Source organism: Amblyomma maculatum, chromosome 3, assembly GCF_055883805.1.
Source record: "Amblyomma maculatum isolate TAMU_Amacu chromosome 3, ASM5588380v1, whole genome shotgun sequence".
Classification (NCBI taxonomy): Eukaryota; Metazoa; Arthropoda; class Arachnida; order Ixodida; family Ixodidae; genus Amblyomma; species Amblyomma maculatum.
Genome location: NC_139346.1, coordinates 145,813,018 through 145,952,908, shown reverse-complemented (window position 1 = coordinate 145,952,908; position 139,891 = coordinate 145,813,018). Strand labels below are relative to the sequence as shown.

Below are 139,891 nucleotides of genomic sequence, written 5' to 3'. Positions count from 1 at the left end.
CGCATCCTAGCGGTAGGAGGGTGAGAAGCACCGGTGAGAAGGTCGATTAGGGAACGGCAGTAAAGATCTGCTCGCTGCTGTGGAATAATGGCGTAGCGATCTGGAGCAGCGGCAGGAGTAGCTCAGGTGATGTTTGGAGCTCTGGGCGGCATTGGGACGTCGAGGGTGCACGCAGGAAGGCGCGAAGAAGCACTATACTTACCGACCGTACTACTTTCAATTGGTCCGAAGAATGTGATGAAGCTTTTCAAACCCTGATGCCCTCACTTCGGACCCTGTTCTCGCTCCGACGACACTGCTTCCTCCATTCTCCACACCGATGCCAGCAACCTCGGTATCGGCGCCGTACTTCTGCAACGTGATACCTCTACTCGGGAAAAGGTAATTGCATCTGCCAGTCGAACTCTCGGAACGCAACTACACTATCACTGAGCAAGAGTGTCTCGCCGTCGTTTGGGCAGTTCAGAAATCCCGCCCTTACCACTACGGCCGCCATTTCACGATCGTTATACCGACCACCACGCTCTGTGTTGGTTATCAACCCTCAAAAATTTGACTTGACGCCTGGGCCGTTGGATTCTGCGTTTGCAGGAATACACCTTCGATGTCACATAGGGTCGCAAACATCAAGATGGCAATGCTCTTTCCCGTTGCCCGCTCCCAGAATCACCACCAGGGAATATGATATGGCATTGATGTAGTTCGTGTTGTTTGCTGGTTCAAGGTTGAGCCCAACCCGCGGGGAATTTTGTTCCCACCTCACATGACGTACGTTTCTGATTGGGGAGTTGACGCTGGGGCAAGTGTGAAAATTAATGACCACCCCTATTCGTTTAATTATTAAGGGGTAAAGATGCAAGTGATTGAGGACGATCCAGTCGATCTAGATCAATGCACTGTGCTTGGAAGTCTGTAGGGACTATAGACATTAACACCCAGTAGAAAGCAAATTTCTCTGAGATTGTTCAATTAAGTTACAGATGTTGAACTGCATGACTTCGCCCCTGTAGCTTGTGCAGTTCGTATACTGTAAATTCTGCATATGTGTTTCACCATCCGCATATTCACTTAATTTCTGCTTGATCACCGCCCAATCACCCCGTTTGGAAATATCTGAATCCCTCCGAAGAAATTAAGGGAACGAACCATCATCAATCCGGAGCCCGCGCTCTACCATGATACGGCGTGTTTCAGTGCACAGCGTCATCATGAGGCAAAACATGTTTCTCTTCCTTTCCTTCCCCCTCCACCTCACCAGGTGATCTAGTAACGCTGATCCAACTATCCACGCGCACAATCCTCTACACGATTTCGCTACACACGGACCAAAACTTATACAAGTCTGCATCCTCTAGCTGTCCCAAATCAGAATTCTTGGAGTTCTAAACGAAAGCGGTGTATTTTACTTTCTTATTTCTAGTCTACCTGCGTACCTTGCCGCTGTGCACTTCTTTATGTCTCTAATGTATCGAATATGTTTATTAGGGCCCATAATATTTATCTACCCCCCAGAATAAGTACACAAAACGAAAACCGAAAACGAAAGCGAACGAGTCTGTGACGTAAAAATATGCCATATGTGGCGCCGCTTTGCGGCTTCTTCATTTTCGTCGCGGCGCGGCGACGCTGTAGGCACCTACAACAAGGTCAATGTAGTACAACTGGTCGCGCAACTTGGAAGAAAACGCGTGCAGCTGCCTACTGCCAGCGGCATCAACTCGATGATGAGGGCTCCTGCGAACTGTGAGGCAAATTACTAGCACACAGAAAATAAGATCTGCCAGAATTCCAAAGAACTAGAAAGCAAACATAATATTCGCGTTCAGGAATGAATGCAGTTTTTGTTTCTTGCGTAAGAAAAAACGTGTCACATTTTTAATAATATTTTAACTTGTTTCTAACGGCCTCTCTCGGCCACTTATTATCCGCTGCGTAGTTGCCCAAAGCTCAGAAATGGCTCAGACCAAAGCTTTTTTCACCCGCGGATGGGTGCGTCATCAGTTCCGGTTCAACGTTCATCGTTGCGTGCTGCGTACAGAGTGGGTTATCTGTACCAAACAGTCAGTATTTCATTCTGCTGGTTGTGGTAAAGTTGCAAGGCGAAGACTGTGTGTGCTCGATGAGAAACTGATTGCCGCTGCATGTGCGCATTTCCGGACGATGGGACAATGCTGCGTCACAGCTCTGCGGCTCGGTTCGGCCTCCCAGGCACGTCGCAAAAGTGGTGGCTTGTTTTACGAATACACGTCTGCATGAGCGGCGTATCGCTGCATGTTTTAATTGAGCGGTGAAGGTGAGATTTTATTGCCCCCAAGACGCGTGTCGCATTGCTCAAAGCCTTCCGTTCCGCTCCCTTTGCTGCGTGTTTTGCTTACTGCGTCGTATTACCGCAGCAACGTTCGCTGAACGTGCTTTAGCTGTTATTACAGTGATGTTCCTATTGTCAATGAGATCTTTCTCATGAACATGTTAAACGCTTAAGTTGTAAATTTGTAACCTCACATTGACTCCTTTCAGTGGCAAATGAAGCGCGAGTAAAATATGGGAATCATGAACAGGGTGAGATTTATTGGAGCGAAGCTATATCGTAGATATTTTCACTTCTCAGACGCAATAACTTCTAAATACTAGCAATCCAAATTTGAATTGCTTACCTAAGCTCTTACAGGTTGGCGTTCTAGCGCTAGCGTTAGTTATTCCGTTCGTTTGTTTTTGTTGTTCTTTGACGCTGATATGTACTTCGTTAGCAAGATCTTTTACCCTTTTATATTCTCACCGCGTCTCGTTCGAAGACCTACACTCAGGTCATTTTGTTATCACGAGGATTTCATGAAGATCGTGACGAATGAGCGGTGGTCGCTCTCCTACACTTATTTTTCATTGTCGTGAAGCGTCTATGTAAGTAATCGTGAATTAATAAAGCCTGACTTTCTATGCAGCACAGCTTCACTCATTTATGCCCTTAGTGAAATGCCTCAAGCCATGTGGTTCTATCCATGTGCTTGCCGAATTCACTTGAAGGCCCTTGTTCACAAACGTGCTCGAAGAAATAAGCCCCAGAATGCGTTTACATGACGCGCGACGAAAGACTAGGCTAACGACGACGGAGGCAGAACGATGCTATGATAAGGTGGTTAAAGATGCCGTAACATTTCAGTTAACGTAAAACGACAGTAGAAATCCATGTCAAGTAAAGTTGACTGAACTGTTACGGTGTCCATTTTTCTGCCTTATCCTAGCATCGTTCTGTCTCCGTCGTTGTTGGCCTTGTTTTTCGTTCATAAGTAAAAAGACAATCAAATTCCCCGCCAAAAGTACGTCACTGTGACGTCACAAGCAACGTCACGTGTTTGTTGTGCCTCACAGTTTGCAGGCGGCGCTGGGAAACTAAAGCCTCGCTCAGAGTCGACACGCAGGCTTCTATGGGAGTTACGCTACCATTTGTTCTTCTACCATGCCTACAAGGTTGTAGTTGTGGACGGTGACACGAGGTGTACGCAACGACGTGACGCAACGCTCGACGGCAGCTGTTTTGCCGCGGTCATCGTCGTCGCGTGGTTGTGCGAGCGGAAAAGTTGACGAAGCGTTACGTGCGTCGCTGCTCGAGCGATCGCCGCGTGGCGTGCTGGCTATTGTGACGCTGACGGCGGCGAGTGGCCGACTCGAGGCGCTTGGCAGCGCACACCGATCATGACCGCGCCGGGCACGCTGGGTCGGGTGGCCGCCTACCTGGGCTCGTCGGAAGCGGCATTCAGGCTGCTTCTGACCATCCTCGCAGGTGAGCCTCTTCTCGCCTGCGCGGATGCTGCGACATCGCTTTGCTTCGTGAATCTCGGCGCCCTTCGCATCTTGCGGAGCTTAGGTTAGCGCACGTTCGCAGCCTGCACCCGGTTTGAACCCCGGACTGGCCCGCTAGTAAATCCGGTCACATATATGCGTCTGGACCAGCGCCAGAGCCTGGTTTTCGTGGCGCTATCCGATCGTTCCAGCTGACGGCGTATCAGTGCAGCTTCGGATATGGTTACGCTGCTTTCTCTGCCGTAGATACGGGGCCGAGAACTGGTTGGGTTCGTTGGCCGTCCAGTCGCCAGAATAGTACGAGGAAAAAAAAGCGAAGCTTCCGGCAGCGGTGCGTGCCGGCCGGCCTTCGTACAGGACCCGCGGGCGGCGAAGACGGAAGCGCGACGTACTTTTTTCCCTCTTTGCTCCGCAGACAGTTGCTGCCCGCGCAGGGGAAAGAAGCTGCGCCTTTCATTCATCATTTTACGGGCTCTTCACCAAAGCGAAGTGCTTGAGGTCATCGCGTGGCGGCCTGCTGATATGTTGCGAGGCGCTGACGGATCTCCAACCCTCTTATTCTCTGTTTTAGCTCTGTTAAAGTTGGACGTGTGCATCGGGCGGTCCGAAGCAATGCCTGGCAGAACCGACCTTTGTGATGCCCGCACCTCTACGCGTGTGCTAGGATTCCGCTTTTCTCGCGAAAATAGATCACTTTCGGTGGCTAGCGGGCGTTGAGCAAAGGGGCCAAGAAGGCAGTTTAAGAAGAGAGGGAACTACAGGTTAGCGACGAAAGACGTCGCAGCTGAGGGCTTCAGTATTCGCTTGAGCGGTTGCACTGGTGTGTCTGTAATCAGCTTTGTGTCCTTTTTACTTAGGTAGTGTTATTGCTTAATAGCTTTTTTTTTTTTCTTGCCGCCTCCATCCCACTTTCGAGCTGAAATGGGTAATAAATATCCTTTGAAACGAAATTCTGTGCTGTAATTTCTGGAATTCTAGGTCAGTAGACCTTCCCCAGTGTTCCGTAAGGACTAGGTAACGATAATGCTTCTGGGTTTTGTAGTTCCAAGAAAAAGGGTCAAGCAGAAGTTGGCACAGTTTAATTGCAAGATTACCCATAAAATTACATATTGATAAACGACTTCAATAAATGTCGGCCAGGTAGTCACTTCTGCACTCATATCATTTTTTTTTTTGCTGCCTTATTTCAGGGCCTGTTTTGTGATGAGCTAAACAGCATTTTCCGCGAAGTAGTGACTTCTGATCAGCCTTAAGCAGCACTGTGTGTATCATCCTGGTGAAATACCAAATGACATGAAAATTTCCACTTTGATGATGTTATCAATAAAAGTAACCACAGCATTCAGCATCTAATTACCAATAAGCACATCCTTTAAAGTACGCTCCATAAAAGAACTGCTCGACACTATCACTTTTTTTTTTCTTTTCTGTAAATGCATTTTTTTCTTCATAAATTAGTGTGTAGCCAGTGTCAGTAACACATGTTTCAGCTTCTCTCTGTGTGTGCTTTCAATAAAGAGAGAGTTAAAAAATAAATTGTGGTAGATGCTAGCCTCCACATAAGACACCATGCCCTGTGTCGTGCAATGTTGCCAGAATTCAGCAGCATGGGGGTCAACATAGGCTGGTTAGTTCAGAACTAACGTTTCTAGAATGCATTCGCAAGTGTTAAGCATTCCATTAACTGTCAAACTCTATGCCAAGAGCCCAGAAGTAATCTGTAATCTTGTGAAATGTACTTTGGGCAAGGCGCACAGTCTAGAGGTGAATTTTCTTAAAAAAGACTATGCTAGGAAGCTTTACGCAGTGTTCATGACTACTAATAATCCCTCTAAGCCTGGAGAAACATCAGTACCAGTTTTTTTTATTTTTTTTTTCATTACAGGAGCGTGGCACAACACACAAGTTTTTGAAACGAGTCATATTTGGCTGCAACCCATATCTCTAAACAAAGCAACCTTTCAGGTTAACAAAGTTGTCTGCATGCAAATGAGACATTAGACCAAGTTCAGGAAAAAGCGGAAATTTAATATGATGGAAAGAACAAAAAGAATCGAGACTAATTTTTGCTACCCTGACCTCATAGCATGCACCAGCACAGCAAATGGACGCCTTCTGTGTTTCCCCTGCAGTGTCTGTTTTATTTCTCTTTGACGGAGGAGCGTATGTACCGAAGGATTATTGTAGAATGTGCAATTCATCATCTTTTATTCTATCGCTGTCAGACACCTGCAGGTGCAGCCCCTTTGTTTTGGCGGCACCATTGTTTGTTGTTCCCCACTGATCAAGGAGCTGTAGGGGAAATATAGCACAGTTCACTGGGCCACTGCTAAGTTTAAACTGGAGCCCGCCACTGTGGCATTCCTTCTAGCCTTCTGTTTTTTTAAACTAAAAAATTCAATTTTCTGTTTCTGGGCTTGCTGTCTATTTCAGTGTTTGCTCTAAATGGGAATTGTTTAGTGCTCTTTCTGGCTCCACGGAAAGCATATGATCTGAAAATGCTTTTAATGAATAGAAAAAAAAAAACACAAAAAAAACCCACAAATGTCAGTTGTGTACGGGAAGAGATAGAGGCAAGTGGGCAGCCAGAGAATAAAAACTGACAGGTGCTTTATCTGTCTGTGGCATTGAGGCAGACACAATTATGTGAAGCATTCAAACTATGAGCAGGCAGTTGCGGCAGTTTTGTTAGAGGCACTGCTGGGGGCTTGGCACATTGGTATCAACTAAAGGGGGGCTGCTCAAAGCTACAGCTTAAATATGGCAGGGGGGGAGGGGGCAAGGTACTTCAAGATAAGTCTCTTCAATACCGATACTTGATACCGTGAAAAATTGTATTTCCGATACTCGATACTGTATCGACGGTACTTCGATAAATCTCTGAACTCCCAAAATATGATAAAGGCGTGAACATTATTACTGAAGTGCCTTTGGAGGGGATCCTGTCTACTCTGTTCCTTGTGTTTCGTTGGCGCTTAAAACATGCTTTAAGAAATGCACCAGCTAGCTTGCAATAATGCCCTTGCAAATTATTAGCGAAGTTTGGAAATTTTGCCGTGCTTTCAGGAATCTTAAGTGGATTCCTATATCTAGTTTTTTTTCTGAAAGGGCTTAAACAAATCTGACAACACAAATTTATTGAAGTTCTGCTGTCTGGGCAGCTGGCCTTGTCAGAACTTCACACATTGAATTGAAGCTATGTTACAAAGAAGTGATCGCTTTCACAAGCAGCCTAGCGGAAAATGTGTTTAAGCTATTGTTCTTCATATGAACCGACCAGTGAGCACTTGGCTACGTACAAATAAATCTGGTACTTTCTGTTGCTTTTCATTTCATATACTACACGTTACTTACCAGGTGGCCTGTCTGTTTGCTCTGTGATAACTTGCTGCGCACTTGGGGAACTGAGCAGTTTTAGTGCAGTAAGTCTGTGGTAAAAGCTAGAGGAAAACAACAGAAATAAAATGGCTGAACATTTTTATTAGTTCTGAAAGAGCCCCGCGATATGGGCATTCTATAAGCGAAGCAAATAAATGCCTGTCTACATACGCAGACGATCACGCCGAACAGTTGTATTTGATAAAGGTGCCATTTATCAGCAGATAAGAGTGAAGCATAGCCGCGCCTGCTCGAGTATCTTGGAGGTAGGTCAAGTTCACATCGCCTGAGAACTTAGGCTCCTTGTAGGTAAAAGATAGAAGTGCTCTAGGACTATAGACACCTCGTTTTTGGGTTCGTGTTTTATCATTTGTAATGATGCCTAGGACATTACTGTACACAGATAACCACGTCACATTCGCCTGTGACTGCTGAATAATTTATAATCGAATTTCGTTTCTCACCTGTTTCGGTTTCAGTTTCAACAGCTGAGCGATGGCTGTGACGTCACAGCCAAGTCTAGGTCACGCGAGGGATGGAAATACAGCGATATAATCCTTGCTGTGTCATTTGAATTCACTACAATAATAGAGCCAGCCTGCCTCAAGAACAGGAATCATTACAAGTGAAGAATGAGAGATTAAGCCGTGCATCAAGACATGATTGTGACGTCACAGGCATCTCTCAGATAATGAAACCAAACCTGGTGAGCAAAGAAAAATCAGTTATAAATTATTTAGCAGCCATAAGCGAAAACTGCGTGTGGATTGATATACAGTAATGACTTACGCATCATTGAGAAAAATGCCACCAAAATTTGGTGTCTATATCCTTTAAAGAGAGAGCGGCTAGTATGATGCCAATCATTTAGCATATTTCAAACAACATTTTAACAGTTTTCTTTACAAGTCTTATTTATTTGACACTTGGCTGAAAGGTTTTTGGCAAAAAAGTTGTTTGACAACGCATTTGTTATTCAAAGTTATGTGCTGGGAAAGGACATGCACACGGCTTTCACATTGTGTATTTCATAAAATTTTAGATGTATGTAATAGTTTTTACAGAGAAAAGCCTAGTGGAAGCCCTTTCTGTGCGCAGTTACAAAGAATGGATTTGTTTTGAATCGAATGCTGTAAACAACAAGAACAGTGATTAGCTGACTGCATCATGGCCGACTGAGGCCTTAGAAGCACGTGTTCTTGCTGACATGCGAAGCTCAGGGGTTTGGAGAGCTAGGGCCGTGCTTAAGTTACTGCGTTTGTCACCACAGTGATCACTCGGCTTGACGAGAACCACATGCATCAGAGATGCACAAGGGGGCAGATGGCAAAGGGTGGGAGAGTGGCTAGGGATAGAGGGCACTTCATCTTTACTGCATGCTTGTCTTCCTTGCTTTTTCGTGGTCGCTTTTGTTCTTTGTTTCTGTGTGTCTGTTAACAGCTTAGCGGCTTTGTGGTACACACTCAGTGCTCACAAGTAAACAACTTCATAAAGAAAGGAAATATGGATAGATCGAGGCTAATGAGATGGAGTGTTTGGAGGAAACTCCTAGCAGGAGGGAACTCTGGCAGTAGTACAAGCAAAGCTGCCTCCCGGCTTGTACTAACGCCTGAGTGAGCGCCGTCAACCCAATGTCTTACTCACAGCGGCTTCAATATTTTGCAGAGCTTTTTTTTTAGTGTCGAGTATCGTTAAAATACATCATCCACTAAAAATATTTTTTGATACTGATACTCCATTACCTTTATTTTCAGCACGTGATGCCTAATGCCGATATGCAAAATGTATCTAAAGATAGTATCGAAGATACATGTACCTTCGATACTTCCCATGACTGAAATATGGATGCTAATGGGTTTTCTGAGTTGAGCATGCTAGCAAACAAGCTGATAATGTATGAATGAAGTTAGTGGGCATGCAAATTGTGCACAAAGAGTAGCTTCGTGGGTGGAGACATACTGGTGGGCGTGTTCCTGTTGCATGTCTTAATCCATTTTGTTTCCACTTCTATTGCAAATTGACTTTATTCTGGTTAAGCTTGTTCTTACAACCATGCAGCATGGCTTGCAAGAAGGAATATGAGAGTGTAAGCTTTACTACTTAGGGTGCAAGTTTGTCGTAGTGACTTTTGTTCTGAAAGCAGTTCCTTCAGTTCAGGTGTCCATCGAGAACTGGGGCAGATATTGCGCATTTCCCTTTCTTATAAACCAAGTTACAAATCAAGTTTAGGTATCCACAGAAAAATGACAGATACTGTGACTTCCTTTCCCGGAAGCCTCCTTAAAAAAATATATTCAAAACCGCTGAATGAAAAGGTGGTGTTGAAGGCAGTCTGCTCTTAAGGTGTGAAGCTTAAGTGACCCTCTAATTCAAGCTGTCAAAGTATGCACAACCTTGCTAAACCATGCAAAACCATGCTTTAACAGAGCTTTTGCTCGTATGACTAGGTTCAAGTCATGCTTTTAAACCCCCACTCTTTTTCATGTCAAACGCAGCTTATACAGTTTGCTGAAACATTTCTTTGAATTATGTAGTCGCAATGTACTGACTGACAATGTGACTAAAGCATTATAAATGAGGTTCGATAGTGTAGGCTAGGAAGCCCTTTTGTAAGCTAGACAACCTTGATTTTGGCTGTAATATTTTAGAGTAGGTTGAGCATTTCCTTGCTAACCTGTTATAGTGGGGATCTATTGGCCATAAATCTTCACCATGATGTGCATTTTGCTGGAAGCTGATGAACTTGGAATGCTCGCATGAGGTTTTGCTGTGTTAAACGAACCTCCCAGTAGTTGAAATCAAACCCAAGCCTTCCACTCATAGGAGTGTTCACTGCAAACATATCTTGGAGGAAGGCAGGAAATGCATTGTTTAAGTGAATTCCGCAAGAGTACTGCGACAAACCTACATAAGATGTTGAAGAACTGCCTCCTGCCTGTAATAAAAAACATGATGAAATTCGGAGAGTTTGGTGGCTCCTTTATTTTGGTCTCCGTGCATAAAAAAACTGATGGTCGTTAAAGGTAACGAAGCAGATTCCAAGAGAAAGCAAGTGTAGCAAGGGGTTGCAGAGGGTTAGATAGGCGGATGTGATTAGTAGTTTGCTGGGGTGTAGTAGCAGCAGTTGGCACAGGACGGAATTGGAGAGGCCTTTGTCCTCCAACGGGTGCTGTTAAGCTGCTGTTGCTGCTGATGATGATGAATGAAAGACTGGATATGGAAGGGCACATTGTGCTCACTTATTAGCTGGACCATACCGAGAGGGCAAGGCATTTTGTTCTGCCCTCAAAACGTTTGGAGTCAAATGTATGCTGTAAGAGGGACTTCAACAAAAGCTGCTGTGATGATGGAATAGTGTCACAGAAAAAGAGGTTTAATGAAAAAAAAAAAAAAGCTTTTAAGCCTTCTAACTTCCTTGCTCAAAAACAAAAACGACAAATTGCTCACCTAGGCATCAAACAATATTCATATGGCCGTCCTAGCCACAATGATGAGAACCAATTTGTTGCCCCTACTAAAGGGAAAGGGTTAGGAGAGGGGTGTGATATGGAGAGTACCACACATCTGGTGTGTTCTATTGTCAGTGGAGTCAAATGTATGCTGTAAGAGGGACTTCAACAAAAGCTGCTGTGATGATGGAATAGTGTCACAGAAAAGGAGGTTTAATGAAAAAAAAAAAGCTTTTAAGCCTTCTAACTTCCTTGCTCAAAAACAAAAACGACAAATTGCTCACCTAGGCATCAAACAATATTCATATGGCCGTCCTAGCCACAATGATGAGAACCAATTTGTTGCCCCTACTAAAGGGAAAGGGTTAGGAGAGGGGTGTGATATGGAGAGTACCACACATCTGGTGTGTTCTATTGTCAGTGGACCTAATCTGTAATGAGTCCAGGGACAGGTGTAATAATGGGCTCTATTCTGCGTCAGTGATAGATGGCCCATTGTTTCATTGTCTTGTGCCATAGTATTGGGAGTTGCGCAATTCTTTGCTATGTCATTCGTTTGTTGCTTCGGGTGTCCCGTAAAACTTTCCCCTTCTCATGTGCAGGCCGCATCATCTTTTGCAGCAGCTCTTTTATACTGTCGGCCGCTGACTTGACTATTTAAGGGTTTCTTTTTTACTTACAAGTTGATTTTGGAGTTTGCTGGTTGCCATGGTGCTGAGGATGGCTCTGTCCAATTAATGTTCTCAGAAACGATTGATTCTCTTGCTCTTTTTAGGTGCATTAACATTAATCCAGCAGCAGAAAGCTCTTGCATGGGTGAAAAAATTAAAATGAAATTTTCGCTGCCACTCAGTTGAAACTGACGACACCACACCAAGAAAGACTGGCTGCTGCTGCTATTAAGAGAATGGCAGCGAAGTATAGCCTCTGAGGCATGTATCGAAAATTCGGTGCTGATGCACGCATTTTACTTGTGAAATGGGCTGGTAATGGTGACACCTGTATTTCAGTTTCTTGGTCTTCTTGGTTTTTCTTTTTAAGGTTTCATTTTCATTGAGAGCAGTTTCTTTGTTGCTTATATGGTGTAGTATAATCTATCAATGCCAGCTAATTTCACTCTTTCACTCTGTCTCCATTGTTCCTTTAATGTTTTCCTGATGCCAGACTGTGCGTCAATATGACATGGCTGGTTCTGCCATGCGTTAGAGGGCCTATTGTGGCATCCTTCATTGCCCACGGCAGGTTTGAGACATTTAAGTTCCATACGCTACTGTTTAATTATATACTGTAACATACTGCACATTGTGAGATTTCGGTGGCTTTAGCATTTGGCTGCTGATCAAAGGTTGAAAGATCAAATCCCAGCCGGGGCAGCCATATCTCAGTGGAGGCGTAATTTAAAAAAGACAATTTGCTGTGTGATGTCTGTGCACATTAAAGAACGTTGGGCTGTCTAAATTAACCCAGAGTTCTCTGCTATGGTGTTTTTTGTAGTCTATTTGTCGCATTGGGACGTTAACCCTCATGCTATTCTTGAAACGTCAAATGTTTAAAACCAACCAAGTTTATTATTTCAAATTGCTACAGCATACTAGGAAAGAAAATATTTACTACAACGCATATACTTAGGATGTGAATACTCCCTACACATTCCATAAAGAATACCTCCGGCCATCAAAAACAAGAACAAATTATGGACGACAGCATACTGAATATCAGATACCTACCCTTTTAATCAAGTACGACAATTAATAGACTTCAGTGTCCATATCTCCAAAAGAACTCTTAAAGCCATTTTCATTGAAAATAACATAGTATTACCTTAGTGTGCTCATGCTTGTGTCTCTGTGTATTTATTATCTCTATTATCCCTTTGGTATCTTGTTATTGTATATTGCTGTTATATTGTTATTGCTTCTCACATACAATTTGATAATTATGTTCCGACTGCATTTTTTGTAGTGCTGATGTGTTTTTCGTGCTAGTGCCTGTTCTTGAGTGCTGTGCCACATCCACTTAAAATCACTTTTCTGGAAGCTGGTAATGTGAAAAATATTACCTGTGGCTATGTTCAATGAATGTCGTGCCAAACTGTGTATGGGGCAAGAGCCCTTATCAGGCATTATTCTGCCTTTTGCTTTTGCTCCTATTCTGAGAAATAAATAAATCAAATCAAATATAATACACCAAACCACCCTGCCCACTTGCCCTCCCCTCTCCTTCCTTTCCCTGTCCTCTTCTACCATGCCATGCTGTCTGCGGTGTTTCCTGTTAATTGATGCTTAAGGAGCCTATGCCTTTATTGTGTGTGTGCTGTCCTGTAGATGAGTGTACAAAGTTATGGAGAGCAGTCCATTCCAGGGGTTAGCCATGCGTGCAGTTGCCTGGGGGAAGAGTGTAGGTGGGCTTGTCACGTGAGCCCTTTGCCGTGACGGAGGACTGACTGTCTCTGCCTCTGCAGGTTACCCGCTGGCCCTGATCCATCGGAACTTCCTGCTGGGCAAGAGCCCCAATGCGCAGCACTTCTACTTTGCCTTGTGTGGCCTGGTGCTCTGCTGCTTTAACTATGGTGAGCTGTGCCCTGATTCCTGCATCTGCTGACACTCAGTTGTCCTGTTGGCACACGATGCTATGCTGGACCACAAAAAGTGTGGGCAAACAAACGCTGGTCGTGTCTGTTAATGTTGTTTGGCGTAAGCAGTCTTACTGTTTCTGTTGTGTTTAAGGAAGCGGTTGCGTTGAATACCCGTGTAGCAGCTATGGCACAGTAGTGGGCAGTGCTGTATGATGGCCCCTGGTCTTTTTACCTGGGAGTCAGGGCTCTGTGTCCAGGCAGCTGAAAAGATGGTCAGGGCATTCGTCCGCTGATATTCACAGGGTGACCACCCTGACCTACAAGGAGGGATCAGAAAAGGGCCATGAAAGATCACTGTGGACCTCAGAACTATACCTCAATGTATGGATTTGTGATGGGTTCACAAGATGGGTTTTTTCATTGTGTGCTGTACCAGTTTTCACACAATCAGTGACTTGCCAAAATCTGTCTTTAACCTGTTCAGCTTGAATTATCTTTTTTGAATGTTAGTGGGCCTTCTGTGCTGATTTAGTTATTTACATGGAGCACAGTTACCCCTTATATGCATGTTTCACTCAGAAAGCTGTTCGGAATAAATTTTGAAGGAAGAGTGATGAAAACTTGGGGGACGCTTAAGCGCCACCTCTAAGAATGTAGCATGATAGTGCATACCTGCACATGCATCCAAATGTACAAGTGAAATCAACCATCTCAGAATTCACAGTTTTCTACTAATTACATAATTCCTAACTAGCATACCTATGAATACCTAGGTACACATTGGTATATGTCTGCTAGGCACTTCCATAAGTCAGAGACCCCGACATATACACTAGGTCCACATCTATCCAGCCTGAACCAATGAGCCTTCATGGCCTATTGGTAGCGTGGCCATCCGCAATCCAAGGGTCCTGGTTTCAAATCCCGCCCTATTTACCCAGCTTTATTTTTTAGCCCAGTCTTTACTCTGCATATATAAACATCCTAAGATGTTTGTGACCCATCAGCACATTCTAGCACCAATTTATAGGTTTGTTTTAAAAATCAAAATACTTCTTTGCCTGTTTTAATGACATAATGGCAACATTGCTGATGTCAGGTTTTCTGGGACATGGGACCTTTACGCTATCACATGATGGATGTTAATTTGCCCCGTGAAAAAAATAATACGCAAGTTTTAGGCGTGCTCTGTTGCTGTGGGAGATGTCTTCAGCAGAAATCAGCCTTCAGCTGATTTCTGCTGATTCTGTTTCGCTTCCATCCCTATCACTCCTATCATTCTGCTATCAGTAGAATGCTATGAAAATTTGCTTTCAATGAAGCAGTCGCCACTGTCAGTGTCAAAAAAGAATACCCCTTATCATTCATTAGAAAACTGCTTCCGCATTTGCTATCCGCAACAACTGTCTGGTATGCCCGAGAACTGCCAAATAGAATACCAGATCTAGAAAAATTCTATAAAGAAAGGAAATCATTGCTGCATCTATCGATAAAGCATCCAATATTCCTCCTAACGTATTGTCTTCCGTCGTGATATGGAATGGCTATCATTATTGGGAAAGGCCATTGGCCATTGTTCCTGTGAGCATTGTTCCAGTGGCTTTGTCAGGCAACAGGTTAAGGGCATCTAGTCTCCAATACCAGCCTTAAAAATGATCATAGCAAGGTTGTTTATTGCAAGTTTTTTGGAACATTTTTGGAAGCTACTGTGTGCATACATTGTCCAAAAGTTTCAGAGAAAGTCAACTTGTTCGTTTTGGTTCTTGGTTAATAATGCAGTGCTTCCACTCTTGCTCCAATTGCGCCATTCTGCACCAAACGTAATTTGCTGCGCCATCATGATACAAACTGCTGAAATTGCGCCAAAGTGCTCCAAAATGAATATCAAGCAATGATGATAACGACAGGGCTGTAGAGGGATCAGAGCGGCCGGAAATGAGGCGAAGAATAGGCTGTGGGCCGAAGTATAATGGTGATGATAAGTTGTGGTTGTGTAGCGCCATCTGTTGCATTGAATGCAATCTCATACATAGCCGTTTGAGCAAAATAATATATAAAGCAGGGTGCCTTGATGGCGCCGACATGGCGCTGCTAGCTTTCGCGTCGTTCGTGCCACAGGGTTGCCAGGTTGGGCTATAAATAGCCAAACTCATTGTTTTTGATTGTATATGTACAGTCTACTTATCACAATATTGAGAAAACCTGAAAATCTGATCATTATAACTGATTATCGTTATAAAAAAAAGCACATCCACATATTTTCTCATGCAGGTAGGTTTGCCTACTTACTAGCGATGAGTAAATCGGCTTGAACAATGCTAATCATCGTAAAGAGCACTAAACACTTTTTTGCAGTATACATAAAAAAACCATAAAATAGCTTAAGCATACTTAAAGAAGTTGGAAATTGGTGCTTGCTTGAGCAGCAGCTGAAACTTGATAATCGCTGTGAGCATCGCTTCCAGTAGCGTGTACGCTGGCGGCAGTCCTTTTTGCGTGCACGAAACCGGCTAGCGACTAGATGAACAGAAGGAAATCCCCAGCCTTGATGATTGTTGAAATTGTAGAGTGCGAATGTCCGTATTGTTTCACGAGGCTTCCAACCTTGAAACCCTATCAAAACTTCTGATGAATCTGCCGTTTTCTCGTGAGCTATCGCGCTGTATGTCAATGTGGTCGCCGCCATCTTCCATGGACGCAGAATCGGCGATGGCGATGACGATACAGCCGCAGCGCCCTTTGCGTGGCTGCGGTTGCGATGATGATAGGGCTCATTTCCTTCCGTTTTCGCCGCATATGTCGAGTTTTCACGTTAGTGTCTTCTTCGTATTTTATCTTTTATTGAATATTCAGTCAAATTTTCATGGTAGACACCTATCGGGCGGCAATAAAGCTATCGTATCTGATGTACCGCCGATAATCAATCATTATATCTAGTTTATTTTTACATAGGGGAATGGAAAAAATGATAAATCTCAAGAATTTGATCATTATAAGCGATATATTTCTATATCTGGTATCATTATAAGTGGACTGCACTGTACTTCAGGTAATCACTGGTATAGATAATGCATGTAATACTTGCTTTTTTAGTGTCACACTTCCTTGCTGTAGAACACCTTGAAATAATGGACAGGGAAGGCAACAGCAAGATAGTAGCTGTAAGTTGATTTGTTCACAATAACTGTGCTGATATATTGGCTTCTTGCTGAGCAACGAACCTTTTAGAAACGGCACACAGGTGCTTCAATTTGCTCGAAAGTCCATTTTTTGCTGCTCCAAAAGTTGCTCCAAATCGCAGTTTGGCAGTAGCAGCACTGATAATGCGATGGAGTCGGTGTGAGATGGCTACAAGGTATAGTTGCAACCCTTTTGTGACAAGGCAGGCATGCGGAATGAATGGTGAAGATTGTTTTGAAGATAGTTGCTTTTTCATTCTAAGGGGCTATGTTGAATGTATGCCTTTTCACTAGAGACCCTAATCATTGACTTTCCAATGTCTCTGAAGGCAGTTGTGGTAGGTTCTGCCAACTTGGGAAGCACTTTTGAGATGAAAATCAAACCCATCGGGATCTTTGGATTCCCAATTAGACATGGTACTCTTTGGCTGTGTAGGCACGTTTGTACTGCTTGGTTAAAGTGGGGCTTTATAACTATGTCGGGTGGTCTTTCATACAATGTGGTAGACAATTGTATGGAAACAAGCATGTGCAACCCAAAGTCGAAGTGAAAATCGAAGGGCTGGCGCATCTAATTTGCATTTGGCCTAGCCAAGCTAAATCGACTGTAAATTTTTTCCCGTATTTTTGCAATTGTGAGCACTTTAAACGCAGTTTTCTTTTTTTGCAGAACGGTACCACTTATTACATAAGTTGGTCACGACAGGTGCAACTCAAACCATGAAGGCAATGTTGAGTCATGATGCGCACATTTAAAAATGCTTTGTAATCTGTGTGCATTCATTGCCAAGAAAATTGAATTCAAAAATGTTTTTCAGCCTCACGATTCAAACTCTTAATTGCAACACCAATGTGCCTGTGAGAATGGCTGTTGGTAGAAGGAGACCTCTAGTTCATTCTTTTGTCTTTTAAGACGACCTTGTTGCATGAGAAGTCCTGACACAACCTGTACCTGTCGTCTCCTTCGGGCATTGGAGAAAGTGCTTTGCATGGCGAATTGGCAATCTAACGGTACAATCTTGCCAATTTACCTTTTCACGAAGCTGGGCTTAGTGTCGGTTGAACAGGTGGGAAAGGAACATCGAGGTCTGCCGACTTGCTCTTCTTAGGCTTGCTACAGTGTATTCGTGTGGGTTCTCGCAGTGACTGCGCTGTAAGTGCTGAACCCAGCTTTGGTATTTATGTGATTCTTTGCAGGTGTTGATTTGTTTTCATTTTACAACACATTTCTAGTTTACTTGGGTCTAAACCTTTGCATACTTTTGAGTTTTGCTGGCTCTAGTGTTAGTTATTTCACTTGCATGTAGTAAATATTTGGTGGCACCTTTCTTTGGTAATGAAGGGAAGGCTAGAGGGATGAAGAGTCTGTAACTTGTCTCATCCCATCAAACAGTCCACATGAAAGTGCATGTGGCTGCTTGGCACGTTGCTTTGTGGATGACAGCTTCGCTTTGACGTTGGCACAAATACCTTTATCTAAGGAAGCTTCTTACTAATAAAAAGAAAAAATTTTCTTCAAAGGTGTTTTCTTTCTTTTTTTTTTTTTTAGACATTGGCAGTGGTGTTAGAAATATGCCCATTGACAGTAGACCGTGTTTGAAGAGAGAAAACTGCTGCCAGAAACTGTTTTTTGCCGTGAAGGAGGGAAACTCTCTAGCTTCTGTTTCATTGCCAGAAAGAGGTTTTCATGTAATATACCTCATGGAACAAGGCATCAGCATGGAGGAGTGTGTTCAACCAGGAGTGGACTAGCTGATTTTGATTGTGGGTTGCTCGTTATCAGCATGTTTTGTGTTCTGCTTGACTCTTCTGTAGGCTCGCTTGTCTAACTGTGTAATTGGTCCCCGTGGGGGTGACGCCGTGCAGGTTTTGCAGTGTACCACTCGCTCCTCAACATACTTGTCGTGTACGCTGTGCTCAAGGTGGCGGGCGGGACGCGGGCTTCAGTTGCCTTCAGCTTTGTGTTCTCCATGGTGAGCCCCCGCTGTTTGATTTTTTGCACATACTGCAGCACAGTGGGTTTGATGTTGGTGTGACTGTGGAGAGGATGTGTAACATCTAACAGCAATGCTGCTGTGTAAGATGAAGCTGTTCAAAGATGCTAAATGATAGAAACAAGCTTAGCAACATAAGAAAGATGCAAAAAATGAAAACGCTCTTCACGTTGGCTTCTCCACACATTGGGAGTCATGTACTGGTTACATGCAAGAGATATAGAGAGCAGTGTGCTGGTGTGAAAGGGTTTTCACTGGAGCTGTGTGAGTAGTGAAATTTTTCCGTGCAGTTCTGAGGCTTAAAATATGTTGCATCACTGATATATGGTTAGAATTAGGACAAAAAATTTAAAAAGAAGCTGCTTTGAGGGGGCAGCTTTTCTTCCATGCACGCCACAGTGATTCATACGGTGTACTGAATATCTATGATGAAATGTATTGACACACTTTAAAGTGCATAAATTTTGCTTCCTCCTAACACAATTACATATTCATAATTGGTAGTCAAACTTTTGTGTATTAGTTACGAAGCAGGGTGTTGCACAAAGGCCAGCTTGGCAGTCCTCTTCGCCCCATGTCATTGCCATCACTCTAACCCTCCACTACAGCATCTCTCATAACCTGAGTCAGTTTGGGAAGTTAAATCCCATCAACCAAACTGAATGACTTGAGTGTCATTTGAAATGTAGACAATTGTCATGCAGATGTTCATTAGGTAAAATTACTGTGATGTGTACAGGCTTTGGCAGGTTTTTCAGGTCCAATTGACAATTCGAACTTTCGGTTAATTTGAACGTTTCTTCTGGGTCCCTTCACGTATGTGTATGGGGAGGAGTTCAAGAGAAAAAAATTGGCATCGGTTGCAGAACCCGGTGAGCTTACTCTTGTGTGGGTTTGGTCGGGGGGTAGAAACTGTACTAGTACATCTGCATTGGGGCAGCTGTCAAGCTGAGAGGCACGTCCTTTAGCTGTGGGATCATGTTTTTTTGGAATATCAGCTTTGAGGTGGCTTCTGTGAGTTTTACTTGCTCCAAACTCGCGATGGCCACACATTTTGGTGGTTGGAGATTGGTGATGATGTTGCCATGCAGTGATAGGTAAAATGCATGCAGGGAGCATGGGTCAATTGCTGGTTTTCAGGTGGGGCTTAATGTCGTCGACAATGTTTGCTTGTACAAAACATTGCTTATCATACAGAGCTGTGCCGTGACCTTGACAAGAGTGGAATGAAGTGGGGTGTTCTTTAAAAGGCACCTGAAATGGTTTCTTTGAGCTGGAATGTTCGGGCACAGTGGCTGCTACTGCAACAGTGCTTCCTCAGCAGCGTTTCTTATATTCGTGCCCCGCAGTCTTTTAACTGTCTAGTTAGGGCCAGAAGTTTTGCTAGGAGAGGGGCTGGAGCTGCGTACTTGTTTATAGATAATCGTCTTCTCGTGCTGCTGCTTGCTGATACGCTGAGGGCTGGTTCTATGCTTTGCTCTGCAGTGTGGGCACGTAACTGCATTATGATGTGTCTGGCCTAGTGAGGAGGGATGTTAAACAAGCTGAGCAGTATAGTGCCAACCATCATTGCCTGTGCTAGCCTCCACTGTGCTAGTGATGCCAAAAAAGAAAAAAAAAAGGAAAAAAGGTCAAGCTGTTCTTTTTTTTTTTTTTTTTTTTTTTTTTTTTTCGCTCAGCTGTGAGGTACACACAGCTTGTAACCCCCTGCTTCATGCCAGCCAAGAAAGCAGTTGTATTACTATCAGGCACAAAAGTTTACAGGACGCATATTATTGGGAAAAAAAATTATTGTTAATCTGCCTTGGGATCTAGTCATGGTATTGTTGATAGTAGGTAGACCATGCACGTCCCATCTTGCCTTGACATATTTTAGGCATTTGGATTGCATAACCACACAAAAATTGATTCTTTTTTTTTTTACCGCAGACTCGCCTCCCATAAACTTTAGCTGCTGCTAATACACCTTGTTTCGCAGCTGAATCACCTTTACGACCCCCAATAAAGTAAAAGGTGGTTTATCGGAGTCCGGAAAATTGGAAGTGACGTTCTCTAATTGTGGTAGTCTGGCAAAAGATTCCCATGTACCTTGTTCTCTGGCTGAGGGGCCACATTTGCTTTATGGTGCACTCTTATTTGCCATCTTAATGTGAATTTTTATTATTAGAACAAATGGGTGCCTAAGTGAGGGAATGTTGAGGAAAACTTGAGCTTATCTCGACAAGCTGGGTCATGGTGCTTTTTCAGGTGTGGGTCTCCCACGGGTAGGATTGGTCAGATGTGTGTACATGGGGGCTTTGCACGCGCAGCCAAAATTGCAGTATTTTGCTTCTAGTGCATGCAATGACTTCGTGACAGGGTTGGCCATCAAAGTTGCTGTTTGGTCTCCGTTGGCGGACGTACAGCTTGTGCTCTTTGCAAAAAATCTGTTAAGTTGGCAACCGTGTCGCATTCTCATGCATTTTGGATTTTGAAGTGCTATACAGGCGCTTGCTGTCTGCCTGCACAGCTTTTTTTTTTTTTCCGACTGCCTGATGGTTATCCCCATATCCCCTCATCCCCTCCTGTAGGGCTACCTGGTGCTGGGCTACTACTTCACGGCGACCAAGGATTATGACATCACGTGGACAATGCCTCACTGCATCCTGGCCCTTCGGCTTATTGGTGAGTGCTGTGTCTGGCCTGTGGCTACGGGGTTGCCTTGCTATTGGGCAAAGGCCTTTTTATTTGGTTTCTTAGTTTAGCTGTATTTTTTAGTATTTTATCTCTTTTGCATTTTTTCTCCGCTGATTATATGTGTTTGCAGTTGACTCTCAGATGCTTGACCTTAGAGCGGACCAGAAGTTTGTTACAAAGTGTGCGGAGCTCGAATTAAAGATAGCAATTTAAGAAATACACGTGATTTTGATGGAGCCTAGGCGTCACTTCGAACATAGCAGTGGCTTGAAACAGGTGGTTTCAAATTAACGAGGCTCCACTATGCGTAAATGCCCTAGCGGTCTGTGCAGGCATCATATCAGGGTCATACCATGCTAATGTCACATCGTTATACCAAGGAAGGCCTAAACATGGCACTGGTTTGGTGGGGTTAAGGTTGTTTATCAAAGCACTGCTATTGTAAAGATGTGGGTAAAGCAATCTCTTCTCATCTTTTTCTCTCCCTCAGTTGTTAATTTTATAAGTACCATAACTTTAACAAGCACATGCTAATTTCTGTCTGGTTTTTTCACGCTCTAGTCACTGCATTTTGTGAGGAACCCTTTCAACAGTGATATTTCTTGCACAAACAAGATAGCAGAACTCTCAGTGCCCATTCTAAGATCTCTTCATGGTTGGAAGCAATCTGTAGATTTACACATGGCCAAATACTGATTGGTCATGGGGTTGTGTGACGCCACAAGACCACATGATGCAGCCGAGTTGGCAGTAGCTGCAACCTCTGGCGGCTCCTTTGAGATGGGAGTCAAGTGCTCCGAGACCCTTGGAATCCGAGTTAGACACACTGCTCCTAGGCCGTGCAGGTGTGTTTATTTGGCTTGGTTATAAAGCAGGGATTTATATCTATGTCAGCAGGCCTTCCACATAATGTTTGGTTTGGATTATAGGGTTTAACATCCCAAAGCAACTCAGGCTATGGGGACGCCTTAGTGGAGGGCTCTAGAAATTTCGACCACCTAGGGTTCTTCAACGTGCACTGACGTCGCATAGTGCCTTGGTTTTTGCCTCCATCGAAGAGCGTCCTAACTGCCGAGCCATCGTGGCGGGCTTTCACATAATGTAGTAGTTTACGGTTGTACGCTAGCCAGTATATGCGAGATGATAGAGGCACAAATGAAGGGATTAATGATTAGGTGAGTATCGATGTGCTTGCATGGAAATGAGGATCCGCAAAAGGAGCCGTATGCGGGAGGCATTAAACGCTGTGGCATCATATTCTTAAAAGTGGGAGCTTAATTGTCCGCCCGATTTTTTTGCTTTCTTTTGCAGGTCTGGTGTTTGACGTCTATGACGGCAGAAAGAACCCCGTAAGTGGCCCTTGCTTCGTTGTTTGCCTGTACACCGACATAGCTCTCAAGCATTAGTGGATTGGCGTAGAGTACAAGAGCTCTTGCGCTGCCTAACTGCATTGTGGCATAGTGCCCTAACCAAAGCTGACTCAGCCAGATGTTAGTCCAAGGCATGCAAATGCATAATGCAGTGAGACGTGTTAAGCAGTTCGGTACGTGGCAGCAGCTTCTCAACGTGGACACACTGCCGTCATTCCTTTACACTGGGGTGCATAGTGATGGGTATGGAGCTTTATAGGTGGTGGTAGAAACATTTTATTGCCATTGAACAAACAGTGGGGGCGAAGCCCCCTGCATGGCACTTGGGTGCTCCCTTACTATGTGGGAGACACCCTTATAAAGCCAAAGAAAGTCCTTGAAGAGCAATCCTCCTCATAGCACTGGAGATAATCTTCCGTTGTTCTTGACTTGAAGTGCTCTTCATGAGAGACTCCCAGTAGGACTCTGCGACATTCGATGATGGGGGATGAGGAAAGGTGGGGCATGTAAGAAGGATGTGGATGAAGTGTCCTGGTTTGCCGCAGAGTCTGCATGATGAGGAAAACTGGTCTGGGTATCGGGCACATAGAAGTGTAGGGTATGGAGCCTCCGAGTCTGCAAGTTTCGCCAGTGTACGGCCTGCGCTATGGTGAGAGAGGGGACTGGGGGTGTATATTCCCTTCGTTTGTCCCGGTAGTACAAGAGAATATCACGGAAAGAGAGAAGGCGCTCCCCGGCCTGTAGAGAGGGCTCCGTTTCACTAGCCCGGAATGTAAGACCTCAGGCTAGGGAATTAACCTCTTCATTACCAGGGAGGCCGGCATGTGCTGGCATCCAAATGAGGCTTATGGTGTGCCGGGGCTGCCAGAAATGTAATATGCGAGTAGCGCTGCGGGATATATAGCCGTTGGCATAATTTAGAATCGCAAATTTGGAGTCAGAGATATTTTTTGTGGCAGATGCAGAGATGAGAGCAAGCGCGATGGCTGCCTCCTCTGCCTCTGTGGTAGAATTGGTGATTATAGAGCTGGAAGTAAGCAGCTTTTCTTGATTGTCGGCTACAGCCAGGACCATACTGGAGCCTGACGTATATTCTGCTGCGTCCACGTAGACCACCTCTTGGTCCTCGCTATATTGTCTGTGAAGGGCATGAGCCCTGGCTATTCTGCGGCCCTGGTCTCGCTCAGGGTGCATGTTTTTAGGGATTGGAGGTACGATGAGATTAGAGCGGAGGTTAGGAAAAAGGGGTACACCGTCAATGGGGTGTGTAACTGGGCTTAGGTTTAAGTGGGATAATAAAGTGCGGCCAGCCTCCAAGTTGGATAGCCGGGCTATTTTTGCCGTTAATGTAGCCTCTCTAAGTTCCTCGAAAGTGTTGTGTACACCGAGTTTAAGGAGTCAGGCATTAGATGTGCTGGGGGGAAGTCGTAGAGCAGTTTTCGTGCAACTTCGTAGGAGCACGTTCACTCGGTCTCTCTCCTTTTGTTTGAGGGGGAGGTATGGGAGGGCGTATGTGGTGCGGCTTATAATGTAAGCCTGGGTGAGGCGAAGTGTGTTTCGCTCCTGTAAGCCAGCCTGACGGTTGGCTATGCGGCGAATCAATCGTGTGGTTTGTTGACTTTGGGTATGGAGAGTCTTTATGACTTCTCTGTGCGCACCATGAGAGTGAAGAACTAGACATAGCACACGGATTGTGGATACTAGTGGGATCAAATGGGTATCTAGCTTGAGGGAAATAGCTTTATAGGTGGGTGTAGAACAGTGTGAGGAACAACTCTAACAGAAGCAGATGAGCTGTTTTCTTTCTAGGCGTTTTCTGTCCGATACCTGTGTTCAGAATGAAGTTTACAGCTTGAAGGTTACAAAGACGCAGAGGTCCAAGGTGTCGGTATGCCAAGTTTGCCAGTGCTCTATGTATAGTGGTGCTTAACGGGAAAGCTGGGAGTGTCAGCACATGCTGAATCTTATGCAGGGCCCAAGGGGAAAGGAATGCTTGACTGATATTCTCTTGGTTGTCTTTTAAACACTGGATGCTCATCCTTTAATCTAGGATCACTAATGGTTACCTTTTGGAGTGTGCTAATGAACCCAATTGGACTGCCTCATGCTTAATTTTTAGTGTGAAAGCACTAACTACTTCATAAGGTCTAAATGGCTCGCCATTTTGGGTGCGTCGGCAAAACAAGCCCAAGTTGACAAGGCCTACTCAAGCCTTGCTATTAAAATGGGTAGGTGAGATAAGAATCTATTCTTTCAGTGCCTTTGGATCCAGGGTTAGACATGATGCCTCTCGGCCTGGTAGGCATGTTCCTACAGTATGGCTAAAGCAGGGCTTTGCATCCATGCCGCTCATGGCAGCTTGGAATACACCAGGCCCCCTTCAAGAGCGTGCCTCTGTCACGTGATGGTGAGAAGACAGTGACAGTGTGAAATACTTCTATAATCTACCAAGCTAAATTATGCTAACCGATTGCTTTGGCACATTTTATTAGGTTTGGCATATTAAGCCTCTGCATTTCTTTTAACCTTTTCCCTAAATTTAGCTTTCATAGAATGAGTGTGCGCGGAACATTCGGTTGTTATAAATTGTGATACTATTAGATGAAGGTAACCGAGATGTGCAACTTGTGTCGCCTAGGAAGGATGAGGCTTTGCATATACTGTTTATTTAAGGCATATTGGCAATTTCTTAGCAGTTTTGCTAACCTTCAGGTCGTTATTGCTTTCAAGCATCCAGATTCTAACCTGCTGGTTGTGAATCGCAGGTGCAATCTGTGTGCCACAGAGTGCGGTTGTGTTTGGTACGCTCTAGTCTGCCATTGCTCTTCTGCACTTGCTGCGCTAGTATTTATTTTTATTGCAATCTCCCTTCTAACTAGCCACGGGAATAACTTGATAGTCAGCTGGATGCGTTCCTCTGCTGTTGGGGTCTCATGCTCTCTATGTACGCACAGGTTATTACGTTGACGTTTCTTTATGACCAGTGCTCAGACTTGTGTGCTGAGAGTGCTGGGTGGAGTCTGCCCCATGTCGTGAGTAGTTCTCCCGGAGTGGTTGGGCAAGCAAGCTGGAATAATGTTCTTGTGCAGCAGGAGAGAAAGTTGTGACTGTCATATAGCAATAGGGCAGTTGGGTTAAGTGGTCACCACTGAATTGCATTGATGCTGCTCAAGGTCTGTTAGCGGGCAGCTAGCTGCCAGATGTTCTTTTTCTGGCATGCCAATACATAATCGACTCTGTGCGCTCACTAAGGGTTCATTAGTTGCTAGCTCTAAAAGCTGGCAACTTGCTTGTGTTCTACTTCTCATTCCTGCCTGAGTTTTATGTTTTCTGCTCAGTGCTCTTGTTTTAATGTTGACTCTATGTTGGGCCGAGCCCTTTGTACTTAGTGGTATGGGCAGCAGCATTTTAGTTTTCATTCTTTCTGGCGGCCTCACCATGCTATGTGCATGTTTTGAAAATATCAGGTACGCTTTGGGCCCTGTGTTTGGTGCGTGATGCAGCACATGATGCTTGCTCGTTGGTTTGAAGTGTTACCATATTTCCGTGAGTGGCCCCCTAGCTTCGCAAAATAATTTTGGGAAAAAGTTTGCATGCAAATCTGAGCACCCCCTTTTTTGTGAGGAAGAGAGTGTAGACAAGGCTATCCTGCAGAGCGCTTGCTCCTTCAGTCGAGCTGGAGCCACTGGAGACCCGAGGTAGTGCGGTGCCTGCGACGAGATCTCCAGCTTCTAACGTTGCTGTGTTCCGACACTGCACGACAGCTGGCGGCGCACGACGGAAAATGCCGGCCGAAAGCGACCTTGATTACTCTATCACCGTGTTGTTACGCGGACCTGGAATCGGTAGCCATTTGGCGGATCTCGGCAGATTTCACAGGCATTGGCAGGTCCGTGTTGCATTGTTTAGTGTCAGCTGTGTTGCATACTTGATGGAAGTCGCAGTGAGCTTAAAGAAGGCTGTCACTGCTAGAACTTCAAGTGCACTGCAATCACGTTGAGGAAGATGTTTGCCAAATAAATAACAAATTGTTATTTCTCACGCCCGTCTCGTTCAGATGCCGATGCAAAAACATAGGAAAAGAAAGGGGGGGGGGGGGGAGTATATTAAATTTTCTAATCTAAGCATCCTTCTTCACTCTAGCTAATGCGATGTCTAAAAAAAGGGGGGTTAGTGAGCTCTAATTTGCGTGTTCACATTGAGGGCCCTGTGTAGGTGGTGCCTGGTGAGTGCGGAGAGTGCTTGCAGTCTTGACGGGACGCAAGCTTCCTTCTGAATCTTTTTGTGATCTGTAATATAACACGGGGTGTGTCTGGTAGACATTATTTTCTTCTTTCCATCGTAGAGTGAAGAAGTCCTGGTAAGTAAACGGCATCTGTGGTCATTCTTGTGCCCTGGCATTGTCCTGGCATTGTACAGTGAAACTTCACTTGAACGAACTTCAAGGAACCTTCAGAATACGTTTTTTGAAGTGAAAGTTCGCTTAACTGAACTAATTGCATAGAAGCTTGTTTCCATTAGCTCACAGAAACATCAGGTGTTCCAATCATATCTCAAACCATTTCTTTGTCATTGCGCTCATTTGCAAGCGAAGAATGCAGCAACAATTTGCAGCACTTTTGAACTTCGGACTACAGTGGTCCTGAACACAGTCACTTTGTGCAAGCTCGCATGAACCTTTTCCGGCGCAACGGTCCACTGGGCAGCAAAGGCCTTCATTTTTTCCAAGCAGATTGCTGCTTCTAGAGGCCATGGTTAACCAGCGTGTATACGTACGCCTTTCTTGGAGCTAAAAGACCTAGTAAGTCTGAGGCTCTGGTTATGGATGGCTACGACTGTGAAAAGCATGAAAAGCCAGCTATCAATTCGGCTGGCTTCAAGCTTGCTTAATTAGCCAACTCTGTGGAAAGCTAAATAACGGCCACTTTTCGTCACGCGGCAGTGAAACGCGATTCTGAATGTAAAAAATATGCGATAAAACATGTGGGTTGTGCTTGTAAAAGTGCTCAATATGACGTAGGAGACACAGGATGACACCGTGGAAAATGTTTGTAGAACTGAAATGAGTAATAACTGAATTTCGTTAAAATGAAGTGCATTTGCATAGCATTCAATGGAGCTTCAGTGGGGGGATTTAGTAAAGTTTGTACAACTGGATACTTCGTTTAATTGATGTTCGCTTAAGTGGTATTCTACTGTAATGTGACACTGGGCTGCCCCTTGTAGACATTATTTTCTTTCTGTCCTAGAGTGAGGAAATCGTGGTAAGTAAGCTGCATCTGTGGCCACTCTTGTGCACTGCCATTGTACATCTAGATGCTGTCTTCAATCTGTCGAAGCTTTGCACGTTGAGACCACTTTGATTTGTGTCTTGGTATCTTGATTAAAAAAAACAAAACAAAAACAACTAAGGCAGCGCTGCACATTCACATTGACTACCAGGGATTCAACATTACAGCTGGCTGGTATGTCCTTGCCTAACTCCTTCCTTCTTATCTCTTTACTTCCAACCCTCAGCAGTCGTGCAGGCATTGCGGAACTGTGTGTATGGAAGAGCCGTATGTGGAAATACTGGGTAATATCTAAAGTGGCTCCACGACCATCATAGTAATCTGTAATGAAAGTAAAGGCAGTTTTTCGACTGCTATTCACCACTTGTTTACTGCAGGTATTCAGAGATCTGATTTAGGAACAGATAGCGAGGAGAGTTAAGGGAGAATACCTCAGTAACTTTCGATTCACCAATGAATTGCCTTGGTATGTAATTCAGGCGATGAATTGCAGTGCATAAGCTCAATAGGCAAAGCAGAATGATGGGTCTCAAAAGGGATATGAAAAACTAAAGTAACGATCAAAAGTCCTTGAAGGGGACAGCAATGTATGATAGGCGATGAGGTGTTGGAAGTGTTAGGGGAATATATCTACTTGGGGCAGGTAGTGATTGCAGATCCGAACCACAAGAGTGAAATAGCTAATGGAATTAGAATGGGCTGGGGAGCATTTGGCAGATGCTTTCAGATTATGAATGGGAACTTACCAGTATCTCTGAAGAGATGTTTATGAGCTCTCTCATACTGGCACATACTACGTGACTAACGTAGAGGCTGACGACAGGTGTTCAACTTAAGTCAGGGTGACGTAGAGAGCTAGGAACGTATAGAATAATGGGTGTAACAGGAAGTATGCAAGATGGGTCAGGGAAGAAATGGTAGTTACTGACAGTCTAGTCAAAATCGGGAAGAAGAGATGGGCAGGGCATGTAACGCGAAGTTATGTAAAGCGATGGTAGTGAAGGGTGACACTGTGGATTCTAAGGGAAGACAAGCTTAGCCGGGAGCATGAGAAAGTGAGATGGGTGGATGAGATGAGGTAATTTGTGGAAATCAAGTGGACCAAAGCTGTGTAGTCTCATATCCGGCTGTGGTCACAGTGATCTCCTCTCCGCTGAGGTGAAATGTGCAATCACCCTCGTGAAGTGAAATGTCGGCGTATGTTGACGAACTCTAGGTGGCTGAAGCTATTGCAGATCACTCGACTGTGGTAGTATCTCATGTCATTTCTACTTTTCACTTGTCTCAGCTGTGTAGATGTGCAGTGCAGGCAGTTAAGTAACCTGTCGTGTCGTATGGGATCCCTAGTTTGTGTGTCAAACCTTTATCTTGGCATCTGAACACAGCTGTCGTAACTCACAGCGGTGGCTCAGTGTGCTTGCTGCTGAATCCAAAATACGTGAGATCAGTTCTTGGCTTCTTTTTGATGGAGTCGAAAAAGCAAGGTGCCTATGTATGTACTTGGGTGCCAGTGCACGTTAAACAACCCAAGGTGGTCGAAATTTCTGAAGCCTACTATTGCGGCATGACGGCTTTCCTCACGGCCTTCGTCGCTTTCGGACGTTAAACCCTGTAACCGAAACCAAACCAAGCTGCTGTAAATACCGTGCTTGAAGGTACTTGGATATACACCGCATGAGAGGTTCAGACCCTAAGGTGGGATAACAACACAAAGCGCTGACTTCCAACTACATTGAGTTTGTTTTTTATGTACCAATGCCACACACAAAAAAAAATGCTAGTGGACATCAGTGTTTTTATCTTTCCTGCATCGCAAGCAGCTTGCTGACCAACTTGTTCCTCCATTAAACACCAACTAGTTACTGGATAAGTGTTGTTGTTTGCAGTATTCCTGCAACGCGTAAGCTGCTGAGGCTGCACGTGTTGTTTCCTTTGAGCAGCTCACTCTATTGGCTTCCTGAAGAAATTCTGTGATTTGTGGCTATTTTTGTTGTTACTAGTGCAGTGGCAGTAATGCTGATTGTCCGAAGCATCCTCAACTGCCAACTTTCCTGTACAGAAGTCCTATGGCATATACAGGAAGTATGTCTGTAGTGAAGTGCACTGCGACAAGTAGATCATAGTCGCTTCGCTTGTTGCCCAAGTGGAAACAGTGTACAGTGCCACTCTCGGCGATGCTGTTTCCAGCTGGCCTCATGTTTGTCTTGTCAATTTTGTTAGTGTCTTCAGCATAGTTGCAGCACCAAAGTGCTAACTGCATTGCGGAGGTATGTGCAAGCCTCTGCTTAATCGAAATGCAAGCCTCTGCTTAATCGAAATTGCTTGTAAATAAATATTGGGCTTGGGCTGGCTGTCAGCCTTTTTTATGCCCTTCAAACAGATGTGGAAGGAAGGGACTTGAATGAGTGTACTTGCTCCTTACAGCTCTTTGCATTGCAATGCACTTCATAATGTTCGATGAAACTAGGCTACATTCTGTTGATGTGAAAGCTATCGACAAACAACAGGGTTCTGTCAAAACCCACAAACTTGTTTGCACCTTCTTTTATACCTCTGTCACGTGGGCAATCTCAGTGCCCATTAGTTAACGGCCATCAAAATTTTCGAGGGTCATCGAGATGCACCGCTGCCACACGGCAAATTTCAATGACCATTGAGGAGTGAGCGTGTTATCCGACAGATGGCGCCACAGGTAACAGCATCCAACAAAAGTATGAAGTGAAGCAGGAGAAAACGAGGCGGGTATTGCACAGAGTACTATTTTAATTGAAAGTTTGTTCGGAGAAGGATATTCAAATACCTCATAGCTCGGCTCAACCCACAGGCACCACAGGCAAGCAACAGCAGAACGACGATGGGCTAACGATGTGCACTCGCCGCATTCATTTTGCGCCGGCGACGCTGCCACAGGTTGGCGGTTGTCTTCACTGCATTTGTTGCTATCGTTAGAAGCACTTGTAGGGCCCTTTTTGGTCCCGATTGTCGCAAAGCCTGCTCAACGGCGAATGTTATCGAAACGCTACGGCACGCCACACTGCCACTCACCAGCTATAGATAGAACAGCATCAGTTTGTTTACAACTGAACACCGCGCATTCTACAGAACGATCATATTGATTTCCGAAAAACGAGTCGACGGACTGAATAATGTACTCTAAATAATTCAATGCAGGAATTGTTTCGTTTAAGTTTCTTGTTTTTCATCTTAGGGTGAGTGCGGGGCTGCTCTCAATGTCCGTTGGCATTCCAATGGCCATTCGTGAACCGCATTGAGTCGATGTCGATTGAGTTCAATGCAGTATGGCAGGGGCCAATGTTCAATTGAGTTCAATCTACATTGCCTCAATAGGCATCGAAATTGCAAATGTGACAGGGGTATTAACCTGAAGCTACAATTCACATCAAGGTTGTAGCAATATTTCAGATTTGTTGGGTTCGGTGCCCTTATGCTTAATTTTTTCCTCATGTCCCATTGGATTTTGATCAATGAAGGCTTCATGTTGTACACTCTTTTGCCATAATTTACTCTCTTGGCTTGCATTAAGCAGTGTAGAGTGGAAACTTTGTGGCTGCATCTAGAGTAGCTGGCTGACACCCCAATGTCTGTTGTGACCATGCCATAAGCTAAGTTGACACGCTATTGTCCATTGTGACCATGCCTTAGATTCAGATTAGGCATGGCAATTCTATTTTAAACAATGAACGTGCGCAGTTATGCATGAATCTTTGCCTGGTGCGAGGGAAATTCCTGGGTGACATCCCGAGTTTGGGTCCTGCAATGAAGTTAACGTGCAATGTCCCTCTCCATAACACCACAAAACCAGTGACCCCAGGGAGCCGCGTGTGTGTGGAATGCAGTGAAGGTGCAGATGGGCTGAGGGTGCATGGAACCCTGCCCTGTGTGGCTCACCTTTGGAGGCTATGGTTACACATCGGAGCTTGTCGAGGTGCACAATGACTCTGCCCTCGTTTCTCTCTCTCTTCTTCTCCCATGTGTGCCCTGACTTTGGTAGCAGTCCAGTGGAAAACAGCAGGTGAGAGGCCTCAGTTCTTGTGAGGCTCACTGTCGCGCGCTTTCTCTCCCAGTGTCTCCTCGCACCGCCACAAGCTTGCTGCACACACGTGTGCGCAGGCACGCTGCTTTCTCCGTGCTTGCGATGCTTGGCATTGGCGACTGCACTGAGAACTACTGCTGTGTTCACACAGTGCACTTTAACTAATGGGGAGGGCTTCCTGCCTTGCAGCTGCGCATTAATTTGCTGCTAAAATGCACAGCACCCAAAGGGTGTATGTCAAACTCTGCTGGCTTGTGGGCACCTCCTTCTGTCAACTAAGCAAAATGCTCTCAAGCTCAGGCTTAGACCTGCGCAGTTAGTGGCACGTACGCTTGCTAGCTGTGTGTCATCGGCGTCTAGTAAAGAGGAAACTGGCGGCTTGTGGTGAGCACAGCTTTGGTCACTCTTGCACCTCTGGCATCGTGTAGGGTGCAGAGAGGTGGTCAAATGCCCTTATTTTGAGCTTTTCTTCCTCGTCTTCAGCTTTTAATCTCTGGATGCAATGCCCTCTCTCACCCTCAACCTCAGGATCAGCGATGAGGGTGGAAAGACCAAAATTATAGCATTTGCTTACCTGATGATGTCGCAAAGGTTTTAAGACGTCGAATATTCCGAAAACTATGCACACGCTCAGCTTTTGTCACAGAGGACTCAAGCAGGACTGGAGCAGACAGCCTGAAGATGGAAGGTGCGAGTGCTGGATTTTGTGCTGCGCTACTGTCACGTCTGCATTTGTGCTGCTGCTGGTCTGTCTTATAGTTGGGTGTACTGCTCAAAGCAGCCTGCGCCTCTGTTGTATGTGTGTCACGCTCAACTGTGAATGTAATCGCTTTCGATTTGTGGGCTGCTGTGTGCTTCACTTGTTCAACACTGTGCAGTAACATTGATGATGGGTCAGAGATGCTGCGCTGGAACATTCATGTTCTTGCATTTTAGCAGTGTCGCTTTGCGCTTGTAGTCAGAGGGCCGCAGTGCACTTGCTCAGCGTACCCCACGATGTCCCGCTTTGCAGCATGGCGGCTTTCATGTAGAGCTGTTGCTTTTAACATTGATGCTTTCTTTTTGTTGTTGCAATGACTGCTTTGTACAAAGTCCTATCGGACATGTCTTGATGTAACGAGTTCTGTGCATTGCACTTGAGGCAAACCCTGCCTTCTGACTTCTTTTTTGGGTGGTCGTGAGATGATTGCTGTTGGACTGATCACTGATGCTTGGTGCAGAGCCTGTAATGGCTCTTTGTATATGTACCACGAGGCTCTTGTGGGAACCTGAAAGATGGGAAAAAGAAAACCCTTATGCAACTTTACAAGAGTCAGTTTTTTTTTTTTTTCATTTACAAATAAGAATTCAAGCTGCAGCTGCATGCACCTTTTGAAGGAAGCATACTTCTTGGCTCCTAACTGTAGTCCATGTGGATGCCGTCAATCTTTGAAGCACCGCTGTGGATCTTGTAGGACTCTTGATTACCAACTGTGCTGCTTGTGCCTTCAGGAGGCGCTGCCGCATGACCAGAAGCGCACTGCCCTCGCCAACGTGCCGACCTTCCTCGAGGTCATGGGGCACTCCTACTTCTTTGGCGGGTTCCTCGTCGGCCCACAGGTACGTCTCTCTGCACCAACCCATGCAGCATTGCTTGGCGGCCCGTTGGCATGGCTGTAGATGCTGGCCAAGGTTTGGCGGCACTGCTATCCTAATCGACAATGAGGCCGAAACCGAGGGGGCTGTTTTGTGCAGTGCCTTCTGCGCTGCTCTCCTTTGTGCCGTCTTGATTTTGATGTGAAGCCTAGAAGCTGACTACGCTCGTTCGGGAGCAAAGTAGAATTAGTGCTTTGTCCGACAAAGTGAGTCATTTATTCAATTTAGACCAAGTATGCACACGTATACAAGATTAATCGTTGACAACTGAACGGACAAAATTGAGATCAAATGATGGCTGGAGCTTAAGGCAAGACTGATAATAAATTGAATTTTGAAAGAGGTTTGAGGAAGCAAGCAGGAGTTTGAATTCGTGGAACTGACGGAATTTTTCCTCTTTGCTCTTGCTTTGCTGTGTCTGCCAGAGTTTTCTGCAGTGTGGTTGCCAATCAATTTTAATTGAGCATGTGATTGAAGGTAAACTCAGTCATGGTGTAACGTGAGCCCAAGAAAAAAACACTTAACACGCTTTCTTTCCCTGGGCCTGGGAGTGGCCGGTTGGCAGTGGTCGGAACTGGTGGGTTGTTAGTGCTTATTTTTTTCTCAAGTAGTTTGGAAAGCATAGCACACAGGGGAGCAACAGTGGAAGTGCTGCCCTCTATCTGCCTGTTAGGTTTTGTAATCATGGGGTGTCGCACGTAGCACGTCTAACATTTTGCAGCTGTGCATTTGTGGTGTCACCCCTGTTCTGCTGAAAATCTGGTGCCGCAGTTGGCGTTTCTCATCGTCGATACTGTGAGCGTGAAATCACAACCGTGCTGGTGTCGGGTGGTGGTTGGCTGGTCGCATGGTCAGGCACAGACTGGCCAGTGGGTTGCGTGCCGTCACGCGACTATATGACAAGGCTGAGGACTTGGGATACAGGGCTCTTGTATCCCGAGTCAGGTTACACAGGCACATCTATGTCATGGGGTCTCTCCATAAAAGGGTAGCTTATGACTGCATGCTGAGGAGTATGTGTGAGATAATTGAGTCACAATTTAAGGGGTTATGATAAAGCGAGTAGCGGAGTGCCTGTATGGAAATGAGGATCCGCCATGGGAACAGCAAACGGGAGGTATTAACATTTTGCGTCAACCCTTAAATCCAGATGTTCCGACTCTATCATGACATGAGCTCATCACCCTCACTGTCTATTCACCCCTGCTGAACTTGTCCGAGCCATTCAGCTCTTTGTACACAGAGATGGATGGAACTGGTGTTTGGGGGTAGGGCGATATTTTTTTAGAGAAGCACTTTAGTTCATCCGACAATGAATCGGTTGGGCCACCTTTGTGGGAATGAAAGTGTGTGACCAAAGAGGGAGACGTACTCATGGGAGCACCCATGTGCTCAGGAGACAGTGGGATGTTTCCTGGTATGGGCACCTTTTCTAGCACGGCTGTGTGAGGCAGTCTCTCTAGGGTCGGTTGTTTGTTGGGCTGCTGATTGGTTTAGAGTCTCACATAAGCAGGTCTATGGGGAGAGAAACCTTGAAGAAAAAGAGCATTTAGCTGGCATTTAATAACTGCAGGTGTAGGAAGGGCAGAAAACACTTTCAGCATAGTACAATTCGTGCAAGGCTTCTTGTGCAAGACGGGCCTTGGGACAGGAGTGCTGCCTGCCAGCTTTGGTGACAGCTAATGGATGCTGCACTTGGAGGGAACTGGTGGGGAGCAGGAATCATGCAGTAGAAGGCAACCTAAAGTTGTGGGGGTGAGGGGGATCAAACCCTCCAGGACTCTTGCATTCTGAATCGGACCTGTAGGCCTTGGAGGCATGTTCGAATGACTTGCTTAAGCGGGGCTTTGTATCTGTGTTGGATGGTCTTTCAGGTGATAATTGTAACTTAGAACTGTGTGCTAAAGTGTATTTGTGAGGTAGTAGGGGCACATATGAAGGATTAGGGATGAAGCGAGTGCATGAATGCAAATGATCCACAAGCAGAGCAGTAAAGCCAGAGACTGGAGCCGTTAACACTGTCACATTATGGTGGAGCTTTAATGTCCCCCCCTTCCCCGTTTTTTATTTGTCATTTGGATGGTCAGCTGCTGAGAACCATGTGCCGCTCTGCGTGTGCAGTTCCCGATGAAGCGCTACCTGGACTTCACCCAGGGGCACTTTTTCCACGGAAAGGCCGTCAAGCCCTCCTGGTGAGTGGGTCGTGGCTGCTTTCCTGCAGCGCTACGTTCCCAATTTCACATTCACATCTCATGGTTCTCGCTTCTTGGCACTGGCTGCTGTGGTGAGAAGAAAAAGTTGTTGTGGAGGTTAACTCCAGGTCAAAAACATGGCTGCTTTGTGCCGTTAGACATGCTTAATAAAAGGTTCTGTGAGTGGAAAGCATTGGCATGAATGTTAAGGCAACTGGTTTCCACCTCTCAACACCATTGTGGGGTGTCTGCGGGCTTTGCATGCGCAAGCTGCGCTACAATCTAGAGTACATTTTTGCTGTCACAGATTTCCCCTCTTGAGGCAGCGCGCAGTTTGGCGGCACATGTACCTGGCATTGACTGTCCAGCGCAAAGTCTGAGCCCATGTTTTACAAGTTTGGGCAGCCGTTGTCTGTGCCGATAGTGTGTCTAATGATGTGACTGCGTTGGAGTTGAGCCATGTGGTGTGCCTTGCACCTGTGTGCAGCATTCTGCCCGCACTGTCCCGGCTGGCCCTGGGCATATGCTGCCTGCTGCTCAGCCTGATTGGGTCGGGGTACGTGGACGAGAAGTTTTTGCTCTCGGACGAGTATGCGGTGAGTTTTCCTTTTGGGTCTCTAGTGACTGTGATGGTGGGAAGAGGGTGCTCAGCCACTTGTGTTTTGTGCATTGGGATCTTGTGTACAGCTTCTGTCGTTTGATTTTTTCTGTGGTAGCTTTGTGGCTACGAGCCATACCTGGAAGAGGCTATGGGCCACTGGCTGGTGGACTTCTTTCAGCCTGTTAAATTTGAGTGCAGTGATTGGTGGCATGGATGCAGCCTGGCTTGTTAAAAACGAAACTTAATATGAAAGGCACCAGTGTGCTGTCCAATATTGGTGCACGTTAAAGAAACTCTAGTAGCTTAAAATCATCCGGAGCGCTCTGCTACAGTGTCCAGGCTAAATATTGGTTCAAAATGCTAAACCCCACAATTTACACTTTTAATTGCTTTGTTTCTTGCAACCCTCTGCAATGGGACGGGCAGGTACATCGCTGCAGTTGCAGTTGGTGCAACAAAATGAATTGACTTTTGAGATCTCTAAGATGTTAATTTTAACGAATTGCAGGTGTGAAGGTTATGTATTTGCACTGTGCTTGCACGAAGCAGGTTTAAACAAAAGCAGAAGCAATAAAACCATGGCATGCCTACCCAGTATCCCAGTTTGCTTGCACAGTGCAAGAATTTCGTTCATGCTGTCACACCGGGTGGTGCGTGTTGCACTAGGCACATGGCACACTGCCATAAAGACTGGGAATATATTAGGAATATATAGGAATCTGAGTCGACCCCCCACCCCCAGCTTACAAATTAAAAAAAAAAAGAGAGAATATCAAAGACACTTACCTTGCAACAACTGTGAATGAGCCATGTGGTGCTAGACGTGAGTAGGCATGAGCGCGGCTAGCTGGCAGCTCTGCGCTGCCGTCCTGTGCTCGAGCTGGTTGCGGCATACCGGTTTACAACAACCGGAGGACCTTATGGCACAATTGCCGGGGCAGATGTGAGCTGTTGTTGTTGTCGCTGCTTTTCTCATGATGCGTGAAATTCTCTGATCAAGCGTGTTGGTGCTAGAAGGGGAGTGAGCCAGCACTGGCGCATGAATGTGCTTGGCCCTGTTGGATGTTTGGGGCGAGGTGGGGTTGGAACGCGCAAACGCTGGGTGCGTTTGCCTCGCACCACAAAATGCAGTGCAAATAAGTGCTTTTGGTGAGCTTTACTAACTTGCATTATGCACGGGCAAAAACTCTTTATTTCATGCTTGCTGTCCAGAGATCACACCTCGTATCTGCAGGTTTTTACGGTAAACAAATATTCAGTACTCGATATGTGCTCCAAAGTAAACTGTGGTGAAGACATGGCACACCTGTCTTATACAGTTGAAGAAATGAGTTCAAGGGAAAGCGCTTTGAATTTGCAACTTGATTGCACTGTATATTATGGCTGCTTTGAGAAAGGGCGCTGATGCTACAAATGTAGTCTTATCTTGACAGCTCTACGCTGTACCCATTTGTTTTGAATTTTTCTCATTGCTAGCAGCTACATTTTAACTCAAAGCCTTGGTTTTAAGTGTAATGGTGTACTTATGCCTGCTTACCACTTTCAGGCACCATCTATCATTTTGACAGATAACAAGTATAGTTTTTGGCCAAAGTAACATGTCCAGGCCAGCTATTTTGGTTGGTCTTAGAACGAAAAACACGAATGGTTGATTTTTTACCAGCACATACAAACTGTCAAAATAGAATTGGAAAATATAGCACTAGCAAATCATGATCTCTGATTTAAACACTATAGAGATTGTGTAATCACCTTGCGTTCCAAAAGTGTGGTGCAGGAAATGCAGAAAAATAAAGAGAGAAATTAGTTCGGATGGATAAATCGATCAGCAACAAAATGATTGGAAGACATGCTGCCAAGCTTTGCGAAGTAACCTAATGCTGTGTTGGCTCGTAGGCATAAGGGCATTAATAGCAGGATGAAGGATTTCAATTTTGCCTGAAAAGAAGAAACTAGTTGCTAGCTAGAGCACGCTCTTAAAGAAACTAGCAAAACCTTACTGCACGCCGCCGTGTGCCATGTTACTGTTGCCAGAGTACCCTGAGCTCTCTCGCCGTCAGTGCAACGCACCGATTGGTCGCAATGTGGCAGGCTGGTAACCAGCTGCCAGGCATGTGGCACGATATGGCGCCATTAGGACGACCTGTGCATGCAGATTGGTGGCATACAGGCTTCTGGTACTCTGGCAACAGTAACATTGTAAACGTGGTTTGCTAAAGGGTCCAAAAATTGAACCTTTGGTGTTGCCCCGATGTCAGTGGGAAAAGTTCAGAAACTGGCTCACAAACAATGCGGTGTAAATAAGCAGCCACTAATTGCGGAAGGGATGAAGGAGTGAAGCATGGTGGTGTGTGGGGTGGTTGAAGCATTGTTGCTTTTTGTCCACCTGTGTGCAGGCCCGTGGTCCAGCCACGCGGTTGCTGCTCATGGGGATGTGGCAGGTGATCGTGCTGCACAAGTACGTTGCCTGCTGGCTACTCTCGGTGAGTGGGGTGCTCTCTCCGTCACATTGTGCATGTCGACCGTTCGTTCACTGATCTCCCGTCTTGAACGTTCACTGATCTCCCGTCTTGAAGACTGATCTCTGTGCGCTGTCCACTGAAGGATGGACCACACACAAGCAGTAGGTTTGCAGTAGCCTCGTGGTGTACGTCTGTGACACAAGTCAGCCATTCTGAGGGCTGTCTTATCCAACTGTTGTGCTGAAAACACCTAAAGGCAACATGTCAGTCTGGTCCCAGGCTACATGTCTGGTCCACCCTTGCTGGTCCTGGACAACCGGAAGGCACTTGAAAGAGCATTCATTGTGTTTTACGCCTTGATATGAGGGATTGTTTTGTCTGCTTGTCCTTTGGTTATGCTTTTTGCTTTCCTTTGCTATTAATGCCTTGTGCTGTCATTTGGAGGTATGTTTTCGTGAAGGTTTAACTCTTGTGTGACCATGATGCAGTTTTTTTGCGGAATCTATAATGCTTTTGTTATGATAGCAAAGGATGGATTCAAACTCAACACGAGTTCTGTGAGCATTCCTTAAATTTAGCAGAAGTTACTACATCGATGCTGATCCTTGAAGATAACAAAATGAGCATAATCACAGCCATGCAATAAAATTAATGTCACATTCTTTAGGACATTCTCAATTGTGCATACCTGCTAATTTAAATACTCAGCCAGTCTAAATGCCTGTTCTCAGTCCATCATGGACCTCTTGTGTTCACATGTGTGCTTGTCATTAATGGTGGCTGCAACACTTGCCAATGGTCAACTTTTTCTGAGCAAGAGCACATATTTAGCACAAAGCAGCACTCAAGGGTGCTGGATTGAATTCCGGCTGTGGCGACTGCTTCGATGGAGGCGAAAAGCAAGGCGTCTGTGTGGTGTGTGATGTCAGTGCATGTTACAAAACCCTGGGGGCCAAATTTTCCAGAGCCCTCAACTACGGTGTCTTCATGGTCATAGCCTGAGTCACTTTTGGAACGTTAAATCTCGTAAACCAAGCCAATCAAAGTAGCACTCAGTTTTACTGATATTTTCACTAGAAGAGGTCACTAAATCTGCTGGCTTGTCAGGAGAGGAGCTGGCTCCATTGTTCAGTACACCGCCATGCAACCTACTGACTCCTTAGCTCTGATGTGTGACCAGCTGTTGCTGACACAGATGTTGCCCCTGGTCTTCACAGGAAGGCAGCTGCATCATGGCGGGCCTGACATACAATGGTCGGGACGAGAATGGCAATGACCTCTGGAACGGCTGCGTCAACATCTCTGTCTGGCGCTATGAGACGGCCACCACCTTTGACGACCTCATCAAGTCCTTCAACATCAACACCAACCTCTGGGTCGCACAGTGAGTCTCGTTTATTTCTTCTCCTCTGTCCCTTGCTCGTATGCACTTGCCTCCCATACTAAAAGCTGCAATTCAGTTTCACTTCTAAACGTTGCCCCCCCCCCCCTCGTGTTTGTTATGCCAAAACTAGTACATATATCGGAACATCAGTGCATCCCTAAAAACACATTTGAATGTGGTGCAGAATGAGGGGGTATGGCGAGGTCACAGAATCTGCCACAATTGGTAAAAAACACATTTGAATGTGGTGCAGAATGAGGGGGAGTGGCAATTAAGGTCACGGAATCTGCCACGATTTGTAAAAAACACATTTGAATGTGGTGCAGAATGAAGGGAAGTGGCAAGGTTACAGAATTTGCCACAATTGGTAAAAAAACACATTTGAATGTGGTGCAGAATGAGAGGAGTGGCAAGGTCATGAATCTACCACGATTGGTAAAAAACACACTTGAATGTGGCGCAGAATGGGGAGGAGGTCACGGAATCTGCCACGATTTGTAAAAAAACACATTTGAATGTGGTGCAGAATGAGGGGGAGTGGCAAGGTCACGGAATCTGCCATGATTGGTAAAAAACATTTGAATGTGGTGCAGAATGAGGGGAAGTGGCAAGGTCATGGAATATGCCATGATTGGTAATGAATGTGGCGCTGAATGAGGGGGAGTGGCAAGGTCACGGAATCTACCATGATTAGTGGGGTTGGCCACATCTGCCATGAGACAAAAGGTGGTTTGGGAACCATTGTGGAAGGTCTGTGTACTGTGGTGTGCTCAGCTTGTATAATGGTGGTGGTGACGATTTAAAGGTAGATAAAAACTGTGGGAGCACTGTTGCCTGACTTTGTGGCACACTTGGCAGTGGACCCAAGGGAGAGGTGACAAAACCATCTCGAAGGAAACAGTGTATGTCTGCCAGGCAGTGGGGAGGGAATGACTCCATGAACTTTCTGGGTAGCAGGTTTGTGCAGCAGAGACGGGGAACGGGAGAGGTGCTGTTAACCATTTTTCTTGTCTCTTCTTTGTGTGTTGCCGTCTCTTGCTTGGTCTTGTTGCGCACCCTTATTACGCAGAAATGTGTACGAACTGCACGATCAACAAGTTTCATTCTGTGTACTCGTTGCTGGCACCAAGGAACAAGCAGCTTGTAAGGGGCTAAGGGGTTCATGAGGAGGAAATTGTGCTGTTTAAATTGTCTTGCACCATTTGTTGAATGCAGTGCTGGTTATCAAATGGGGTAGGGATGATGGGCTTGTTGGTAATCTATGACTAAAGTTCTATGGTACAGAACTGAAACAATGTATTCCGAGATGAAATATATAAACTGCTGTTCAATCATCTAATGTCACTTCATCCAAATGAAATTCAAATTCAGATGCACTTAGCACATTTGCTTGTACCATATTTACTCGCATTATGCTTGCACTTTTTTTCGCCGAAAATTGATGCTAAGTTGGGGGGTGCGATAATTATGCAGGGAAAATTTTCGAGCAAATGTTTTGGAGCGCTAAAAGCAAATTTAAATAGGTGTGAATTGGGATTCGTAGGTCAACTATTGTAAATATAACCACAACATTACTTTCAAGCAGAACTTATCCTTGTTATAAAAGTACGGCGTCGCCAAAAGCACAAATCGCTAAAGCACTTTATTTACCGCACGCAGCCTCATCATCACTCCCGCGTTTCGTGGTATAATGCTCACAGCAGACCATACAGTTCTACTCTTGATCAGAGACTGCTCCGTGTCGACACTGCAGTCGCTGCCTCCATGCTACGCAGAACTCGTTGATGCCGAAGTGCCTGCTGGCAGCGCGGTTGCCATGCTGTAGCCCATACTCGAAAGCTTTCAGCTTAAAAGCAGTTGTATAACTTGTGTACCGCCCCACCGTGATGCGGCACCAAGAACACGGTAGACAGTGGAACAAAGCAAGCAACACGAACGGAACGAAGGAACAATGAAAACGAGGTGCGAAGACACCTCGCCAAATGGTGACTGCTACAAGCATCATGGAGGTAAAAAAAAGAAAAAAAAAAAAAAAAGACGGAACTAACCGATAATGATGATCTACCCGAGCTTGCTATCGCCGCCTGGTGGCACGTGCACACAACAAGGCCAGCTAGGTTCAGTAGCGCTCCAAAGATGGCGCTTGTTACTACTAGCAGATGACTCTTGCAGTGATAAAATTGGTGGTGCGATGATTATGCGAGGAAAAAAAAAATTCTAATTTTTGACTGCCAATGTTGGGGGTGCGAGCATTACGCGAGTGCGAGCATTATGCGAAATACGGTATATGGTTTTGAACTGTATGCTTACTCTCCACCCTCTATCAGCAGTGTATGTACACCAAAGAAAAACTTTTTATGATGCACAGTTCTAGCTTTTCAAGAACTTATCCATATTGCAGGCAGTCAGGTGAAAGCCATTACAGTAGACTCCTGTTACGATGAACTCTAGTTACGATAATTCTTCGATAAAATGAACAGTATTAAGGCACGTCATTTGTCTTCTCGTACAGTGAATGAAACTTTGGCCAAGGGTGCTCCACCCATCCGCGTAGGTCTTCTGACGAAAGAAAGAAAAAAGCGACAAAAATTTCAGGTTTTTTTGGTGCAGGCAGCACATGGAGATACGGCATTTGCATCAGAAACGCACCTTCGCGAAGGCACTGCTGCTTTCCCTGCTTCGTTGGCTGTGCCCTTGCAAAACATTTGCATTGCCAGCTGTATAGGGCGACTAGCTATGCGCTCAAGATAAATCCTCAGACCTTCTAGAATCCCTGCACACTTTGTGCAGATGCCGGTTCGTATGTGCTTGCATGCTAATTTGCCCTTCCCTGCCGGTGCAGCAGATGACACCGGTAGACGAGACCGCCACTTTAGCACACACTCATGTGCACGTAGCATGCACATACTAGTGGTGGGCCAACAGTCCGCCATCTCGGATAGGGATCAGAGCATAAGGAAAAAAAAAAGTAAAAATTGGTGCGTTTTATATATGGCCTTCGTTATTTGCATCTGGTCAGTGGAACTTAAACCAGAAAGAACCAAACAAAAAAGGCTTCACGCAGTAGTGAAAAGAATAAATGCAGACAAGAAAGAAACAGCCAATGCCATTTGATACGGGGCATCACGCGACCACTTCGTCAAGACAACGCTGCCACCGACCTGCTCTGGCTTCTAACCGCACCTTAGGCCGTCAGATTGCCTTGTGGTGCGCATTATTTCATTGTCGTGTGTGCTGCATACATTGTGTTGCGATGATGGGCCATCTGACCACTTGGAAGAGACTGTTCGAGCTTCACAAGATGGCTGATGCTGATAAGTTGACCAAAGTTTGCGCTGGCCACCTTTCGAAGACGGAAGTGGCTCGTATGTCTAGCATATGGAAAATTACTGTGACAGCTGTTTTGAAAGAGCCCGGGTCACTGTCGCATTGGAAGATGGCGAGTTTGTGTCATAGCGAAAGAGGATGTGAGTTATCTTTGAGCCAGTTATCCCTGAGCGAACTTGAAAGTTAGCAAGAAAAATGATGATCTAAGGTGAAGGGGTTTCGCGCAAGAGTTTTACGCAGAGAGATCCCCACATGCTATTGCCTTCACATCTTTTTTGGGGATTTACCAGTGAGTTCTTAACGTTTTCTTCTTTGGTGTGCGTCCTTTAATTGTTAAAACCAACAAATGGGCTGATGATGCTTTTGTGGACGCAGGTACGTGTTCAAGCGGCTGCGCTTCTTGGGCAACAAGCAGCTGTCGCAGCTGAGCGCCCTTTTCTTCTTGGCGCTGTGGCACGGCCTGCACTCGGGCTACTACGTCTGCTTCTTCAACGAGTTCATTGTGATGAAGTTTGAGCGCGACGCCCTCGAGCTGATCGAGCGGCTGCCGCGCCTCAAGCAGCTCATCTACCACCCCTACCTGCGGCTGCCCCGCTTCCTCTTCCTCAAGGTGTACGTGCTCGTCATGTTCGGATACTGCATCGTGCCCTTCGTGCTGCTCTCGCATCAGCGCTACATTGAGGTGAGTGCCAAGACGGCGTTGTTCGGCAAGGTGCCTTTATTTACGTAGGGCCGTGTTAGCGAAAAGCTGATTTGGTTGGCTGATGTGTGTACGAGGTGATTTTGAAAACATAAAATTATGCAGGGGACAAGACACAGAAAAGAAGTAGACAGGACTAGTGTAGCATCTTTTCTGTGCCTTGTCCCCTGCGTAGTTTTATGTTTTCAAAATCGTATCTTACTAACTAGCCCCCATCGCTAGTTCCTAGATAACTGAAATCTTTCTGTAGTCCTCCACTACGGAACCTCTTTTCTTTTTTCTTTCACTACCAGAAGTGACATAGTGTGCCTTTCCCTTGTTAAAACCAACTGCAAATTACGATTAAAACAATTTGCAATTAACAATTAAGCAATAAAGAATGTGCTTTCCTTTGTTAAAACCAACTGCAAATTACGTTTAAAACAATTTGCAATTAACAATTAAGCAAAAAAAATTAAAACATCTTTTTTACAAATTAAAACAGTTTGCAATTTACAAGTTGTTTTATAGGAAAGGAAAGGAGCAATATCGATTTGGCCTCTGTCGGCCTTAAAGAGAAAAATGAAGTGGGCTCACATCGATAGAATGCCAGTTCCTGATTGCAAAAAAGCCACTCTTACTGAAAACAGAGCTGTTGTAAGGTAGTAAAGAGGAAGAACAGGAATACAGGTATCGCCACCACAGCCGAAACGGCCGAGACTCTCAACTACAAACCACGTGTGACACGCAAGGGATCCCGGAGGTTGACAAATGCGAATTATGTTTCCTGTTTCAATGCGGTTGTAGGTTTTGTCTCTAATATGATAAAATGCTTTTATCACATGTAAACGACGGTGAAAAGACAACGTAAATGTTGCGAGGCAAATATAAAGATATGCTTGGCGGCGCCACAGGTGCCCACTTCAGTTTCGGTTATGTTCCAGCTCGGGCACTTTGTGTGTGCTCTTATAGTTTCATATTGGACCTCCGGCGCCTGAAATATAAGCTCGGAGCAGCAGATGCACCTACCCTAAGCGTTTATCGAATGAAGATTATGACTCGGCACACACATGCTAAGTATTCTCCATGCGCCAGCAATCACGGAGTCTCCTCTTGCATCATAGTGTGCGTCATCCTACCCTACTACGTAGTAGGAGAAAACAGTTTGAATTCCACCGGCGGGAACAAAAAAAAACCTCAACTTCTTATCTCAGTATCTCAGCAATAACTATTTTTGCTGCCGGATATGCGGCGACAGTATCACCAAATGCCGTTTATTAGATTTTGATAACATATTTGGGTTAGTGTCCCTTTAAAGGCCAAAGCAGGATAGGCAGTTGATTTCCAAATTCGTGCCCCTGGAGTAGTAGCGCTCACGGTCTAATATAGTGGCTGGTCTAGAGTTGAGATCAAATCCAAATTAGGTGCGCTAGCACTTCATTTCACTATTTACATCGGTTTCGGGTCACGCATGCCCATATGCAGGCAGTTGTGGTGTGCTGCATTATGTGAAAGTGCACCCGACATAGATACAAAGTCCGCTTTGACCAAGTCATATGAACATGTCTGCATCGTCTAGGAGAAGCATGTCTTACCCGGTATTCAAGAGTCTCTGTGGGTTTCGCTCCCTTCTAAAAAAAAATGAAAGATGGCTTAGCTCTGCTATGCCTAGATATATGTAGTAAAAAGCAGTGACTACCTTGGGATCAGAAGTTAATTTCTCCTGTCTTCTGCACCGTTCACCAGCAGGTAAACTCTCCTTGGCTTCCATGTCGAGCACGTCTAAGTTAACGGACATTTTATAATTCGTTTACTGGAAAGGAAAAGCACAGCATCTGTCACTCGCAGCGGTGCAGCGGTGGCGTAACGGTAGAACATCCGCCTCGCATGCAAGAGGACCGGGGTTCAAATCCCGGTGCCGCGCAATTCTCCACCGGATGACAAAAAAAAAAAAAAAAAAAAATCCGCGTGTCGATGGAACTGCATATACAGGTTTGGGGTGCGACCTGATGCCGGTAAACACCTCCGGCAACGCACTCCCTCACTAGAACAGGAGTTGGCCACCCTGGTGCAGTAATTGGCCACAACCTCCTATGATAAGCTCCATAAAACCCCGGCCCTCAGTCACCAGCGGCTGCAGAACAACTGACCACGGCGGCGGTCAGACCTGTGACGCAGCAGGGGGTGCTAAGAAAGCCTGGCTCCGCTGGACAGGCCGCCATTGGAAACTGACCCTGGAAACGTTTAATGCTAGAACCCTTGCTAGTGAAGCTAGTTTAGCAGTGCTGTTAGAGGAACTAGGGGGCATGAAATGGGATGTCATAGGGCTTAGTGAGGTTAGGAGGCCGAATGAGGCATATACTGTACTGAAGGATGGGCATGTACTGTGTTATCGAGGTTTACCAGAGAGGCGACAACTAGGGGTAGGTTTCCTTGTCAATAAGTATATAGCGGGTAATATAGATGAATTCTATAGTATTAATGAGAGGGTTGCAGGCATCGTAATTAGGCCTAATAAGCGGTATAAACTGAAGGTTGTACAGGCCTATGCACCTACATGTAGTTATGATGACCAGGCAGTTGAAAGCTTCTATGAAGATGTAAAATCGGCAATGCGAAAAGTAAAGACGCAGTATACTGTACTAATGGGCGACTTCAATGCCAAGGTAGGGAAAAAACAGGCAGGAGACAAGGCAGTAGGTGACTATGGCATTGGTTCTAGGAATAGCAGGGGGGAGTTACTAGTTGAGTTTGCAGAGCGCAATAACTTACGAATCATGAATACCTTCTTCAGCAAACGGAAGAACCGGAAATGGACATGGAAAAGTCCTAACGGAGATACTAAAAATGAAATCGACTTCATAATGTGTTCAACCCCCGCCATTGTGCAGGATGTAGAGGTAATCGGGAAAGTTCGATGTAGTGACCACAGGATGGTGAGGTCCCGAATTAAATCTGAAGAAGGAACGCAATAGATTAGTAAGAAAGAAACCCATCAACGAATTAGCGGTGAGGGGGAGTGCTGAAGAGTTCAGGATTTCGCTAAAGAATAGGTATTCAGCTCTAACTGAGGATGGCGACATTACCCTAGAGGCAGTGAACAATAATTTCAGAGATATCATTACTGAGTGCGCGGTAGAAGTAGGCGGTAGGATAGTTAGGATACCGGTAAGCTGTCTAAGGAGACGAAAGATTTGATTAAGAAACGGCAGAGTATGAAAGCTTCCAATCCAACAGACCAGATCGAATTGGCCGAGATATCAAAGCTAATCAATAAGCGCAAGGTGGCCGATATAAGGAAGTATAACATGGAGAAAAGTGAGCATGCTGTAAAGAACGGGGGAAGCCTTAAAGCGGTAAAGAAGAAATTGGGCATAGGCAAAAACCAGATGTATGCGATAAGGGACAAGGCGGGCAACATCATCACTAATATGGACAAGATATCAAAGTAGCCGAGGAGTTCTATACAGATCTCTACAGTAGCCAAAGTAGTCAGGACCGTAATGAGATTGGCGGTAGGGAAAAACAGTCAGACGTTCCACCAGCAACCAAGGACGAGGTCAAGAAAGCACTAGAAACTATGAAAAGGGGGAAATCAGCTGGAGAAGATCAGATAACTACAGATTTGCTGAAGGACGGGGGGGGGATATCGTGCTAGAAAAACTGGCCACCCTGTATACGCAGTGCCTGGTGTCATCGACGGTACCAGAAGCATGGAAGAATGCAAACATTATCCTCATTCACAAGAAAGGGGACTCTAAGGACCTTAAAATTTACAGACCAATCAGCTTACTGTCTGTTACGTATAAGGTATTTACTAAGGTAATCGCTAATAGAATCAGGACAACCTTAGACTGCAATCAAGCAAAGGATCAAGCAGGGTTTCGGAAAGGGTACTCTACTATCGATCATATCCATACCATCAATCAGGTGATAGAAAAATGCTCGGAATATAACCAGCCCTTATACATAGCATTCATTGATTACGAAAAAGCATTTGACTCAGCTGAAACCTCGGCGGTGATGCAGGCATTGCGAAATCAGGGGGTAGACGAGCCGTACGTGAAAGTGCTGGAAGATATATATAGTGGCTGCACAGCAACCATAGTTCTACATAAAGAGAGCAACAAAATTCCCATAAAGAAAGGTGTTAGGCAAGGAGACACAATCTCCCCAGTACTATTCACAGCTTGTTTAGAGGAAGTATTCAGAGACTTGGAATGGGAGCAGTTAGGGATAAGGGTAGATGGAGAATACCTCAGTAATCTGCAATTTGCTGATGACATTGCCTTGCTAAGCAACTCGGGGGATGAACTGCAAATAATGATTGATGACCTAGACAGAAAAAGGAGAAAGGTAGGCTTGAAAATCAATATGCAGAAGACTAAGGTAATGTTCAACAGCCTCGAGAAGGAACAGCAGTTTACATTAGGTAGCGAAATACTGGAAATAGTAGGCGAATATGTCTACTTAGGACAGATAGTAACCGCAGATCCGGACCATGAAAAGGAAATATCAAGAAGAATAAGATTGGGATGGAGCGCATTTGGCAAGCACTCGCAGATTATGACTAGCAGCTTACCGGTATCGCTCAAGAGGAAAGTATACAACAGTTGCATCTTGCCTGTACTCACCTATGGGGCTGAAACCTGGAGGCTAACCAAGAGAGTTCTACTTAAGTTGAGGACAACCCAGAAGGCTATGGAACGAAAAATGGTAGGGGTAACATTAAGAGATAGAAAGCGTGCAGAGTGGGTCAGAGAAATAACTCAAGTTACCGACATTCCAGTGGAAATTAAGAAGAAGAAATGGACATGGGCAGGACATGTAGTGCGAAGAGAGGATAACCGATGGTCGCTTAGGGTAACAAACTGGATTCCAAGGGAAGGAAAGCGTAGCAGGGGGAGGCAGAAAGTTAGGTGGGCGGATGAGGTTAAGAAGTTCGCAGGGGTCAAGTGGATGCAGCTAGCACAGAACCGGGTTAAGTGGAGAAATATGGGAGAGGCCTTCGCCCTGCAGTGGGTACAATCAGGCTGATGATGATGATGTCACTCGCAGAAGGCAAGAAGCGCCGCCCGGCGGCGTCGGATCGCACTCATTCTCGCTTCGTCCTCATAGCTGACAGCAGATCGGTGACATCACATCCTTGATGTCACCCTAATTGAGTGGCTTAACTATTTTAGTCTTTGGTACTTTCAAATTGCACGCCAATCGCAGTATCTGTCACTCGCGGAATCCCGCTATCATCCTCGCGGTAGAGAAGCGGAATTATGAAGAGTGTTTCACGCCCCGGCACAACGGTAAAGCGCTCGGCTGGGGATCCAAGGGATGGAGGTTCGATTCCCAGATGGAGACTAATTTTTTTTTTAATGAGGAGGAGTCGCTCACCCCTCAAGCTTTGCTAGGCAACGCCGGCAGAGCTTGGCGAGGGGGCTGCGAAGCTGGCCTTGGCTTTGCCGTCACGCACATGCGCAGAACTAGGCTATGTCGAGCCACGTGAAGCTGCGGTCTGACGCGGGTAGTGAAGCGACGACTGCGGCCACCTGCGCTGCGCATGACGTCACTCGGTCACGGCATACGCAAAGCTCGGCTCTGACCCTCGTAGTGAAGCTTTTCGCTTCAAAAGTGCTGCCCTAGTTGGCAGCTCCTACAAATTTGGCCATGACATGGTCGCGTGATGTCACACAAGCCGCTGACTAATCATTGCCTGGCCATGTCAGGTGCGATTATGGGCAATAGATTCTCGGCAGAGTGGGAGCCCTGCTTCTAGAACACTAAATCTTTTTTGTTTCTTTTTAATTTGTTGAGAGCAGTAAAAGCAGCAGCGAGCACATGCATGGTGGCACCTGTGGTGTTTCAGTGTTCGGTCTCTCGTATCAAATGAAAGCTCCGTTTTTGTTGGAAGTGGTGTCTTTGTCGCTGTGATGCCCTACCCCATTGATAAAGCCAGCTTCAATTTGTCCTCAGTGTCACTTTGTGGAGAAGATTTGCTGTACTTGTGGACAGTTTTTGTCGCAGTTCCGCCTTTACTTAAAGCAATAGTTTTCAAGCCACCAATGACACAGAAATGTGTTTTACACCACTCAAGGCCCAAGTGAGCCTAAATTCACGGTAGTTTTTGTGGCACTTCTGCCTTTACTAGATTGAAGTAATAGTTGTTGAGCCGCCAATGACACAGAAATGTGTTTTTTTACGTCACTGAAGGCCTAAGTGAATGTAAATTCGCGGTTAATGAATATTCAACACTACGTACATTGTCGAAACAAGCGGATTGCAAAAGCGTACAGAAACTGGTGGGTAGATGCTGCAGACGCAGCCGACGTATGTTTTGTGGGATTCTTGACAGATGCTGCAGCGATCAGCATCTGCATTACATATAGTACTGAAGTTATATAATGCTCTAGACTAATGTTGTACTGGCTTGTATTGTTGTGTAATCATTATGTAATGAAAATGAATAATTTCGTAATGATGTTATATTCCAGAGCACGATCAGCGATACTTTTGGAGGGACTGTATTCTGCTGCGCAGTGAACTGTTGCGTTTCGGCTCAGTAGTTTTGGCTGCATAGCCGGACAAATTTGTCCCTGTGCATAGGTGGGAAGAGACAGGCTCACAGTGGTGAGGAGGTCAGCTGCACACAGCCTGTATCAAGGCTAGCCACGTGCAGACTGACATAGTCCAAACACATGACTGTGCCGGTAGAGTGGTTAGTTATTTACTATTCAACATTGTGTTCCATTCATCTCTCCTGTACTTCTCTGTTCCTTCCAATATTCAAGGGAGGATGTACCAGCTCTTGAACAGGTCTTACAGAGAGTGACACAAGCATATGGCAATGCCTCAGAATATTTTGGCGACCAAATGTGGGGGTGCAGTTGTTCCAGGGGTGGTCAGTAATGTGTGCGCATCTTGCGTGTGTTTGCAGGCGTACAGCCGCGTCTACTGGATTGGACACATCGTCTACCTGAGCTGGTTTCCCCTGTCGGTGGTAGTGATGAAGGCCGTGCCCAGGCTGCCCAAGGAGGAGCCTGCCAAGAAAGTCAACTAAACTCTGCTGCACAGGGGGACTGCAGTGCAGACAGGGCAGCTGTGCCTACGGTTGTTTGGGGCAGCTGTGCCTACGGTTGTTTGGGGCAGCTGGTCAGGAACGGCAGAATAAGAGTCGCTTTTATAGAGAGTATAGATCAATGCGAGCCTATGATTAAAGAAAAGCATAGGGAAAGGTGCCTCACGTCACCCTTGCTTGTGATGTGAAAGTTCCAGCAAAACATTATGGCAGCCTTTGGCATTTTTCAATGTGTCAAAAGCGGAAGTTCTTGCCTCTGCGTGTGATGCACAGATAAATCGAGTCAGGAGACTGAACCCGATTCAATATTGGAGCCGTGGGTCATGCTAGCGGAGTGGTCTGAAGTTATTCCCCGTTGATAGTTGGGCTGTTACGCTTAGGTGAACTGTTTTTCGAATCAAAAGAGGCACAAATTCCTTGCCAAGTTGCGCTTAAGCAGCGGTGCACAAAGTGTGCGCGATTGCAGCTGAAGCAGAGTAGGCTCATGCTGTACAGTATGGCAGTCTCTCTTTTTTTTATATATATTTCCCACAGAGTTTTAGCAGCATCAACAGCACCTCCCTGTTCAGGTAGATCCATGTTCAGACGCCAGTCCTGCATTGATGACGTGCCAGATGTCATCATTGCAGGATGTGCTTTTTTTGCTCACTGCTGCAAAAAGGTGGTTGTGTTGTGGTCAAGTTTTTTGTTTCTTCTTCTTTTGCTGTCCTCCTGTGCTGAGCGCCATGGTTCACACTGTCGTTATCCACTGTTAAAGAAGAACCATGTGGACCAATTTGCTCGTTCAGAACCGTGAGGTCTGAGCTGAGGGTACTTGTGCACTGTTATGGCTAAGAATGCCAACATTGAGATACCTTGCATTGCTATGGCAGTGTTCTGTTGAAATGTTTAGATGGAAGCGCATTGGTCTTTTCAATCAATGGTTCTATGCTGCACTTGTAAAAACGTTGAGAGAAAGCTACTTAGGTCTTTTCAATGAACGGGTCTGTGTAGGCGAGTGATGCGTTCTAGGATGGTTTTTGGACTTGCTTAGCTTTCAAATGGTAGACGTTGCGTCCTTAAGGCACGGAGGCAGTGTAGGCTGACCGAGCCAGACTGGCACGAACGTGTTAGGCCAAGCAACATTTTCCCATTGAGCACAACCCCATTTTCTTATTACTGAGTGCAGTGTAAATAGTCGGGGGATGTCGGGCTTCGTTGCAATCCCCTCCTGACCCTGCTGCTGGGAGTGCTAGTTTGTCATCGTTTCGCAGCCGTGGTTTGCGATCGTGTACTCTGTAGATGCCGTCATGCATTTCATGAAATACTCCCCGAGGAAATGAGAATGAAGCTCTGCTATTCAGAGTCTGAGTGCATTAGTGAAGGGAGCAGCTCCTTGTCCTGAATAATTGTTCTCGCTGCCCCATTTTAGGATACTCTTGTGATGAGAGCAGTGATATTGAAGGAAAGGTTTGTTAGTCCGTATTAAGTGTTCATGCCATCTCAAGGGTTGGTTGCCAGGGACATGCCCATGCACTTGCCAGGCCAGCATGACAGTTTTGTGGTCATGCATTTCTCATTTGCTAGAAATTTCTCTTGCTGTTACTGTATTACCTGGGTTCTAAGATATCATGCCTAGCCCAGTGGGTTCAAGCACTATGGGTTTGAGTGCCCAGGCTATTGTAGCATCTGTTAACAGTGAAATGATGAGCATTGAAGCACACTTCAACATTTTTATGCCCTTCTTTTTTGTTTCTGCACATACCTCAGGGTTCCTTTTGTGTGGGTACTCACTGTATTGTAGTAGGGCTTTTAGCTGCTTTGATAGAATGCTGGTTGGTGCTAGTTGAAACTGTAGAACCTTTTTCGACTGAAGCAATACACAGTCTCAAAATAATGAAGCCACTAGGTCATTTTTTAACTCCAGCCATGCAAAGGCACACCCCAACTTCTTTAGGGCTCAGTATATGTACAGTCTTTGTCAAAAGTATACAGCCCAGCGGTTTCCTTCTGAGCTCCATTGGGCTCGTATCGCAACTCTGGCATTCGAAATATCATAGAGGACAAAACTCATCCTCATTCTACTCTATCTTACATTCATATTCCAGTATTGCTACCAGGAGCGGCGTTACAGGGCTCAGAAGCGAAACTTTTGGGCCGTATATTTTTGACAAAGGCTGTACATTGTGTGCCCCTGCAGGTTTTCACAGAAAATTATTAGTCTGTCATCTGCTAGTTTAGAGACTAGGGAAGCAGGCACAGTCATGCTTCTTCGGCTTCACTGGCTCAGTCTGTGAAATCTCGGCATCCGGCCAAAATACATTTTGTTGTGTTTGAAGAGTATGCCTATGCAAATACGGTATAAACTGATCATATCATCTTGATGCAAGCTTGCAGCCTCCGTGCTGAAAGGTAAATGCACGAGGCAGGAGCATGATTTCGGTACGAGCAGTTGATTGCAAGTTCTGCTCAAGAGGCCATGATTTGTTGGCTGCACTACCACATGGTAGTTTTGTTTTTTTAGTGGTGTCTGTGTGGCAGTCATTGCAGATTGGTCACCACGTCAACTGGATACAGCATGTAAGAGTGCTGGCAGCTTTTCAGTTCTTCTGTCCTTGTGCACAGCATACTTTCAGTCATGCTTTGCACAGTGGTGAACTGATGGCAAAAACCTGCGTCATTTTTTGTTTCCTTTCATGCCTGCACACGTGACTAGAAAGGGGTCCAGCGCATTGCTACTGCATTTGTTCACCCATTTTTTTCAGAGCTGTGCTGACGATGTAGTTTACACAGTGCCCTTCTTCCTCATGTGCAGTATTATACAGCATACATGAAGGTGCCTTAATAAACAAAAATGTCTTTCGTTTTGACTTAATGTGAGTTGTGTGTCTTTTTGAGCAGGGTGTGCTTCAGTTTCCTTGCAGGGGTGAAGTTCAGGTATAAATGTTGTAAACTCTCTGTGTAATTTGTGCAGTGGTGTATGGTGTCCACCTGTTATTTAAATCTTATAAACTATGCTTCAGCTGCTAGTTGATCTATTTAAATCTTTGTATTTGTTTTCACCATGGGTTTGCGGTATCGAGAGGCTTCTGGGGGTGTCTGTGTGGGTACGCCCACAGAGGTCGTACAAAGAGGCAGGCTGGGAGGGAGGGAGAGGGGGGAATCAGGGTCAACTGATGTGCAAACTCTCCTGCTGCCCGGTTGATACATTCGTAGGCAAGCTTAGCTGCATGTTGATTACCGGTCATCAGATGTCCTGATGCTTTCAAGGGTTTCACATGTGGAGCGTGTAGGTGATGGAATGACCCGATTTAAAGTAATCTCTTGATAGCATATTCAGCATGAGGGGAATGGTGCTCAGCATCAGTGATGTTTGGGGTACGGGTGAGAGGCAGTAACCACAGGGGAGGGTTTATGGTCCATAATGGCGTCTGAAGTTGCATAGTGTTTTAGATAGCAGTATTACAGCAGCAGACTGAATTTTTTGTGTAATGTTACAGGGTGTAGCTAGTGCGATCTGATGTACATCCTGAATGGAGAAAGGGGTGATGGTTACAGGGGAGGGGAGCAATTTGAATTGAGGTACGGTGCGGACGAGGTATGCTCTTCAGCATCTGAGGACCCACCTGAAAGAGAAAGCAATGCTGTAATGGCGGCTAGTTGGTTTTCCATCGTCCGTCAAAGTTTAGCGCGCCTACCTGAAAGAGAAGGACACCCCTCCCCCCCTTGCCCCCCCAAGTGGATTGAGGGCAAGACGTTTTTGCTGTGTTAAACATTGGCAGCTCTTGAGGGTTGGTTGTACTCCTTTCGCCAGCATTCTGTGGCAGACTGAAGGCCTCCATATGGGCTTTTTTGGGAAGGCAGTCCAGTTGACTTATGTCCGAGTTAAGAAATAGGACGTCCCATAAGTGGGCAGGTTATGAAGGTCTGTATCAAATTGATGTTTCTGCACTCTGTGTGCCTGCGCCTCTTGGAGACAGTGACTAGAAAATTTGAGGGGAGCTGTTGAATGGCGAGGGAAGGATGTACCAACAGGCTCAATATCACAACAACCAAGCCAGGAAAAGCTACTGCGTCTGCTGCAATGGAGAGTAGAAGTAAGCATAAAATGTTTACCATCACTGTCCTTTTGTATCGCTCCATTTGCCCCGCTGAAGCAGTTCGGACGGCGAGGTAATTTGTTACATAATGCTTTCTGGCTTAACTCGAATCAAGCCCTGCCACAACGACACATCTGCTCGTGCAGATGGAAGTGGAGGATGCCTAGATTGAAAGTGATGAACGAAAGCCTCTTATAATAACCGGTTCACAGGAAAGGGAAGGTGCAGTATCTGTCACACTTGTTCTGTGGGAACCTGAACTGCACTGTAATGGAATTTTAAGGTGGGAGCGAAAGCAGAAAGGGGTACGACATTCGACTTGTTGTGGCTATAAGAAGGAAAAGGAAATGCACCGGCAGGCCTGCTACTGGCTCTGTAACTGAGACACCAGAGTAATTTTGAGCACCTGGGGATCTTTTAAGGTGCACTGACATCACAGAGCACAGACGCCTCTTCTTTTCGCCTCCATCGTATCTCACATGTTCTGTGGACACCTGACCCGCGCCGTAAGGGGGAGGAGGAAGGTGGGGGCGAAAGTGGAAACAATGTTACTACAACCAGCTTCAGCTTGAAAACTCCCTGCCTCCGCTGTACATCGCGGGCGGCGCCTGGCACCTTTTTCGAGTAGGTGGCGCGGCGGTCGAAACTGGCTCCTGACTGACGCTTTGGAGCGGCAGCGAAAGCTGGGGCGCGATGGGCGAAGGGCAGCATTTTCGAAGTAATAATTTGTCTGAAGCAATAATGCGATTGTTTTTTCGTTTTTTTCAATAGCTGCAACCTTCATAGTCACAAGTTTACAAACTAATGTAAAACCTTGCAAGCAGCCATTCTTAGGGTGCAGCAGCCCGCGCGCGGGATGTTTGTCTGGTTTTCGCCAACAGGGAAGACTATACTGTTTTGGTATAGTTTGCGTTATTTGTGCGAGCAACCAAACGCCACACGCCTGCTTTTGAGAAACTAGCTGTGTGCACATGCTTTAATTAAGACAAACTGTCTATGTGTCAAAAACCTTCGAAAGCAGGCTTTGCAATTTTTTCCCTGCCACACTTGACAATCGGAATAGTGAAGAATCCAAATAGCGGCATGAAGAACCACCAGTCAAGCAATTTGCCAGACTCAATAGGTACTATTTCGTCTTTGGTTACTGTTGGTTAAGTAAAAAAAAAAAATATAATATATAAGTAATATAAGTAATATATTGTTGGATTGCTTTGCAAAGTATATACTATCGCTGGATTAATGTAGGACTTATTTAGTTGTCATTAATTAGTTATCCGTGATTAAAATATATACCTTCATGCTGCAGCATCAAATCCTATATCGTTAGATATAAGTGCACTTTTGTATTGATTATCGTAATTAGTGAATTGTGATTAAATGTGAATGTTACACTACAGCATCAAATCATATATCTTTGGACAGCTTGTATCGAGTACGACTGCACCACTGATTGCACTAAACATGCTACTAGGCAAGTTGGTGTTGCATTTTGCTGTGAACAAAAAGCAAGGTAACTTGGAGAGGGATGGATGCATAGACAAACGCAGGCGACCGCGATGCGTATGTCTTTTTTTTTTTAATTTTCTCTTCAAGCTGTTGCGCTAAGTTCACACTGTGCCCTGCTTTTTTTTTTTTTTTTCAGAATTGTCGGATTGTAACAGGCCAGATCAGTGTGGGTGGGTCTTTGAGCGCGCGCTTTAGTCGTCCATTGACTGACTGTGCGTAGTATCATGGAGAGGGACCTTCAAGCACGAAAAGGACTCGCGGATGCTTTAAAAATGAACTCGAAGGCAGGATTAATAAAGTGATTCCTTTTAGAACACTACGTGAGCTCGGGCCAGACCTGAAAATGACTGTTTTTCTGGGCTCTGGCCGGGCTAGGGCTTGAAGTTGCAGACCCTGGCCAGGCTAGAAGTAGCTGTGTATAGTCTTCTTTCGGAAACGAAGGAATCCCGGCATTAAAATTGTTCAAGTGGTTTATGAATAAACCACTAAATGTACATTTGTTAACGCCGAATGAGGGAAAGCTCATTTGTAGAGCAATTTTAATCAGCGGCATTGGTTTGCCGAAATTACTTTGGGTGTGCACGCCTGTTTAACGACACAAACGAAAAAGTTAAAACAAAAAACCCAAAACCCTGCTGCGCACTCTACTATGGTATAGGTCTCGTGGACCCCTGCATGATACAAGCATCGTTTATATGAGCACGCACCTAGAAAAGTGGGAATTTTCAACAATCAGTGAGCACCAAGATGGTTATAACTATATAACCTCCTTGGTGAGCACACACCTTAGTAGTTGTACATAACCTCATTGGTGAGCACACTTCGTCGGATCTAGCAGAAGGCACTCTTGTATCTTATCGATTTTGTGCTTGTGTTACCGTAGTGAGTGACCATTTGCGGCGAGCCATCCTTTCAAAACGTTGAGCGGAAAGGGATGCGACAGTGGAGGACTCTGGAGTAATTTCTAGCTCCTGGAAATCTTTAACTTGCACTGACATCGCAGAGCACGGACACCTCTTCGTTTCCCCTCCACTATCTGTCACACTTGTTTCTGTGGACACCTGAACCGCGCCGTAAAAGGTACCAGCCACCTGGTGAAGGGTGGCTGTTCTTGGCCCTACGGGGCTGGGCGGTAGGTCAACGCCGCTTGCAGCTGGTGCCATCCAGCCACCAATTTTTATCTGTTGTAGGCCGTCATTGCACCCGCCACCGCTTAGGTGGTGGACGACGGCTGTTATGGGGCGCGTGCTTCTCTCCCTCTTCTTTTTCTTTTTTTCTGTACTTTCTCTTCTGTCTGCCCCGCCGGGGTGGTGCAGTGGTAAGACGCCCGACTACTGTGCCGGAGTACCCGGGTTCGAACCCGACCTCGGCTGCTGCGTTTCGATGGAGGCGAAACGAAGAGGCGCCCGTGTGCTGTGCGATGTCAGCGCACGTTAAAGATCCCCAGGTGGTCGAAATTTCTCCGTAGCCCTCCACTACGGCTCCTCTTTCTCTCTTTCCACTTTCACTCCCATCTTCCTCCCTTTCCTTACGGCGCGGTTGCGGTGTCCACAAAAAACAAGTGAGACAGTTACCGCGCCTTTCCCTTCCTACAAATAAAAAAAAATCTCTTCTGTCTGCACGAGGCAACTGCGGTGGCTCACTGCCCCGCCGGGGTGGTGCAGTGGTAAGATGCCCGATTACTGTGCCGGAGTACCCGGGCTCGAACCCGACCACGGCGGCTGCGTTTCGATGGAGGCGAAACGAAGAGGCGCCCGTGTGCTGTGCGATGTCAGCGCACATTAAAGATCCCCAGGTGGTCGAAATTACTCCGTAGCCCTCCACTACGGCTCCTCTTTCCACTTTGAATCCCACCTTCCTCCCTTCCCTTACGGCGCTGTTGAGGTGTCTACAGGAAACAAGTGAGACAGTTACCGCGCCTTTCCCTTCCTATAAATCAATCAGGTGGCTCACTACAGAGCCAGTAGCAGACCCGTGCATTTTCTTTTCCTTCTTCCTACAGCCACAACAACATGTTTCAACCCGACCGTCGGCGGCTGCGTTTCAATGGAGGCGGCACGGAAAGGCATCCGTGTGCTTTGCGACAGATCCATAGGGGTAGAATTACCCCTTGACCCTCCACTACGGCACCTCTTTCCGGTGTCATTCCCGCTTTCCTCCCTTTATGGCTTGGTTCAGGTGTCCACGATTCAAAAGAAGTGACAGATACTGTGCCTTCCCTTTCTTGTAAACCATTTATTACGGAGGCGAAACGAAGAGGTGTCCGTGGGCTGGATGATGCCGGTGAACGTTGAAGATTCCCAGGGGATCGAAATTACTTTGTAGCCCTCCACTACGGTACCTAGCTCTTCCAGTTTTCACTGAAAGAAAGAGGTCATGGTGGTGAAAAACTGAAGCTGCGAAATATTTGTTGTAAGGGCTGGCCCGGCTCCTGATCACGGGTGGTGGCCAGCCGTGCCTGACGGCGACCGCTTGAGCCCAGTCGACCAGCCTTCTTAGTGAGGCCGGTTCTGAGCTCGAGACCGCGATCTCCCAACCCACGTTGTCCGCAAGGCCCCATTTGGCCGGTGGTTTAGCTTTGGTTTAGCTCTGGTTGAACCTGGAGGATAGCGAAAGCAGCATCTGCATGGCTATGCTTGCTGTTTTGCTACTGCTAGGCCTAATTGTTTCGCTATGGTTGAAGCTTATGGCTTCATTGAAGAGGCTAGACATGGTAATTACAGAACCGTTTTATTCACATTTCATTTTGGTCCACCGGAAATCGAACCTCAATCCCCAATTGGATCCCCAGCCGAGCGCTTTACCAACTGCGCCACGCCCCGGATTTTTTTTCGACGTGGTATTTGTTACACGAATTTATGTACAGAAAGGGTTATGTGCACAGACTATTTACAATGCACTCAGCCGTTGCTGAGCTGCACAACAGAAAACACAACTAAATGTCAGGTAAAGATAAACACCGTGTCGATAGCGGAAAACAGGCTGAACGTTATTTTCTTCACAAATGTCCATCAGTTGCAGCATCATTCTGTTAAAATGGAGCCTAGGTGGAACAACAGGTTCAGTGTTGCGATCCAACATGCGTGTCTTCCACTACCTATGAAGGCAGTGTGCGAGCGCAGAAAAAAAAAAAAGCGTGGGTTGCGGTCCTTTCTGGCGCCCCGCGAAGCGCGCGCTGACGACACAACAGATGCCGTATTATGTTTTTTTTTCTTCAATTTACAATGCACCGGGTGTCGCAGCTAAACACGACCTCTTGCAAAACTTTTCGATGTTTCAGTTTATATGATTGGTTGTTTTTTGGTGTTTAACGTCCCAAAGCGTCTCAAGCTATGAGAGACGGCGTAGTGGAAGTTGTTGAGGCTGTAGGAAGAAGGAAAAGAAAATGCACGGGCCTGCTCTGTGGCTGAGCCACCTCCGCTGCCTCGTGCAGACAGAAGATAAAATAGAGAAGAAAGAAGAGGAAGAGGGAGAGAAAGACGCGCGCCGCAACAACATCCGCCGCCCGGCACCGTTTCCCACAACAGACAAAAATTCGGTGGCAGGCCAGCCCCCGCCGCAAGCGGCGGTGACCCACCTGTACCAGCCGGAAATTTCGACCACCTATGGTTCTTTACTGACATCCAACGTCAGTGTCTGTGCACTTTCTTTTTTGGTAGTTATTTGTATGCTTCAATGGGTGTATCAAAAGAAATCTTGTAAGTTCTAGCGACCCATTCCTTTATTAATGACAGAGTTAATTTTATATGTTCCTATAGATTTCTTCGATTTCGCTGACTGCCATGCGTAATATTATAGAAGTGCGCATTTATGCTGAGCTTGGATACTGCCTTGATATATACTCATACCCATTTGTTGTTCCGTAGTACGCACGGTGTTTGCACTGAGGATGAGATAAAAAGGAAGATGAGATAAAAGCTGCTGCGAGTGGTCGCGACAGTAAATGCGGAATATAAGAGACGGGGATTTTTTTTATCTGGGGTGCTGAAGTAATAGTACTATTCTCAAGTAGTAGATTTGGAATTTCACTCTCTCATTTCGTAGGTACACAAACGGTACCTCGTTGCAAACAGTTAAGCTGGTAGTTTTTCTGGCAAACGTAAGCCGATGCAAACGAAGAATAGGTCCTTGGCAAACTGAAATCATAGAAAGCATGTGGCTCACAATTCGAGCTAAGAACTATTATATAGATACAACTAGAACCAAAAAAAATTAGAGCACTGCAGAATCTCCATTGGAGTAATGCGAAAGCACGGATGCTGCTGCTGGCTGCTTGTGGTTGCTTCTAGTAGCCTAATTCTCTTCTTGTTTGCCCATTTTAGTCTTTGGTAGTTTCAAATTGCGCGCCAATCCCTTCTTATGCCCTTTTTCGGCTCTACTTCCTGTTGCATGACGTCACATCCTTTACCTCACATTAGTTTACTTGTTTGCTCCTTTTAGTTTTTGGTGCTTTCAAATTGCGCGCCCATTCCTTCCTATGTTCTTTTTTTTCGGACCTACTTCCGGTTGCGTGACGTCAGATCCTTGACGTCATATCCACTACGGCACCCGTTTCTCTCTCTCGCTCCTACCTTCCTCCCTTTCCTTATGGCGCGGTTCAAGTGTCCACAGGACGTGTGGCAGATACTGCGCCTTTCCTTTCATGTGAATCAGTTATTCTAATTAATTGCGTAATTAACTTATTGGCCTAATTATTTTTTCTACACCAACATTACGGCAGTCGCTATCGATCGACACCACTCATTAACCTCTACCACTTCTCAATTACCCGCAACTGCTGCGCCGCCGCTTGGCTGCAGCAGATCGTTCCAGCCTGTCATCCGACATACCGTAAGGTTGTGCTATAGTGCCTAGAATATATTCTAGGCACTATAGTTGCGCCCCGACTACTGTTGTTGTGGCTGTAGTACAGTGAACTAGAAGTATACTTCTATTTCACTGTAGCTGTAGGAAGAAGGAAAAGCAAATGCACGGGCCTGCTACTGGCTCTGTAGCTGAGTCACCTCCGCTGCCTCGTGCAGACAGAAGAGAAAAGAGAGGAGTAAGAAAAGAAAGACGCGCGCCGCAACAACAGCCGTCGTCCACCACCGAAGCGGTGGCGGGTGCAATGACAGCCTACAACAGATAAAAATTCGGTGGCAGGCAAGCCCCCGCCGCGAGCGGCGGTGACCCACCTGCCCCAGCCCCATCAGGGGAGCGATTTTTGATTTATTTATGGGAAGGGAAAGGCGCGGTAACTGTCTCACTTGTTTTCTGTGGACACCGCAACCGCGCCGTAAGGGAAGGGAGGAAGGTGGGAGTGAAAGTGGAGAGAAAGAGGAGCCGTAGTGGAGGGCTACGGAGTAATTTCGACCACTTGGGGATCTTTAACGTGCGCTGACATCGCACAGCACACGGACGCCTCTTCGAGGAGCTGTTGTTGTGGCTGTAGGAAGAAGGAAAAGAAAAATTTGGAGGACGCTAAGCTTCGCCTTCAAGAGTGGAACGCGATAGCGTTATTGCACCTCGTCGAGAAAACTTGTTAAACGCAAGGGTATTGGGGCATCCTCGCACCGGTACCCGCGCGGCCCGAAGGGGAGACGCGGGTGAGCGAAGATAGTGATCTAAAGAAAGGAAAGACGCTTGATTCTACAACCCGTGAGGGTGCACGGCGAAACGTCAGGGGCGAGTGGCGCGCCATGTGTCGGGGCAGCGCCGCACATTGCGAAGAGGGGTTCTGTGTTTGCCGCAAGATGGCTCTGCATGTGCGCAGAGCGCAGAAGAAATGTAGCGGAAACGTACTTCGCTACTCGTGTAACTGCGACTTCTGTAAGTAATATGCTCATAATTACCGTTATACACCGCAGTATAACGTTCTACGGCACGTTTCTAAGGCAACACCGCATTCACTAGAAGCGCTTTTGTACCGCTTTCAAGCATCGAACTCGTGGCTGAGCGGTCTTAAAGCGTGAGGATGTCTTAAAGCGTGTGAAAAAGATGCCAGTTAGGCAGGTGGATTCTTTCACACATTTTTGAGGCTTTGAAGAACTTCGCAAGCCACGGGGGACGCTAGGCCTAGTTAGGCCTAGGCAAACAAAGGCACCCCTGGCCGTTTAGAAGCTCAACGGAAATGGTGGAAACCGTGGAGGGAACGAGCATAGACCCTGCTATATTCTAGGCACTATAACCCTGCGGAGCTGAAAGAGCCAGCCCCATTTATCCTCCTGGCGTGACGTCACAAACAGCGAGCGCCCTCTCCCTATTGCGGCACAGTGCCGTGTAAGGACTCACTGCCAGCTGGGGCCCCGTCTCTCGGTCTGGCGTGACGTCACACGGTCACGTGAAAGGTCATGTATGGAGGCGCCACGACACACCAAATGCTCGAAGTGCTAGCAGTATTGCTTTTGCAATAAAAACAAATACGGCGTGGCAAACAAGGTTCGGGATAGTATTTGGACGGGCGGTAAACCTATTGGCTAGGCAGGCGAAGAAGTCAAAACGACTGCCGCACAGGTGAAGAAAGAGGTAATAGGCGAGGGGAGGAAAGGTGCAGGGGAGAAAACTGAACAAATAAAAGAGAGAAAAAAAAGCAAACAGTGGATGAATGGCGTGGCAAGAAAACATCATGAATGGGAGGAGGTCTAAGGAAGGTAATAAAAAAAAAGCATATCAATGGGGAAAAGAAATACAAGAAAAGGCCGCAGTCTACCTGCCAGACAGAGAACCCTTTTTATGAAAGATGTGACGAAACTGCTCCCCAAAAGTTGTGGCTGTAGGAAGAAAGAAAAGAAAATGCACGGGCCTGCTACTGGCTCTGTAGCTGAGCCACCTCCATTTTTTTTGGCATTTTTATGCAAGTATACTTAAAAAATAAAAAAAAAAAAAATTTTGCTACCCAATTCTTGGGCGATCCCCCTCTGTGGGTATGCGCCATAAGTTATTTGGACAACAACAACAACCTCCGCTGCCTCGTGCAGACAGAAGATTATTTGATTTATAGGAAGGGAAAAGAGAAAATAGAGAAGAAAGAAAAGGACGAGGGAGAAAAGACGCGCGCCGCAACAGCCGTCGTTCACTATACCGAAGCAGTGGCGGGTGCAATGATGGCCTACAACAGATAAAATTCTGTGGTTGGCTAGCCCCGCCGCAAGCGGCGTTGACCTACCGTCCCAGCACCGTAGAGCCAGGAACTGCCAATCTTCATCTCCGCTCTCTCTCCAAGAGTGGTCGAAATTACTCCGTAGCCCTCCACTACGGCTCCTCTTTCTCTCTTTGCACTTTAACTCCCACCTTCCTCCCTTCCCTTACGGCGTGGTTCAGGTGTACACAGACACAAGTGTGACAGATACTGCGTCTTTCCCTTCCTGTGAACCAATTATTATATTAATGTAAATAGAGTGCGCATTTACACTACGCTTTAATACTCGCTTCTTATATTTTTACCCATTTGCTTCCGCGCTGTACGCGCAGTGCTTTGTAGTAAAGTTGCGTACAGCTACTAAAGCTAAGATGGCAACGCGTTCCAGCCCCAAATTACAAGAACCGATTTTATTTCATTTTGCAATATGCAAGGTGTCACAGCTAACCTCGACTTCAGACAGATTTGTGAGAAATATTGTTTCAGTTGGTGCCTTTTAGCTTGATTTTTTTTAATGCTTGTATCAAAAACATCTTGCCATGTTTTCGCGAACAATTCTTTTATTGATAAAATAGTTCATTATGTTTTCGCTGCTTGCGAAGAATAATTTCGCTGATTGTGAATTTCGCGGATTGCGAATAATAATGTTATTGGAGTGAGCATTGTTTCTGCTGCGGTTTAACACATGCCTGCTATAATTACACTCATTTGTTTTGGCGCAGTACGCGTGCTGTTTGTACCGTTACCGAAGCAGAGATGAAAACGCGTTCTAGCTCCAAACTGCGCTAGAGCACGTGATACAGCACGCTTCTTTTGGATGAAGTGCTCCGATTTGTCCTTGCTATCGTTTGACGATTTCCGGCATTGCGGTATAAATGGAATCCCGACTACTGTGCCGGAGTAACCGGGTTCGAACCCGACCTCGGCGGCTGCGTTTCGATGGAGGCGAAACGAAGAGGCGCCCGTGTGCTGTGCGATGTCAGCGCAGGTTAAAGATCCCCAGGTGGTCGAAATTACTCCGTAGCCCTCCACTACGGCTCCTCTTTCTCCTTTTCCACTTTCACTCCCACCTTCCTCCTTTCTCTTAAGGCGCGGTTCACGTGTCCACAGAGCAAGTGTGACAGATACTGCGCCCTTCCTTTCCCGTGAACCAATTATTATTATTATTATTATTAATTGAGGCGGCGTCGACACTTCAGCCAAGCGCACAGCTCGTTCTAGTCATCAAAGCCATCACCGCAATCAGGCACGATACCATCGCCGACACGGACATCGAGCACTCGCTTGTCGAAATCATTCCGAAAAAGCGAAAGGGAAGGAGCACATTCGTACTGAACGTGTACAGCCCGCCAACACAAAGAAAAGCCAAATTCTTCGAACTCTTCCACGGAGCGCACAAGCTGGCCGAAGAAAATGCACTCATTATCGTGGGAGATTTCAACGCCATGGACACGAATTGGCGATACCGAAAACAAGATATCAAGGGAAGAACAACAGCGGACGTAGCCGAATATTTTGATTGCAGGCTAATCACAGATCTCGCGACCCCCCGAGAATCGGTAATAGTGTAAGCACGGACACTTGCCCGGACCTCACGTTCGTAAGGAAGAGCAAAGAGTCACAGTGGGAAAACATGATGGAAAACCTAGGTAGCGATCACTTTATCCTCCGGACGCGAATAGCATCGGAAAGGGTAAGATGCCGGATCGGACAAGCAAAACTCACGGACTGGAACACGTTCCGCGGGGCTTGCAAAAAATCTGAAGGCGGCATCCAATCACTAGAAGACTGGAGCGGCATGTTGACAGAAACGCGAGACAAATGCACAAAAAGTGTAAGACGAACAACAACAACGCCCGAAGTAGACGGGCACCTTCTGCGACTATGGGAAGCCAGACGCAATCCCACCAAAAGATGGCGGAAGCAAAAACACAACAGGAAACTAAAACTAAAGATAGCAGAAGTTACGGTAAAAGCTGAAGAATACGCAGCGCAACTCGCGAGACAAAATTGGGAACAATTCAGTGACTCGCTTAAGGGAATCTTAGGTACGGCCAGAACCTGGAATCTCCTAAGAGCACTAATCGATCCGACCAAAACAAAATCAGAAAACAATAAAAGCATCCACAGATTCATCCAATCCTTCGTGGGTTCGGACACTGACCTTTTAGAGAAGGCACGAAAAAAATGTTTCGGTGATCACAACCCCTCACGATACCAAGGAACCTATCGCGGAGCCGAAAACGAGAGACTCGACCGCCCAATAACTGTGGAAGAAGTTTATGCGGCCATAAGGAATACGACCAGAAACACGGCAGCAGGAGCCGACGGAATCGACCATGCCCTGATCCGAAACCTGAGTGACGACCTCATACAAGAGCTCGTAAGCTTTCTAAACAAACACAGGGAGGCGGAGACGGTTCCCGAAGACTGGAAACACGCCGAAGTAACTATGATACCTAAACCCTCGGCAAGCTTTACGAGCGGGTGGTGATGCTACGACTGCAAAATTTCATGGAAGATAATGAACATGTACCCCATACCATGTTCGGCTTCAGAGCAAAACTCTCGACGCAGGTCGTGCTGCTTCGAATACAAGAAGATGTGCTCCGCAACGTACCCCGAACAGGTGAAAATGTCATAATGGCCCTTGACATCAAGGGGGCATTTGATAACGTCAGTCACGAAGCTATCGATCCTTAGAGGCCTAGACGACCTGGACTGCGGACGCAGAATACACGGGTACGTCAAAGCCTTCCTATCAGATAGAACTGCCACCATCGGCATGGGAGACCTTCGATCGAACAAAATTCACGCGCCAAACAAAGGAACACCCCAAGGATCAGTCATCTCACCTATCCTCTTCAATATAGCTATGATAGGTCTAGCACGAAAACTAGAGAAGATCGAAGGCATCAGGCACGCCATGTATGCAGACGACATAACAGTCTGGACGAACACCGGTTCCCTCGGGGAGAAGGAAGAAAAACTACAGGAAGCGGCCTCCTGTGTGCAGAAATATCTCGGAGAAAGAGGACTCGCATGCTCGACCGAGAAATCGGAACTGCTTCGAGTGTGGAGAGACAAACAAAACCGGACCGTCCCAACCATTTAGAACCTGAAACTCAATATCTACCTGGAAGGAATGCCCATCCTTGAAAAGACAACAATAAGAATATTAGGTATGTCGGTTCAATCGAACCAACGCAGTAGTCACACTTTTACCATGCTCAAAACAACAACGCTACAAGTGACACGCATGATCACCCGCATCACCAACAGGCGGCATGGCATGCGCGAAGAGGACACACTAAAATTAGTTAGAAACCTGGTAGTGAGCCGAATTATGTACATCCTGCCCTACCAGTGCCTCAACAAGAGTGAAATACAACAAGCGGATGCCCTGCTACGCAAAGCGTATAAGATGGCGCTCCGATTACCGCGCAACACGTCTACAGAAAAGCCCATGGCGCTTGGATTGCAAAACACATTCGAAGAACTACGCGAGGCGCAGCTTGAGTCGCAAAAACTCAGGCTGCTGCAGACAACGACTGGAAGAGCGCTCTTACAGAGACTCGGATACTGTGAGCAGATGCGAGAAATAGCGAGGACGGTAACGATCCCCGACGAACTTCGCAAGTCCCTCAAGGTAGCTCCAATCCCGAGAAACATGGACCCTAACCTCCACCAAGGTAGAAGAGAAGCAAGGGCCGATTTTATTCAAAAAACATACGCTCCTCAAGACACGACCGTGTATGCAGACGCGTCCTCGAAAGGAGGACACAACAAAACTGCAATGGCCACGGTGGTCAATTTGTCTCTACGCGAAGTGACCAGCGCCTCTATCCGACACTGCACAGCAGCAGAGGCCGAGGAAGTAGCCATTTCTCTAGCGGTGGCTGAGGGCTATAGAGCTGGGCGGTCGCTAACGATACTCACGGACTCTCAAACAGCCTGTCGAAATTTCATGAATGGTAGGATTGGTCGTCACGCGCTCCGTATACGCCTCAAAGCGAGCGACAGAATTAAAAACCACGAAGAAAACAAGACCAGACACAAAATTATGTGGGTACCGGGGCACATGGGGGTGGCAGGGAACCAAGAGGCTGACAGGATAGCTCGAGCATACACTACTTTCCGAGAATCCGACGGGTCCGCGGAACTTTTACCAGCACCCAAGGCATACTCGGCCATACTAGAAAACTATAGAGGAAGAAGAATGCGATATCCCCACCGCACAGTTCTCTCACCAGAGAGGAAGCTGTCATATGGAGACAATTACAGACGGGTTCATACCCAAACCTACACATACTAAACAAAATGCACCCTACCATATACGCTGACAGATGTCCGTGGTGCGATGAAAAACCAACACTATATCACATCACATGGGCATGTCAAAACATAGATGTGGTCCCCAAAATTCGAAACCCGAGTGCGGAGCAATGGGAGACTTTGCTGTCCAGCGACCGCTGCGAAGACCAGCAAGGTCTGGTACAGCGAGCCCAACGGGCGGCAGTAGCCAGCGGAGCCCTGGATTGAGGGCAACCGACCATTGTGTAGACGTGGACGAGGTCGACAGAGAAGACTCTTGTGGATACAACAAGCAGACATCTCTGAAGACGTCCAAAACCGCCAAATGATATAGGGCTAAATAAAGTTTTTCCTCCTCCTCCTCCTCCTCCTCCTCCTCCTCCTCCTCCTCCTCCTCCTCCTCCTCCTCCTCCTCCTCGAGCAAGCGGCTTCGTCGTTGGTGCCAGGCTGCTTGCGGGCTTCGAAGCTGACACAGGACAATATATAATAATGTATATCATGTAATCTCACCGCACATTAAAGTTCTATTTCTGATAGTTACATGTGTGGCCAATCCCCCTCGTGGGTATGTGCCATTATTTAGGGCACAACAAAAACAACGATGGGTGACTGGCTGCGGCGATAGCGTAGTGCTCTGGTGCTGTGGCGAGCGAAGCTAACTAGTCCGCGCCGCACCACGACGATCAAAACCCAATCGGTGCGCAGTCACGACCATTTTTATCTGATATTTTTTTGAGATGAGAACGGCAGACATAGTCATATAGCCGATTTTCGACGTAGTGGAAGTCGTAGAGATAGCGATCCAAAAAGCAAATGGGTAGAAAGCAAACACTAAATAAAGATGTAAGCCAAACCAAGGACAAAATATGGTCACAGGCACAGAATGTAATACTATAACCACAGAGCCGGTGGTAGTATAAGATAACGGTAAGGATTCGAAGAGGAGGCAACCATAGGAGGGAGTAGGAGACACTCAGGTGGACATATACTATTAGATATTTGCGGGCATAAGGCGGTAGGGAACTGTCACAGGGTGTCGTTAACGAAACTGTTCAACCTTATCTAGTGTGAAAGCGAACAAATTCTTTGCATTACTCCAATGTTTTAACGAAATCCTTCAAGGCGGAGTAAATCTGTAGTGAGCAATTACTCACTAGAATACACCCAAGCACAGTTATAATGCGACGTAGGAAACCTATACAGATCTGACGGAAGTTTGTGAAGTTCGAGAAAATTAGCCCAGTTTTGGAGCAGCACCAGAATGTCTTTTTCTTGAAGTGCGAAGTTTCGGTGAAGTGGCGTGTTTCCGGTCAGGTTGGGGCGATTCCGTTTGGGCAGGCTAGCTTGAACATTAATGAGAAGAGGTAGGGAGGCAAAAAAGTACACAGTGCTGGCGGAAGCAGCATTGCTTTCTACTGTAGCCGTGATTCTGCGCTTGTGGGATGTTAATGAGTAACTCCTCTATTATAAACTTCCTCAATCTGTACACGACGAAGTCATCGCCTAGCCATTTTTGTGGCTTGTATGTGTGACGGCTTATACGGCCGCTCTGCAATACTGTAGAGGTTCGTAGCGTCTTCTGAACCATTTGCTGCACATGTCAACACCTGGTATTCAGTAGCTATAGTTACAGGCAGCCATTTGAACGGAGCTGTGAACACTGAAGTGGGAGGACGCACGCCTCTTCAAGCGCCAAAATGACCAACGTTGCAAGGCGACAAATTATTTGATGCCGGTCACGAAACCACCTTTGGAAGAGCCTTCGGCTGTTGCTACAAGCAAAAAAAAAAAAAAAAAGAATAGACTAAGAAAAATAGAGGAAACAGCCGAAATCACCCAGTGGCCGATTTAACCGCGTCCTGTGGGCGCCCGTTTGATGCCCCCCACCGCAGCCACATCTCGTGGTCAACGAAATGCGACCGACGTGCATCGACTCAAAAGTGCGCTATTGATCTCAGAGGCGAGATGCACCGTGAGCGCACCACCGTGGGTCGGAGAACCGCACAGCGAAAGTGGACACTTTGATGGGGACGGCTTGGGGATCACGGTGAAACGAATCGTGGTGCTCGCACAGCTTTAGAACTGCTCCAGTAAAACGTAGCCGAGAACCACAAAATCTGGCCGAAAAATAAAAAAATAACGCATGCACAGCATGCGGAGAAGTTTATGAGATCATTTACATGATATGGAACTCCGAAGAATAATCAGAAAAATATAAAACTCGACCACTCAACCAAATTGTGTGGGAGGCGCAGCTGGCTCACACGGGTCTTCTCTGAGCAGCGCTAGCTGCTCACCATGACCCGTGCCGTGAGGCATCTCAAACCATTAGAATCCTGGACTAAGGAAACTGCCCACGCAATTCCGTTAACCAATTAAAGTTTATTCTCTCTCTCTTCTCCTCTCTCACCAAAGTTTGAGATTGCATTTACTACAGGGAAGAATTACATGTTACTCCATGGTGCATGACTCATCCAGTGACTCGAGAAATCACGTGGGCTCGCAGTTACCCAGGTAGGATCTGTTGTGAGCAGTATTCCTCCTGTGCGTGAGGTGCCAAGGTGCACCTTTACGCAGGTACCGTGCACTCCTATTGGCCAGGAAAATAATCGGAAGTTGCGGCGTGGTACTAAGAGAAGGTGCCTATCGTTGTAAACGTGTTCAAGCGACTAACTCCTTGACTATGATTGAGCACCCACCGCAGTGGTGCAGCGGCTGAGGCAGCCAGCTCCTGAGAGTGAGTTCGTTGGATCGAATCCAGGGCAGGGCGGTCGCACTTCAATGTAGATGAAATGAGGAAATGCCCGAGTGCTGTGCGATGCTAGTGTACGCACGCTGAAAACCCCAAGTGGTAGAAGTGCAGCACGACAGCAACACTGTAGCTCTACATGTAAGGATGATGCTAATTTCCTCTGTGACAGCATGGGGAGTTACGTTATCGATATCAGCTAATGTGTAGGTTCCCACTGACAGCTGTGAGATAATTCACAGGCGACAACGCAGGCAGGACAACTTATACAAAAGACAAGGTACGATGGGGAACACAAAAAAGATGACATAAGAGACCCAGACTATACCCCGGACATTTGACCGATGCAACGTGGTTAAGTTCCTTCAAGGGATACTTAAACTTCGCTCACGAAGGCGGGTAAAGTACACTCGTGAAAGGCTTCATGAGTTCACCTACGTCGACACATAGAGGTATAGCCTTGCTGCTGAGGTAGTCCGTAATGCCTATTGCGTCCAATACATCATGTTGCAACCTGAGTTGTCAAAAGCGATCCACCGCTTCATTCACGGAGTCCCGTCTGCAGGGACGACCAACCGTCACGAGCACACTATCTCCTTCTATGTTTTTGAAACCTCGAGCTCGGCGGCCGCTCGCTCGCTTGTAGACCACTTAACATCCGTTCGATTTTCTTTCTTCCTCGGTCGTTCATTCATATCATGCGCGTTTCTTTATCTTTACTGACGCATTCTAGGAGCACCTCTTGTGTTCCTCACATTACATATTCCATTACTAATAAATTCTATGCGTACCCCACTTTCATTATTCGTACATCATAAGCATTCAATAATTACAATTTCTTTTTCATCTAAGCCATCTAAGCTCGGTTCAAAATATCTCGACATTTCTAAATTATAACATCTTTCACTAGTCGCATGACTTCATTTGCTGTTCCATAAGAGAAGGGAGCGCCAGCATGCGGAAAAGCCCGTGCGCGGTGATGCCAAGCCGTGCATAAAATCAATGCGTTGACGGCCACAGGGCCGACGCCGCTCCTACCACGCTAGGGAGGAAGAAAACAAAATGCAGCATCACGTGACATGTGACTGCGTGTGGCTCGATGGAGACGACAATTGGCTGTAATCATAACTGGTAATGATCTTTCGCTTTAGATCACTGCGACAAGAGACGATGGGCCTAGTAAGAGACGCAGAGCGCATGGAAGTGGCCCAGCTTGAGGATAAGGCTGCAGCTCACGTGCGTTGTCGCGGATGTTTCGCTGTGGCCACTTTGATCGTTCTCAATTTTTGTGATCTAGAATCTAGAAACTTAGCATATATGCCATCAAAAGGCGAGAAAAAAATTAGGAGGACACTTAAGCTTCGCCGTAAAAGGTATGACGTGATAGCGTTTCACAAACACGGCGATGTTCTGCACTTTTGTACTTTTGTATTTTTCTTGTATTTCTCCCTTTTCATTTTTTTACTATATTAACTTTGTTATACATCGATACTTAGCATCAGAAAGCACTGGCTTTCTATTCTGAGCCGTTTGACACCTTCGGACTCATTTCTCATGTTTTTAATAACTTGGTTAACTAATTAATCAGTTATATACTGACCATTTTATAAATTAACTTCATCAAGCATTGGCTTTTCATTCTGAACATTTTGACAGCTTGAAGCCTTCTGTCTCTAAATTTTTTATTTATTTAATTCGTCAATTAATCAATTCATTACAATGAGCTCATTAACTCGTCATCGCCTATCACACACCAATCAATTATCAATCACTATATCCACAAAATTGTTTGATATGAATTTTGTTTACGCAGTCCTCTATTAATAATTTCCGATACCCGGTGCCGACAACTACTACAACTACGCCGACTCTTAAAATACGACAGAGATATTGTGCTCGAAGCCGGTTCACGCACCCGCACCGCATAAAGCTTCAGCGCGGTCCGTGCATTGGAGCATCTAACGGAGTGATTTCGTTTTAGCACCTTCAGTCGACGACAGCGTTCGGAATTGCTAAAAGGCTTGCAGCCCGGCAAAACCAGCATGTTGTTTAAGCGGTCCTCTCGTCGTAAGGTCGCGTTACTGGTTGCACTCCTTATCATGAGGTTTGTATTCAGGTGACGCGAGGGAACGTGGAAAGGATGGTCTCGTTCTGCATGGTCCTGCTAGCGCTGCAGCTTAGATCCTTTTATGTTGAAGTTGCGAGCCCTGCTTCTCCACCTGCCCTCCGGATGGGTGACGACGTCACTAGTCCTCCGTTAAGGAGCTATCTTGGCCATTCTAAAGTTCCTCATTACGGCATGCGAGCTCTTTTCTGGTGTGAGTATTAAGCCTGATGATATATGTTTTTACTGAATGCAATTGTTATGTAAATCATTGTTAGCAATGCATTAGTCTAAAATGGTTTGGCATTGGTATATGCCATTCTTCGTATTGTTTTTACAGCCTGGTAGGTCTTGCACGAACAGTAAATTGCATTCATGCTGAACAAAATTTATTTTTAGTGTATTTTTCTTTTCGTAGCTGTGTTTCTTGAGGAGACATTTCTGTTCCGTTCGAAATTTCTGTTCTCTTATTAGGTGATATTTGAGAATGTTTGGTTCGATTTCACCCCTTTTTAATATTTTTATTCGATTTGCAACCACAAATAGTCATTGCATACGTCTACCTCTCATCATTCTCCTGACGACTGCTGAACTGCTACTGCACTTACGTTTTTACCCACTTGCATAGTATGTGAGAAGCCTCACGTGTCGATACGTAGCCAAAAAACGAGCCGTAAGAACGGCTCAACTGGCTCTACATGAGGAAGCCGTGCCCATGTGATCGAGCGAGCACCTAATTCTTCGCAACATGGCGTACAGCAGTGCCGACGAATGTGTCCTACACGGTTGCAGCACAAGCAGAGAGGTGGTCGGCCAGGTATCAGAACGAGGCTCTGCACTCCACACATAGTTTTCTGTCCACTTAGCAGACAAAGCTAGCACTCCGGCACTATTGAGGACCTGCAGCCGAAAACTCTCGCCAGATATCCTTGTGAACTTAAATAGCACCGTGGACATCACGAGAAGTGATACACACAAAGCGCTGGAAGCTTATCGCCTCTTCGTCTCTGAGTCGTGTTTTTGTGCTGCTTACTTGAAACGGAGCAAAGGAAACTAGCTAAAAATTCATCCTGTTAATTGCATGCGTCATTGCGATATTTAACGCTACATGCTAGAAACGCACACTGCCTTCAACTCGTGAAAAACAGTCAGCAAGCCGGTTGCAGGCTAGGTGAGCTTTCTTTTTAAGAGGCCAGCATTCGAATAAGCCTCAAAGGCACGACTGCAATTATTAATACTGCACTATGATACAAGTTAAGCTCAAATTATGGCAAAAATATGCACTTAATTTTGTGGGTGGCTGCTATTCACGTTTCGCTTCTCTGCTTCTCATAGTATGAAGCGACAATGTTTTACCGGTGGTTTCTGGTACTTCGTTCCGCGCAAAATATTGTGACACTCCAAAAAACAGCGGTAATTGCTTCCTACTTTCCGAAAATATGAAGGAATAGATGCTACTGCGAAAGTTTTAATAGTATTGCGCCCGACGTATGTTTAGCACGGCTAAACGCGTCGCCACATATACCTGCATTCCGCTGCCGGCCCCCTACAATTTCGCCTCCCGCCTCCCGCCGCCAGAAGCGGGATGCGGCGCTGCGGTTGCTCCTCCAAACTTGAGGTTGGGAGCCCTATGCGTGTCAGCTCGGAGGCTGAAACTCGTCTGTGAGACAACAACCAGTCATACAGATGCGAAACAACAAGCCATATCTACCTCTCCATACCTCTGGGCCGCTATGGCAATCAGCTTTCGCTGGGGTAAGGCGCTGAATCGGTAAGCTTAACCATAAACATTAGAAGCGTTGTTTCACATTGCCTTGTTCCTCACGGCCGTTTTTTATTCTGCGATAATTCGATTGGCTGCTCTTTATGTCGTTCATGAACGATCAGCTAAGGAAGCGTCGTTGTGTTCAGTGAAACAATAACAAAGTATCATAGGCTATGCTTTTAACCGCGCAGCAAAAGTAAGTACACGGGGATATAGTTTGCGAAGAAAGCCTCTTAAATAAATAGCGCAGCAAATCAAAGGACCAGACTGCGGGCTGCTCGTGAATGCGATGGTTGAGCTTTGGAGGATCGCACACAACGCCTACGTCAGCGTCGCGAGCCATCCCTGTACCGCGGCCTCGGGGTTGCCGATCCGCACGTGGCGGCACTTTGCAGTCGAAGGTTTCGCAGGAAGAGCGTTGACTGCGCCGTTAAAATCCCGCGTCGTCAATGGGGCCCGCGAGGTTTGCCGTGCGTGAGCCGAGAGGGAACGGGTAGTTGTAAAGAGCGACCTTTAAGTTCGTGATCGATGAAGGCGACCTACGTTCCCGATTTAGGCGAGCCTTAGTGGGTCAGTACTCTGGGCACCTTCCGTGACATTGAGCGTCGAACACACGCAATCAGCAGTACTCTGCAAAGCACAAAATGAAATATAGCGGGCATTTCTATCGGAAGCTAGATGAAAGCGTCAGCCCTTGGAGGCGCATGACTGCTCGTCAGCTCGAATCGTATTTCGATCAGGGCTCTGAAAAATTGGTTGCGTGAACGAGTCATAGTGCAAGCATCGTTGTACTGTGCATCAGTAGCTTGTTGGAGTTCACTCTTTCTAGTATGCCAGAAAAAATGCCTCACATGTGGTAGGGAACGATGGCTGGCCACGTTTAGCAAATGTGAAGAAAAGGCTGGAAGTGGGAAAAATAAACAAGAATTGAAGGTTGTATGTATGCGTTGGGCACAACGCACCGTTTGGTCTTTTTTTTTTTTTTTTTTTTTTTTTTTAGCGAAAACGTGTATTAAAGTTTTTGAATTAATTACTTATGCTCAAACTGGTTTCATTAAATTCTTTTTCTGAGTAATGTCAGAAGAAAGCGAGGAATGCAGCTGAAGAACCTTCTAATCTAATTCAACAGTTCTCATCCTTCGACTGGCATTAAAGTTCCCATGACTAAACTTTTACTGCGAACCATAGCATCGACACCGGACGGAGCCCACAGTGTGTCTAAAACCGAGTGCCAGGTTATTGCAGAGAAAGCAGGCCGGATGATCCAGAATGGCATGATTCAGCCCTAAAGCAGCCCTTGGGCTTCGCATGTTATGCTCGTTAAAAAGAAAGATGGTTCCATTCGCTTCTGTGTAGATTACCGCCGCCTTAATAAGGTTATGAAGAATTATCTTCCTCTTTAGCGCATCCACGACGCTGTGGACTGTTTTCAAGGGGGCGAATGATGTCCTCGCCTTTGTTAACGTTCCGGGTACTCGCAGGTCCCCATGAAAGCGACCGACCGATCCAAAACCGCCTTTGTTACTCCTAACAACCTGAACGAATTTACAGTTATGCGTTTCGGCCCTCGAAATGCTCGCGCGACATTAGAGAGAATGAGAATCATGGATACCCTTTTGCGTGGACCCAAGTGGAGGACGTGCCTTTCCTATCTCGACGACATCACCGTCCTTTCTCCCAAGTTTGACATCAACCTCTACATCTTGAAGCACGTCTACGTTTGACCTGCCTTTCTGACACCGGCTTGCAGCTCCCAACTTAAAATATATTATCTGTCATCTTTGACAATATTTTTATTCTTATATAGATAATTCTTTGACGGTATTGCTATTTTGACGACGTTATTATTGCTTGTTAAAATCTGTTATCCTTGACGAGTATTTCTGTCCAAAACTGCATAGGATGTTTGCCACGTTTGTGTGGGCTTCAACATGGGAGCGTACCAGCTGATTCAATCTGTTTCTTACGGTACGTAACGGAGGAGTGGGATTGTAACATTTATTCTTAAAGCAGATGCTAACCAGGTTCTTTTTTTTTTTTGCGCGAACAAAGCTATGTTTTTCTTAGAACGGTAATTCAAGTGCGATTGCGTGATTCACTGCCTGAATATGTAGTCTCGTCTACGTCTACGGGTCCAATGGTTCTAAGTGCTTTTCTTCGCGAAGATGTCGCGTCTTTGCGAATAGTGAAGGCGAGATCTTCAAATGAGTATACGTACAATGTTAAGAGAAAAAGGCTTTACAAATATTTATTGGAATCTGCCTGTGCATCTTCATCGCGCTGTATATGATTTGGGTCCGAAGCCGGACGAGTTGAATAGAGTGAAAAGAATGGCCATCAGATTGTCCGCTAAATATTTATTTTTTCAATTGCATACCGGAACTCTTCCGGTGAAGCCATGGCTGGAAAGTAAATGCCTTTTTGTGCCTTGGTCTAGCTGTTAACTGTGGTATTTGTAAAAAACTGAAATCTATACAGCACATGTTCCTTGATCGTCACGATGCGTTTTAGTGCGTAGCACTACTTGCCGCAATCACGGATTTCGCCGATGTCTGTCCGAAGCCGCTCACTCTCTGTTTTCGTGAGCTTGAAGTGGAGAAAAAGAAGGTGGAGACGCGGGCGTCGCGCGGCTCAGCACTGAGGCGAGGGAGCGGCCGTACAGCTGCAGCAGAAGCCGCGCTCTTTCTCTGATTTAAAAACTGATTTATTTATAGGAAGGAAAAGGCGAGGTAACTGTCTCACTTGTTTTCTGTGGACACCGCAACCGCGCCGTTAGGGAAGGGAGGAAGGTGGGAATGAAAGTGGAAAGAGAGAAAGAGGAGCCGTAGTGGAGGGCTGCGGAGTAATTTCGACCACCTGGGGATCTTAACGTGCGCTGACATCGCACAGCACACTGATTGATTTTTTATAGGAAGGGAAAGGCGAGGTAACTGTCTCACTTGTTTTCTGTGGACGCCTCAACCGCGCCGTAAGGGAAGGGAGAAAGGTTGGAGTGAAAGTGGAAAGAAAGAGGAGCCGTAGTGGAGGGCTACGGAGTAATTTCGACCACCTGGGGATCTTAACGTGCGCTGACATCGCACAGCACACGGACGCCTCTTCGTTTCGCCTCCATCGAAACGCAGCCGCCGAGGTCGGGTTCGAACCCGGGTACTCCGGTACAGTAGTCGGGCGTCTTACCACTGCACCGGACTATTGTACCGGAGTACCCGGGTTGTCTATCTGTATCCCCGTAAACTAGAAGAGGATGAAGGAAAAGTGGCTACGCCCGCATCATTTAACACTGAGGGGACGGAGCGGCCGCATAGAAGTAACCAGTGAGAGAGTAAGACAGTAAGGGAGGGGCGTGTCGGTTGCGGGCTTTGCGGCTATCACTGGACAGCGTTCCACTAGCGTCTCCGGATTGAGCAGTCGTGTGTTGCTCGCGCGTCTTCAACTTCGGCATCTCTCCCCTCGCATCAGTCACTCCTCAGGCTTCACTGACAGTAGACGTTCACGTGCGGTGCTCCCTGTATCTCGGCTCCTAGCTGATGGCCGCGTCGTGAAGCAGCTTGTGCTCGCCTCCGCGCCTTAACTGGCGCTTGCCTTCAAGCGCGTTTCCCTCTCTCTTTTTCTCCCTCTATGATCACACCCCAGACCTTTCGGCCGCAGAGCATTGCATAGTAAAGGGGGCTGTTCCTGGCCCTATGGGGCCGGGACTGGTAGGTCACCGCCGCTTGCGGCGGGGGCTAGCCTGCCACCGAATTTTCATATATATTGAAGGCCGTCATTGCACCCGCCACCGCTTAGGTAGTGGACGAGGGCTCTTGCGGCGTGCGTCTTTCTCTCCCTCTTCTTTTTCTTTCTTCACTACTTTCTCCTATCCGCACGAGACAGCGGAGGTGGCTCAGCTACAGAGCCAGTAGCAGGCCCGTGCATTTTCTTTTCCTTCTTCCTACAGCCACAACATAACATTGTAAAGGGGTACATTGTGTCAGTCTCCGCTCAATTCTAAAGATGGTGCCCGGTGGTGGTGGTGGTTAAAACATTTATAAATAACAATTAAATGATTACAGAGGTGTTTGGGTTAGAGACGTATCGGTCTCCCCCTCACAATACTAGGTGGAGCCCCTATTCCGGGGCCCCATTGGCAAGCAACGCCGCCCGCGTCCGTTGAACCAAGGCCTTTTGAGCCTTGAGGTCTTGACAGCCGAGCAGGGCCGCCTCCCAGTCCTCTCTAGTTGGATTGGGGTTGGGGGGAATGGATGGGTTTGACTGGCACGCCCAGACCATGTGAAAGGTGTCAGCCACCTTCCCACAGTACTGGCACGCACCATCAAAGGACGGGTTGAAGTGTTTAAGCACCGCCGGGCACAGTACTGTATTGGTAAAATTTTTGATGAGGAGGCGCTCGTCAGCGCGATCCAGTCCCTTACAAGGGGCCGGGTAGCGCCTGTGCTCCTCCTTGTAGTAATCGGTGATGTCTTTGAATGTAAGGGCCAGATTGTCTGATTGGGAGTAGGCTTCCAAGGACAAGGAGATAGCCCGGGGAGAGAGTGCGCGGGCGGCCTGATCGGCCTGTTCGTTTCCCCTGAGTCCCTGGTGACCGGGTGCCCAAATGAGATTATGCGGAGTTGGGTCTATGTATCGGCAGCTAGATTGCAATATACGCCGGGCAAGCGGGGGAGCCCATCCCAGCCTATAATTCCGACAGGCCCCTCGCGAGTCGGTGATGATGTGTTTCGAATTGGGAATACTGGGAGCCAGAGTGATAGCAATCTCCTCCGCGTGAGTTGTGCTGTAGGCTTTGAAAGTTAGCCCGTTAACCGTGTTTGTGTTGTGTACGACTGCAGCCGTATACCACCCCCCATGGTAAGGGCCGGCAACATCCACATAATACACGTGTTGCTGGTGACCATAGTATCGCTCCAACGCTTCCGCGCGCGCCTGGCGACGACCGTTATGGTCTTCTTTGGACATGTTGCGGGGAAGAGGTCGGACCTGGAGGGCGCGTCTCCAGAGTTCTGGCACTCTCACCCTTTCCTCAATGTGGTAATCGTGTTTGATGTGTAGCCGGTCCAAGAGGCGGCGACCGGACGTGGTCTGTGTGAGACGCGTGTATTGGCTTAGTAAGTGGGCTTCTCGTAGCTCCCGGAACGTGTTCACCACGCCCAGAGCCAGAAGTCTCTGGTTGGACGTGCTGACCGGAAGGTCGAGAGCCCGCTTGATGACTTTCCGGTGGATGGCCTCCAATTGATCCTCATCGTGTTTACGCAGGTACAAGTAGGGTGTCGAGTAGAGGATTCTGCTCGTTACAAAAGCATGGGCAAGCCGCAGTGCATCCTTGCTTCGTAATCCGCCCCGCTTGTTGGAGACCCGGCGGACCATACGGCCCACCTGGTCTCCCACCATGCGAAGTTTGGCCAGAGTGGTGTCAACTCTGCGTTGATGGTGTATGAAGAGGCCAAGGACGCGGATCTCTTTGGCCTCCCGGATCGGTCCCGAGGGGAGACTGATGCGAAGCTGAGTTGTGTCTCGAGGGGATGGACGTACGTGCACAAATTCAGATTTAGCTGGGGCGCACTGGAGTCCGCAGTAGGTCGCGTAGTCGTCGACTACGGTCGCCGCTGCCTGCAGGCAGGACTCCATGTGGCCCAGGTTACCTTGCGTTGCCCAGATTGTGATATCATCCGCGTAAAGTGCGTGATGAATCCCGGGAAGAGAAGCCAATTTGGAGGGAAGATGAAGCATGGCTAAATTGAAGAGGAGGGGAGACAAGACAGCGCCTTGAGGTGTTCCCCTCGAGCCGATGGTGTATGGCCCGTGTTTCGCATCTTGTATGCGTATGTAGGCTTGGCGGTCTGTAAGGAATTGTTTTATGTAATTGAAAGTTTTGTTACCACAGTTGGTGTGACTGAGGTGATCGAGGATTACTTCGTGCTTCACATTGTCAAATGCGCCTTTAAGGTCCAAGGCCAGGACCACCTTGTCATTGTGGGAGCATTCGACAGGAGCTAATATGTCGTGGTGGAGCTGAAGGAGTATATCCTGTGCTGATTTTTGAGGGCGGAAACCGAACATGGTGTCCGCGAAAATGTGCTGTGTTTCGAGAAATTCGGAGAGTCTGTCGCGCACCATTGTCTCCATCAGCTTGCCGACACAAGACGTGAGAGAGATGGGGCGAAGGTTCTCCACATCAATAGGTTTGCCGGTTTTCGGGATAAAGGTGACGAGAGCCGACTTCCAATCGAGAGGGAGAGGAGTGTCTCCGTCCCAAATACTACTGATGTATTTGAGAAGCACGACATATGCTGCATCGGGAAGGTTGGCCAAAAGCTTGACCGTAACCTTGTCGCGCCCGGGTGCAGTGCCGCGTTTCATCTTGCTTAAGGCCGCCCGGAGGTCGTGGAGCTGGAACGGAGTGTCCAGCTCCATGTTCTCTTTGCCTGCATACGAGTAGGCGACCGCCCGGGGGTCCTTGGTGGTGCACAGGTATCGATCCCTGAGTGTGTGCGCTAGCTGTGTTGTCGTTCCTGTAAAGTTGTGCATGACTTTATGTAAGTGGCGTTGGGTTTCCGTGCGTGTTTGTGTTAGATCGATGAGCGCGCGGAATAGGCGCCACGTATTACGACCAGACATCTGGCGCGCAGCCGTGTTGCACCTGTCTACCCAGTTAGTGTCGGCTAGCTGAGCAGCATATTCCGCGGCTTGATGTGTGAGTTCGAGGATGCGTTTTTTGAGGCGTTTGTTATGTTTCTGTTTTTTCCATCTTTTGGTGAGGCTGCGGCGGGCCTCCCAAAGATGTAGGAGGTGGTTGTCTACGTCCGTTTGCGTTTCCGTGAGCTGTATCTGCCTTTCGTGTTGTTTCAGTGCGGACGTGAGTGATTTGTACCAGGTGTCATATCCCGACTGGAGGGGGTCTACGATAGACAGAGAGGTGCGGAATTTTGTCCAGTTCGGGACACAAGCTTGTGTTTGTGGGCGTTTCAGTGGACGCGTGTAGATGGTTGTGTAGATTATACAGTGATCACTACCAAGAGTTTCCTCTGTGTTCAGCCAGTCGGCATGGCGTATGTTGCATGTAAATGTGAGGTCCGGGCAAGTGTCGCGTTGAATCGAATTTCCTACACGTGTTGGGTTGGTGGGATCGGTGTGGAGGGTGAGTCCGAGTGTAGAGAGAAGTTCCGCAAGCTTCCTCCCACGTGTGTTCTCCCGGGTGTACCCCCAGAGCCTGCTGTGAGCATTAAAATCACCGACAATCAGAAGTGGGTCCTTTCCCGCTACCTGCATAGCTTGCGTGAAAATTTCGCTTAACGTAACATTTTTAAGTTTCGGGGGACAATAAATGTTTAGAATGTGTACAGGTGGGTCAGACCGCCTTAGGGGCAGTACTGACACCATCGTGTACGCGAACGGTGGTGTTGTGGGGAGTGTGACTTCCTGTGCAGTATATTGCTTGTGAACAAGTATACATGTCTGCGGGTTGTGTTGAAATGTAGTGTAGTTTGTGAGCTTGACGCCTGCGCCGGGTTCCTGAAGGGCAACCGCGGCAACGAGGAATTCAGAGGTCTCAAGGTAGAGGCGGAGTTCATCCCGCTTCTTGCTGTTCTTGAGACCTCTGCAATTCCATTGCGTTAGTGTAAGCGGCTGAGTTGTTCTGGCTCTCGACTTAGGGATGGGGGCCATGTTCGGATACGGAGGGTGGGATTACGTTGTTAAGACCTCCCAGTCCGCTAGTGCCCGGCGCAGACATGCAGGAGTCTTCAGAAAGGTCAGACTAATCGGGAATGACTCTGTTAAATTTTGAAGGTCGGTTAACGTCCCTCATTGCACCCATGCGTTTAAGAACGCGAGGATTTTCCTGTATCCATTTTTGGATAATGTGAGTTACAGCTTGTGTCACCTGTGTGATGACATTGTCCAGCTGACGCGCTTTTGTGTCGTGGATAATTTTGGGAAGATCAGCCAACTGCGTTTCAATCGCGGTGACCCGAGTCTCCAGGGTTCCGAAGCGACTCTCCATATTAATAGGAATCTCCCTGTCTGTTATGTTTTCTTCCTCGTCGCTAGAGGAGGGTGGCGTAGTGATTTTATTTTTCAGCGAGTTAAGCTCACTGGCTAGTTTATCGTTTTGAGCTCGCACAAGGGCGAGCTCGCGTTTAAGTTCCTGCGTCTCAGCGGTGCTGGTGAGGGGGGGAGGGGAAGAAGAAGAGGAGGCGACCCTTGCCCAGCTGCCTACCTTGGATTGTTTGCAGGCGGCGCCGCCAGGAGGAGGCTTTAGAGCTGGGAACGCCGCGTCTCCGGGTGGTGGCGTTGATCCAGTTGATCCCGCTGTCTTGCTATTTGGTGGCGTTCCGCCGCGGTTTTGCGTCTCCTGTTGGCGTTTCTGTTTGGCGGGGGGGCCCGATATCTTGGGCCTTGGCTGTTGAGGCCTGATGAATTTCCCCGTGCATTCGCGGGAGCTGGTGAGGTGCGGTCCCCCGCAGATTATACACACTGGATTGCATTCGTGGGGAACCATCCCCTCAGTACCAGCCCCCACGTTTTGGCCACAAAGTCCGCATCTTTCATTCACTGGAGTGGGACAATTGTCCGCCCGGTGACCCAGGGTGCCACAACGGTAGCACGCTGGCACTGTCTTCTTGTAACCCCTTACGGGAGTCAGTTCTGCGTTGTAGTGTACGTGCCGCGGAACGTTACGCCCCGCGAAAGTGAGCACAGCTACGTTGGAGTTCCCCAGCTTGCGCACATGGACGAGTTCTCCACCACGCCACTGCACACGATGTTTCAAAGAGTCACTGGTTTCTAGGTTGTGCCCAGTAATCACTCCGCGACACACATCACCGGTGAGCTTGAGGTGTCCGTGAAGCGGGAGCGGTCCTTTGCTGGTGTTAACTTTGAAGTCCGTGAGCAGCTTCTGAACTACCTCGGCGTTCTGCGTGCCACAGACGATGATGTTTTGTTCCCAATTGGGAGAAATGGTGATGGCGTTCATGTGCTGCCTACCAATGTATTGAGAAATGGCAGCGCCGAGCTCCCCCTGTTGAAACGCTGTCTTGAGGTCGACCGTAGTACTTGGCTTGATCACGATCACGTAGTCGTCAGAATTCATCCTGACGGTTGGTTTCGGCGTCCACTTGGAGAGTGGGGATGAATTTTGTTGAGTTTTCGAAGACGGAGCACGAGCGTCTCCCGTGTCCGCATTGTTCAGAGGAGTCTTTGACTTGGCCGCTCCTCGTGCGTTTTGCCGGCGAAGTCGCCGGTTCTCGACGACTTGAAAAAGGGCAGCTTGTTCCGCCGAAATGGTGGATTGGCCGTCCTCTGGCTGGCTTATAGGGACAGACGACCACGACAGAGTCGTGGGGTCGTAGCCGCGTTGTTCGTGCTGAGCCATGTTGATTGGGTGGCCAGCGGGCGTCTCCGCAACCAGCGGCGGGGGAGCCGCAGCCGTTAGGCTTAGCTCATCCGCTACGTGGTTATGCGCAGATTTGCTCTAAATGGCCGAAAATTGAGCGTACCTGGATATGATCGGTGTCTCCAGGATCGCGCTGCCTTCACGGATGCAGATGCGCAAGTTTCGCAGGAGTCAGATCCAGATTTCTGCGGTTCCAGCCGAAAATCGACGGAGCCAGTACGCCACGCGTCCGATCGCTCCGCGCTGCCACCTACCGTCTGGTGCCCGGGATGCGGCTGTGCCGCGCGTCTGCTTCGTGTCGCAATGGATAAAGCTGGGCCCTCTGACACTGCGACGCAGGTTCGTCGTGCTCGACGTGCTGAAGTACAGCGGTTACGAAGGCAGCGGGATCGCGAGTCTACTGATTCTGATATTGCAGCTAAACGGTGCAAGAATCTAGAAGCACAAAGAACGAGGAAACGTGCCGACCGTGCTCAGAAAACAGCTCACGACACATAGCGTCGTCGTGGAAAAGATGCCGAAGCTAAGAGGAACAATTACGTGCGGTAGAAGCTTCAGGACAACGGGTTGCGTGACTGCAAGCGATGGCAAGGTATAGCAGGGATAAGCAGGGCTGCGCACCAACTTCGCATTTGATTAAGTATGCAAATCGGCCGTAATTTTTTTTTGTGAGACGTGCTACAGTGTACTATTAAAAAGGACTTACCAATAACGCCGTTTGGCATACGCTATCTGAAATGCGCCCCGCCAGAAGAAGTGCCGAGGGATTTATTAATGGTCTTGTGTATGCACAGTATATGGAGAACGCGAATGGATGTTCGCCATAAGCATATTGTTGCGCACCCATTCCATCAGTAATTCATTGAAAGTGTAATGTACACGCATTTTCGGAGCGCAATCTGAACCCCCGGAATGGCTGTCTGTTTTGGACAAGTTGACGTCACTTAAACCACTGAGCTATAGCGGCCAACGAACGACACTTTCATTCCGTCTGACCGAACTGTTATTTTTCTCAATTATGAAAAGGAAAAGCAGAACGAGTGCCGCCAGTGAGGATTGAACTCACGACCGCTGGCTTACGAGACCAGCGCTCTACCACTGAGCTATAGCGGCCAACGAACCACATTTTCATTCCGTCTGACCGAACTGTGTTATTCTTCTCAATTATAAAAAGGAAAAGCAGAACGAGTGCCGCCAGTGAGGATTGAACTCACGACCGCTGGTTTACGAGACCAGCGCTCTACCACTGAGCTATAGCGGCCAACGATCGACACTTTCATTCCGTCTGACCGAACTGTGTTATTCTTCTCAATTATAAAAAGGAAAAGCAGAACGAGTGCCGCCAGTGAGGATTGAACTCACGACCGCTGATTTACGAGACCAGCGCTCTACCACTGAGCTATAGCGGCCAACGAACGGCACTTTCATTCCGTCTGACCGAACTGTGTTATTCTTCTCAATTATAAAAAGGAAAAGCAGAACGAGTGCCGCCAGTGAGGATTGAACTCACGACCGCTGGTTTACGAGACCAGCGCTCTACCACTGAGCTATAGCGGCCAACGAACGACAGTTTCATTCCGTCTGACCGAACTGTGTTATTCTTCTCAATTATAAAAAGGAAAAGCAGAACGAGTGCCGCCAGTGAGGATTGAACTCACGACCGCTGGTTTACGAGACCAGCGCTCTACCACTGAGCTATAGCGGCCAACGAACGACAGTTTCATTCCGCCTGACCGAACTGTGTTATTCTTCTCAATTATAAAAAGGAAAAGCAGAACGAGTGCCGCCAGTGAGGATTGAACTCACGACAGCTGGTTTACGAGACCAGCGCTCTACCACTGAGCTTTTTTTTTTCTTTATTGCCGTGAAACACAAACCAAAAATACACATGATAAAACAAGTCAACTACACTTGAGCTAACGCGTACGCGGCTAAAATCTTTTCAAGTGCACCAACTCATCAAACAGAGAATGCCATTGTGGCGGATCCTGCTGCATCCTGAAAGTTTCGCGTATATACACAGCACTTCCAATAAAGTTTTCACGCGCAGATCGTGTATCTATATCTGGATGACGCACCTGCATTCGTGTTTTCCACAAACTATGGAGGCCAAGAAGCATAATTAAATCGTAAGGTGCATCATCGTTCTGCACTGGTAGGAATCTTATACCGTATGGAGTTAATGGAAGTTCCTTTTTAATTGTCCTTTGGAGGACGTCCCATAGAAAGACAGCATCCCAACACTGTAAGAAAACGTGTTCAATTGTTTCCGGTTTTTTGCACAACAGGCAATTTGTTGTCCATGGGACGAAGATACCTTTTTCCTTCAGCCAGGTTTTAACAGGGAGCGTATTGGAGTGAAGTATGAAAAGGAACGTTTTAGCTGATGGCCTCACGGGCATCTTCTTAACTCTTTTCAAAACGTCCTGCCCTGGGCCTCCACAGTGTAATGCCCGGTAAAAAGGCACCGGCAGCATCACGTCAATGAGATCTTTATACAGTTTTTTCCTGGGAACATTGAAAAGGTAATCAAAAGAAAACCGCGCTTCCAGCAACTTGCACGAAAAAACAACCTCGCGCAGGTAGCCAGTCACAGTACCAGGCATGCTTTCACATGACACAATCCATTCAGGGAGCAGCCTCTGCAATCGCACTTGCATCACAGTTCTTAGAAAGGTATCTTTTTGATCACGGAGGAATATAAATCGCGAAACCACTTGACGCAATGTGCAAGGCCAAGCCCGCCCCTTTTAACAGAAATAAACAAATTCGTCCGGGCGGTTTTTTCCCATGTGGTTGGTCAAATAAAAACAGCAAAAACGCGGTGCATTTTCTGAATTGAGGTTCGTGAGATACGCAACACATTTATGAGGTACCACAGCCTCGAAATAAGAAAAACATTGCAAATAGAAGCGCGCGAAAACATTGACAGTTGCCTTCCTTGCCACGCATCCGCTTTTTCTTTCACTCTGGATGTTTCTTCCACCCAGTGCACGTTGGGATCTTGATAACATTCTAAAGGCACGCCTAGATATCGTGTTGGGAGAGCAGACCATCGCAGCTTAGAGAAGAAATCAGGTGTCACGTCCCAATCACCGTGCCAAAACCCAGACCTTTTCTCCCAATTGATCTTGCATCCGGTTTGATCACAAAATGTTTGGACGACACCCGTGACTTCACAGGTGCTCTTTCTAGTTGCACAAAACACTGCTATGTCATCAGCATATGCTAGCATTTTCACGTTTGCTGATTGCAGCTTGAACCCTAAAATGCGATCGCTATCAATGATAGCCAAGCAAAGTGGCTCTAAATACAGTGCAAAAAGCAGGGGTGAGAGCGGGCAGACCTGCCTTACTGATGACCGTACTGCGATGCTGTCAGTCAGTTCACCATTCACAAAAATACGGGTCGTGCAGTTCGCATAAGCCATTTTAACACCCTCCACTATGACGTCGCCAAGGTTAGAATGCTCCAAAATGGAAAAAAGAATTTCGTGAGAAACACGGTCAAAGGCTTTCGCCAAATCTAATTGCATCATGGCTATCTGACCACCGAGTGCATCAACGCATTCTAATACGGTTCTTGCGACATGTATATTCGTGGCAATGGATCGACCCTTGATGCCGCACGTTTGATGAGGCCCAACCAATGTTTTTATTACGCTTTGCAATCTTTTTGCTAAAACCTTCATGTACACCTTATAGTCAACATTGGTGAGGCTTATCGGTCGATATGACCCCACCAACTGTCGTTTCTCCGGATCATCTGTCTTGGGTATTAGAACAATGTGCGATGTAGAGAAAGACAATGGAACAGTATTACGTTCATAAGCTTCAGTGATTACACAGAGCATAAACTGAGCCGCATACTGCTGAAAAGTTTTGAAGAATGCGGCGCTTAGACCATCCGGCCCAGGGGCCTTCCCAGGTGTCAGGTCATCTATTGCAGATAGTATCTCCTGCAACGTTACCGGTGTTTCTAGGCGCGCTTTACTTTCGTCATTCAGTGCAGGCATCAGTCTTAGAAAATCTGTTCGAAAGCCGCCTACAGTCTCAAGCTTAGCGCTAAGCAGTTCTTCGAAGTGCTCTGTTACCGCACGCTGAATATCTTTAGCATCATCAGTGATATGGCCGGCATATCTTATACTCCTTATTTCTTTCTGGCAGGCGTATCTTTTCCCGTCTGCTAGCGCTCGTTTTGTCGGTACTTCTCCAGCCCAAAGTTTTTCAGCCCTTGCACGTATAACAGCCGCTATGTATCTTTCACTGTCGATTGTTTCCAACTCACTTTTTATCTCTCGTATTTTACTGGCGAAATGCCCTGGCACTTAACTTTCCATGCTCAAAAGAAGCTGGAGTTGTTCATTCAGTTTTTTTTCTTTTTCTTTCTCTTTATGCCGCACCTTACTGCTCTTTTCTATGGAATTCAATTTGACCCACTCTTTGAAGCTGTGCCATTCCGCTGCAAAACTTACTGGTCGCATCGCAAGACTATTTTCAAACTCGGTCTTAACTTCCATAAGGAACTCTTTATCTGCGAGAAGCTTGGCATTCAGTTTCCATAGGTGCCAGTTAAAGCGCGATATCTTTCCTTTCCTACCAAACACTGCACTCACAAGACAATGATCACTGAAAGACACAGGTTTGACCTCATATGCAGTACATAGGAAAACAAGATCAACCGAGGAATAAACCCTGTCCAATCTAGCATGGCTATCTCGCTGAAAGTGCGTGAACTCTGGCTGGTTTCCAGTGGAGAACACACTGCCAACATCCTCAAGGCCATACTCATGCACAAGTGCATTCAACAGGTCGGAGCTTCTGTCTGTTCGAGGTTTACACTTCGCCGCTCGGTCCACAGCTGAGCACACACAGTTGTAGTCACCAAGTACAAGCAAGATTTTGTCAGTCTTCAGCCACAATTCAATAGACTCAAAAAACGATTCACGTTCGCATTTTGAATTGGGAGCATACACACACACACACAACACGCCAGCATAAATTACAGTAGGTAAAATCAGTAACCAAAAGCCGACCACTTGGACAGGCAAAAACGGACTCTACGCTTACTCCCGGCTGTTACGTATAAATAAAAGGCATCCACCCGATACACCAACAGAATGGCATACACACATAAAAGTTTGCTTGAAAAGAAGCCACCATACGGTCAGTGCTTTCTTGGCTCTCAATCTTTGACTCTTGCACAGCTGCTATATCTATATCATTATCCAAAAGGAGGCGACTGAGCTGGCATTGTCGCCTTCTCGCTCCCAGCCCTTTGACATTCAAAGTAGCTACGTATAACGGCGAATTAAGCTTAAGAGTCATGAATTAGAAAGAGACGCCCGTACCAGCATGGTGCCTACCTTCATGGTTGCGTGGCCTCAGCCCACGCAACCTTTGACTCTTGCAATCTGCTATATCTTTGCAATCTTTGACTCTTGCACAGCTGCTATATCTATATCATTATCCAAAAGGAGGCGACTGAGCTGGCATTGTCGCCTTCTCGCTCCCAGCCCTCTGACATTCAAAGTAGCTACGTGTAACGGCGAATTAAGCTTAAGAGTCATGAATTAGAAAGAGACGCCCGTACCAGCATGGTGCCTACCTTCATGGTTGCGTGGCCTCAGGTTCTGAAGAACAGCGGCGTATGTGTGCATGTAATGTCCTCACAGCAGAACATCGGGCTGGATTCAAACGAAGTGCAAGCACCATCTTTCATTTTTTTTTCCACACACGCCCCTCTTGGTTGCAGAATGTTCCTGACGCTGGTCGGTAGGCAGCCGACCCACAAATCGTTCAGGACACCACAAAACTACGGAGGCGGTTTCCCCGCCTGCCGCGTGTCGGCCGAGAAGTTCGGCTTCGGTCGCAAAGTTGCTCCTCGGATGCCCGCAGTTTTCGGAGGCGGCTCACCACAAACACCGCCTGGCAGCTGCGTCTCCTTGACGCTTTCCTCGTGCGGACGTCTCGCGGCCATTAAGGCTGCTGTCTCCGGCCCAACCTCCATGGCATCAGTACAGGAAGGCTCAGTACTGAGATTGTCCTCAGCATCAGAAAATTTGATTACGTCTTGTGACGCTTCCTTTGACGCGCTTTCATGGTCCTGGGATGGAACGTTCAAGACATGCAGAGTTTCATTCTGTTCATTAGAGACCGTCACCTTATTCTTCTTTAAAACAGTCATGGAAAGCGCGTCCTGTTTCGTTGACTGACCTCTAATGTCAGCAGCCTCCTCCGCATCCGCCTCGTCCATAATTAACTCGGACGAGTCTTCGCTGGTCCCAGGTCCGGCAATGCTAGCGTAGGTTCGTGCACACTGGCTGTCTTCATGCCCGAACCGTCGACAGGTTCCGCAGCAAGGAACCCGGAACTCTTTGCGGATGTGACCCGTACTCCGGCAGCGTAGGCACAACGGGGGTCTGCCTGGCACAATCACTAGTGCCAGCTCGCCGCTAACATTCAACTGATGCGGCAGGTCGTCGAGCTTCAAGCCAGCTTTCTGCTTCAGCGTGACGAGTCTAGTGGTGGAGCCCTTTTCTAGCATACCTTTAACCCGCCAGCGCTCTCGGCAAACCTCCGACACCTTTCCGTACGGCGCAAATGTAGCACGAACATCCTCGTCTGGCACGTTGTGTAGCAGCCAGTGAAGTTTGAGTCGCACGTCCTGGTTCGCCGGGTCAATCACCAAGCAGCTACCGTTTTTTACACACAGCTCACCTACACTTACAATCTTGTTCACCGCTTCAGCATCTTTGAGAGTGACGGCCCAGACGTGGCTCATCCGACACGCCCCCATTGCGATAACGTCGGGGATTAGCGAGTGTTGCGCCAAAGCATCCCGGAAATCTTCCACCCGGTACGGGCGGGCCCTGATATCGGCATGCAAAAAAACGGTATTCAAAACAAACCGACCTGTTGGCAGTGCAGGCAAAACAACCTGGTAAGTATTGTCCTGTTCAACAGTCCTGTTACCGCGGCCTGATATGGCCGCTGAAGCCGCTCCTGAAGAGCCCTGCATCCTGCGTCCGTTCACTGGCGTGGCCGGAAGCAGAATCCGCTCTACCACTGAGCTATAGCGGCCAACGAACGACACTTTAATTCCGTCTGACCGAACTGTGTTATTCTTCTCAATTATAAAAAAAGGAAAAGCAGAACGAGCGCCGCCAGTGAGGATTGAACTCACGACCGCTGATTTACGAGACCAGCGCTCTACCACTGAGCTATAGCGGCCAACGAACGACACTTTCATTCCGTCTGACCGAACTGTGTTATTCTTCTCAATTATAAGAAGGAAAAGCAGAACGAGTGCCGCCAGTGAGGATTGAACTCATGACCGCTGGTTTACGAGACCAGCGCTCTACCACTGAGCTATAGCGGCCAACGAACGACACTTTCATTCCGTCTGACCGAACTGTGTTATTTTTCTCAATTATAAAAAGGAAAAGCAGAACGAGTGCCGCCAGTGAGGATTGAACTCACGACCGCTGATTTACGAGACCAGCGCTCTACCACTGAGCTATAGCGGCCAACGAACGACATTTTCATTCCGTCTGACCGAACTGTGTTATTCTTCTCAACTATAAAAAGGAAAAGCAGAACGAGTGCCGCCAGTGAGGATTGAACTCACGACCGCTGGTTTACGAGACCAGCGCTCTGCCACTGAGCTATAGCGGCCAACGAACGACACTTTCATTCCGTCTGACCGAACTGTGTTATTCTTCTCAACTATAAAAAGGAAAAGCAGAACGAGTGCCGCCAGTGAGGATTGAACTCACGACCGCTGGTTTACGAGACCAGCGCTCTACCACTGAGCTATAGCGGCCAACGAACGACACTTTCATTCCGTCTGACCGAACTGTGTTATTCTTCTCAACTATAAAAAGGAAAAGCAGAACGAGTGCCGCCAGTGAGGATTGAACTCACGACCGCTGGTTTACGAGACCAGCGCTCTACCACTGAGCTATAGCGGCCAACGAACGACACTTTCATTCCGTCTGACTGAACTGTGTTATTCTTCTCAGTTATAAAAAGGAAAAGCAGAACGAGTGCCGCCTGTGAGGATTGAACTCACGACCGCTGGTTTACGAGACCAGCGCTCTACCACTGAGCTATAGCGGCCAACGAACGACACTTTCATTCCGACTGACCGAACTGTGTTATTCTTCTCAATTATAAAAAAAGGAAAAGCAGAACGAGTGCCTCCAGTGAGGATTGAACTCACGACCGTTAGTTTACGAGACCAGCGCTCTACCACTGATCTATAGCGGCTTTTTTTTCTTTATTGCCGTGAAACACAAAAAACAAAATACACATGATAAAACACGTCAACTACACTTGAGCTAACGCGTACGCGGCTAAAATCTTTTCAGGTGCACCAGCTCATCAAATAGACAATGCCATTGTGGTGGATCCTGCTGCATCCTGCACGTTTCGCGTATATACACCGCACTTTCAATGAAGTTTTCACGCGCAGATCGTGTGTCTATATCTGCATGACGCACCTGCATTCGTGTTTTCCACAAACTGTGGAGGCCAAGGAGCATAATTAAATCATACGGTGCATCATCGTTCTGCACTGGTTGGAATCTGATTCTGTACGGAGTTGGAGTTCCTTTTTAATTGACCTTTGGAGGACGTCCCATAGAAAGACAGCATCCCAACACTAAGAAAACGTGCTCAATAGCTTCCGGTTTTTTTGCACAGCAGGCAATTTGTTGTCCATGGGACGAAGATACCTTTATCATTCAGACAGGTTTTAACAGGGAGCGTATTAGAGTGAAGTTTGAAAAGGAACGTTTTAGCAGATGGCCTCACAGGCATCTTCTTAACTCTTTTCAAAACGTCCTGCCCTGGGCCTCCACAGTGTAATGCCCGGTAGAAAGGCACGGGCAGCATCACGTCAATAAGATCTTTATATAGTTTTTTTTCTGGAAACATTATAAAGGTAATCAAAAGAGAACCGCACTTCAAGCAACTTGCACGAAAAAACAACCTCGCGCAGGTATCCAGTCACAGTACCAGGCATGCTTTCACATGACACAATCCATTCAGGGAGCAGCCTCTGCAATCGCACTTGCATCACAGTTCTTAGAAAGGTATCTTTTTGATCACGGAGGAATATAAATCGCGAAACCACTTGACGCAATGTGCAAGGCCAAGCCCGCCCCTTTTAACAGAAATAAACAAATTCGTCCGGGCGGTTTTTTCCCATGTGGTTGGTCAAATAAAAACAGCAAAAACGCGGTGCATTTTCTGAATTGAGGTTCGTGAGATACACAACACATTTATGAGGTACCACAGCCTCGAAATAAGAAAAACATTGCAAATAGAAGCGCGCGAAAACATTGACAGTTGCCTTCCTTGCCACGCATCCGCTTTTTCTTTCGCTGTGGATGTTTCTTCCATCCAGTGAGCGGTGTGATCTCCATAACAATCTAAAGGCACCCGTAGATAACGCGTTGGGAGAGCAGACCATCGCAGCTTACAGAAGAAATCAGGTGCCACGTCCCAATCACCGTGCCAAAACCCGGAGCTTTTCTCCCAATTGATCTTACATCCGGTTTGTTCACAAAATGTTTGAACGACACCCGTGACTTAACAGATGCTCTTTCTGGTTGCACGAAAGACTGCAATGTCATCAGCGTATGCTAGCATTTTCACGTGTGCTGATTGCAGCTTGAAGCCTAAAATGCGATCGCTATCAATGATAGCCAAGCAAAGTGGCTCTAAATACAGTGCAAAAAGCAGGGGTGAGAGCGGGCAGCCCTGCCTTACTGATGACCGTACTGCAATGCTGTCAGTCAGTTCACCATTCACTATAATACGGGTCGTGCAGTTCGCATAAGCCATTTTAACACCCTCCACTATGACTTCACCAATATTAGAATGCTCCAAAATGGAAAAAAGAATTTCGTGAGAAACACGGTCAAAGGCTTTCGCCAAATCTAATTGCATCGTGGCTATCTGACCCCCGAGTGCATCAACACATTCTAGTACGGTTCTTGCGATATGTACAGGGTTTTGAATATTTGGGGGCTGGGATTTAAAAAATTCCTATGCAAAATCTACTAACCCATTCGAGCTGAAATAACGTTCACAAAGAAGCAAACTATAGTCTACGTTATCTGATAAGTGATTCAACATCGGTACTTGCCTACATTTCTCGAAAGCGAGAAAAAACTGCTCTCGGTGGCGTGCACAATTTTCGCAGAAGAGAGTCGAAAAGCTATTTTAACATGATGCGTCATCTGTCGAGCAGTGAGACAAGCTCCATCCCGGCTGTTGGCGCGCTTGCCTCGCTGCCCGACAGATGACGCACCATGTTAAAATAGCTTTTCGACTCTCTTCTGCGAAAATTGTGCACGCCGCCGAGAGCAGTTTTTTCTCGATTTCGGAAAATCTAGGCAAGTACCGATGTTGAATCACATATCAGATAACGTAGACGATATTTTGCTACTTTGTGAACGTTATTTCAGCTCGAATGGTGTAGTAGATTTTGCATAGGAATGTTTTAAATCCCAGCCCCCAAATATTCAAAACCCTGTACATTCGTGGCTATGGATCGACCCTTGATGCCACACGTTTGATGAGACCCAACCAATTTCGTTACGCTTTGCAGTCTTCTTGCTAAAACCTTCATGTACACCTTGTAGTCAACATTGGTGAGGCTTATCGGTCGATATGACCCCACCAATTGTCGTTTCTCCGGATCCTCTGTCTTGGGTATTAGAACAATGTGCGATGTAGCGAAAGACAATGGAACAGTATTACGTTCATAAGCTTCAGTGATTACATCGAGCATAAACTGAGCCGCATAGTGCTGAAACGTTTTAAAGAAGACAGCGCTTAGACCATCCGGCCCAGGGGCCTTCCCAGGTGCCAGGTCATCTATTGCAGATTCTAACTCCTGCAGCGTTATCGGTGTTTCTAGGCGCGCTTTACTTTCGTCATCCAGTGCAGGCATCAGTCTTAGAAAGTCTGTTTGGAAGCCGCCTACAGTCTCATGCTTAGTGCTAAGCAGTTCTTCGAAGTGCTCTGCTACCTCATGCTGAATATCTTTAGCATCCTCTGTGATATGGCCGCCATACCTTATACTCCTAATTTCTTTCTGGCAGGCGTATCTTTTCTCGTCTGCTAGGGCTCGTTTTGTCGGCACTTCTCCAGCCCAAAGTTTTTCAGCCCTTGCACGTATGACAGCCGCTGTGTATCTTTCGCTGTCGATTGTTTTCAGCTCACTTTTAAGCTCTCGTATTTTATTGGCGAAAAGCCCTGGCACAGTACTTTCCATGCTCAAAAAAATTCAAGTTGTTCATTCAGTTCTTTTTCTTTTTCTTTCTCTTTGTACCGGACCTTACTACTCTTTTCTATGGCTTTCAATTTGACCCACTCTTTGAAGCTGTCCCATTCCGCTGCAAACCTTACTGGTCGCATAGCAAGACGATTTTCAAACTCGGTCCTAACTTCAGTAAGGAACACTTCATCGGCAAGAAGTTTGGCATTCAGTTTCCATAGGTACCAGTTAAAGCGCGATTTCTTTCCTTTGCGACCAAACACTGCACTCACGAGACAATGATCACTGAAAGACACAGGTTTGACCTCATATGCAGTACATAGGAAAACAAGATCAACCGAGGCATACACCCTGTCCAATCTAGAATGGCTATCTCGCTGAAAGTGCGTGAACTCTGGCTGGTTTCCAGTGGAGAACACACTACCAACATCCTCAAGGCCATACTCATGCACAAGTGGATTCAACAGCTCGGAGCTTCTGTCTGTTCGAGGTTTACACTTCGCCGCTCGGTCCACAGCTGCGCACACACAGATGTAGTCACCAAGTACAAGCAAGATTTTGTCGACCTTCAACCACAACTGAATAGACTCAAAGAACATTTCACGCTCACATCCTGAATTGGGAGCATACACACAGACAACACGCCAGCATAAATTACAGTAGGTAAAATCGGTAACCAAAAGCCGACCACTTGGACAGGCAAAAACGGACTCTACGCTTAATCCCAGCGTGTTACGTATAAATAAAAGGCATCCACCCGATACACCAACAGAATGGCATACACACTCATAAAAGTTTGCTTGAAAAGAAGCCACCATACGGTCAGTGCTTTCTTGGCTCTCAATCTTTGACTCTTGCACAGCTGCTATATCTATATCATTATTCAAAAAGAGGCGACTGAGCTGGCATTGTCGCCTTCTCGCTCCCAGCCCTCTGACATTCAAAGTAGCTACGTGTAACGGGGAGTTAAGCTTGAGAGTCATGTATTAGAAAGAGACGCCCGTACCCGCATGGTGCCTACCTTCATGGTTGCGTGGCCGCCGCTTCTGAAGAACAGTGGTATATGTGTGCATGTAATGTCCTCCCAGCAGAACGTTGGGCTGCATTGAAACGAAGTCCAAGCACCGTCTTTCATTTTTTTTTTCACACACGCCCCGCTTGGTTGCAGAATGTTCCTGACGCTGGTCGGTAGGCAGCCGACCCAAAAATCGTTCAGGACACCACAAAAACTACGGAGGCGGTTTCCCCGCCTGCCGTAGTTTTTGTGCCGCTTGTCGGCTGAGAAGATCGGCTTCGGCCTCAAAGTTGCTCTTCGGATGCCCGCAGTTTTCGGCGGCGGCTCACCGCGAACACCGCCTGACAGCCGAGTCTCCTCGACGCTTTCCTCGTGCGGACGTTTCGCGGCAATTAAGGCTGCTGTCTCCGGCCCAACTTCCATGGCCTCAGTACAGGGAGGCTCAGTACTTTGATGCTCCTCAGGGTCAGAAATATTGATTACATCTGTCGCTTCCTTTGACGCGCCTTCATGGTCCTGTGACGGAACGTGCAAGGCTTGCAGAGTTTCATTGTCTTGACTGGAGACCGTCACCTTATGCTTTGTTAAAACAGTCATGGAATGAGTGTTTTGATGACTAACCTCTAATGTCAGCAGCCTCCTCCGCATCCGCCTCGTCCATAATTAACTCGGACGAGTCTTCGCTGGTCCCAGGTCCGGCAATGCTAGCGTAGGTACGTGCACACTGGCTGTCTTCATGCCCGAACCGTCGACAGGTTCCGCAGCGAGGAACCCGGCACTCTTTGCGGATGTGGCCCGTACTCCGGCAGCGTAGGCACAACGGGGGTCTGCCTGACACAATGACGAGCGCCAGCTCACCGCTGACATTCAACTGATGCGGCAGGTCATCCAGCTTCACGCCAGCTTTCAGCTCAGCGTGGCGAGCCTAGTTGTAGAGCCCTTTTCAAACATACCTTTAACACGCCAGCGCTCCCGGGTAACTTCCGACACCTTTCCGTACGGCGGAAAGGCAGCACGAACATCCTCGTATGGCACGTTGTGTAGCAGCCAGTGAAGTTTGAGTCACACGTCCTGGTTCGCCGGGTCAATCACCAAGCAGCGACCGTTTTTTACACACAGCTCACCTACACTTACAATCTTGTTCACCGCTTCAGTATCTTTGAGAGTGACGGCCCAGACGTGGCTCATCCGATACGCCCCCATTGCGATAACGTCGGGGATTAGCGAGTGTTGCGCCAAAGCATCCCGGAAATCTTCCATCCGGTACGGGCGGGCCCTGATATCGGCGTGCAAAAAAACGATATTCGAAACAAACCGACCTGTTGGCAGGGCAGGCAAAACAACCTGGTAAGTAGTTTCTTGTTCAGCAGTCCTGTTACCGCGGCCTGACATGGCCGCTGAAGCTGCTCCTGAGGAGCCCTGCATCCTGCGTCCGTTCACTGGCGTGGCCGGAAGCAGAATCTCTATAGCGGCCAACGAACGACACTTTTATTCAGTCAGACCGAACGGTATTATTCTTCTCGATTATAAAAGGAAAAACAGAATGAGGGCCGCCAGTGAGGATTGAACCCACGACCGCTGGTTTACGAGATCAGCGCTCTAGCACTGAGCTATAGCGCCTTTTTTTTCTTTATTACCACATTGGAATATAACACAAAACAAAACACATCTGTACAGCATCTACATCACTTGAGAAGTAAAAGGCGCGAGTGGAAATCTGCCTCGCTCACGCAACAGGATTAAAAGCGTTTAAGCTGTACAAGGTCGTCCATTACTGACAACCACTCAGGGGGCTCATTTTGGGTCCTAAGCACATCTCTTATATAAGTCATGCTTTCGATAAAGTACTCCCTGACGGGGAGTACAGTCACGTCTGCATGCCTGAAAGCCATTCGATTTCTCCAAATACTGTGCAGGCTTAGAAGCATGAACATGTCATATGGTATGTCGTCCCCACTCTCTACAGGTAGAAATCGTATTCCGTATGGCGATATCGGGAGCAGGAGGAGGAGGAGGAGGAAGAACATTTATTTCCGCCGAATATGGTGCAGCAGCCACCTACGTGTCCGCACGCAGGCGTCCGGGGAGGCAGTCTGTCACACCGCGGCCAGAGGACACCCGGCCTCGTCTAGGAGAAGAGGTCTTCAGCCTCGGCCGCCAGGCGGACGGCGAATCGCTGTGTTTTTTCGTCGGAGCTTCTTAGCGTGGTCTCCCATTCATCGCTAGTTTTAATCGCGTTGCGCCCTGGGGCACGAACGCATCTCCATATTATATGATCTAATGTTGCCACGTGGCAGCAAAATTTACAAATTTCGGTTTCTGCACCGTCCCTCTTCTGCCCTCTGGCACCCGTCCAACTCCTCCACAGGGGCGAAAAGAAATTTCGAGCTTGGAGTCTTCTCCAGTCGTACGATTCCTTTTTACTCAGGGATCTAACCGGTGGCGGATATATCCTCCGGTCTTTCTTCAAGTTGTCGGTTACATCCCTAAAGGTACCTATACATTCTTTGGTTTTAGATGTTGTGGAGGCGTCCGCAGCACCCCGAGGTAGCGAGGAGCGGGCGAGCATGTGGGCAGCCTCGTTGTCGGCGAGACCGGCGTGTGCTGGGGTCCAGATTATGGTCACGCTTTCGGTCTCCTAATTATGGTGTTTAATTTGTGTTCTTCGGTCTTGTTGATATTTAGGAATGGAGTCGCGTAACACATTCTGCTCGTGACAAAAGCTTGTACGAGTCTGAGTCTACTAGCCTCCGTGAGACCACTCCTTCTGTTGGACGTCTTCTTAAATACTCTGACTACAAGCTCCGCCTGATCTTTAATTTCTTAATCAGGCTTTTGTTACTACCCCTGCGGTTGATAATCATACCTAATATTCTAATTTCATCTACTTTCCGGACTTCGTTTCCGTTGACTTTAATTTTGATATCTGGAGTTATCTTCCCACTACTGCTGGTCATTACCAGAAGCTCCGATTTTTCTGGCGAACAGCATAGACCTACGTCCTCTGCGTGATAGCTGATTATATCTGCTGCCTCTTGGAGCCTGGATGTGATGTACGAGTCGTTCCCTTCGCACATCCAGACGGTCACATCGTTCGCGTAGATGCTTAGTTTTAAGTCATCGAGATGGCCAAGCTTACTGGGGAGCTTCCTCATTACGATGTTAAAAAGGAAAGGTGAGAGCACAGCCCCCTGCGGAGTGCCTCTGTTACCCAGCGGGAACTCCTCCGAACATAAGCCCTGAAAGCTGATGATCGCCGTCCTGTCTCGCAGGAATGATCTAATGTAGTTGTAGGTTCTTTCGCCTACTCTAAGCTCAGCGAGCCCGTCGAGAATGGCGTCGTGACTGACGTTGTCAAAAGCTTTCTTAAGGTCTAAGCCTAGAATAGCTTTCGTATTTTTTTCCTGAAGTCTCTGACAACATCGTTATGTAGTCTGAGCATGGTATCTTGCGTACAAAGGCCGGGCCTGAATCCGACCAATTCAGCCGGCCACGCACCATTCTCTTCGGTGTATTTGGTTAGCCTCCTCTGAATAACTTTCTCAAGTAGTTTGCCTACGCAGGATGTTAGTGATATTGGGCGGAGATTCTCCAAGCCCGGTGGTTTTCCCTGCTTGTGCATTAGGGTGATCTTAGCCCTCTTCCACTCTTGGGGTACTTGACCACTCTCCCACACCTGATTTAAATATTTGGTTAGGGCATTGATCGATTCGTCGTCCAGATTTGCGAGCATCTTGTTATTAACGAGGTCCGGCCCGGGGGCCGAGCGTCTTTTTAGGCCGTGCAGCTCCGCTCTGACTTCTGCCACTGTTATGGACGCGTCAAGCTCGCTGTTCGCCGGTCCGTTGTAATCTCTGTAATGCGCTGTGGCGGGGGGAGCTACGTACATGGACTTGAGCTTGTCAATGAGCTGTTTGTCCGTACCCTTAAAGTTATACCTCGCCTTGACCTGTTCTATATTGGCGACCGTTTTGGACTTAGTCGGGTCTATCAGGAACCTGAGCAGTTGCCACGTCTTGGCCCCATTCATGGTGCCCTCCATCTCGTCGCATTTGTTATCCCAACGTTGCGACTCGAGTTTCCGGGCGTATTTTTCTATTTCGACGTTGTGTCTGGCTATCTCTCTCCTGAGATTGCGGTTCCACTTTTGCTTTTTGAGCTTCTTCGTTAGCTCTTCTTTCTTTTTGAACATGCCGAATAGCCTGCTATCCATCGCCTCAGACAGAGCTTCGCCTTTAATTTCTTCGGTGGCCTCGTTGACATGGGTAATTAATTGGGCGGCCCAATTTTGAATGCACTCTATATCTCCAATTTCTTCCCGTTCTCTGATCTGTCTGAATTTATCCCAATCCACTTGGGTTTCCGTCCGACACACAGCGCGCTTAACGCTCACTTTCCTACTTAGTTCTACCTCTAGCACGTAGTGGTCGCTACCTAGATCCTGATGCTTGTTCGTCCACTTGACTATGCCAGTTCTATGGCAGAGAGTTAAGTCCGGGTTTGTGTCCGCTGACACACTGTTGCCCACCCTCGTCGGGCATCTAATGTCGTTAGCGATGTAGAGGTTTGACTCAGTGATATCTTCCAACAGCGTTTGACCCTTCGGGCTGCTGGTCGTGTAACCCCATTCTCGATGTCTGGCATTAAAATCGCCGGCTATTATTAGTGGGTTCTTACCTGCCAGGCTAATCGCTCTCTTAAATATCGGGCCAAACCTCGCCTTCGTGCACTTCGGGGAGCTGTACACATTGAGTAGAAATATGCTGCCTCTGTTCTTTTTACCGGTCAGGATTTCCACAAAGACCGTTTCTGTCTCCCTGTTACCTACTTCGTGCTGGACGACGGCGACGTTGTTTTTGACGTACGTCACGACCTGTGTTTTACTTCCCTTCCCGCTATCGTAGCTTTTGTACCCCGAAAGCTTCCATACACCTCGCGTTTCCTGCAGAGCCATTGCCAAAGGCTGTGTGTTCTGGCTAGCTACGTACTGTTGCAAGAGCCATCGCTTCATTGACAACGACCGGCAATTCCATTGCCAAATTTTAGACGTTTTGGGATCCATTATGATTTTGATATTGTATACCCGATGCGTTGCAAAGGGCTTGAAGCATCTTTTCTAGCACTCCAAATCTCGCCTCAAGTTTTTTATTCAGGTTCAATTCGAAGTCTATGATTTCATCCTTGACTAATTTTCTAAAAGCCACGTGCTTTCTGGCTTGTCCAATTACACTAGTGTCGTCTGATTTACGTTTCGCGGGTCTAGCCTGATCGATATTCATTTCATCTGAGTCGTCACTGTCCCTGCCACAATTGCTCTCGCTTGCCCCACCGGGGCCCCGTATGACGGGCGGCTTGAGCATCGGAGGTGCCGGTGCCGGTGTAGCTTTTGCCTCTTTTAACTCTTTAATTACCTCGACTAGGGATTTGAGGGTTTCTTTAATCTCTTTGATGTCTTCTTTAATGATTCTGATTTCTTTGCTATGCTCGGCTTGAGTCTGTTGTAATTCCGAAAGTTCCAAGTTTTTTTCTTTGGAGACCCCGCTAGCGAAGCTGACCGACTTACCGTCTGCGTTAACTTCTTCATTCGTCTTTGCTTGTCCGGCCGGCGTCTCCCCGGGCTTCGGCCAGTGGTTCTTGTCGTCCTTGGGTGGCGGTGGTTGTTGCGGCCCCCTGTTCTTGCTCTTGGATCCGGGCTCATCTCTGGTGACGGATGCGCTGGAGTCTCTCGCACGGCCCGTTGTGCCCGCGGCGTCGCCTCTTCCTCTCGATCTGCCCCGGGTTTTTGTTGGCTCTTGCTGCTTGTTTTGAGCCTGGGTGGCTTCTTTCTCTGCTTGTCGGACTTTGAGAATGTGTGGGGTCCGGTACATGCTTCTGCAGCGGTTGTGCCCCAGGGGGTGGCAGCCGCGCACAGTAGGCATTGCGGCTCGCAATTTTGTTCGTGCCCCTCCGGTGGATTAAGCATTCTGTACCCTCGGCATCGAGGGCTGGTGGGGTCCGGGCAGACGTCCGACCGATGTCCTAGGTTGCCGCATGCGTAGCACACATCGAATTTCTTTTTGTAGAGGTTGCACCGGTATAGCAATCCGTTGAACCACACCTCTCGCGGGACTTCTTGGTCTTCGAAAATGATGAGCACGGTTTTAGACTTTTTCCCGAGCCTCCTCGCTCCAATGTAGCCAGGGTTATCTCTGAGTCCCTGCCGAATTTCCTCCTCCGTGACGTCCAGCGGAACGTCGTATATGACGCCCTTGCCGCCCTCCGGCATGGCCGCGTGAGCAGTTGCGTCTATCTCAACTGGTCCGATTTTTATGGTCGTAATTTGCTCGTACCGCTTCGCCCTGCCGAGCTCCGGGGTCATAATTAGTAGGGACTGATTCTTCGGGTTGGCGATGAATCTGTCTTCCCCGTTCAGGTTGAGGCCTGCAGCCGTAACCAGGACCTGGCGCAGCTTCGGTCCCGCTTTCCTTGTCAGCTGATCGGCGCCGCCGTGCGGTCGCAGCACTACGCGGAACATCTCCTTCGGTATTTTCGATCTGACCGTGCCTACGGATCTCTCGGCGAGTGACCTTCCTATCGCTTTTTGCCGCGATTTGGCGGCCTCGGTCCTTCGCTCCCCTTCACGGGTGCCTCCTTCTTCGCTTGGGACGCTGCGTCGCATTCCTTCACATATCTGCCTCCTTGTCGGCGGAACCATGAATTTTCTTCTAAGGCCTCAACCGCCTCCATATTTCCGTCCTTACTAGTGTCAGAGTTCGGCTGGTAGCTCTGATTTTCCTCGCCCTGCCAGTCCATGCCGTCCACGCTCCGAGGGTCTTCCCTCGAGCAACTTTTTAACCGTTCGTTGTAAGATGTCCCAATGAAATACCGAGTCTGTACAGTGAAGGAACATGTGATCTATCGTCTCCGGTGTTCTACAAATTAGGCAATTTACGGACCATGGAACAAAAATACCCTTCTCTTGAAGCCAGGGCTTCACTGGTAGAGTGCCACTGTGCAACTGAAAAAAGAATGTTTTAACCGAGGCCCGCACAGGCATCCTCTTTACTCTTTTCAGCACATTTTTACCTTGACCTACATTGTACATGGCCCGGTAGACAGGAACAGGCAACACAGTATCAATGAGTGCTTTGTAAAGTTCTTTCCTCGATACTTCAGTAAGGTACTGCACTGAAAAGCGAACTTTCAAAAATTTAAAAGCTCGAACAACCTCCCAGAGAAAACCTCTGACCCTCATGTGTCTAACAGGGCTGGATGATACAACGAAGTCTGACAGTGCCTCACCCAGCAACAGTTGCATTACTGTCCGCAAGAAAGCGTCTTTTTGGTCCCGAAGGAACATAAATCTCGACTCAAGTTGCTTAACGAACAAATGAGTCAAACCCAGGCCGCCGCTGATCGAAAAAGATTTGTGCGGCTTGTCCTCTCCCAACTCGACCCCCAAATAAACACGGCAAACACTCGGTGCAATCGCTGGACACTGGTTCGTGACATACACAATACCTGAAGCACATACCAAACTTTGGCCACTAGAAACAGGTTGCATACTGTGGCTCTAGTAAAAATAGAAAAATCGCGGCCACCCCATTTGCGCGTATTTTCACGCGCACGTTCAATTTCTGCTTCCCAGTACTTTGCGGGTTCTTTATAATCGTTTAGCGGAACTCCCAAATATTTAACAGGTGACATTGCCCACTGAAAGCCTTCGTGCATGATAGGCGCAGATTCCCAGCTACCATGCCAAAAGCCGAAGCACTTTTCCCAGTTTATCACGCTTCCTGAGACTTTGCAAAACCTAGTCGCCTCTTTCACTGCTTCTGTTACGCTATCTTTATCAGCGCAGAAGATTGCAATGTCATCCGCGTAAGAAAGGATTTTAACTTCAGTGGACAATATCGCAAAGCCATGCACATTCTCATCTGACATAATTTTTAGACAGAATGGTTCGAGATACAGGGCAAACAACAACGGCGACAAAGGGCATCCTTGTCTAACTGAAGAATGAACAGTAATGCTTTCACTGAGTTGCTTATTAATAATGATGTTTGCCGTACAACCAGCATATGCCATTTTAACACCATCAAAAAGAACGCGGCCAAAATTCACATGTTCAAGGATAGAAAACAAGATATGGTGACTAACGCGGTCAAAGGCTTTTTCCATGTCTAATTGCAACATGGCAACAGGTTTCTCAAATGAATCACAGCATTCTAGAATACTACGTGCTACATGAATGTTTGTATGTATCGTTCGACCTTTTATTCCGGACGTTTGGTGCGGGCCAACAATAGACTTTATTACATTCTGCAATCTCCGTCCTAAAACCTTCATGAAAATTTTATAGTCTACATTTGTGAGACTTATGGGCCTATAAGCTTTTACTGATTGTCGCCTGGTGGGATCATCACTCTTCGGTATGAGAACAATGTGGGTTTTTCGGAAAGACGGAGGCATCATGTGGGTTTCATACATTTCTTGAATTATTCGGTGCAACATATACGCCATATCACTCTTGAAGGCTTTGTAGAAAGCTGCGCCAAGCCCGTCTGGTCCCGGTGCCTTTTCAGAGCTCAACTCGTCAATAGCACGCTCGATTTCAATAACGCTAATGGGTGCCTCTAGGTTAAGCTTAACTTCATCCCCTAGTATTGGCAACAGCGACAAAAATTCTGACTCAAAGCCATCTTGCAAGTTTGCCTCGTGACCCAGCAGTTTTTCATAATAATCAACAAACGCGCGCTCAATAGTCTTGAAATCGCGAGTTATTTTTCCCTCGTAGACTATCTCTTTAATCTCATTCTCGACGGCATATCGTTTTTCGTCACGTAGGGACCGCTTTGTTGGCGACTCACCTAGCCACAACCGCTCTGCGCGTGCGCGTATGATAGCACCTTTGTATTTTTCCTTATCTATCAGCTCTAGTCTATTTTTTGTTTCTTTTATTTGATGCAAACTGGCCTGGCTGTGCGTTTTCTAGCCGCAGAAATGAATTTAATCGGCTTTGAAGTTCTTTTTCCTCCGTTTTCTCGTTATGTCGTAGTGCACACGCTCTTTCGATTGCGCTCATTTTTATTTCTTCTTTGAAACGCTCCCATTTCTCTATAACGTCCCTATTGTCGCCCATAAACAAACTATCAAGTTTTTCTTGTACTGTACGCGCGAAACTTTCATCACTAAGCAGCTTTACATTTAGTTTCCAAAGGCTCCAGTTGAAATTAGACCTCTTGGGCTTAGTTCCTACTGTAAACATCACCATGCAATGGTCGCTGAATGCGATGCTTTTAACCAAGTATTCACTAATCATTGGCACCAAGATAGCCGACACATAAGCTCTGTCGAGTCGTGCGTGGCTGGCTTGTTGGAAGTGCGTGAACTGAGGACGGATTCCTTCTGACAGAGCACTCTCAACGTCTTCGAGATTGTGCTCTTGGACGATTGAGCTCAAAAGCAACGAACTTTGATCCCGAATGATCGCGTTAGTAGCTCTGTCCTCGGGCATACACACGCAATTGAAATCCCCAAGAAGGATCGTATATCTGGTAGAGTTCAAATAAGGTTCAATATTTTTGAAGAATGCTTTGCGCTCATTTTCCTTATTTGCGGCATACACACACAGTACGCGCCACTGTAAATCAAGATATGAAAAATCACACATAACAAAACGTCCAGTATTACACACTACACTACTTCAACAATACCTAAAGAATTGCGGATGAAGATAGCACACCCTCCCGATGTACCAACAGAATGGCATACACATACACTGTACCGATTTCTAAACGGTTCGACCATGCGGCTTGTCTGAGCTTCACTGTCGACCTTAGTCTCTTGCACTGCTATCATGTCCAAATCGTTGTCCAGCATGAGGCGACTCAGTTGATACTGACGTCGCCTCGCTGCAAGGCCTCTTACATTAAGCATAGCAAATCGAAGTGTTGCTTCAGGTTGAGCTGCCATTTCGTTGATAAACACAAGATAACCAAACCGCTCGGTGTTCACCTTCTACCGTATTATACACAGATGAGGAATACAGGAAACGTTCTCGCTTACGAAATTTCGAGTCCACTCGAGAGGTGTGCGGGTCGTCCGGCGTGAACTGACTGAACGTCAGCACACCCTCGCTGGCAGACCCGTCGTGAGTCTCCCCTCGTCCTTGAGTCAATTCGGGGCGAGCCATTTTTTCTACGTCGGTGTAGTCGTCGCCGGCTTTCTGTCCGGCGGGATGTTGGGCTTCGGGCGAAGCGTCGCCCGACGCTGTCCTGGTGTTTTGGGAGGTGGTTCGTCGGCGCTGGGGGAAGAAAGACACGAATCTTCAACACAGGCCTTGTCATGGGTCCTCTTTGTTGGTGCCACGTTCGTGGATGATTGGTCGTAGTCCATACCTCCTTCGATAACTGCGGCATTTTCTCTCATGCTTATAGTGCCATGGCTACCTTCTCGATCGGATGCCCCACCAGTCTCCGCTGCACCTGCCTGAGCAGGCTCAGAGGCGCGGTCTTCACTACACTTTACTGCCCCGCCCCCAGTGTCATCCGTATCCTTGTCATTTGACTGCGGTGTGCTCGATTCGGTACTCGCAGCTTCCTCGGCTTCAACCTCGTCCATGACGAGCTGCGAGGCGTCTTGCCTTGTTATAGACCCTGTGACATTTGCATAGGTCTTGACACAGTCAGTTTCAAGATGTCCGAAGCGGCGGCATAGCGTACAACGAGGAACTTTGCACTCTCGTCGGACATGTCCTGTGGTATGGCACCTCAGGCAAAGTGGAGCTCTGCCGGAAATGACTATGAGGACCTGTTCTCCAGCAATGCGCAGCTGGTGCGGCAAATCATCAATTGTCACACCAGGCTTCAACTTCAAGGACACTGACCGTGTTGAGGAGCCTTTGTCCAGCACACCTTGTACGCGCCAGCGTTCCTTGGCAATTTCTGTGACTGTGCCGTAGGGAGCCAGGGCAGTCCGCACATCTTCATCGGGAACGTTGTATAAAATCCAGTGGACTTTCATTCTAACATCCTGGTCACCAGGGTCAACAACAATGCACCGACGGTCTTTCACGGCTAGTTCACGGCAAGACAGCAGCTGCTTCATTCCATCGTCACTCTTGAACGTAATGGCCCAAACGTGATTCATTTGGTACGCCCCCAAGGCGATAACCTCGGGGAGCAGTCCCAACTGCGCCAGTGCGTCGCGAAAACTCTCGACCTTGTATGGTCTCGCTCTCACATCGGCGCGCAAAAAAAGAGTATTACATACAATACGAACTGTTGGAAGCCGGGGCAAAATAACTTCGTAAGCTTGGTCACCTGAGCAAGAAAACCTGTTTCCGCGACCCATTTGGGCCGCTGTAACCGCTCCTACGGAGCCCATGATGCACACGTCCGTTCGCTAGCGAAGCCGGAAGTGCTTCCCTGAGCTATAGCGGCCAATGAACGACACTTTCATTCAGTCTGACCGAACGGTATTATTCTTCTCTATTACAAAAGTAAAAGTAGAATGAGTGCCACCAGTGAGGATTGAACTTACGACCGCTGGTTTACGAGACCAGCGCTCTACCACTGAGCTATAGCGGCCAATGAACGACACTTTCATTCAGTCTGACCAAACGGTATTATTCTTCTCTATTAAAAAGTAAAAGCAGAATGAGTGCCGCCAGTGAGGATTGAACTCACGACCGCTGGTTTACGAGACCAGCACTCTACCACTGAGCTATAGCGGCCAATGAACGACACTTTCATTCAGTCTGACCAAACGGTATTATTCTTCTCTATTAAAAAGTAAAAGCAGAATGAGTGCCGCCAGTGAGGATTGAACTCACGACCGCTGGTTTACGAGACCAACGCTCTACCACTGAGCTATAGCGGCCAATGAACGACACTTTCATTCAGTCTGACCAAACGGTATTATTCTTCTCTATTAAAAAGTAAAAGCAGAATGAGTGCCGCCAGTGAGGATTGAACTCACGACCGCTGGTTTACGAGACCAGCACTCTACCACTGAGCTATAGCGGCCAATGAACGACACTTTCATTCAGTCTGACCAAACGGTATTATTCTTCTCTATTAAAAAGTAAAAGCAGAATGAGTGCCGCCAGTGAGGATTGAACTCACGACCGCTGGTTTACGAGACCAACGCTCTACCACTGAGCTATAGCGGCCAATGAACGACACTTTCATTCAGTCTGACCAAACGGTATTATTCTTCTCTATTAAAAAGTAAAAGCAGAATGAGTGCCGCCAGTGAGGATTGAACTCACGACCGCTGGTTTACGAGACCAGCACTCTACCACTGAGCTATAGCGGCCAATGAACGACACTTTCATTCAGTCTGACCAAACGGTATTATTCTTCTCTATTAAAAAGTAAAAGCAGAATGAGTGCCGCCAGTGAGGATTGAACTCACGACCGCTGGTTTACGAGACCAGCACTCTACCACTGAGCTATAGCGGCCAATGAACGACACTTTCATTCAGTCTGACCAAACGGTATTATTCTTCTCTATTAAAAAGTAAAAGCAGAATGAGTGCCGCCAGTGAGGATTGAACTCACGACCGCTGGTTTACGAGACCAGCACTCTACCACTGAGCTATAGCGGCCAATGAACGACACTTTCATTCAGTCTGACCAAACGGTATTATTCTTCTCTATTAAAAAGTAAAAGCAGAATGAGTGCCGCCAGTGAGGATTGAACTCACGACCGCTGGTTTACGAGACCAACGCTCTACCACTGAGCTATAGCGGCCAATGAACGACACTTTCATTCAGTCTGACCAAACGGTATTATTCTTCTCTATTAAAAAGTAAAAGCAGAATGAGTGCCGCCAGTGAGGATTGAACTCACGACCGCTGGTTTACGAGACCAGCACTCTACCACTGAGCTATAGCGGCCAATGAACGACACTTTCATTCAGTCTGACCAAACGGTATTATTCTTCTCTATTAAAAAGTAAAAGCAGAATGAGTGCCGCCAGTGAGGATTGAACTCACGACCGCTGGTTTACGAGACCAACGCTCTACCACTGAGCTATAGCGGCCAATGAACGACACTTTCATTCAGTCTGACCGAACGGTATTATTCTTCTAGATTATAAAAAGGAAAAGCAGAATGAGTGCCGCCAGCGAGGATTGAACTCACGACCGCTGGTTTACGAGACCAGCGCTCTAAAACTGAGCTATAGCGGCCAATGAACGACACTTTCATTCAGTCTGACCGAACGGTATTATTCTTGTCTATAAAAAGTAAAAGCAGAATGAGTGCCGCCAGTGAGGATTGAACTCACGACCGCTGGTTTACGAGACCAGCGCTCTACCACTGAGCTATAGCGGCCAATGAACGACACTTTCATTCAGTCTGACCGAACGGTATTATTCTTCTCTATTACAAAAATAAAAGTAGAATGAGTGCCGCCAGTGAGGATTGAACTTACGACCGCTGGTTTACGAGACCAGCGCTCTACCACTTTTTTTTTTCTTTATTGCCTGACTTTGACACAAATACAACGCACTGGAAAACAAAACAACAGGAACAAAGGAATAATATATGTACACAAAGCTAGTTCGCGTTGCCTATCCCCCACTGAGGGGCAGGCATTGTCATTTTAAAATTTCTTGAGCACCGTCAAAGGTTCCAGCTTTGACAGCCACTCAGGAGCACATGGTTGCAATTTAAGCACGTCGAGCCATCGCTGCACACTTTCACGGAAATACATGCGGGCTGGCCGTGCATCTGGATCGCAGTGATAACCAGCCATTCGTGCGCGCCATATACTGTGGAGGCACATTAACATAACCTGGTCTAACGGCATATCATCGTGGTTATCCAATGGCAAATACCTAATGCCATGGGAATCAAGTGGCAACTGTTTTTTAATTGTCCTTTGCAGAACATCCCACAAATATACCCCCTCCCAGCAATGCAAAAAGACGTGATCTATTGTCTCTGGCTGTTTGCAGATGAGACATTGGGCCCCCCACGGTAGGAAAATACCATTTTCCTCCATAAATGATTTTACACTCAAAGTACCGGTATGTAGCATAAAGAAAAAAGTTTTAGCTCCCGTAGCAACTTGCATTTTCTTTACGCGTTTTAATACATTACTTCCTGTGCCTCCATAGTATAAAGCTCGGTACAAGGGCACCGGGAACACCACTTCACAAACATCCTTGTATAATGTTCTCCTGTTAACATTACTCAAATACTCTTTCGAAAAACGTGCGCTTAAGAATTTCACGCTCAAAACAATTTCCCTAAAGAATCCAAAAAGAGATCCCGGCATACATTGCGTATAAACTACGAAATCAGACAACGCTCGACCAAGTCTTTGTTGACACACTGTGCGCAGGAATGGATCACTGGCATCCCTGAAAAACATAAACCGGTTGACAATCTGTCGCACAAACAAATGACCCAGACCAAGCCCTCCATGCATCACCTGCCGGAACAAATTTGTCCGACTGCACCTCTCCCAGCTCGAGGCCCAAACAAACACCGCAAAAACTCGATGCAATTTTTGCACATTTACACGGGAGCAATGCAACACTTGCATTACATACCATAACTTACTAATTAAAAACAGGTTGCAAACTGCGGCTCTTGCAAATGTTGATAATTGAGCGCTTTTCCATTTCTCCGCTTTTTCACGGGTTTCTCTGACCTGCTCTAGCCAGTAAGGCTCGCTTTCCTTGTAAAATTCCAAGGGCACACCGAAGTACTTTGCAGGCGTTGTAACCCACGACACATTAGCGAAAGTGTCGGGGGTCAGCTGCCAGTCTCCGTGCCAAAATCCCAGGCACTTACCCCAGTTAACTTTACTCCCTGTGACTTTGCTAAAATGTTTTACCACCTCCACTGTCCTCTTTATACTCTCCTTATTCACACAAAAAACCGCAACGTCGTCTGCGTAATGCCCCGCCGGGGTGGTGCAGTGGTAAGACGCCCGACTACTGTGCCGGAGTTCCCGGGTTCGAACCCGACCACGGCGGCTGCGTTTCGATGGAGGCGAAACGAAGAGGCGTCCGTGTGCTGTGCGATTTCAGCGCACGTTAAAGATCCCCAGGTGGTCGAAATTACTCCGTAGCCCTCCACTACGGCTCCCCTTTCTCTCTATCAACTTTCACTCCCACCCTCATCCCTTCCCTTACGGCGCGGTTCAGGTGTCCACAGAGCAAGTGTGACAGATACTGCGCCTTTCCCTTCATATGAACCAACCAACCAACCAACCATCGTCTGCGTAAGCCAGCAATTTGACTTCTGACTCCTGCAGTCGAAAACCATCAATGTCATTGTTTTGTAGGATGCTTAAACACAATGTTTCAATATAAATGCCGAACAAAAGAGGGCTGAGGGGGCAACCTTGGCGCACCGAACGTCGTACGTTGATGGGGGCCCCCAGTGACTTATTGACAATTAATCTCGTAGTGCAGTTACGGTACGCCAAGGCCACTCCCTCTCGAATAACAGAGCCGACATTAACATGGTCTAATATACTGAACAGAATAGCATGCGCCACACAATCAAAAGCTTTCTCCAAGTCCAACTGCAGTAAAGCAACACACGCATGAGTTGCATCGCAGCATTCGAGCACACTTCTCGCTTTGTGAATGTTCTGAAAGATGGATCGCCCTTTGATACCGCACGTTTGGTGAGGGCCCACTAGTTCGCATATAACCGTTTGTAGTCTGCCAGCAAGCACATTCATATAAATCTTGTAATCAACGTTTGTCAGAGCAATGGGCCTGTAAGACGACAACTGCCTAAGCTTATCTGGTTGGTCAGTTTTCGGAATAAGTACTGTGTGCGACGATCCGAAAGACGCAGGCAGTGCCTTCAGCTCATACGCTTCATTAAATAAGGCACACAACAAAGGAGATAGCTGTTGCTTGAACGCTTTATAAAAAGCCGCACTCAGGCCATCAGGCCCGGGTGATTTCCCAGGGTTTAAATTTTCTATTGCCTGCTGCACTTCTTTTTCGCTTATTGGCCGCTCCAGTCTTTCTTTTTGTTCGTCATCAATTTTTGGCATCGCGTCAAGAAAGGATTCTTTAAAACGGTCCAAATTAACCTCTCGGGACGAAAATAGCTCTTCATAATACTCCCGGAAAGCTTTCGCGATTCCTTCGTTATCGGTTTCTGTGCGTCCTGCCCAATCTACCTCTGCCACGTGATTTCGCCTTGCATTTGCTTTTTCTATTCCCAACGATCTTTTTGTCGGCGTCTCATCCATGGCCAATTTTTCCGCTCTCGCACGCGCCAGTGCTCCGCGATAACGGTCTTCGTCATTCAGTTGAAGTCTTTGTTTTATTTTTCTAACGTCGTCCATGTATAACCCTGGCGTGTTACACTCCAGGGCTAACAATTTATCTAGCAAAGATCTTAAATGCATTTCATTTTGTTTTTCTTGAAACCGTATGCAGCTGGCCTTTTCTATAGCTTTGATTTTAATTTGTTGCTTACACAGTTCCCATTCTTGACCCAGTTCGTGGGTGTCCTCCTGACAAATATTACCAATTTCTTCTTCTACTAGTCTGGTGAATTGCTCGTCATTCAGCAGTTTATTATTTAACTTCCACAATTCCCAATTAAAACTGCTACCTCCCTTTCTTGGTCCAATTATACACTGAACCATGCAGTGATCTGAGTACGTTACCGCCAAAACATAATAATCCTGGCATTTTGGAGCCAGTTCTGCGGCCACATAAATTCTGTCAAGGCGGGCGTGGCTAGCACCCTGAAAATGCGTATACTGAACCCGTCGCTCGCTCGTGAGACACTCTGCAACGTCTTCCAGTGCAAACTCGTCAATCAAGCGCGAAAGCACCTCTGTGCTACGATCCCTAAATGTACGAAGGCTAGTTTTGTCACCGGAGCTCAGTACACAATTGAAATCCCCCAGAAAGACAAGTTGCTTATCCGTGTTTAAATACCCTTCAACAAAATCAAACAAAGCAGCCCTCTCATCAACTACCGTAGGTGCATATATATAAACAGCACGCCACTCAGCCGAGCAAAAACTAAAATCGAGGACCACACCCCGACCCGACGGAAAAGAAGCATGCGACTGCACTACAAGACCCGGCAACTTCTTCACAAACAGGACGCATCCAGCAGAAGTACCGACTGCATGGCTGACAACTGCGTAAAACCGCGACGTGAAACGTTGCACCATGCTCTCGGTCTCTTGTTCACCCTCGACTTTTGTCTCTTGAACTCCAAGTATATCGATGTCATTTTCATTTAAAAGGCGCAGGACCTGGCTCTGCTTCCTTTTTGCTGCTAGACCTCTCACGTTAAGGGTCGCAACCTTTAGTGACAGTACATAAGCCATTTTCTTAGAGTGAAAAGAGGCCAAGAGCTTGGTGCTTACCCTTCACGTCTAGCATGGCGCTAGACGCTTTCGTTGACGCCAGAGCCATGAGGTTGGACTGGCAGACCTTGTGACGGGGGCGGCTTTTCGGGAGCTCTCCTGTCCGTCGAGACATTCGGTCTTGGTTTGAAGGTCGCCCTCCTCCCTATTGGCGTTTTTATCGGCGGCTCGTCGTTGCTAGCTGCCTCTGCCTCATTCGTCTCACTGGCGCTCCCGTCGTGGGCACGCTTCGCAGGGCCCTGGACGTTGGTCGCTCGGCCGCTGCTCCCTTCGAGGGTCCCCCGTCTGCCCGCAGACTCCGGAAGTTCAATTTTTGAGCTCTCGGCATCGCTCACCGTTTCTTTCTCCGACGGTCCGTTGCTTGGCAGTGCCACTTCCCTGTCTGGTCCACCGAGCATCTCGTCGCCACCCCCCGGGGGCACTAACATGCCTGTCGTTGCTGCCATCCTCTCATCCTCTCCGACCCCTTTTGCGGCCTCCTCCGTCTCTGCGACGTCCATTCGGTGTTCCGTCATGTCCGCCCTCGCTGTTGGTGCAGTAGCCACTGCATACGTTCGTACGCAGTCTTCCTCCGAGTGGCCAAACCGCTTACACGTCGCACACCGCGGAATCTTACATTCCCGGCGCACATGACCGGTCCCGCGGCAGCGCAGGCACTGCATGGGCCGCCCAGGCACCACAACAAGGGCCAACTCCCCTGCTACTCTTATCTGGTGAGGCAGATCTTCTATCTTCATCCCAGGCTTCAACTTCAGAAGCACGGTTCTCGTTGTTGAGCCCTTTTCGTGCACTCCCTGGACTCGCCACCGCTCACGGGTCACTTCCGTCACCTCACCGAACGCCGCAAAAGCTGTTCGGATATCCTCATCCGCCACGCCGTGCAACATCCAGTGGAGCCGTAGCTTCACCTGTTGGTCCTCCGGGTCAATGACGATACACCGTCGACCTTTCACTTGAAGCTCCTTGAATGCTAGCAGCCGCTTGGTTGCTTCCGTGCTGTTCAAAGTCACCGCCCAGACATGGTTTATTTGGTAAGCCCCCAAGGCCACCACGTCTGGGAGCGTATCAATCTTGGCCAGGGCGTCCCGGAAATCTTCAACCCTGAAGGGTCGCACTCGTACGTCACCGTGCAAAAAAACTGTGTTGAAAACAACACGTCCGGTGGGCAGATGCGGCAAAATAATCTGATATTCCTTGTCGTCGTTTTCCTCAAGCCTGTTACCGCGGCCAGCCTGGGCCGCAATCGCCGCTCCGCCGGAGCTCATCATTCTGCGTCCGTACACGCCGGTGGCCGGAAGTAGAATGACCAGCGCTCTACCACTGAGCTATAGCGGCCAATGAACGACACTTTCATTCAGTCTGACCGAACGGTATTATTCTTCTAGATTATAAAAAGGAAAAGCAGAATGAGTGCCGCCAGTGAAGATTGAACTCACGAGCGCTGGTTTACGAGACCAGCGCTCTACCACTGAGCTATAGCGGCCAATGAACGACACTTTCATTCAGTCTGACCGAACGGTATTATTCTTGTCTATTAAAAAGTAAAAGCAGAATGAGTGCCGCCAGTGAGGCTTGAACTCACGACCGCTGGTTTACGAGACCAGCGCTGTACCACTGAGCTATAGCGGCCAATGAACGACACTTTCATTCAGTCTGACCGGACGGTATTATTCTTCTCTATTATAAAAGTAAAAGCAGAATCAGTGCCGCTAGTGAGGAGTGAACTCACGACCTGTGGTTTACGAGACCAGCGCTCTACCACTGAGCTATAGCGGCCAATGAACGACACTTTCATTCAGTCTGACCGAACGGTATTATTCTTCTCTATTATAAAAGTAAAAGCAGAATGAGTGCCGCTAGTGAGGATTGAACTCACATTCTACTTCCGGACACCGTAGTGAACGGTCGCAGGATCATGTGCTCCAGCGGAGCGGCGATAGCGGCCCTTTCCAGCCGCGGAAACAGGCTCGACGACATGGACGATACCGAGTATCAGATTATTCTGCCAACTTTGCCCACCGGACGCGTTGTTTTTAACACGCTTTTTTTGCACGGCGATGTGCGAGTCAGGCCATACAGGGTCGAGGATTTCCGCGACGCCCTGGTCAAGGCTGGTGCGCTCCCCGACGTTGTGGCGTTGGGGGCGTATCAGATTAACCATGTTTGGGCGGTCACGTTAAGCAGCACCGAAGCAACGAAGAAATTGGCGGCTTTCAAGGAAATCGAAGTTAAGGGACGCCGTTGCCTCATTATTGATCCCGAAGACCAACAGGTGAAGTTGCGACTTCACTGGATGTTGCACGGTGTGGCAGACGACGACATCCGGACGGCTTTTGCTGCGTTTGGGAATGTGACCGAGGTGACCCGGGAAAGGTGGAGAGTTCAAGGCGTCAAGGAGAAGGGGTCCACCACGAGGACTGTGCTCCTCAAATTGAAACCCGGCATTAAGGTCGACGACTTGCCTCACCAGCTGCGAGTTGCCGGAGAGCTAGCCCTTGTCGTGGTGCCTGGGCGAGCGATGCAGTGCCTGCGCTGCCGCGGTACCGGTCACGTTCGACGTGAATGTAAGGTACCGCGTTGTCCAAAGTGTAGACGCTACGGACATGACGAGGCTGCCTGTGTGCTTTCGTACGCTTCGGCCGCGGGACATGGAACTGCGGAACGGTCGGCGGAGCTCACAATGGACGTGGTCGAGGCGGAGGAGGCGGCGAAGGGTGCCGGAGAGGTGCGAACGAAGACACGGGAGACGGATTCATCGGTGGACTCGGCAGAAAGCGGCAAGGCTGCGAGGGATGTGGGGAGAGCGGACTCTGCACCTGAGCTCACTATCAATGAGGAAGGCACGGCACTTGAGCCGGCAAATGGTATGGAACAGGATAATGGGGAGGAACACTCGGACACCAGTGCTGTTCGTAAGCCAAGCGTCCCAGCCCCAGCCAAGCGATCCCACACACAGTCCGAACCTGAAGGTAACCAGGTGTCAGCCCCCAGCGTCGACGAGCCACCAGCAAAAACGGGGCAATCCCGGCGGTCCACGCTACGTCCGCGGCCAAACATATCGTCAGAGAGACGGGCAGCGGATAAAGTGCCCCCGCTGCCGGGTCAGCCGCTCGCACCGGACGGGGATGGATCCAACGACGGCGTCTAGCAACGCGCTAGACGGGAAAGGTAAGCACCATGCTTTCGGTCTCTTCACCCTTGATGAAAATGGCGCCCGAAACCACCTTAAGAGTAGCCACGTTAAACGTCAGGGGATTGGCAGGCAAAAAGAAGCAGAGCCAGGTGCACCGGCTCTTAACTGACCACGATATTGACGTGCTTGCCGTGCAAGAAACTAAGGTCGATGGGGAGGAAGAGACCGGGAGCATGGTGCGACGTTTCACGGCTAGATTTTACGCCATTGTTAGCCACGCAGTTGGAACATCGGCCGGGTGTGTATTGTTCGTCAAAAAGCTGCCTGGTCTGGTTGTAAAGGGCTACTCCTCATGCTCTTCTGGACGGTGTGTAGTGGCTGATTGTGTATACAGCGGTGTTGAGTGGCGCATTATTTGTGTGTACGCTCCTAACTGTGTGGAGGAAAGAACAGTGTTTTTCGAGAATGTTATGCAGCAGTTAAGTACGGAAAGGCAGGTAGTATTGCTGGGCGATTTTAACTGTGTACTGAATGCTCGAGACAAAACCAGCACACGCGGATTCAGAGACAAGAGCACTAAAATGTTATGCCAGGTAATAAGCGAATGGAATATGGAGGATGTGGCTGATTGCTTGGAAGGACCGCGTGCCGTTCAGTACACGCACTTCCAAGGTTCTAGCCACGCGCGTCTGGACAGAATTTACGCGTCGCTGGATTTGATTCATTCATGCAATGAATACCGAGTGGTGCCTATGACATTCACGGATCACTGTTTGGTGCAATGCTTATTCGGCACCAAAAAACGAAGCAATGCATTTAGCTGGGAGTTATGGAAATTCAACAACAAATTGCTTAAGGATGATGCCTTTAGACGCGTGGTATTGAATGAATTGATTAAAGTGAGGCCAGGGACTTGGCTCGAAATCTGGAAACAGTGGGAGTTGTGCAAGGAACAGATTAAAATTAAAGCCATTGACAGATCCAGTTGCCTGGTGTACGAGAAGAAAATTACAGAAACCCAGCTTAAGGCTTTGCTCGCAAAACTACACGAACAGGAATGTAAGGCACCCGGCAGATGGATAGAGGATATTCGAAAAATAAAAGAACAGATTAACTTGATAGAAGAAGACAGATACCAAGGAGCGTTAGTGCGTGCAAGAGCGGAAAAATTGGCCATGGATGAGACGCCGACAAAAAGATCGTTGGGAATAGAAAAAGCAAATGCAAGGCGAAATCACGTGGCAGAGGTAGATTGGGCAGGACGCACTGAAACTGATAACGAAGGAATCGCGAAAGCTTTCCGGGAGTATTATGAAGATCTATTTTCGTCCCGAGAGGTTTATTTGGACCATTTTAAAGAATCCTTTCTTGACGCGATGCCAAAAATTGATGACGAACAAAAAGAAAGACTGGAGCGGCCAATAAGCGAAAAAGAAGTGCAGCAGGCAATAGAAAATTTAAACCCAGGGAAATCACCCGGGCCTGATGGCCTGAGTGCGGCTTTTTATAAAGCGTTCAAGGAACAGCTATCACCTTTGTTGTGTGCCTTATTTAATGAAGCGTATGAACTGAAGGCACTGCCTGCGTCTTTCGGATCGTCGCACACAGTACTTATTCCGAAAACTGACCAACCAGATATGCTTAGGCAGTTGTCGTCTTACAGGCCCATTGCTCTGACAAACGTTGATTACAAGATTTATATGAAGGTGCTTGCTGGCAGACTACAAACGGTTATATGCGAACTAGTGGGCCCTCACCAAACGTGCGGTATCAAAGGGCGATCTATCTTTCAGAACATTCACAAAGCGCGAAGTGTGCTCGAATGCTGCGATGCAACTCATGCATGTGTTGCGTTACTGCAGTTGGACTTGGAGAAAGCTTTTGATTGTGTGGCACATACTATTCTGTTAAGTATATTAGACTATGTTAATGTCGGCTCTGTTATTCGAGAGGGAGTGGCTTTGGCGTACCGTAACTGCACTACGAGATTAATTGTCAATAAGTCACTGGGGGCCCCCATCAACGTACGACGTTCGGTGCGCCAAGGTTGCCCCCTCAGCCCTCTTTTGTTCGGCATTTATATTGAAACGTTGTGTTTAAGCATCCTACAAAACAATGACATTGATGGTTTTCGACTGCAGGAGTCAGAAGTCAAATTGTTGGCTTACGCAGACGACGTTGCGGTTTTTTGTGTAAATAAGGAGAGTATAAAGAGGACAGTGGATGTGGTAAAACATTTTAGCAAAGTCACAGGGAGTAAAGTTAACTGGGGTAAGTGCCTGGGATTTTGGCACGGAGAATGGCAGCTGACCCCCGACACTTTCGCTAATGTGTCGTGGGTTACAACGCCTGCAAAGTACTTGGGTGTGCCCTTGAAATTTTACAAGGAAAGCGAGCCATACTGGCGAGAGCAGGTCAAAGAAACCAGTGAAAAAGCGGAGAAATGGAAAAGCGCTCAATTATCAATATTTGCAAGAGCCGCAGTTTGCAACCTGTTTTTAATTAGTAAGTTATGGTATGTTATGCAAGTGTTGCATTGCTCCCGTGTAAATGTGCAAAAATTGCATCGAGTTTTTGCGGTGTTTGTTTGGGCCTCGAGTTGGGAGAGGTGCAGTCGGACAAATTTGTTCCGGCAGGTGAAGCATGGGGGGCTTGGTCTGGGTCATTTGTTTGTGCGACAGATTGTCAACCGGTTTATGTTTTTTAGGGATGCCAGCGATCCATTCCTGCGCACAGTGTGTCAACAGAGACTTGGTCGAACGTTGCCTGATTTCGTAGTTTATACTCAATGTATGCCTGGTTCTCTGTTTGGATTCTTTAGGGAAATTGTTTTGAGTGTGAAATTCTTAAGCGCACGTTTTTCGAAAGAGTATTTAAGTAATGTTAACAGGAGAACATTATACAAGGATGTTTGTGAAGTGGTGTTCCCGGTGCCCTTGTACCGAGCTTTATACTATGGAGGCACAGGAAGTAATGTACTAAAACGCGTAAAAAAAATGCAAGTTGCTCCGGGAGCTAAAACGTTTTTCTTTATGCTACATACCGGTACTTTGAGTGTAAAATCATTTATGGAGGAGAAGGGTATGTTCCTACCGTGGGGGGCCCAATGTCTCATCTGCAAACAGCCAGAGACAATAGATCACGTGTTTTTGCATTGCTGGGAGGGGGTATATTTGTGGGATGTTCTGCAAAGGACAATAAAAAAACAGTTGCCACTTGATTCCCATGGCATTAGGTATTTGCCATTGGATAACCACGATGATATGCCGTTAGACCAGGTTATGTTAATGTGCCTCCACAGTATATGGCGCGCACGAATGGCTGGTTATCACTGCGATCCAGATGCACGGCCAGCCCGCATGTATTTCCGTGAAAGTGTGCAGCGATGGCTCGACGTGCTTAAATTGCAACCATGTGCTCCTGAGTGGCTGTCAAAGCTGGAACCTTTGACGGTGCTCAAGGAATTTTAAACGTGACAATGCCTGCCCCTCAGTGGGTGTTAGGCAACGCTAGCTACCTTTGTGTACATATATTATTCCTTTTTTTCCTGTTGTTTTGAGTTCCAGTGCGGTGTATTTGTGTCAAAGCCAGGCAATAAAGAAAAAAAAAAAAAAAAAAAAAAGAGGATTGAACTCACGACCGCTGGTTTACGAGACCAGCGCTCTACCACTGAGCTATAGCGGCCAATGAACGACACTTTCATTCAGTCTGACCGAACGGTATTATTATTCTCTATTATAAAAGTAAAAGCAGAATGAGTGCCGCCAGTGAGGATTGAACTCACGACCGCTGGTTTACGAGACCAGCGCTCTACCACTGAGCTATAGCGGCCAATGAACGACACTTTCATTCAGTCTGACGGAACGGTATTATTCTTCTCTATTATAAAAGTAAAAGTAGAATGAGTGCCGCCAGTGAGGATTGAACTCACGGCCGCTGGTTTACGAGACCAGCGCTCTACCACTGAGCTATATTTTTTTTTCCTTATTGCCGTGAAACACAAAACAAAAATACACATGATAAAACACGTCAACTACACTTGAGCTAACGCGTACGCGGCTAAAATTTTTTCAGGTTCACCAACTCATCAAATAGACATTGCCATTGTGGTGGATCCTGCTGCATCCTGAAAGTTTCGCGTATATACACCGCACTTTCAATGAAGTTTTCACGCGCAGATCGTGTATTTATATCTGCGTGACGCACCTGCATTCGTGTTTTCCACAAACTATGGAGGCCAAGAAGCATAATTAAATCATAAGGTGCATCATCGTTCTGCACTGGTAGGAATGTGATACCTTACGGAGTTAGGGGAAGTTCCTTTTTAATTGTCCTTTTGAGGACGTCTCATAGAAAGACAGCATCCCAACACTGTAAGAAGACGTGTTCAATTGCCTCCGGTTTTTTGCACAACAGGCAATTTGTTGTCCATGGGACGAAGATACCTTTTTCATTCAGCCAGGTTTTCACAAGGAGCGTATTAGAGTGAAGCTTGAAAAGGAACGTTTTAGCAGATGGCCTCACGGGCATCTTCTTGAGTCTTTTCAAAACGTCCTGCCCTGGGCCTCCACAGTGTAATGCCCGGTAAAAAGGCACCGGCAGCATCACGTCAATGAGATCTTTATACAGTTTTTTTCTGGTAACATTGAAAAGGTAATCAAAAGAAAACCGCACTTCCAGCAACTTGCACGAAAAAACAACCTCGCGCAGGTAGCCAGTCACAGTACCAGGCATGCTTTCACATGACACAATCCATTCAGGGAGCAGCCTCTGCAATCGCACTTGCATCACAGTTCTTAGAAAGGTATCTTTTTGATCACGCAGGAATATAAATCGCGAAAGCACTTGACGCAAGAACAAATGGGCAAGGCCAAGGCCGCCCCTTTTAACAGAAATAAACAAATTCGTCCGGACGGTTTTTTCCCATGTGGATGCCCAAATAAAAACCGAAAAAACGCGGTGCATTTTCTGAATTGAGGTTCGTGAGACACACAACACATTCTTGAGGTACCACAGCCTCGAAATAAGAAAAATATTGCAAATAGAAGCGCGCGAAAACATTGAGAGTTGCCTTCCTTGCCAGGCATCCGCTTTTTTTTTTCGCTCTAAATGTTTCTTCCATCCAGTGCACGTTGGGATCTTGATAACATTCTAAAGGCACGCCTAGATATCGTGTTGGGAGAGGAGACCATCGCAGCTTACAGAAGAAATCAGGTGTCACGTCCCAATCACCGTGCCAAAACCCAGAGCTTTTCTCCCAATTGATCTTGCATCCGGTTTGATCACAAAATGTTTGGACGACACCAGTGACTTCACAGATGCTCTTTCTAGTTGCGCAAAACACTACTATGTCATCAGCATATGCTAGCATTTTCACGTGTGCTGATTGCAGCTTGAACCCTAAAATGCGATCGCTATCAATGATAGCCAAGCAAAGTGGCTCTAAATACAGTGCAAAAAGCAGGGGTGAGAGCGGGCAGCCCTGCCTTACCGATGAACGTACTGCGATGCCGTCAGTCAGTTCACCATTCACTATAATACGGGTCGTGCAGTTCGCATACGCCATTTTAACACCCTCCACTATGACGTCACCAAGGTTAGAATGGTCCAAAATGGAAAACAGAATTTCGTGAGAAACACGGTCAAAGGCTTTCGCCAAATCTAACTGCATCATGGCTATCTGACCACCGAGTGCATCAACACATTCTAGTACGGTTCTTGCGACATGTATATTCGTGGCAATGGATCGACCCTTGATGCCACACGTTTGATGAGACCCAACCAATTTCTTTATTACGCTTTGCAGTCGTTTTGCTAAAACCTTCATGTACACCTTGTAGTCAACATTGGTGAGGCTTATCGGTCGATATGACCCCACCAACAGTCGTTCATAAGCTTCAGTGATTACACAGAGCATAAACTGAGCCGCATACTGCTGAAAAGTTTTAAAGAAGGCAGCGCTTAGACCATCCGGCCCAGGGGCCTTCCCAGTTGTCAGGTCATCTATTGCAGATACTATCTCCTGCAACGTTATCGGTGTTTCTAGGCGCGCTTTACTTTCGTCATCCAGTGCAGGCATCAGTCTTAGAAAATCTGTTAGAAAGCCGCCTACAGTCTCAAGCTTAGTGCTAAGCAGTTCTTTGAAGTGCTCTGCTACCGCATGCTGAATATCTTTAGCATCTTCTGTGATATGGCCGGCATACCTTATACTCCTTATTTCTTTCTGGCAGGCGTATCTTTTCTCGTCTGCTAGCGCTCGTTTTGTCGGCTCCTCTCCTGCCCAAAATTTTTCAGCCCTTGCACGTATGACAGCCGCTGTGTATCTTTCGCTGTCGATTGTTTCCAACTCACTTTTTTTCTCTCGTATTTTACTGGCGAAATGCCCTAGCACAGAACTTTCCATGCTAAAAAAAAACTGGAGTTGTTCATTCAGTTCTTTTTCTTTTCCTTTCTCTTTATGCCGCACCTTACTGCTCTTTTCTATGGATTTCAATTTGAGCCACTCTTTGAAGCTGTCCCATTCCTCTGCAAAACTTACTGGTCGTATAGCAAGACGATTTTCAAACTCGGTCTTAACTTCCGTAAGGAACTCTTCATCGGCGAGAAGTTTGGCATTCATTTTCCATAGGTACCAGTTAAAGCGCGATTTCTTTCCTTTGCGACCAAACACTGCACTCACGAGACAATGATCGCTGAAAGACACAGGTTTGACCTCATATGCAGTACATAGGGAAACAAGATCTACCGAGGCATACACCCTGTCCAATCTAGCATGGCTGTCTCACTGAAAGTGCGTGAACTTTGGCTGGTTTCCAGTGGAGAACACACTACCAACATCCTCAAGGCCATACTCATGCACAAGTGCATTCAACAGCTCGGAGCTTCTGTCTCTTCGAGGTTTACACTTCGCCGCTCGGTCCACAGCTGCGCACACACAGTTGTAGTCACCAAGTACAAGCAAGATTTTGTCAGTCTTCAGCCACACCTCAATGACTCAAAAAACAATTCACGCTCACATCCTGAATTGGGAGCATATACACAGACAACACGCCAGCATAAATTAGAGTAGGTGAAATCGGTAACCAAAAGCCGACCGCTTGGACAGGCAAAAACGGACTCTACGCTTACTCCCAGCGTGTTGCGTATAAATAAAAGGCATCCACCCGATACACCAACAGAATGGCATACACACACATAAAAGTTTGTTTGAAAAGAAGCCACCATACGGTCAGTGCTTTCTTGGCTCTTCCAGCTATGCAGGTAGCGGGAAGAGCCAGCTATGCAGGTAGCGGGTTTCCAGCTCACCTTTAATCTCTCGTATTTTACTGGCGAAATGCCCTGGCACAGAACTTTCCATGCTAAAAAAAACTGGAGTTGTTCATTCAGTTCTTTTTCTTTCTCTTTATGCCACACCTTACTGCTCTTTTCTATGGATTTCAATTTGACCCACTCTTTGAAGCTGTCCCATTCCGCTGCAAAACTTACTGGTCGCATAGCAAGACGATTTTCAAACTCGGTCTTAACATCCGTAAGGAACTCTTCATCGGCGAGAAGCTTGGCATTCAGTTTCCGTAGGTGCGAGTTAAAGCGCGATATCTTTCCTTTCCTACCAAACACTGCACTCACGAGACAATGATCACTGAAAGACACTGGCTTGTCCTCATATGCAGTACATAGGGAAACAAGATCAACCGAGGCGTACACCCTGTCCAATCTAGCATGGCTATCTCGCTGAAAGTGCGTGAACTCTGGCTGGTTTCCAGTGGAGAACACACTACCAACATCCTCAAGGCCATACTCATGCACAAGTGCATTCAACAGCTCGGAGCTTCTGTCTGTTCGAGGTTTACACTTCGCCGCTCGGTCCACAGCTGCGCACACACAGTTGTAGTCACCAAGTACAAGCAAGATTTTGTCAGTCTTCAGCCACACCTCAATGACTCAAAAAACAATTCACGCTCACATCCTGAATTGGGAGCATACACACACACAACACGCCAGTATAAATTACAGTAGGTAAAATCAGTAACCAAAAGCCGACCACTTGGACAGGCAAAAACGGACTCTACGCTTACTCCCGGCGTGTTACGTATAAATAAAAGGCATCCACCCGATACACCAACAGAATGGCATACACACACATAAAAGTTTGCTTGTAAAGAAGCCACCATATGGTCAGTGCTTTCTTGGCTCTCAATCTTTGACTCTTGCACACCTGCTATATCTATATCATTATCCAAAAGGAGGCGACTGAGCTGGCATTTTCGCCTTCTCGCTCCCAGCCCTCTGACATTCAAAGTAGCTACGTGTAACGGCGAATTAAGCTTGAGAGTCATGTATTAGAAAGAGACGCCCGTACCCGCATGGTGCCTACCTTCATGGTTGCGTGGCCTATGCTTCTGAAGAACAGCGGCGTATGTGTGCATGTAATGTCCTCCCAGCAGAACATCGGGCTGTATTCAAACGAAGTCCATGCACCGTCTTTCATTTTTTTTTTCACACACGCCCCTCTTGGTTGCAGAATGTTCCTGACGCTGGTCGGTTGGCAGCCGACCCACAAATCGTTCAGGGCACCACAAAACTACGGAGGCGGTTTCCCCGCCTGCCGCGTGTCGGCCGAGAAGTTCGGCTTTGGTCGCAAAGTTGCTCTCCGGATGCCCGCAGTTTTCGGCGGCGGCTCACCACAAACACCGCCAGGCAGCTGAGTCTCCTCGACGCTTTCCTCGTGCGGACGTTTCGCGGCAATTAAGGCTGCTGTCTCCGGCCCAACCTCCATGGCATCAGTACAGGAAGGCTCAGTACTGAGATGGTCCTCAGCATCAGAAAATTTGATTACGTCTTCTGACGCTTCCTTTGACGCGCTTTCATGGTCCTGGGATGAAACGTTCAAGACATGCAGAGTTTCATTCTTTTCATTTGAGACCGTCACCTTATTCTTCTTTAAAACCGTCATGGAAGGCGCGTCCTGTTTCGTTGACTGACCTCTAATGTCAGCAGCCTCCTCCGCATCCTCCTCGTCCATAATTATCTTGGAAATCATAATTGTCCATAATTAACTCGGACGAGTCTTCGCTGGTGCCAGGTCCGGCAATGCTAGCGTAGGTACGAGCACACTGGCTGTCTTCATGCCCAAACAGTCGACAGGTTCCGCAGCGAGGAACCCGGCACTCTTTGCGGATGTGACCCGCACTCCGGCAGCGTAGGCACAAGGGGGTCTGCCTGGCACAATCACTAGCGCCAGCTCGCCGCTAACATTCAACTGATGCGGCAGGTCGTCGAGCTTCAAGCCAGCTTTCAGCTTCAGCGTGACGAGTCTAGTTGTGGAGCCCTTTTCTAGCATACCTTTAACACGCCAGCGTTCCCGGGAAACCTCCGACACCTTTCCGTACGGCGCAAATGCAGCACGAACATCCTCGTCTGGCACGTTGTGTAGCAGCCAGTGAAGTTTGATTCGCACGTCCTGGTTCGCCGGGTCAATTACCAAGCAGCGATCGTTTTTTACACACAGCCCACCTACACTTACAATCTTGTTCACCGCTTTAGTATTTTGAGAGTTACGGGCCAGACGTGGCTCATCCGATACGCCCCCATTGCGATAACGTCGGGGATTAGCGAGTGTTGCGCTAACGCATCCCGGAGATCTTCCACCCGGTACGGGCGGGCCCTGATATCGGCATGCAAAAAAACGGTATTCAAAACAAACCGACCGGTTGGCAGTGCAGTCAAAACAACCTGGTAAGTATTGTCCTGTTCAGCAGTCCTGTTACCGCGGCCTGCCATGGCCGCTGAAGCCGCTCCTGAGGAGCCCTGCATCCTGCGTCCGTTCACTGGCGTGGCCGGAAGCAGAATTACTGAGCTATAGCGGCTTGTGAATGGCGGTTTTACTTCGCTTGAACGAATCGTGTTATTTTTCTCGAGCAAAAAAGGAAGGCAGTGCATAGCCGCCAGTGAGGATCGAACTCACGACCGCTGGTTTACGAGACCAGCGCTCTACCACTGAGCTATAGCGGCTTGTGAACGACGGTTTTACTTCGCTTGACCGATTCGTGTTATTTTTCTCGCGCAAAAAAAAGGAAGGCAGTGCAATAGCCGCCAGTGAGGATCGAACTCACGACCACTGGTTTACGAGACCAGCGCTCTACCACTGAGCTATAGGGGCTTGTGATCGACGGTTTTACTTCGCTTGACCAAATCGTGTTATTTTTCTCGAGCAAAAAAAGGAAGGCAGTGCAATAGCCGCCAGTGAGGATCGAACTCACGACCGCTGGTTTACGAGACCAGCGCTCTACCACTGAGCTATAGGGGCTTGTGAACGACGGTTTTACTTCGCTTGACCAAATCGTGTTATTTTTCTCGAGCAAAAAAAGGAAGGCAGTGCGATAGCCGCCAGTGAGGATCGAACTCACGACCGCTGGTTTACGAGACCAGCGCTCTACCACTGAGCTATTTTTTTTTTCTTTATTGCCTGACTTTGACACAAATACAACGCACTGGAAAACAAAACAACAGGAACAAAGGAATAATATATGTACACAAAGGTAGCTAGCGTTGCCTAACACCCACTGAGGGGCAGGCATTGTCACGTTTAAAATTCCTTGAGCACCGTCAAAGGTTCCAGCTTTGACAGCCACTCAGGAGCACATGGTTGCAATTTAAGCACGTCGAGCCATCGCTGCACACTTTCACGGAAATACATGCTGGCTGGCCGTGCATCTGGATCGCAGTGATAACCAGCCATTCGTGCGCGCCATATACTGTGGAGGCACATTAACATAACCTGGTCTAACGGCATATCATCGTGGTTATCCAATGGCAAGTACCTAATGCCATGGGAATCAAGTGGCAACTGTTTTTTTATTGTCCTTTGCAGAACATCCCACAAATATACCCCCTCCCAGCAATGCAAAAACACGTGATCTATTGTCTCTGGCTGTTTGCAGATGAGACATTGGGCCCCCCACGGTAGGAACATACCCTTCTCCTCCATAAATGATTTTACACTCAAAGTACCGGTATGTAGCATAAAGAAAAACGTTTTAGCTCCCGGAGCAACTTGCATTTTCTTTACGCGTTTTAGTACATTACTTCCTGTGCCTCCATAGTATAAAGCTCGGTACAAGGGCACCGGGAACACCACTTCACAAACATCCTTGTATAATGTTCTCCTGTTAACATTACTTAAATACTCTTTCGAAAAACGTGCGCTTAAGAATTTCACACTCAAAACAATTTCCCTAAAGAATCCAAACAGAGAACCAGGCATACATTGAGTATAAACTACGAAATCAGGCAACGCTCGACCAAGTCTCTGTTGACACACTGTGCGCAGGAATGGATCACTGGCATCCCTAAAATCATAAACCGGTTGACAATCTGTCGCACAAACAAATGACCCAGACCAAGCCCCCCATGCTTCACCTGCCGGAAAAAATTTGTCCGACTGCACCTCTCCCAACTCGAGGCCCAAACAAACACCGCAAAAACTCGATGCAATTTTTGCACATTTACACGGGAGCAATGCAACACTTGCATAACATACCATAACTTACTAATTAAAAACAGGTTGCAAACTGCGGCTCTTGCAAATATTGATAATTGAGCGCTTTTCCATTTCTCCGCTTTTTCACTGGTTTCTTTGACCTGCTCTCGCCAGTATGGCTCGCTTTCCTTGTAAAATTTCAAGGGCACACCCAAGTACTTTGCAGGCGTTGTAACCCACGACACATTAGCGAAAGTGTCGGGGGTCAGCTGCCATTCTCCGTGCCAAAATCCCAGGCACTTACCCCAGTTAACTTTACTCCCTGTGACTTCGCTAAAATGTTTTACCACATCCACTGTCCTCTTTATACTCTCCTTATTTACACAAAAAACCGCAACGTCGTCTGCGTAAGACAACAATTTGACTTCTGACTCCTGCAGTCGAAAACCATCAATGTCATTGTTTTGTAGGATGCTTAAACACAACGTTTCAATATAAATGCCGAACAAAAGAGGGCTGAGGGGGCAACCTTGGCGCACCGAACGTCGTACGTTGATGGGGGCCCCCAGTGACTTATTGACAATTAATCTCGTAGTGCAGTTACGGTACGCCAAAGCCACTCCCTCTCGAATAACAGAGCCGACATTAACATAGTCTAATATACTTAACAGAATAGTATGTGCCACACAATCAAAAGCTTTCTCCAAGTCCAACTGCAGTAACGCAACACATGCATGAGTTGCATCGCAGCATTCGAGCACACTTCGCGCTTTGTGAATGTTCTGAAAGATAGATCGCCCTTTGATACCGCACGTTTGGTGAGGGCCCACTAGTTCGCATATAACCGTTTGTAGTCTGCCAGCAAGCACCTTCATATAAATCTTGTAATCAACGTTTGTCAGAGCAATGGGCCTGTAAGACGACAACTGCCTAAGCTTATCTGGTTGGTCAGTTTTCGGAATAAGTACTGTGTGCGATGATCCGAAAGACGCAGGCAGTGCCTTCAGTTCATACGCTTCATTAAATAAGGCACACAACAAAGGTGATAGCTGTTCCTTGAACGCTTTATAAAAAGCCGCACTCAGGCCATCAGGCCCGTGTGATTTCCCTGGGTTTAAATTTTCTATTGCCTGCTGCACTTCTTTTTCGCTTATTGGCCGCTCCAGTCTTTCTTTTTGTTCCTCGTCAATTTTTGGCATCGCGTCAAGAAAGGATTCTTTAAAACGGTCCAAATAAACCTCTCGGGACGAAAATAGATCTTCATAATACTCCCGGAAAGCTTTCGCGCTTCCTTCGTTATCAGTTTCTGTGCGTCCTGCCCAATCTACCTCTGCCACGTGATTTCGCCTTGCATTTGCTTTTTCTATTCCCAACGATCTTTTTGTCGGCGTCTCATCCATGGCCAATTTTTCCGCTCTTGCACGCACTAACGCTCCTTGGTATCTGTCTTCTTCTATCAAGTTAATCTGTTCTTTTATTTTTCGAATATCCTCTATCCATCTGCCGGGTGCCTTACATTCCTGTTCGTGTAGTTTTGCGAGCAAAGCCTTAAGCTGGGTTTCTGTAATTTTCTTCTCGTACACCAGGCAACTGGATCTGTCAATGGCTTTAATTTTAATCTGTTCCTTGCACAACTCCCACTGTTTCCAGATTTCGAGCCAAGTCCCTGGCCTCACTTTAATCAATTCATTCAATACCACGCGTCTAAAGGCATCATCCTTAAGCAATTTGTTGTTGAATTTCCATAACTCCCAGCTAAATGCATTGCTTCGTTTTTTGGTGCCGAATAAGCATTGCACCATACAGTGATCCGTGAATGTCATAGGCACCACTCGGTATTCATTGCATGAATGAATCAAATCCAGCGACGCGTAAATTCTGTCCAGACGCGCGTGGCTAGAACCTTGGAAGTGCGTGTACTGAACGGCACGCGGTCCTTCCAGGCAATCAGCCACATCCTCCATATTCCATTCGCTTATTACCTGGCATAACATTTTAGTGCTCTTGTCTCTGAATCCGCGTGTGCTGGTTTTGTCTCGAGCATTCAGTACACAGTTAAAATCGCCCAGCAATACTACCTGCCTTTCCGTACTTAACTGCTGCATAACATTCTCGAAAAACACTGTTCTTTCCTCCACACAGTTAGGAGCGTACACACAAATAATGCGCCACTCAACACCGCTGTATACACAATCAGCCACTACACACCGTCCAGAAGAGCATGAGGAGTAGCCCTTTACAACCAGACCAGGCAGCTTTTTGACGAACAATACACACCCGGCCGATGTCCCAACTGCGTGGCTAACAATGGCGTAAAATCTAGCCGTGAAACGTCGCACCATGCTCCCGGTCTCTTCCTCCCCATCAACCTTAGTTTCTTGCACGGCAAGCACGTCAATATCGTGGTCAGTTAAGAGCCGGTGCACCTGGCTCTGCTTCTTTTTGCCTGCCAATCCCCTGACGTTTAACGTGGCTACTCTTAAGGTGGTTTCGGGCGCCATTTTCATCAAGGGTGAAGAGACCGAAAGCATGGTGCTTACCTTTCCCGTCTAGCGCGTTGCTAGACGCCGTCGTTGGATCCATCCCCGTCCGGTGCGAGCGGCTGACCCGGCAGCGGGGGCACTTTATCCGCTGCCCGTCTCTCTGATGATATGTTTGGCCGCGGACGTAGCGTGGACCGCCGGGATTGCCCCGTTTTTGCTGGTGGCTCGTCGACGCTGGGGGCTGACACCTGGTTACCTTCAGGTTCGGACTGTGTGTGGGATCGCTTGGCTGGGGCTAGGACGCTTGGCTTACGAACAGCACTGGTGTCCGAGTGGTCCTCCCCATTATCCTGTTCCATACCATTTGCCGGCTCAAGTGCCGTGCCTTCCTCATTGATAGTGAGCTCAGGTGCAGAGTCCGCTCTCCCCACATCCCTCGCAGCATTGCCGCTTTCTGCCGAGTCCACCGATGAATCCGTCTCCCGTGTCTTCGTTCGAACCTCTCCGGCACCCTTCGCCGCCTCCTCCGCCTCGACCACGTCCATTGTGAGCTCCGCCGACCGTTCCGCAGTTCCATGTCCCGCGGCCGAAGCGTACGAAAGCACACAGGCAGCCTCGTCATGTCCGTAGCGTCTACACTTTGGACAACGCGGTACCTTACATTCACGTCGAACGTGACCGGTACCGCGGCAGCGTAGGCACTGCATCGCTCGCCCAGGCACCACGACAAGGGCTAGCTCTCCGGCAACTCGCAGCTGGTGAGGCAAGTCGTCGACCTTAATGCCGGGTTTCAATTTGAGGAGCACAGTCCTCGTGGTGGACCCCTTCTCCTTGACGCCTTGAACTCTCCACCTTTCCCGGGTCACCTCGGTCACATTCTCAAACGCAGCAAAAGCCGTCCGGATGTCGTCGTCTGCCACACCGTGCAACATCCAGTGAAGTCGCAGCTTCACCTGTTGGTCTTCGGGATCAATAATGAGGCAACGGCGTCCCTTAACTTCGATTTCCTTGAAAGCCGCCAATTTCTTCGTTGCTTCGGTGCTGCTTAACGTGACCGCCCAAACATGGTTGATCTGATACGCCCCCAACGCCACAACGTCGGGGAGCGCACCAGCCTTGACCAGGGCGTCGCGGAAATCCTCGACCCTGTATGGCCTGACTCGCACATCGCCGTGCAAAAAAAGCGTGTTAAAAACAACGCGTCCGGTGGGCAAAGTTGGCAGAATAATCTGATACTCGGTATCGTCCATGTCGTCGAGCCTGTTTCCGCGGCTGGAAAGGGCCGCTATCGCCGCTCCGCTGGAGCACATGATCCTGCGACCGTTCACTACGGTGTCCGGAAGTAGAATGCTCTACCACTGAGCTATAGCGGCTTTTTTTTTTCTTTATTGCACGGAAAAACTTCCGTAAAAAGGAACAACTCCACTTACTTAAACATGTCTATATCTAAAGTTACCGGGCTGCTTAATGCGAGCCCGTCATATCCTCAGCCCGACAATGCACAATCATCAGAACATCAAAAGTCTGGGAGACATACACATGCGTCTAGATACGGCATCCAGTTTGGAGGTTCTTCACGTGCAGCATATACACTTCTCACCAAAGCACACTGCTCCCGAAACACGGATTTCGACGATCTTGGTGGCTCTGCATGCCTGTCGATCATGCGGCTTTTCCAAAGGCTGAACAGTCCCATCAACACAAATAGATCGTAAGGCACGACAGAGTTTTTGTCAGGTGGCAAAAATCTAATTGTATAAGGCGTAATTTCAATGTCCTTTTTAAGAGTTCTTTGTAGTATGTCCCAAAAGAACATAGCATCACGGCACAGAATAAAGCAATGATCAATTGTCTCAGGCACGTTACAGAGACGACAATTTACCGACCAGGGCACAAACATCTCCTTATTGTGAAGAAATGTCTTGACAGGCAACGTCGCTGTATGTAATTTGAAAAAGAACGTTTTTGCAGCTGCCTGAATGTACATTTGCCTTACACGCTTTAGAACAGTGGTGTCCCAAAACCCCAGATAAGGCTGCCGATACAACGGTGTAGGGAACAAAGACTCAGTGATAGCCTGGGTCATCTGCTTTCTCGAGAGGCTATACAGGTAATCTACAGAGAAACGCACAGTGAGAAAATTGAAAGTGTCAGCAACCTCCTTAAGGAATCCCCATAAACGCCCCTCGCGAGCCTGCCCAGTTGGTGCGAATAAGTAAGGCAAATGTGGACTAAGGCGCCTAATGAGCACAGTTACAAGAAACGGATGGTTTGCCGATTTGAAAAAGAAAAAACGGGAGACAAGTTGATGCACAAACAAGTGAACAAGGCCCACTCCACCAGACTCTAAGGGAAGAAACAAGTTGTCACGCCGCATGGGCTCCCATTGAGAGCGCCACACAAATGTTGCAAATATTCTGTGTATAACTTGTACTTTGCTCCTCGCACAATGCAGGACCTGCAGGATATACGCAAGCTTTGCAAACAAAAATATGTTACAGACCTGTGCCCTAGCAAACACTGAGAGTTCCCTACCCATCCAAGCCTGCGTTTGTCGCCGCATAGGTACGATTTGTGAATCTTAGTAGGCTGCGCTGTTACGAACTTGGTGCAGCGGTACCCCTAGGTACTGAAGAGGACTACAGTCCCAGCATATGCCTCCAAACTGGCTTGGTCTAGTGCCCCAGTGTCCCAACCAAAAACCTTTGGATTTATCTAAATTAAGGGCCGCGCCTGATACATCGCAGAACTGTTCAGTCAAGTGTAAAGCCTCACGTACACTCTTTTTGTCAGAACAAAAGAGGGCGATATCGTCCGCGTAAGCTAAAATCTTAACTTCACATTGAGCCAGAGAGAAACCACGGATGGCTGCACTGTTAATTATACTGAGACAGAGGGGTTCCAGATATAAGCCAAACAACAGTGGAGACAGTGGACATCCTTGACGAACAGATGATTCCAGTGGTACTGGTTTCGTTAGCTCCTGATTAACAATTAGTCGTGTATACGAGTTCATATAGCACAGCCTTATGCCTTTGAGCAAAACGTCACCAATGTTTGCATTCTCCAAGACCGCGAACAAGAAATTGTGCCGAACTTTATCAAACGCCTTCGCCAGGTCAATTTGAATCAGAGCTACTTGGCCTGTCTCATCTGATACTGTCTCGATTACTGAACGTGCAATATGGATGTGTGTTTGAATACTGCGCCCTCTGATACCACATACCTGATGCGAACCTATCAAGTCCATGATAACCAGCTGCAAACGAGAACAAAGGACCTTGGCAAAAATTTTGTAATTAACATTACAGAGGGAAATTGGACGATATCCTTCAACAGTTTTCAATCGATTAGTATCTTTGCTTTTGGGTATTATTATTCTGTGGCCTGAATAGAAAGTGGGGGGGGGGGGGCAGGAAACCCACATCATAAGATGCTTGGAATACTTCCATCAAAACAGGCGTTAGGCAAGGCGAAAATGTTTTATAAAATTCGCTAGTAATACCATCTGGGCCAGGAGATTTCTGGTTCTGAAGGTCTGAAATGGCTGATTTAATTTCTTCCAAAGTGATGGGTCCCTCTACTACAGCACATTTCTCATCGTCTAGTCGAGGAAAGTTCTCAAGTAAGGAATTATAATCGAAACCCTGATTTGGATCTTTACAACTGCCGAACAGCTTTCGATAATAATCATAGAAAGCAGCAAGAATACTAGGAGCATCACTATATGTGCAACCACCATACTGAATTTCCAATATTTCCTTCGTAAGAGCATTCTCTCTTTCATCACTGAGGGCCCGACGTGAAGGTTGCTCGTCAAGAAACCTTCGAGTCCTAGATCTTATTAGGGCCCCCTTGTATCTTTCCGTCGCAATTTGCTGAAGCTCTGCCTTTACATTATTAATTTCTTCAACATAGGCACCCGGGCTAACCCTCTCTACCTCATGTAGCTCAGTTAGAGTGCGCCCAAGCTCACGAAGGTGGTGTCTCTTTAGGAACGCGATTCTTGCAGAGGCTTCAATTGCTAAGTTTTTGGTTTCCTGTTTGAACAAGTCCCATTTTTGAAAAACTGACAGATCATGGCGTGACCATATGTCTTTCAAACAAGTAGGTACAGCACGCTTAAAGATTTCATCTGAGAGCAGACAGTTATTCATTTTCCACAGTTCCCACCGAGGGTGAAGTATCTGCCGACTGTACCTCCCTACCTGAAGAGACACCATACAATGGTCACTGAAGAAGATGGGCCGCACCCAGTAACCAAACAAATTTGCTAACATGTCTGCAGAAACATAAATTCTGTCAAGGCGGGCATTAGAGGAGAACTGAAAATGAGTGAAATGAATACTGTCGCCTTTTTCCTGCCCCACATCCACAAGGTTATATTCACAAGCCAAATCGTTAAGTAATGCAGCACTAGGGTCATATCTCTTACATAATGCTGATCGGTCCTCATCCCTACAAACACAATTAAAATCTCCCAACAACATAATTTTGCGATCTGTGCACAAATGACTAACTAATGAAAGAAAAAAATGCCTTCTGTCTCGTTGTTTTACAGGGGCGTAAACACAAATAATTCGCCACTGCACACCTGAGATTGTGAGTTCACAGCATATAAGTCGTCCCTCGCCATCTATGCAATAAGACATGGCTGTCATCTCTAGTGTTTTGGCCAGGAATAGCATACACCCTCCGGACAAGCCTCTAGCGTGGCTAACAATAATGTTATATTACGGCAAAAACGGCTCAAGAGCAGCTTCCGTCTCTTCATCGGAGGACAAATTTGTTTCCTGAATTGCTGCTACAGACACACTCCATTTCTTTAACAGATGTCTTAACTGCTGCTGTCTCCGACGATTACGCATACCCCTGACGTTAAGGGTAGCGACTTGATATGCTTCGACTCTAGCCATTTTTGGTACTAGTCCTTTTAAACATCATCCCCTGGAATGGGGTGGCCCGCCTGCAAATTGGCGGCCTTTCGGGCAGACATCGCCCTCCTCTTTAAAGTCACCTTTCCTGTGGCCTCTACACAGTGTGCCTTCTGGCCAGCACCATCGATACACACCTCATCATCTGCGGGACGCTTCAAAGGCACTGTGTTGTCCATGTCCTCCTCTGAGACACTTAAGGCTTCGGCCCACGAATCTGATTGGAGCACATCGCTCGCTGCCCACTGACAGCCGACAGAGAACCGGACGCACCAGAGATCGGCGCCACAGACGGCTCACTGTTACCCTCCAACGACGAAGGAGAATCAGTGACGAAGGAGGATAGGCGAGCATCCACTGGCAGTATCTTCCCCATTGATTCCACAGGAGACATATCCAGACGTCCTTCAATGACAGGTGCTTCTTGGGCAGCAAGGGCAGCACTCTGAGTGGCACTCACAGGTGGGCCCGGGTCCGGCGGTTTTGGCTCTGGAGACGCTGGTTCTTGATGGCCAGTCACTGCAGATTCTTCTGAGTTGGTGTGAAGTGCAGAAGGCTTCTGGTCCCCATCAATTTGAGGTTCACGACCTTACTCACCAGTTACATCAACAACCTCTGACACATCCATGATATGTTCGGACGCCACGTCATCTTCTCGTGACCACTGGCCTTGACGCAGTCTATCGGCATAACTTAATACACAGTTCTCAACAGCATGGCCAAAGCGCCGGCACTGGGTGCATCGAGGCGTTCGGCACTGACGCCGTACATGGCCTACCCGGCTGCATCGAAGGCACAGTGGAGGTCTCCCTGAGATAAGCACTAATGCCTGCACCCCATAAACATTAAGAGTGTGAGGAATTGTACTTGCTGACACTCCGTCCTTGAGCGTGAGGAAGATTTCACGGTTCGCCGTTTCCATGTGCTCCATCCCTGGGCACCGCCACTTTTCACGTTCCACAGATTGAATCGTTCCATAAGGCTCGAAAGCTTCCACAATCCTCCGGTGCTCCATATAGCGGGGAAGCCAAAGGAGCTTAACCTTGACATTCTTTGTATCCGGGTCGAACACCATGCACCGAAGTCCTTTCACAGGGAACTCTGCTTTGTTAATTAGCTTCTGCTTTGAAGAACTACTCTCGCAGGTAACCATCCACACGTGGCTCATTTGGTATTGACCAATGCACAAAATTTCCCGGAGGTCCAAAATCTGTGCAAGTGCGTCTCGAAAGTCAGGTGCTCGGTACAGGCGACCCTTAAGGTCGGCATGCAGGAAAACGGTATTAAGGACAACATTACCGGTGGGCAGGCGTGGAAGGACAACTTTGTACGTTTCGGTAGTGCCCTGAGGAGTCGAAAGACCTCGGCCAACGGCCGATGCGCTGTTTCCAGCAAGCAACATTTTCAGGCTCAGCCGCCCAGAACGCCCTTCTTCTTCCTCCTGAGCTCTCTCCTTCTTCCTCTGAGCTATAGCGGCTTGTGAACGACGGTTTTACTTCGCTTGACCAAATCGTGTTATTTTTCTCGAGCAAAAAAGGAAGGCAGTGCAATAGCCGCCAGTGAGGATCGAACTCACGACCGCTGGTTTACGAGACCAGCGCTCTACCACTGAGCTATAGCGGCTTGTGAACGACGGTTTTACTTCGCTTGACCGAATCGTGTTATTTTTCTCGAGCAAAAAAAAGGAAGGCAGTGCAATAGCCGCCAGTGAGGATCGAACTCACGACCGCTGGTTTACAAGACCAGCGCTCTACCACTGAGCTATAGCGGCTTCTGAACGACGGTTTTACTTCGCTTGACCGAATCGTGTTATTTTTCTTGAGCAAAAAAGGAAGGCACTACAATAGCCGCCAGTGAGGATCGAACTCACGACCGCTGGTTTACAAGACCAGCGCTCTACCACTGAGCTATAGCGGCTTCTGAACGACGGTTTTACTTCGCTTGACCGAATCGTGTTATTTTTCTCGAGCAAAAAAGGAAGGCAGTGCAATAGCCGCCAGTGAGGCTCGAACTCACGACCGCTGGTTTACAAGACCAGCGCTGTACACACTGAGCTGTAGCTTTTTTTTTCTTTATTTCCGAAGTATACATGAACACGAAATGGTCGCACTTAATAAAACACTTTAGCTGCCCTTGAGCTGACGTCTGTGAGGTTAAAATTTCTTCAATTTTATCAGGTCATCCAGAACTTCTGCCCACTGTGGTGGGTCGGGTAGCGCGCAGATACATTCCCGTAGATAAACAGCACTTTCAATAAAATTTTCACGCACACTGCGAATGTTAATATCTTCATGCCTTACTTGTGTTCGTGTTTTCTACAAGCTGTGGTGGCCTAGAAGCATTATTAAATCATAGGGTACGTCTTCGTTCTCCACCGGTAAAAAACGGATGCCATAAGGGTTTAGTGGCAGCTCTTTTTTAATTGTTCTTTGTAGCACGTCCCAATGAAATACATCTCAGCAGTCTAAGAATATGTGTTCGATTGTCTCTGGCTTCTTGCAATGCTGGCAGTTTGTCGTCCAAGGGACATAGATTCCTTTTTCGTGAAGCCAGGTTTTGACGGGTAGAGTGTTCGAGTGCAACTTAAAAAAGAACATTTTGGCGGCCGGTCTAACTGGCATCCACTTCACTCGTTTTAAAATATCCTGTCCTGGGCCTCCTCGGTAAGGCTACCTATACAAAGGTGCCGGCAGCATGATTTCCAATAGGTCCTTATACAGCTTTTTCTTGCGAACGCTGTACAAATATTCAAGGGAAAAACGCACTTCTAACAACTTGTAAGAGAGAACTACCTCGCGCAAATATCCTGTGACAGCACCACGCATGTTTTCACTTGAGGAGACAACAAATCCGGGTAACAGCCTTTGCAGCCGCACTTGTATGGCTGTTCTTAAAAATGTGTCATTTTGGTCGCGAAGAAAAAAAAAAGCGCGATACCACTTGGCGCAGAAACAAATGAATCAATCCGATTCCTCCGCTTTTTAAAGAAAGAAATAAATTCGTTCGCCTTGTCTTTTACTAGGTCGAAGTCCAAAGAAAAACCGCGAACACACGATGAGTTTTTTGAATGGCAGTTCGTGACGCACATAGAACATTCATTACATGCCATATCTTGGAAATCAAAAACACATTGCAGATGAACGCGCGTGAAAAGATTGACAGTTGCCTTCCTTGCCATGCTTCCGTTTTCTTTCGCTATCTATTTGTTTCTTCCTTCAAGTGTAAGCTAGGATCGTGATAACATTGTAGGGGCACACCCAGATACTACATTGGCAAGGAAGACCATTGCAATCGGGAGAAAGAAGCCGGTTCAGCATCCCATAAGCCGTGCCAAAATCCGGAGCTTTTTTCCCAGTTAACCCGACATCCAGTCTGGTCACAAAACTTTTCAACAACGTTAACCACTTCACAAATGCTCTCTCTGTTTTTACAAAGTACTGCAATGTCGTCCGCGTATGCAAGTAGCTTCACATGCGCCGACTGAAGCTTGAAACCCGAGATGCAGTCATTATTGAGAATGGCCAAGCATAATGGCTCGAGATAGGCTGCTAAAAGCAGAGGAGAGAGTGGGCATCCTTGCCTCACCGAAGAACGCACTTCGAGACTGTCAGTGAGATCGCCATTCACTATAATACGCGTCGAGCAGTTTGCGTACGCCATTTTCACTCCCTCCACGATTACCGAGCCCAGGTTACAATGCTCTAGAATGGAGAAAAGGATGTCGTGCGATACTCGATCGAACGCTTTTTCCAAATCCCAAATCCAGCTGAATTATGGCAACCTGACTTCCAAGCGTGTCTACACATTCCAGTACGGTTCGCGCCACATGTGTATTTGTGGCGATGCTGCGACCTCTTATGCCGCACGTTTGGTGCGGTCCGACTAATTTAGCTATTACACTCAGCAATCTCTTCGCTAAAACCTTCATAAAGATTTTGTAATCAACATTTGTCAGGCTTAATGGCCTATAAGACTTCACCAACAGGCGTTTCTCTGGATCATCACCTTTTGGAATAAGTACGATGTGGGACGTAGTAAATGATAATGGCACTTGTTTG

At 47.3% G+C, this 139,891-nt stretch overlaps 2 protein-coding genes, 35 non-coding genes and 1 pseudogene across 39 annotated transcripts; 1 reads left to right on the top strand and 37 right to left on the bottom strand.

Moving 5' to 3' along the window:
• Positions 1–3,456: 3,456 nt before the first annotated feature.
• Positions 3,457–52,980, top strand: nes (lysophosphatidylcholine acyltransferase 3 protein nessy). 3 transcript variants are annotated; one of them, XM_084598135.1, is made up of 13 exons: positions 3,457–3,778; positions 13,087–13,194; positions 18,246–18,352; positions 20,944–21,037; positions 22,361–22,398; positions 31,726–31,743; positions 33,256–33,363; positions 35,521–35,591; positions 36,079–36,187; positions 38,589–38,675; positions 39,872–40,038; positions 43,741–44,047; positions 50,973–52,980. In XM_084598135.1, the coding sequence occupies exons 1-13, from the start codon at positions 3,691–3,693 to the stop codon at positions 51,093–51,095; spliced, it is 1,425 nt and encodes a 474-aa protein (XP_084454261.1). In that variant the 5' UTR covers positions 3,457–3,690; the 3' UTR covers positions 51,096–52,980. The 3 variants fall into 3 exon arrangements, with proteins under 3 accessions (XP_084454261.1, XP_084454260.1, XP_084454262.1); XM_084598134.1 differs by having other exon boundaries at positions 3,458–3,778; positions 31,723–31,743; XM_084598136.1 differs by lacking the exon at positions 31,726–31,743 and having other exon boundaries at positions 3,459–3,778.
• A 32,199-nt stretch (positions 52,981–85,179) lies between these two features.
• TRNAT-CGU (transfer RNA threonine (anticodon CGU)) lies at positions 85,180–85,251 on the bottom strand. The gene has a single exon. It is a non-coding gene; the product is annotated as a tRNA-Thr (tRNA).
• Positions 85,252–85,327: 76 nt separating this feature from the next.
• Positions 85,328–85,399, bottom strand: TRNAT-CGU (transfer RNA threonine (anticodon CGU)). The gene has a single exon. It is a non-coding gene; the product is annotated as a tRNA-Thr (tRNA).
• A 76-nt stretch (positions 85,400–85,475) lies between these two features.
• On the bottom strand, positions 85,476–85,547 carry TRNAT-CGU (transfer RNA threonine (anticodon CGU)). The gene has a single exon. It is a non-coding gene; the product is annotated as a tRNA-Thr (tRNA).
• Positions 85,548–85,623: 76 nt separating this feature from the next.
• Positions 85,624–85,695, bottom strand: TRNAT-CGU (transfer RNA threonine (anticodon CGU)). Its single transcript has one exon. It is a non-coding gene; the product is annotated as a tRNA-Thr (tRNA).
• Positions 85,696–85,771: 76 nt separating this feature from the next.
• On the bottom strand, positions 85,772–85,843 carry TRNAT-CGU (transfer RNA threonine (anticodon CGU)). The gene has a single exon. It is a non-coding gene; the product is annotated as a tRNA-Thr (tRNA).
• Positions 85,844–91,298: 5,455 nt separating this feature from the next.
• On the bottom strand, positions 91,299–91,370 carry TRNAT-CGU (transfer RNA threonine (anticodon CGU)). The gene has a single exon. It is a non-coding gene; the product is annotated as a tRNA-Thr (tRNA).
• Positions 91,371–91,446: 76 nt separating this feature from the next.
• On the bottom strand, positions 91,447–91,518 carry TRNAT-CGU (transfer RNA threonine (anticodon CGU)). Its single transcript has one exon. It is a non-coding gene; the product is annotated as a tRNA-Thr (tRNA).
• Positions 91,519–91,594: 76 nt separating this feature from the next.
• Positions 91,595–91,666, bottom strand: TRNAT-CGU (transfer RNA threonine (anticodon CGU)). The gene has a single exon. It is a non-coding gene; the product is annotated as a tRNA-Thr (tRNA).
• A 76-nt stretch (positions 91,667–91,742) lies between these two features.
• On the bottom strand, positions 91,743–91,814 carry TRNAT-CGU (transfer RNA threonine (anticodon CGU)). Its single transcript has one exon. It is a non-coding gene; the product is annotated as a tRNA-Thr (tRNA).
• Positions 91,815–91,890: 76 nt separating this feature from the next.
• On the bottom strand, positions 91,891–91,962 carry TRNAT-CGU (transfer RNA threonine (anticodon CGU)). Its single transcript has one exon. It is a non-coding gene; the product is annotated as a tRNA-Thr (tRNA).
• Positions 91,963–92,038: 76 nt separating this feature from the next.
• Positions 92,039–92,110, bottom strand: TRNAT-CGU (transfer RNA threonine (anticodon CGU)). The gene has a single exon. It is a non-coding gene; the product is annotated as a tRNA-Thr (tRNA).
• A 76-nt stretch (positions 92,111–92,186) lies between these two features.
• TRNAT-CGU (transfer RNA threonine (anticodon CGU)) lies at positions 92,187–92,258 on the bottom strand. Its single transcript has one exon. It is a non-coding gene; the product is annotated as a tRNA-Thr (tRNA).
• A 5,872-nt stretch (positions 92,259–98,130) lies between these two features.
• Positions 98,131–104,131, bottom strand: LOC146196319 (uncharacterized; annotated as a pseudogene).
• Positions 104,132–106,624: 2,493 nt separating this feature from the next.
• On the bottom strand, positions 106,625–107,896 carry LOC146196318 (uncharacterized). The gene has a single exon (XM_084596960.1). It carries the CDS (start codon positions 107,810–107,812, stop codon positions 106,625–106,627), a length of 1,188 nt encoding a protein of 395 aa, XP_084453086.1. The 5' UTR covers positions 107,813–107,896.
• Positions 107,897–107,943: 47 nt separating this feature from the next.
• TRNAT-CGU (transfer RNA threonine (anticodon CGU)) lies at positions 107,944–108,015 on the bottom strand. The gene has a single exon. It is a non-coding gene; the product is annotated as a tRNA-Thr (tRNA).
• A 74-nt stretch (positions 108,016–108,089) lies between these two features.
• On the bottom strand, positions 108,090–108,161 carry TRNAT-CGU (transfer RNA threonine (anticodon CGU)). Its single transcript has one exon. It is a non-coding gene; the product is annotated as a tRNA-Thr (tRNA).
• A 74-nt stretch (positions 108,162–108,235) lies between these two features.
• TRNAT-CGU (transfer RNA threonine (anticodon CGU)) lies at positions 108,236–108,307 on the bottom strand. Its single transcript has one exon. It is a non-coding gene; the product is annotated as a tRNA-Thr (tRNA).
• A 74-nt stretch (positions 108,308–108,381) lies between these two features.
• Positions 108,382–108,453, bottom strand: TRNAT-CGU (transfer RNA threonine (anticodon CGU)). The gene has a single exon. It is a non-coding gene; the product is annotated as a tRNA-Thr (tRNA).
• Positions 108,454–108,527: 74 nt separating this feature from the next.
• TRNAT-CGU (transfer RNA threonine (anticodon CGU)) lies at positions 108,528–108,599 on the bottom strand. Its single transcript has one exon. It is a non-coding gene; the product is annotated as a tRNA-Thr (tRNA).
• Positions 108,600–108,673: 74 nt separating this feature from the next.
• TRNAT-CGU (transfer RNA threonine (anticodon CGU)) lies at positions 108,674–108,745 on the bottom strand. The gene has a single exon. It is a non-coding gene; the product is annotated as a tRNA-Thr (tRNA).
• Positions 108,746–108,819: 74 nt separating this feature from the next.
• Positions 108,820–108,891, bottom strand: TRNAT-CGU (transfer RNA threonine (anticodon CGU)). Its single transcript has one exon. It is a non-coding gene; the product is annotated as a tRNA-Thr (tRNA).
• A 74-nt stretch (positions 108,892–108,965) lies between these two features.
• TRNAT-CGU (transfer RNA threonine (anticodon CGU)) lies at positions 108,966–109,037 on the bottom strand. Its single transcript has one exon. It is a non-coding gene; the product is annotated as a tRNA-Thr (tRNA).
• Positions 109,038–109,111: 74 nt separating this feature from the next.
• TRNAT-CGU (transfer RNA threonine (anticodon CGU)) lies at positions 109,112–109,183 on the bottom strand. The gene has a single exon. It is a non-coding gene; the product is annotated as a tRNA-Thr (tRNA).
• Positions 109,184–109,257: 74 nt separating this feature from the next.
• On the bottom strand, positions 109,258–109,329 carry TRNAT-CGU (transfer RNA threonine (anticodon CGU)). Its single transcript has one exon. It is a non-coding gene; the product is annotated as a tRNA-Thr (tRNA).
• Positions 109,330–109,403: 74 nt separating this feature from the next.
• On the bottom strand, positions 109,404–109,475 carry TRNAT-CGU (transfer RNA threonine (anticodon CGU)). Its single transcript has one exon. It is a non-coding gene; the product is annotated as a tRNA-Thr (tRNA).
• Positions 109,476–109,551: 76 nt separating this feature from the next.
• Positions 109,552–109,623, bottom strand: TRNAT-CGU (transfer RNA threonine (anticodon CGU)). Its single transcript has one exon. It is a non-coding gene; the product is annotated as a tRNA-Thr (tRNA).
• Positions 109,624–109,696: 73 nt separating this feature from the next.
• On the bottom strand, positions 109,697–109,768 carry TRNAT-CGU (transfer RNA threonine (anticodon CGU)). Its single transcript has one exon. It is a non-coding gene; the product is annotated as a tRNA-Thr (tRNA).
• Positions 109,769–115,215: 5,447 nt separating this feature from the next.
• TRNAT-CGU (transfer RNA threonine (anticodon CGU)) lies at positions 115,216–115,287 on the bottom strand. The gene has a single exon. It is a non-coding gene; the product is annotated as a tRNA-Thr (tRNA).
• A 74-nt stretch (positions 115,288–115,361) lies between these two features.
• Positions 115,362–115,433, bottom strand: TRNAT-CGU (transfer RNA threonine (anticodon CGU)). Its single transcript has one exon. It is a non-coding gene; the product is annotated as a tRNA-Thr (tRNA).
• Positions 115,434–115,508: 75 nt separating this feature from the next.
• Positions 115,509–115,580, bottom strand: TRNAT-CGU (transfer RNA threonine (anticodon CGU)). The gene has a single exon. It is a non-coding gene; the product is annotated as a tRNA-Thr (tRNA).
• A 5,116-nt stretch (positions 115,581–120,696) lies between these two features.
• Positions 120,697–120,768, bottom strand: TRNAT-CGU (transfer RNA threonine (anticodon CGU)). The gene has a single exon. It is a non-coding gene; the product is annotated as a tRNA-Thr (tRNA).
• Positions 120,769–126,876: 6,108 nt separating this feature from the next.
• Positions 126,877–126,948, bottom strand: TRNAT-CGU (transfer RNA threonine (anticodon CGU)). Its single transcript has one exon. It is a non-coding gene; the product is annotated as a tRNA-Thr (tRNA).
• Positions 126,949–127,024: 76 nt separating this feature from the next.
• On the bottom strand, positions 127,025–127,096 carry TRNAT-CGU (transfer RNA threonine (anticodon CGU)). Its single transcript has one exon. It is a non-coding gene; the product is annotated as a tRNA-Thr (tRNA).
• A 75-nt stretch (positions 127,097–127,171) lies between these two features.
• On the bottom strand, positions 127,172–127,243 carry TRNAT-CGU (transfer RNA threonine (anticodon CGU)). The gene has a single exon. It is a non-coding gene; the product is annotated as a tRNA-Thr (tRNA).
• A 10,141-nt stretch (positions 127,244–137,384) lies between these two features.
• On the bottom strand, positions 137,385–137,456 carry TRNAT-CGU (transfer RNA threonine (anticodon CGU)). The gene has a single exon. It is a non-coding gene; the product is annotated as a tRNA-Thr (tRNA).
• A 76-nt stretch (positions 137,457–137,532) lies between these two features.
• Positions 137,533–137,604, bottom strand: TRNAT-UGU (transfer RNA threonine (anticodon UGU)). Its single transcript has one exon. It is a non-coding gene; the product is annotated as a tRNA-Thr (tRNA).
• Positions 137,605–137,678: 74 nt separating this feature from the next.
• On the bottom strand, positions 137,679–137,750 carry TRNAT-UGU (transfer RNA threonine (anticodon UGU)). The gene has a single exon. It is a non-coding gene; the product is annotated as a tRNA-Thr (tRNA).
• Between the last annotated feature and the right edge of the window lie 2,141 nt (positions 137,751–139,891).

Bases quoted from the DNA above. Each gene is read 5' to 3' on its own strand.
- LOC146196318 (XM_084596960.1), bottom strand. From the start codon at position 107,812: ATGGGCTCCGTAGGAGCGGTTACAGCGGCCCAAATGGGTCGCGGAAAC.
- nes (XM_084598134.1), top strand. From the start codon at position 3,691: ATGACCGCGCCGGGCACGCTGGGTCGGGTGGCCGCCTACCTGGGCTCG. The intron at 18,353-20,943 runs GTGAGCCCCCGC...CCCCTCCTGTAG, and splicing joins TCAGCTTTGTGTTCTCCATG to GGCTACCTGGTGCTGGGCTA. The intron at 21,038-22,360 runs GTGAGTGCTGTG...TTTCTTTTGCAG, and splicing joins CCTGGCCCTTCGGCTTATTG to GTCTGGTGTTTGACGTCTAT.